General features: G+C 53.8%; 4 protein-coding genes across 15 annotated transcripts; 2 read left to right on the top strand and 2 right to left on the bottom strand.

The window, feature by feature from the left end:
- The first annotated feature begins 21,456 nt into the window (after window positions 1–21,456).
- On the top strand, window positions 21,457–56,837 carry ITGA3 (integrin subunit alpha 3). Of its 3 annotated transcripts, none has more exons than XM_003817468.7 (25): window positions 21,461–22,032; window positions 29,453–29,580; window positions 29,904–29,983; window positions 33,432–33,681; window positions 36,189–36,275; window positions 36,667–36,874; window positions 37,342–37,538; window positions 39,273–39,361; window positions 39,501–39,637; window positions 39,805–39,891; window positions 40,816–40,883; window positions 40,956–41,092; window positions 41,683–41,832; window positions 41,938–42,035; window positions 42,328–42,475; window positions 42,733–42,801; window positions 43,398–43,477; window positions 43,559–43,636; window positions 44,176–44,278; window positions 44,428–44,610; window positions 44,787–44,909; window positions 45,614–45,727; window positions 46,646–46,744; window positions 54,102–54,227; window positions 54,583–54,722. In XM_003817468.7, exons 1-25 carry the CDS (start codon window positions 21,827–21,829, stop codon window positions 54,691–54,693), a joined length of 3,156 nt encoding a protein of 1,051 aa, XP_003817516.1. In that variant the 5' UTR covers window positions 21,461–21,826; the 3' UTR covers window positions 54,694–54,722. The 3 variants fall into 3 exon arrangements, with proteins under 3 accessions (XP_054957048.1, XP_003817516.1, XP_014197648.1); XM_014342162.5 differs by lacking the exon at window positions 54,583–54,722 and adding an exon at window positions 55,465–56,837 and having other exon boundaries at window positions 21,462–22,032; XM_055101073.2 differs by lacking the exons at window positions 54,102–54,227; window positions 54,583–54,722 and adding an exon at window positions 53,110–54,093 and having other exon boundaries at window positions 21,457–22,032.
- Window positions 56,838–60,931: 4,094 nt separating this feature from the next.
- PDK2 (pyruvate dehydrogenase kinase 2) lies at window positions 60,932–77,396 on the top strand. 4 transcript variants are annotated; one of them, XM_034942434.3, is made up of 11 exons: window positions 60,932–61,109; window positions 63,761–63,902; window positions 71,704–71,775; window positions 72,218–72,402; window positions 73,127–73,216; window positions 73,409–73,486; window positions 74,489–74,565; window positions 74,652–74,750; window positions 74,945–75,052; window positions 75,623–75,736; window positions 76,293–77,396. In XM_034942434.3, the coding sequence occupies exons 2-11, from the start codon at window positions 63,835–63,837 to the stop codon at window positions 76,431–76,433; spliced, it is 1,032 nt and encodes a 343-aa protein (XP_034798325.2). In that variant the 5' UTR covers window positions 60,932–61,109; window positions 63,761–63,834; the 3' UTR covers window positions 76,434–77,396. The 4 variants fall into 4 exon arrangements, with proteins under 4 accessions (XP_034798325.2, XP_003817511.2, XP_034798323.2 ...); XM_003817463.6 differs by lacking the exon at window positions 60,932–61,109 and adding an exon at window positions 61,608–61,891; XM_034942432.3 differs by lacking the exon at window positions 60,932–61,109 and adding an exon at window positions 62,060–62,148.
- Window positions 77,397–77,651: 255 nt separating this feature from the next.
- On the bottom strand, window positions 77,652–96,422 carry SAMD14 (sterile alpha motif domain containing 14). Of its 7 annotated transcripts, XM_003817467.5 has the most exons (11): window positions 95,809–96,418; window positions 91,228–91,282; window positions 84,501–84,667; window positions 83,747–84,035; window positions 82,338–82,425; window positions 82,165–82,239; window positions 81,899–82,058; window positions 80,691–80,774; window positions 80,521–80,640; window positions 80,258–80,413; window positions 77,652–79,385 (listed from the first exon to the last, which is right to left on the bottom strand). In XM_003817467.5, exons 2-11 carry the CDS (start codon window positions 91,268–91,270, stop codon window positions 79,230–79,232), a joined length of 1,338 nt encoding a protein of 445 aa, XP_003817515.2. In that variant the 5' UTR covers window positions 91,271–91,282; window positions 95,809–96,418; the 3' UTR covers window positions 77,652–79,229. The 7 variants fall into 7 exon arrangements, with proteins under 7 accessions (XP_003817515.2, XP_034798320.2, XP_034798319.2 ...); XM_034942429.3 differs by lacking the exon at window positions 80,691–80,774 and having other exon boundaries at window positions 77,652–78,096; window positions 84,506–84,667; window positions 95,809–96,422; XM_034942428.3 differs by lacking the exon at window positions 80,691–80,774 and having other exon boundaries at window positions 77,652–78,096; window positions 95,809–96,417.
- A 3,573-nt stretch (window positions 96,423–99,995) lies between these two features.
- Window positions 99,996–117,244, bottom strand: PPP1R9B (protein phosphatase 1 regulatory subunit 9B). Its single transcript, XM_034942427.3, has 10 exons — window positions 115,359–117,244; window positions 111,342–111,474; window positions 109,831–109,951; window positions 107,497–107,601; window positions 106,320–106,455; window positions 105,656–105,808; window positions 105,490–105,543; window positions 102,218–102,447; window positions 101,814–101,910; window positions 99,996–101,645 (listed from the first exon to the last, which is right to left on the bottom strand). Exons 1-10 carry the CDS (start codon window positions 116,727–116,729, stop codon window positions 101,592–101,594), a joined length of 2,454 nt encoding a protein of 817 aa, XP_034798318.1. The 5' UTR covers window positions 116,730–117,244; the 3' UTR covers window positions 99,996–101,591.
- Window positions 117,245–122,596: the final 5,352 nt, after the last annotated feature.

The raw sequence follows: 122,596 nt of genomic DNA on the forward strand, positions 1-122,596 counted from the left end.
CACTGCTTCACCTGGCCTGGTTCTCTTCCTCCCACCAAACCTCTTTTCAGTGAGTGGCACCTGGATTCCTGTCCCAGCCTGTCTGTGCAGACATGAGAGATGAAGAAAGAGGGGGACAGAGAGACAGAGGGAGACAGGAATAGGAGAAGGAGGTGGGTCATGGAGGCAGAGTCGGTGGAGCAGGGGAGAAGACTCCAAGAGGGACTTGGGCAGGGTCCTGGGAGTGGGGCCCGGCTGCCCAGCTTGGGAGGGGCAGCACAGGGCTGATTGTCCAGGGGCCGCCGCAGCCTCCCCAAACCCTCCAGTAGTTTGGGTGTGGGATGTGGCTGTGTGCTCTGGGAGGTGGCTGGCGGGCCCAGGGCAGTGTCCCCACTCCTGTCAAGCTCCTTGAGTATTTTTTCCTGTCGGCTCTGCCTCTAGGGACCGCTTCCCGCCCAGGATGTAAGGCAGGCAGCAGCTTGTCTGACCCAGCCTGGCCCTGGGGGAGACCCCATTCTTGGTGGCTGGATAATCTGAGCCAGGGAGTCAAGAGAGACTGCTCCCACCCCCATCTCAGGAGCCTGGAAGAGCAAGGCAAGAGAGACTGCTCCCTGCCCTTTGCTTCTCTACCTCTCGTTGGAGAGCAGGCCATAAGCATCTGGGGTGCAGCCAGATTCCTGCCAGGCGGGTGGGCTGGGGGAGGGATCGGGGCAGGCAGCGGGCTACTGTTCTCCTGCACCGCCTCCCAGGCTCCTGCCTCCTCTGGCCACCCCTCCCTGTGTCCAAGGCCTGCTCGCCTGAGTGAGACATGAGTAATGGACACAGCACAGGGCCTGACCCAAGGGCCTTGGCTGCAGGCCCAGCACTAGGAACACTGTAAATATTTGGGGGAATTAATGATGCTCCTTCTCCCCAGCCAACTCTCTCCTGCAACCCAGAAGGCTTATGGGAGGAGGCCACAGTGTCCATCCCTCTGCCTCCAAGCTGAGACAACATTAAGGATATAGGGGTCCAGACTGCTGGGTCCTTGACTGGGTTTGGCCACAGACAGGAGAACCATACTGGTAATGTGGCTGCACCATCTCAGCCATCCCCCCGGCCTCCAGGCCAGCCAGCATCTCCTCCAGCCTGGAGACCCCAAGCCTTCTCTCTCAGGCACAGAATCCTTTGTTAATGGATGTTCTTTCTGAAATCTAGCTTCTGCCCTTCCAGGACCCCCTTCCATGGTTCTGGGATGGCAATGAATGGGTCTGCCCTTTAGGTAGTTAATGGTGCTCCTCACCCTGCTCTGCTGCATCCCCTCCTGGAGAGCTTCTGCCTGCTGTCACCCTGTCCAAGGGCCCAACCCTGGTGGATATCCCTAAACTTCTTGGGGTCCCCTTCCCTGCCTTAGCAGAAGCCTGGAGCAGGCATGGCCTCTCTACCTTTCCTGACATTTTCCCCTCTCCTGTGGCCTTAGATTGAGACAAGGATGTCGTTTGAAAGAAGTCTCTGAACACTTACCATACCAGGCAGCTGGGAATTTTGAGGTCATCTCAGGGTGCTCCCTGTCCCCACTCCTAGGGCCCTGAGAGAGGCTGTGGATGCGGGGCTGCGCTGGGTTGGGCTCTGGAGCAGGAAAGCTGGAAGAAGGCAGTTGTATGTGCTTCTCCAATCTTACTCCCTTGTCCAGAACTTGATTTCAAATCTAGTTTCATGAGACTCCTTTGACCCACTTCCTTGGATAATATTGAGCAAGTTATTGAAATCCTCTAAGGCTCAGTTTCCTCATCTGTCAAATGGGGAAATGAGGATTTTTTTGAGCATCAGATCAGATATGCATGCAAAGCACTTAGCATAAGGTAGAATATGTAGTAAGTACTCAACAAATGGTAACCAGTATGACTAAGACTTTTAAGACTTAAAGGCCAGTTTTCCTTCTCCAAATTCCCTTAGCTCCAAGCTCCAGGTGTGTTTCTCATGGCCTGGGAGAAACAGAGCTGTTCTGGAAGAAGGCACCTTGGGATGGGACAAGACACTCTGCTCCAGCCTGACTGGCCCTGATCAGGCCAACCTGCTTCACCCACTCTTGCCCCACTGCCAGGATTATCATAGGCCCCCAGATCCGGTGCCTTCCTTCCACACCCACCAGCCTGGCCAGGCTGGTGCCTATCCCACTTCCAGGAAGAGGGACATAAACACAGCTGGGGTGGACGAGGGCCCCCAGCATCCTCTCCGGAAGCAGTGAAGCAGTCAGGGGCTCCAGGATGGATCAGGGAGAATCTGGGAATTCCTAGGACTCAGGTCAGGGAGTCCAGGGAGAGAAGAAGCTCCCATTCCTAGAGCTGAGGAAAGAAGTGGCAGGGTAGTCCCCTCTGAACACTGTGTTTGGATCCCTACCACCTCTGCCTCCATATCCGGTGGGTGTGAAGTGGTATCTCATTATGGTTTGAATTGCATTTCCTTGATGACTAACGATATTGAACATCTTTTTGTATGTCTATTGGCCATTTGTATATCTTCTTTAGAGAAATGTCTATTCAGAATCCTTTTTAACCATTTCACTGGCACGAAGCCACTAGGCTGTCCTCCCGCTTTCATGTCCCCACCACAGCCTGGCTTCCTTCTAGGTGCAGCTCTACCAGGCCCTTTCCCTGCTTGAACCTTCAATGGCTCCCCACTGCTTGCAGCCAAACTTGCTAAAAAGTGTGAAAAGTGTTTTGTGAGAGGTTGGAAGAGGTTCTTCTGAAGATGATTCCATGGTTGAACCATGGTCAAAGGTTTGGAAAATGATACATACACTAACCCACTCCAGGACTTTGCCAATGCATATTAGCATACAAAAGGCTCAGAGAAGTCCCAAAGCAAACAATCCCCTCTTTTTTTCTTGTTTAGAGACAGGATCTTGCTATGTTGCTAAGATGACGCTGGATTCAAACTCCTAGGCTCAAGGGATCCTCCTGCCTCAGCCTCCTGAGCAGCTGGGACTACAGGCCCGGGCCACCATGCCTAGCAACAATCCTCTGCTTAACCCAGCATTTCCCAAGCTGTTTTGATGATAGATTCACACCCCCTACTTGTATTTATTTTTTACAGCTTTATGGAGATATAATTCACATGTCATAGAACTCATTCATTTAAAGTGTACAGTTTCACCAGGCATGGTGGCTCACACCTGTAAGCCTAGAATTTTGAGAAGCCAAGGCAGGAGGATCACTTGAGACCAGGAGTTGGAGACCAGCCTGGGCAAAATAATGAGATGCTGTCTCTACCAAAAAAAAGTATTTAATTTTATTTTAAGTTCTGAGGTACATGTGCAGGTTTGTTACACACGTAAACATGAGACATGGTGGTTTACTGCACCTATCACCTAAGTATTAAGCCCTGCATTAGCTATTTTTCCTGATGCTCTCCCTCCCCTCGCCCTCTCCCCTGCCAAGCCCCAGTATGTGTTGTCTCCCTCCCTGTGTCCATGTGTTCTCATTGTTCATCTCCCACTTATGAGTAAGAACACATTAGGTTTCCTGTTCCTGTGTTAGTTTGCTGAGGATAATGACTTCCAGCTCCATTCGTGTCCCTGCAAAGGACGTGATCTCATTCCTTTTCATGGCTGAATAGTATTCCATGGTGTATATGTACCACATTTTCTTTATCCAGTCTATCACCGATGGGTATTTGGGTTGATTCCATGTTTTTGCTATTGTGAATAGTGCTGCAGTGAGCATATGTTTGCATGTATCTTTATAATATAATGGTTTATATTCCTTTGGGTATGTACCGAGTAATGGGATTACTGGGTCAAATGGTATTTGTGGTTCTAGGTCTTTGAGGAATCGCCACACTGTCTTCCACAATGGTTGAACTAATTTACATTCCCACTAACAGTGTAAAAGCATTCCTATCTCTCTGGGACCTCACCAGCATCTGTTGTTTCTTAACTTTTTAATAATTGCCATTCTGACTGACATGAGATAGTATCTTGTTGTGGTTTTGTTTTGCATTTCTCTAATGTCAGTGGTGTTAAGTCTTTTTTTTTTTTTTTTTTTGAGATGGAGTTTCGCTCCTGTTGCCCAGGCTGGAGTGCAATGGCGCGATCTTGGCTAACCTCAACCTCCGCCTCCCTGCAACCTCCACCTCCTGGGTTCAAGCGATTCTCCTGCCTCAGCCTCTGGAGTAGCTAGGATTACAGGCATGCACCACCATGCCCAGCTTATTTTGTATTTTTAGTAGAGACTGGATTTCTCCATGTTGGTCAGGCTGGTCTCGAACTCCCGACCTCAGGTGATCCGCCCGCCTCGGCCTCCCAAAGTGCTGGGATTACAGGTGTGAGCCACTGCGCCGGGCTGAGCTTTATTTCATGTTTGTTGGCCGCATAAATGACTTCTTTTGAGAAGTGTCTGTTCATGTCCTTTGCCTACTTTTTAATGGGGTTGTTTTTTCCCTGTAAATTTGTTTAAGTTCCTTGTAGACTCTGGTATTAGACCTCTCTCCAATGGATAGGTTGCAAAAAAATTCTGTAGGTTCGCTCTGATGATAGTTTCTTTTGCTGTGCCGAGCTCTTGAGTTTAATTAGATCCCATTTGTCCATTTTTGCTTTTGTTGCAATTGCTTCTGATGTTTTCGTCATGAAATCTTCACCCGTGACTGTGTCCTGAATGGCATTGTCTGGATTTTCTTCTAGGGTTTTTATAGTTTTGGGTTTTACATTTAAGTCTTTAACCCATCTGGTTGGGTGCAGTGGCTCATGTCTATAATCTCAGCACTTTCGGAGGCTGAGGTGGGTGGATCACCTGAGGTCAGGAGTTCGAGGCCAGCCTGGCCAAAATGGTGAAACCCCGTCTCTAGTAAAAATACAAAAATTAACTGGGTGTGGTGGCAGGCACCTGTAGTCCCAGCTACATGGGAGGCTGAAGCAGGAGAACCATTTGAACCCCAGAGGCAAAGATTGCAGTGAGCCGAGATCTTGCCACTGCACTCCAGCCTGGGTGACAGAGTGAGACTCCATCTCAAAAAGAAAAAGGAAAAAAGTCTTTAAAGCATCTTGAGTTAATTTTTTGTATAAGATGTAAGGAAGGGGTCCAGTTTCAATTTTCTGCATATGGCTAGCCAGTTCTCCCAGGTCCATTTATTCAATAGAGAATCCTTCCTCATTGCTTGTTTTTGTCAGGTTTGTTGAAGATCAGATGGTTGTAAATGTATGGTCTTATTTCTGAGTTCTCTATTCTGTTCCATTGGTCTATGTGTCTGTTTTTGTACCAGTACCATGCTGTTTTGGTTATTGTAGCCTTGTAGTACAGTTTGAAGTCGAGTAGCATGTTACCTCCAGCTTTGTTGTTTTTGCTTAGGATTGTCTTGGCTATATGGACTCTTTTTTGGTTGCCTGTGAATTTTAAAATCATTTTTTCTAATTCTGTGAAGAATGTCAATGGTAGTTTGATGGATGGGAATAGCATTGAATCTATAAATTACTTTGGTCAGTATGGCCATTTTCATGATATTCATTCTTCCTATCCATGAGCATGGAGTGTTTTTCCATTTGTTTGTGCCCTCTTTGATTTCCTTGAGTGAGCTTGGTGGCACAGACCTGTAGTCCCAGCTACTCAGGAGGCAGGAGAATCGCTTGAGCCTGGGAGTTGGAGGCTGCAGTGAGCTATGATCACACCATTGCGCTCCAGCATGGGCAACAGAGCAAGACCTTGTCTCAAAAAAATAAAGTATACAATTTAATATTTGTTTGTTTTTGTTTTGTTTTTGTTTTTGTTTTGTTTTTTGAGATGGAGTCTCACACTGTCACTCGGCTGAAATGCAGTGGCACGATATTGGCTCACTGAAACCTCCACCTCCCAGATTCAAGCGGTTCTGATTCTCCTGCCTCAACCTCCCAAGTAGCTGGGATTACAGGCCTCTGCCACCACACTCAGCTAATTTTTTGTATTTTTAGTAGAGATGGGGTTTCACTATGTTGGCTGGGCTGGTCTCAAACTCCTGACCTCGTGATCCGCCCGCCTCAGCCTCCCAAAGTGCTAGGATTACAGGTGTGAGCTGCCGTGTCCAGCCAATTTAGTGGTCTTTTAGAATATTCACAGATGTGTGCAACTATCATTACAATCAATTTTAGAACATTTTCATCACCCTGAAAAGAAACCCTACATACTTTAGCTATCACCCCCAAATCACCACCCTCCTTTCCCTGCTCTCAACCCTAGGCAACTACTAACCTGGTTTCTGTCTCTGTATTTGCCTGTTCTGAATAGTTTATATAAATGAGGCCATACTATATATGGCCTTTTGGACCTGGCTTCTCAAACTCAGGATCATGTTTTCAAGATTCATTCATATTGTAGCATGTGTCAATATGCTACAATATGTGTCAGCACTTCATTCCTTATAGCCAAATAATAGTCCGTTGTGTGACTGTGCCACATGCTGTTTATCCGTTCACCAGCTGATGGGTACTTAGATTGTTTCCACTTTGGTGCTATTATAAATAATGTTGCTGTGGACATTCATGTACAGGGTTTTTGTTTGTTTGTTTTTTGAGATGTAATCTCACTCTATCACCCAGGCTGGAGTGCAGTGGTGCAATCCCAGCTCACAGTAACTTTCGCCTCCCGGGTTCCGGGTTCAAGTAATTCTCCTGCCTCAGCCTCCTGAATAGCTGTAATTACAGGTGTGTGCCACCACACCCAGCTAATTTTTGTATTTTTAGTAGAGATGGGATGGGGCCAGGCTGGTCTTGAACTCCTGATCTCAGGTGATCCGCCTGCCTTGGCCTCCCAAAGTGCTGGGATTATAGGCATGAGCCACCACACCTGGCCCTCATGTACAGGTTTTTGTTGAATACATGTTTTCATTTTTCATGTGTACATACGTATGAATGAAATTGCTGGGTTACATGGCAACTCTATGTTTAACCATTTCAGGAAATGCCAGACTATGTTTTGAATCGATTGCACCATTCTACCTTTCCCCCAGCACCGTTGAGGGCTCCAATTTCCCCACATCTTTGCTAACACTTTTTTTTCTTTTTCTGTTTCTTTTTTTTTTTTTCTGAGATGGAGTCTTGCTCTGTCACCCAGGCTGGAGTGCAGTGGCACGATATTGGCTCACTGCAACCTCCGCCTCCTGGTTCAAACAATTCTCCTACCTCAGCCTTCCGAGTAGCTGGGAGTACAGGCATGAGCCACCACATCTGGCTAATTTTTGTATTTTTAGTGGAGACGAGGTTTTGCCATGTTGGCCAGGCTGGTCTCGAACTCCTGGCCCTAGGTGATCCGCCCACCTCAGCCTCCCTAATTGCTGGGATTACAGGCATGAGCCACTGCACCTGGCCATTGCTAACAACTTTTATCTAACTTTTTGGTTCTAGCCATCCTTGTGAGTATGAGGTTGTATTTTATCATAGTTTCGTCTTGCATTTCCCTGATGGCTAATGGTATTGAGCATTTTTTAATGTGCTTATTGGCCATTTCTATATCTTCTCTAAAGAAAGGTCGGTCTATTCAGATCCTTTGCCCATTTTTAAATTGGGTCATCTTTTTACTACTGAGTTATAGGAGTTCTTTATATATGCTAGATACAAATCCCTGATCAGATATTTATCTTACAAATATTTTACTGCATTCTGTGGGTTGTCTATTTTGATAGAGTTCAGTTTATCTATTTTTTCCTTTGTTGCTTGTACTTTTGGTTTTATATCTAAGAAGCCATTGCCAAATCCAAGATCACAAAGATTTACTCCAATGTTTTCTTCTAAGAATTTTATAGGTTTAGGGCCCAGCGCAGTGGCTCACGCCTGTAATCTCAGCACTTTGGGAGGTTTAGGTGGGCAGATCACCTGAGGTCAGTAGTTCAAGACCAGCCTGGCCAACTTGGGGAAACCCTGTCTCCACTACAAATACAAAAATTAGCTGAGTATGTTGGTGCATGCCTGTAATCCCAGCTACTCAGGAGGCTGAGGCAGGAGAATCACATGAACCTGGGAGACGGAGGTTGTGGTGAGCCGAGATGGTGCCACTGCACTCCAGACTGGGCAACAGAGTGAGACTGCATCTCAAAAAGAAAAAAATAATTTAATAGATTTAGCACTTATATTTAGGGCTTTGATCCATTTTGAGTTAACTTTTGTATATGGCCTGAGGTAAGGGTCCACTTCATTCTTTTGCTTGTTGATATCCTCCTTGTATCTTTACAAAATATCCAATAGCATCTTATGGGACTCTGGTGCTCCAGGAAACACTAACTGGAAAATGTTGATGAGGTCCAAGTTTCTTAGTCGACACAAGGCATCTCACCATTTGCCCCCAACTTGTCTTTTCCCAATTTCTCTGGACTGGCCTCTTGCTATTCTCTAGACTTGCACTGGGGTTTTCCTGTCTCTGTGCCTTAGTGTGTGCTGTTCTGTGGGTCACTCCCACGCACACATCTTTGCTGCTGAAATTTATTCATCCTCCAAGGAAAAATAATAGCTAACATTTATTGAGTGTTCAAGACATACCTGACATTTTTTTCTAAGAACATTATTTGTGTTATCTCATTTAATTCTTGCAGTGACTCTATGAGGCATATACTCCTATTATACCCATTTTACAGATGAGGAAATCAGTGTTCAAGGTGGTCAGGTAACTTGCCCATGGTTATGCAGTTAGCAAGTGATGGGGGAAGAATTTGAACCCAGGCAATCTGACTTGAGAGTCCCTGCTTTTAACAAATCACTACTCTCCTACCAGTCTTTGCTTATCTCTGCAACTCTGTCCACCACTTTATTTGTACTAAAGTATATTTACTGAGCTTCACCCTGTATTTCACTGAAAGAACAAGTTAGTGAGTGAGTAAAAGAATGAATAGAACTGGATTGTCAGAGTTGGAAGGGATCCAAGTAGTGGTATGCATTCCAGCATAATGACCTGACTTGATGGATGGGGAGGTCTCTGCAACTCCTCCAGGGTCACAAGGTAGGGACAGAGGTCACATCAGGGCCCAGGTCTCTGCCCCTTCTGCCGGGCAGTGTTGACGCCATGCTGGCTGCACCTCCATGCAGCATATTACTTGAGTATCTCCTTTGTTTCAGACTCCAATCTGAACTCAGTCCGAGGCAAACAGGACAAGACCCCTGGGACCCTGCCCTGTCTCCCTCCTCCAGGGAAGGAGGGTTAGGCCTGGCAGAGCTGCTCTTGGGCTTCAAGACCCTCCTGGTTCCTCCCCCATGCAGGGCCATCCCTGGGGTCTCAACCTAGCTTTCTCTGTTTCCTTGGAGGGAGCATCGGGAATGAAAGGCGGCAGGCAGCCAGGGGCACAGGGTGGGGCGGGAGGAAGGGCCCCAGGTCCGGTTCATTTCCTGGCACCGTTGTTTGCTGCATGCCCCTGGCTTCTGGTGGCTGTTTCCACCACGCCCACAGTGTCCCTCCCTGGCTGAGTGGGCAGCTGGCCTGGACTGGAATTCTCCCATATCCTCGGCCTCCGTCGTCTCTCCGCTGGGCCCACTCTCGGAGCCCAGCAGATCTGGGGGAGAATTCTGCTCCTCGCACTGCCCATGACCTTGGGCATGTCACTTTGCCAGTCTGGGCCTTTGTTTCCTCTTCTGGAAAAGGGGAAAACGTGACTGATCTCACAGACTTGTCATGAAGAATCAAGGATAATATACATGAAGGCCTGGCACAGTAAAATTCCCAATAAAAACGACTATCCCTTTTTCTCTGCCTGCCTCTCCCAATTTCCCCCACTCTTCCAGGATGCCCACTTCCCCCTGCCTCCCCATCCCTGTGTTGGAGTCTCAGTCTGAGCCCTAGGTAGAGCCTTTTCTGGGGTCCTCTGTGAGGGGAACACCTTCCCCAGGTGCTGATCCCTCTGCCAACTCTTGGGTACCCATAGAAACACACATGCCTCACAGTGATGGGACCTGAGAGGACCCACGGGGACATCGTAAGTGTTTTAATGGACCAGAGGAGGTTCAATTTGACCACATCATTAATCTCCATCCAAGCAGAACACTGTAGTAGCAGCCATTGGCAGGGTGGAGAAAGAGGGTCTGAGCTGGCTTTCCTAGAGGTCAGAGCTCCTGGTGGAGAGACAGCTGCTGCCACGCCCTGCCACCATGGCCGCCATCATCCCAGTAGAAAATAGGCAAACAAGACAAGACCCCCGGGACCCTGCCCTGCCTCCCTCCTCCAGGGAAGGGGGTTTATTTTCTATTTATTTTACTATGTGCTGGGCACTGTCTGAGTCTTCATTTACTCTCCACAAGGGTTCTATGATTGGGGTGCAATTATCAACTCCATTTTACAGATAGAGAAACTGAGGCATGGAGAGCTGAAGCAACTTCACCCAAGCTAATAGGTGACCTAATGTGGCTCATGCTCCATCAGAGGGAGAAACAGAGCTATGCTGAATTGGAAAGCATCTGCCAAGACTTGGGAAGCCTGGAAGATGGTGGATTTCAGTTGGCCTTGAAGGAAGGGGAGCTTTCAACAAGCAAGAGGAAGCTAGAGTGTTGCAGGGAGAGGGCCCACCAAGCAAAGTCCTGGAGAAAGTGGCAGGCAGGTGTTTGGGGCATGAAGACCTGCCTCACAGGCTGGGGTTGTGCAGAGAGTGGAGGACAGGGGCTGAAGGTGAGCCCTGAGAAGGCCTCATGGCACACCCACCGTCCCTGCCAGTGTGCAATCATGGCCTGCATCCTGGCCCCACTCCCAGGCCATGGGTTCCCCCCTACCCCAAAGCACATTAGCCTCTAACTGGCCTCTGGTCATCTCTGAGCCATAGTTTCTTTATTTGCAAAGAGGTAATAATAGCCATGCCCAACTCTTAGGGCCGTGGGGAGGGTTAACTGAGCCATCCATGGGAAGCACCTGGCGTTGGGCCCAGCACACGGTGCCCTTCCCTTCCCTTCAAGTCAATCGTCTCCTGGCTCCAGGAGGCCATCTTATTCCCTGATCTGACCCCACTCAAAACCCAACCCTGGATATCTAACAGAACCAAGCCCAAAGCCCAGCTCCCCAGCCCAGAGTTTGAGGTCCTTTGCAAACCACCTTGCTCACCTTCAGGTGCAGAAAGGAGGGAGGGACTCTCAGAGAATGAATGAAGTAGGGACCACTGGAGCTGCAGACAGGGTCACCAAGAAGCTAGAATGAGAAGAGGGCTGGAAGGAAGAGCAGAGCTGAGGAGCTAGAGCCCAGGGTGCAGGTGGTGAAAGGCCTATAGAAATTGGGGATTAGGGCCAAACAGGCTCACGTCTGTTATCCCAGCACTTTGGGAGGCTAGGGTGGGTGGATCAATTGAGGTGAGCAGTTTGAGACTAGCCTGGCCAACATGGTAAAACCTCATCTCTACTAAAAAAAATACAAAAATTAGCTGGGTGTGGTGGTGGGCACCTATAATCCCAGCTGCTCTGGAGGCTGAGGCAGGAGAATCACTTCGACCCAGGAAGTGGAGGTTGCAGTGAGCCGAGATCACGCCACTGCACCCCAGCCAGGGTGACAGTGTCTGTCTCAAAAAACGAAGAAAATGAAAGGGAAGGGAAGGGGAGGGGAAGGGGAAGAGAAAGGGGAAGGGGAAGGGGAAGGGAAGAAATTGGGGATTAGGAGGGTTATCTTGGGTGAGCTTCCTGTGGGCCCAGCCTGACCGCACAAAGCCAGGCTGGCACAGCCTGGTCAACATCAAAGCCAAGGCCCCAGGGAAAGGCCTCTAAGAATTTTCCTCTGTTCATGGGTTTAGCATGGACCACCTTGTGGTCCCTCTGGGCTTCATTCCCCTTGTCTAGCTCCAACCCTATCCCAGGGTCTTTGGCAAATTGCCAGCTCCAGCTTCTAGGGCTTCTCCAGGCCCTAGAAGTGGTAGAGACTTCCTGGCTGTCCTTGCTGCTGCCCTCTTCCCATGTCCTCTGTATCCCACCTGCCACCAGCTCCTGCTTAGCCCCTCCCCTAAATGTCCCTCGAGCCTATCTACATTTCCACAGACCCTTGCCCTTTCCCATTTTCACCCCCATATCAACTCCCAGGTGGATCTCCTTAACTCCCGATCAGAGGGAGCTTTGGACCCACAAAGGCTGTCGGCTCATTCTCATGCATGAATCCATCAGCTCCCCTCAGTTCCAAGGCCAGCAAGCCAAGGCCTCAACTCGGGCAGGCACCAGTGTTTCCCTGAGCATGTCCCTATGTCCCTCATGTTGCTGTGCCGTGGTTTCTGCCCCACTGCCCTGCTCCTATTGCATCTGGCTCCCCTCCCTTCTCTCTGCTGTGTGGTGGGCTGGGCTCTCACTCTGCCTCTGGGTCACACCTGCCAGAGATGCTGCCCAGGGTGGTTCTGCCATTGAGGGCGTGGCCCTGACACCCCCCAAGCCCTATCTGACTCCTCCACTCAGAGGGGTCCCTGACGTTCATGACAAGGTGGGTAAGGGGTCCTCCACAGGGAGAAGGCCAAGGTCTTGGGGGATTGTTTTCCGAGGAAACGAAAGCCCCTTCATCATTGCCCTCATCCTGTTAACAGCCTGAGAAGCAGGTGCCACGGGCCTGGCTGGAACCCCTGCCCACCCCACCTGCCCCCACTAAATCATTCTTTATCCCAGCTCTTCCCCATGTTCTGGCCCTCCTGACCCCTGACCACCTTAATAGTTGCCTGACTCATTTGTACCTCGGGGCCAGAGTCTCTGTAGGCAATGCCGTCACTCTTGCCCCTTCCTGCCTGGGAGCACCCAGCGGTACTCTGCCAGGTAGGGCACCTGCATTTAAACAGGAGCCTTCAGGGGGCAAGGGCCAAACCCATAGGAGGGCTGCCTAATAGTGAGCATGTCTGTGATCCTGGCAGGAAACGAGAGAGCCATTGTGGGGATGGGGAACTTTTGTTGCCTCCCAGATCGAGCTCCCTAAGGGCGCCTTGCCCCGGGCATCAGACCTGGGGTCCCAAGAACAGGGCATGTGCCTTCCCTCACTCTGCTCTAGGAGAGCTAACTCCTTAGTTTGGCTGGCGCTTGCAAGCAGGTTTCAAACCAGCAGTAATTAGTCCCACAGGGGTGAGATCAGTAGTGAGGGGGCTTGTGGGAGCTGTGATGAAGGGTGAGGGCTGGGAGGAGGCTTCAGCCTGAGTTACTGAGGGCCTCAGTCCATTCAGAGCAGGCGAGGAGGAGGAAGTGAGTCAGTGGGCACAGCGATTCATGCCTTAGAATTCTGACTTTCTTTTTCAACCCACTGAGCCAAGACGTTTGTCCCAACAGGATCCTAGGGTGGGGGAGGGGACAGGAGGCAAGGGTTATTAAAGAGACAGGGCTGGCCTCTTATTCGCCTGCATTGGGCTCCTGTTTTAGTGCCATAGAGTACGTGGTGATCAAACTCAGCTGGACACACCGTGGTTGAAGACCTGCCATGTGACGGAGAAGCTGCCATGGGGGCTGGGAAACACAGGGGTCAACACTGAGCATAACCACCACCACTTAGTGGGAGAGCAGCTGACTTCTGGGCCCCAGTTCCATTTCAACAAACCCATGAATTTGGCATCTTTATGTGGAATTTATAGATGAGAAAGCAGGTGAAGGGACTTGTCCAAGGTCACAGTCCCACTGGTCTCATCATACTGCCAGCCTGAGCGAGAAGTCAGTGCGAGTCCTGGACAACTCAAGAGTGACTAGGGATGGGGGTTGGCGTGGGGGTGGGAAAAGGCTTTACTGAGGAAGTAGAAGCTCATGAAAGATTTTGAAGAACAAGTGGAGATTTTCCAACTGAACAAGTGGGGAAAGGGCATCCCAACCAGAGGCACTGGCGCATGCAGAGGTTGGGTGGCATGAGCTGGCCTGGTGCTGTCGTGCCGGGCCTCTACTGATGGCACCAGGTTCAAGAGGCCGAAGAAGAGACCCAGAGTCCGTGAACGAGATATAGGGTTTGTGGGGAGCTTACATGCAGGGACAGTCCAGTGGCAGTGGGCCAGACAGAACCTCAACCGCTTGAAAAATGCAAGGTGTTTATATAGCATTTTCACTTAGTACCCTGCCCCAGCAACCTCTACCTGGCAACCCGCATTTAACCCAAAATAAAAGACCTCAATCCCCGATCCCCTCCATGGCTCGAATTCCATGAGAGATGGGCCAGGGGCTTAGATGTTCCTCATAGATAAGGAATGAGTCTCTGGGTTGCCCACTCTCGGATTCCTTAGCTCCAAATTCCGAATGCAGATTCTTCTTAAGTTATTGCTGTCAGGTGTATCTGCCATGCAGGTGTGTTCGTGGAATCCTGCTGGGAGTGGGGACCAGGCACCGAGACAGAGGCTATTACAGGAGGAGCCCCTTGTTGAGGAAGAAGGGAAGATGCTAAGTACTTCTGGATACATGGAGTCCAAGGAGCCTGCGGCCAGCCAGAGGTGGCTGGCAAGAGTTAAACATCAAGGCTGGAGCCTGGCGGGTTTCATCAGCATGGAGGAGAATGTTAACGAACAAGGGGTCAACTGGGGAGACATAAGAGATGAGAATCACAAACAGAGGCCCAAAGTGGACTGAGGAATCTTGCAAGAGGGAGAGAGTTCTAGGAAGGAGAGGGTAGAGAGGAGTTTAAATAAAATACAGATGGAGAGGTCAACAGGTCACTGCTGCCACCCTAGAAAGGTCAGAGGGCAAGGGGCCAAATTTGACCACAGCGTTTGCCCATCAGAAGAGTCTGGTGCCCGAGGAGAGAAGGAGGCTCCAGTGAGATGGAGGGGGCTGAAGGCAGACTGGGGAGGTGGAAAGGGTCACGATAAACCTAAGGTCAGGATCCCTACTCCAGGGAAGGGTGGACAGGTGACTCCACTCAGAGGATGTGACTTCTAGGCTGTGACCTCCTGGAAGAATAGAGGGTAGCCCAGATGACTGGTGGTGGAGAAACAGCAAAAGGCTAGAGGCAAGAGGAAGACTGGCTCCATCGAGGAACTGCAAGGTGCTCTGTGGCCTGGGTGAAGAATTAGAAGGGGTGAGGGGCAGCGGAGGGCGGGGGGCGGGCATGGAAAGATGAGCAGGGCCATCTCAGGGATGGCGTTGTATGCTAAGGGCAGCAGGGAACCATCAGACGTACCAAGTAGGAAACAGACTCGGGGAGATTTGTAGGAACCCCACTCTGGCAGCCATGCAGGTGGTAGGGAGAGTTGGAGGCAGGGAGGGCAACAGGAAGCACTGGCAGTCATCCAGGGAGAAGGGACAGAAAGGAGCAGATATACTGGCAAGACAGCAAGAAGGCAGAATCAGGGACACAGTGATTGGCTGAGCTGGGTGAAGAGAAGGAGGAGCAGACATTCAAGCTTCCAGTGGGGATGAGCCCCTGGAGCAGAGCACTCGGGTGCCCCAAGTGATGGTGCTTGAGGAACTTCCAATCAGGAACTTGGATTCAGCAACTGAATCCACGGGGCCAGAACTTGGGAGGGTGCTGATTTGGGAGTTATCACCATATGGTCTGAGTTATTAAGAGCCAATAAGATGGGCTGGGCATGGTGACTCACACCTGTAATCCCAGCATTTTGGGAGGCTGAGGAGGGAGTTCGAGACCAGCCTGGCCAACATGGTGAAACCTTGTCTCTACTAAAAATACAAAAATTAGCCTGGCATGGTTGTGTGTACCTGTAACCCCAGCTACTCGGGAGGCTGCGGAGAATTGCTTGAAACCGGGCGGCAGAGTTCGCAGTAAGCCAAGACTGTGCCATTGCACTTCAGCCTGGGCAGAGTGAGACTCCCTCTCAAAAAAAAAAAAAAAAAAAGAGCCAATAAGATAATTTTTACCTAAATATCAGTAAGGCACAATGGAGAGGATTTCCCACTTTGGTATTTTAGTCTTTATTTCTACCTGAGCAAATAACCACGTTTCATCTAGTGTACAGCAGATACATGCCTGTATCCATTAGTATTGCATTACGAAGAAGGTAATGAAACTCAGCACTGATGAGCCATGAGGGCGATGGCCCCTAATAGGGCAGGTCCGGGTTGGCCAGCCACGTGGATACCCGACCAGAAGTATGTGCCATGTCCAAGGTGGACGCCACCATCGTCCATTCACCCAGCTACTCCCAAGGGCCTTACTTGACCCTGTTTCCAACCACAGGACCAATCACAGCCACTGGTGGAAGGATAAATACAGACACACACACTTCTCACTCCTGCCCCTGAGGAACCGGCTCCGGAGGAAAGCCCATCACTGTGGAGTTGGAGAAACCTGGGGTGTTACCAGCCACACTGGGGAGGTATTCATACCTCCTGCACCTTGGGCATGTCAGTATTTTCAACCATAGCCTGGGAGGCATCTACACCTCCTAGGGTTATTAGAAAGTAACACACATAAAAGGCTGCACACATAATATGTGCTCAATAAATATTTGTTCCCTATCTATATTCAAATATACATAAAACATTCAGACATGCAGTCACATAGGCAAACACCTGTGAATGCATAAGGGCCCGTGTGCACAGACACATGTTTTGATCATCATACATGTAGGAACCCTCTACCCCCAGTGGAGTGTCTAGGGAGTTAGTGGGTAAAAGTAGATGAAGCCCTGCCCCCGACCTCTCCAGATTTCCCACCTGAGCACAGAACCCTGCCAGTAAAGAGGCTTCTCCACAGGAAATGGCAAGGCCCTTGGGGGGGGGGTGACTCAGCCCTGACTCAGCCATGTGGCCTCCTGGGCTCCAAAGGGCCACCTTGACTTGAGGTTGAGAATGCTGTAGGCACAGCAGAGTCCTAATCTCCCAGCCAGGAAAGAAGGGGACTCTGGGGGCCAGGGCAGGGCATGTGCAGCAGGGCCAGGCCCTGGGCAGTAGGAAAGGAAGAGAGAGACAGAGGGATGGCAGGCAGGGAAGTCCCCAGATGTTTGGGGCCTACTCACCACGCCCTCATAGAGATCATTGCCTATTAATCCCCAGAAAGCCTCTGCACTTTCCCTCCTTCACTTCCAGCATCCCTCTCGCCCCACACCTGTCCCTGAAGTCCCAGTCAAATCAGTACCCTGGGCCTTTCTTACTCATTCCCTCTCTCCCTCCCTCAGCCCCTGCTCCTGCTCAGCCCACTCCTTGGCCAAATTATTACAGTAGCTGCCTTCCCCAACAACCCAGTCTCTCCTGGCAAAGTCAACTTCATGTGGCAGCCAGAATGTTCTGACAGCCCCCTTTGTCCCACAAGCACCACCCCTAACATACAATGCAAAGTGGGTTTAGCCTGTTTAAATGTGAGAGCAACCAGAACATGAGGCCACATCCTGGCCTCCTCTAAGACATCCCCGGGTTGGGACTCAGCCCAGGATTGGTACATAGTAGGCTGTCAATGAATGCTTGAGCCTGGCAGATTCTGAGCCAGGGGAATCACCTGGACTAGGCCTGCATCTGGGCCATAGGAGAAGGAAATCTGATAAATCCATTCAATCTTCAGCACTCCTCCCTCCCTCCCTCCCTCTTCAGTAATTTGCATTTTCAATTCAAGTCAGATAGACCCGTGAGTCTCAGTCCAATAGCTGAGATTTGGTACACTTCGTTGAACAGATATTAGAAGGCTTGGGATACAATGAATGTAGATTGGGGAATAGTGAGAGATTTCTCTCCAGCCCTTTCATTTCACACATGGGGAAACCAAGGCCTGGAACGGAAGGTAACTTGCCCAAGGTGAGAAGGCAGAAGAGAGCTTGCACTCAACGGGGGGGCACACCATTGCAATTCCTTGTTATTTTTCCAGCAGCTGCCTGTGTGCTTCACGTCTCTGTGCTGATCTGCCCGAGAGGTGATGGTGTCCATTGGTGTGCTCTGGGGCTCTGGGAGAGTGAGATGAGGGCTGGGGAGAGGGCAGGTAGAGGAAGACTTGTGGGAACACAGCAAGTGCTAAATAAACAGAAGCCGCCTTTGTGGAATATTGACATTGTCATTGTTCCAGCTGGGAAAACTTCACCTGAACCAGGACCCAATTTTTCTGCCTTTCTTCTCCAGCTCCTTTCTTTCCCTGTTGTCCAGATACACCTCCTCCAGGGAGCTTCCATGACCCCCTAGCAGAACTCACCATTTGCATGTTGTTACGGTCACCTGCAGAGGCAGATGGATCCCATCCAAGGTTTGGTTTGAATGAAGACTGACGACACCACCCAAACACCAAGAGAGTATGAAAAGGTTTATTATTTACATAATTGAGGTCTCCAGGGGGAGCAGGGCCAGTCTTTCAAGCAGGTCCCAGATGTGTTGGGAGAGCCAGGAAGGAGACTGGCCTGGGTTTTTATTGTGGTTGAGGGGTGAGGGTTCCCTCAGGAAGGGGCTTGTGAATATTCCCCCTCAAACACCAAAGGAGGGTGCACCCAGACTTTCTTATCAGCTTGTCCAGGTGTAGGGCACAGAGAAGAGGGAAGGGTGAGGCTTAAAAGCTGTCAGCAAACATCAACAAATGGACTTAGACTCCTCATTACACATATTATTCCTGTGCCCTTGTTTCTCTGTCTGTCTGTGTGTTTCTAGGTGGGTCTCTTCTCCATGGGGAAGGGTTGACAGATAAAGAGTTGACATGATAAAGTCAACTGAGGGATGAGATGATCCTACAGACGACGGTGCCACTGAAACCAAAGAACCTTGAGATTTCTCTTTCTCCATCTCTCCAGCTGAGATCCTTCTAGTCTCCATGTCTCCCTCCACTCCCACTCCATCTCCCCAGACTGGTCTGACACTCCCCCACATTCTTTAGCTCAGGCCCTCCCCCTACCAGTCGCCCCTGCTCTGCTCCACATTCCCTCTGGACACTCCCCTGGAGTGGAAAAACCATCCCTCATCCCTTTCCGGCTCCCAGTCCCAGGATCGGACATGCTGGTCATTCCTGTTTGGGATGTCCAAAGAGATAAGGCCTGGCATGGGGCCAATCTGTCATCGCAGGACTCTCAAAGCTGTTTCAGGCAGGATCCTCACCCACATAGCGTTTCCACACTGAGCCCCTGCCCTTCTTACCCTGGCTGGCTCCCCTTCTCCAGGAACATGGCAGAGGACTCAGGAGCCAGGCAGAGAGCAAAGATCACTGTTCAACTTCCATCCAGGTCAGCTTCCTGTTCCTTGACCCCACATGTCTTCTAATCCCTGCAGGCCCTGGGCCACAAAGCAGACCATGAGAGAGGCTGGGTGGCTCTGGAAGTCAGAGGTCAGGAACAAATCCTGTTATAAAGGCCGTTAGAGACAAGTGTCTTCTCCCCAAACACCACAGAGAAAGCTGTTATCACAGCTGCTTTTGTTTAGGCATGTCTAGCTGTCTGACAACCATCTGCCTGGAGTTTGTCTTCTTAAAGACATGGCTGTGGTCAGCGGCTTCCAGTCCTGGCTCTGCCTCCCATAAAATTCAGATCTTGGACAGGCAGGTAACCTCCTGAGGCTCTGTTTTCTCCTAAGTCAAATGAATATCATAATCCCCACCTCACAGGGAGGCCGGGAGGATAAAATGAGCCTGCTTGTGAAATGATTTGTAAACTGTAAAGCTAGGCCAGGACCCTTTCCCAGGCTCTGAATCTAATTTTGTACTCATAATTCTTATGAGTACAAAATAATTTTATTCTTAAAGAGCGCCCCAGATTGCACAAGCTTCAGGACCCACCAAACTTGGACATGCCCAAAGTAGTGTATAAATGTTCATTATTAGCATAAGTAGTTAAGGGCTCCAGGGTCAGATAACACAGGATGAAAATCCTAGTTGTGTGACCTCTGCCAAATTGCCTAACCTCCCTGAGCCTCATTTTTCTCATTTTAAAACAGAGATAACACTTCAAAGATTGTTGTGAGGATTTAACATTTGTGAAGCATTTAGCATAGTTCCTGCTGCGTATGTGCTTAATACATGGTGTTTTGTTCTTATTATTTTAAGAATAGATGGAGAAAAGAATGCTCGGGGAGGCCAGGCAGGGTGGCTCACGCCTGTAATCCCAGCACTTTGGGAGGTGGCGGGGTGGATCACCAGGTCAGGAGTTCGAGACCAGCCTGACCAACACGGCGAAACCCCGTCTCTACTAAAAATACAAAAATTAGCTGGGCATGGTGGTGGGCGCCTGTAATCCCAGCTACTCAGGAGGCTGAGGCAGGAGAATCGCTTGAACCCCGGAGGCAGAGGTTGCAGTGAGCGGAGATCGCGCCACTGCACTCCAGCCTGGGAGACAGAGCGAGACTCCGTCGTCTCAAAAACAAAACAAAACAAAAAAACAAAAACAAAAAAACAATGTTCCGGGGAAAATGGGTCTCTGAGCTGCAATAAGAGAAATGTGAGTTAGATCCAAGAAAGTACATAGTAACCTCTTTTTTTTTTTTTTTTTTTGAGACGACGTCTCACTCTGTCACCCAGGCTGGAGTGCAGTGGCGCGATCTCGGCTCACTGCAACCTGCGCCTCCCGGGTTCAAGCGATTCTCCTGCCCCAGCCTCCCAAATAGCTGGAACTACAGGCGCCCGCCACCACGACCGGCTAATTTTTGTATTTTTTTAGTAGAGACAGGGTTTCCCCACATTGGCCAGGCTGGTCTCGAACTCCTGACTTCGTGATCCGCCCTCCCCGGGTTCCCAAAGTGCTGGGATTACAGGCGTGAACCACTGCGCCTGGCCAGAGTAACCTCTTGAAGTTCCCTTTCGATTTGATTCCTTGGTGGAGGAGACCTTTAGTCTCCGCCCACCTACTGCCACCTGGCCCTACCCACCAAACACCTGATGGGGGCTGACGTCCGAGCCCAGTCTCCAAACACTCTGTTCGAGCTTGGGTGGGAAGAGGGAGCCTCTGGGACTCTGCTGGGCTGGGTCCTGAAGGCAGGAGTGGACGAGAAATGGATACGGTCTAGGCTCAGCTTCCCGGCTACGCAGTGCGTTCTATGAAGGACGGACTCATTTCTACATTGACACTCTTATCCTTTGATACCAGAAGTCGCAGCACTTAGGGGGAAAAATGCTTTTTGGTAATTATAATTAGCGACATTCGGTTGTTACCACTGCTAAATATGTCTGTCTTTGCTGAGGAGCCAATCTCAGCTCGGATCAGGGTGAGTGGATAGGAGAAAGAAATCTCGGCAAAGACAGCGAGGGGCCTGAGTGCGAGGAAGAACTCCCAGAGACCGCCAGCCACCTCTTGGGGACTCACAGCGCTGCGGAGGCGAGTCCAGCATTCTAGCCAGCCGCGCGCGGACGTCGGTTCCCAGATGCGCCAATGCCAGGTCTCTCCAGCCCGGCTGGCCTTTTCAGCAGCAGCAGCAGCCGCAGGAAAGCGGCCAGACAAATCCCACCCCCGGCCCCGCCCGTCACATCCATCTTGCTCCCGAGGCGACGCTTTCTCGGAGAAGCGAGGGGCGGGGAGGGGAAATCTAAGCCTTTGGGGGTTGCCGACAGGTGTTTGGGGGAGAAGGCGGAGCTGGGGTAGGGAGGATGAGGAGGGAGGGGCGGTGCTGCCCCTTTAAGAGGCGGCGGCCGAGCCGGGACCTTTTTCTCTTTCCCCGGAAGGAAAGCGCAGCCCGGGCTGGGCTCGCAAGGTGGGGAGGTGCGGGACTGGGCGTGGGGAGGCGGGGCGCGCGCCGGGGGACCCCTCCCTCCTGTCCTCCTTGCGGTCGACCGGTGCGCTTGCCAGATCCGCCGCGAAGCCGGGATCGAAGGCGACAGCGCGGCCAAGGGGGCGCGGCCGGGACAAGCTGGGGGCCGGTTGCCCGGGGCAGGGACGGCGGCGACCCGGCCGCTGGGGAGGCAGGAAGATAGACCCACGGATCTTAGGAAGGGATCCGAGAGCGCAGCTGTGAAACTGGCTGGGGCTGGGGGCACGAAACCGATCAGCGCTACGGAGCGCAGCGGCCAGCGGGTTCCAGTGTCCTCCGGCGGCGCGGGGAGCAGGTGAACAGGTCCTCACGCCCAGCTCCGCGCCCTCACGCGCTCTCGCCGGGACCCCGCTTCCGCTCGCAGCCATGGGCCCCGGCCCCAGCCGCGCGCCCCGCGCCCCACGCCTGATGCTCTGTGCGCTCGCCTTGATGGTGGCGGCCGGCGGCTGCGTCGTCTCCGCCTTCAACCTGGATACCCGATTCCTGGTAGTGAAGGAGGCCGGGAACCCAGGCAGCCTCTTCGGCTACTCGGTCGCCCTCCATCGGCAGACAGAGCGGCAGCAGCGCTACCTGTAAGTGAAGCTGGAGGGTGTGGGGTGGGAGCCAGAGTGTTCGAACGCGGGATGCGGGTCCGGAGCGGAGTCGGAGCCCAGCGCAGCTGGCCTTTGGGAGCCAGGATTAAGGGGCGGCCCTCTGGCTGCTGGGGGTTGGCGGGAAGTGGAGGATTGGGTGTGGGGTCGGGCAGTAATCATTGGCAAGTGCTGACGGGGCCAGAACCTGTCTGGACGCCACCCCTCCGCCCTTTAGATCTCTCATGAGAGCGGAAGTGGGGTCCCGGTGGCTGAGTCCTCTCCCATTCTGTGAACCGAGTACCCAGCACTAGCCTGTTCTCTCCAGGGCTGGGAGCTGGGGTAAACTGCAAGATAAACACCCAGCGGACTCCCCCCTTCCCCTACGCTTGGGGGAAAAATGAGCATATACATTTAAGCACCTCGCTGGTAGTCTGCGGCCACGCCAGCCACACCCTCTGCAGAGCCAGACTGGATGGCCTTCTCAACCGCTGGCTTGGCGGATGGAGGGTGAGGTGATGGGTGAGTCTGGGCGTTTGGAGCTGTCCATACGCTCCCTCTGACGCCTTGAGGATAGGGGCGGTGAAAGAGAGAGGAGGACTTGTCCCAACTCTGGCTGGGTCTCCTCCTGCCCACCCCCAAGCAGTGGCACTCTCCCCGCAGACATCTTCCCTGCATTCCACAGATTCGTGTTGGATCTTCAACCCTGAGTGTGTTTGTTTTGGTTTGAAGAGGGAAACAGTGTTTTTCTCTTTCTTCTGTTCTCCTTCCCCAACAACTGCAAGGAGGAGGGGAAGAGCTATGCACAGTGGAGGAAGGAGGAGGAGGTTGCACCCAGCCGCCTGGGTCCCCCTCACTCCACCAGACGCCCTCATGCCCAGGAGCATGTCCAGGCTTCAGAGGTCTCTCTGCCGTGGCCTCAGAGCGCACGGAGGTTGGCGGTTGGGGGAGGTGAAGCTGTCCAAAGAGGGACGGTGTTTAGGACAGGTTAAGCAGGTACCATCCACCACTTTGGGCTGGGCGATCTGCCAGGCATCTGCCCCCACCTAGCCTCTGCCCCCACCTGGCCTCTGACCCCACTGAACAAGAAGACGTGGTCACATCCAGGGTACACTGGAAAATCTCCCTGCTCTGGCTGGGGCCTGCAGAGCTTGAGGAAGTTTAGAATGTCCAAAGTCCAAACTCTGCCCCCGCCTTGGTTCTGCCCTCCTGACCCAGCCTACCTACCTGGACTTAACCTCAACTCCATCTTGCTCTTGCAGAGGCTAGGGCTACCACACCCTTCCCAGCCTGGCCCCAGCAGCTGCCACCTGGCCTTAGCCAACCCTCTATCTTTTGGAGATCCTGAGCCACCGTGAGCACAAGTTTCTACATCAGCTCTTTCTGCCCTAACTGAGAAAAAGATTTTCAGACTTTCAATGCCAAATCTGCATGATATAAGATAACATAGGTAAAGAGATCAGACTGGAAAGAAAGAGTCAATAATGATTCCGCAACCCCTCTCCCTTTTGCCTGGTGACCTTGAGCAAGATATTTCCCCTCCCTGGGCCAGGTTTCCCCCAAAAGGGGTTGGACCTGGATCTAGTGCTCTTTCCCACTGCTGCTGGCCTGTGAGAAGCAACTTGATATGGTAGAGGGAGAAGAGGCTTGGAGGTCCCATGGCCAGTGTCCTGTCTCAGATCTGTTACCAATACCTGAACCTGAATTTCCGCACATGTTGGAGGGAGGGGAACAGCATGCCTTCTGCTGGGATGTTAGTGGGGCTGTAACGAGATAAAGTGCGTAAAATCCTCTGCACATGTGCCTTTCTCCAAGGAGCACCTGAAGGCTCTTGCGCTGAGGCCAGAACCTGGATGCATCCTCATTACCCATGGGCCCCGCCCAGGGTGGCTGAGCAAAGGGGTTCTACTTTTCTGTCTGGGAAGCTGGAGCTGGCATTCAGCCTGCCAAGAGCCCAGAAGGTTCTAAAGCTAATGAACCTCTGAGGGGCAGTTCTCTCCCTTGAGTATCCTCCGTCTTTCCTAAGGGTGGTTCTGTGTCTTGGCCCTTCTCTTCATCTCACTAAGACCCCTCGGCCATCTGGGAGAGCCAGCTGGGCTTAGCTGCAGCCAGCTGTGTAGCCAGATGCAAACAGCTGCCTGAGTGCACAACTCAGAGGAACTAACTAGTAAGACGAGCTGCAGCCTCATATTCTGTTAGCCTGAAAGTCTCTTTGGAAAAGTGGGATGGTTCGTGGTCTTGGACAGGCTCTTAAACTGGGGTTCGTAGAAGGTTTTCAAGAGATGCAGGGACTCCCTGAAAGTGTACCCAAAATCGTAGTATTTGTCCACTGCCCTGGGGGTGGGAGGAGGGGAGAGCACAGCTTTCTTGTTCTCCATTCATAAGGCCTCAGAAATGGTTAGAAACCCAGGGGTGGGACCCTCTTTGCTGCCCCATCACCTTCATCTCTGGACTGGGGTTCCTGGCCCACAACATAGGGGGCTAGCCCCAACCCAGGGCCCAGTCTCCTAGTCTGTGGAAATGAGGGGTAAGGAGCAGGCAGAGGACCAAAGTGCTCTGGGCTTCTTGGCAAGATGCATGAGGGGTTCCTTGGAGGGACAGGGACTGTTCTCTGGGAGGTGGTTACTGACACCCTCTCTGCTCCAGCACCTGCACTGACATTCCCTCCTGGGAATCCAGGCATTCTGGTCTGGCCTGACCCTGTGGACCTATGGGGATACTGCCGGTCCTTCTCTCTCTTTCACTTTTGCTTGGAAATGAGGGTATCTGGGAAGCCCAGGGCAGGGTGGCTCCTAGAAATCAGGTCATGCCTGAGGTACGCAGGAGCCAGGCTCACCTGCCATGCTCTCCTAACATCATGTTTCCCTGGGCAAAGTGGGTGCCTGGCAGCCTTCAAGGCTCGTGCCAGCAGAAATGGGCACAGTAGCTGTGGCTGGAGGCAGAAGGCCTGCTCGTGTAGTATCTTTTTCCTCTGGCTCTACCCAGTGACCAGTCTAGGCCAAGAGGCTTTCAACTGGGCAGGAGTAGGGGAAGCCTGATCTTGTAGAAAAAGCAGCAGCGAAGGGGGCTTGGTCAGAAGTAAACAAAGAAGGAAGAGGATCCCCTTTGCAGTAAGAGGAATTGAGTTTAGATGACACTTAGAATGCCCTCGGGGGTCAAATATAGGAAAAATACTGAAGAGCCAAGGAAAGGGAGCAGAACTGAGAAAAATGGCCTTGTTCTTTTTTTATCTGAGGCTTAGCCAGGGCTCTTTTTCCTGTCCTTTCTCATTCTCTCTCTCCCTCCAGCTTGTTGCTCTGGTTCTAGGGCTGAGTCACCAGTGGGGAGAGGGGGCTGGGTGGGCAGCAAGGGAAGAGTCAGGAAGGATGGGGAGGGCTGCAGTTTCAGCTACCACAGGACCAGCCTCTGGGGAGATGGCTAATTCGGGCAGCAAGGCTGGCATAGAGCTGGGATCCAGGCATCCCAGAGCTGCCCCCACCCCTTCTCTGGGGCTCAGAGGTGGAGCAGGCACCCTCCCCACCTGCCTCCTGGCCAGGGATAGGAGGGGAACACAGGAGGCTAGGTACCCAAGGAGTGAGGCCCTGCCATGTTGGCCTGAGTACTAGATCCTTTGGCCCCCTCCGGAATCCTCCCATGGAGCCACCAAGTGCCTCCCTGAGGTGACAGAATCTGGGAAGGTGAATCTTACAGGCTACTTCTCTGAGCGTAACCCCACCCCAGTGCCCCCAGGGGCCTTCTCCTCTTTGAGGTGAGCCAACCTGGTACCCTGAATTCTCCTGGGTACTGTGCCGCGCCCTTCTTTGATTCTTCTGCTTTCTCCTTGGCTGTTCCATTAGCTCTGAACTGCCCCAAGGGGAGTGATAGGGCAGGGGTAAGGAAGGGCTTTTTCGGAACTTGGAGCTCAAGGGGCTCCGCAGAGGCCAAGAGGGGCTGTTTGGCTGGAGCCAATGGGAGGGTGAGAAGGCAGCTGTTGGAAAGCCCTTGAGTAGTCACTTCACCCATCCCACTCCATCTGGGGGGCTGGGGGTCTCTGCTTCCCTCAGTCCAGCCTGACTCCAGGAGAGGGGCAGTCCCATCTCCTATCTTTCTTGCTCTAAGAGCTCCATCTAGGCATCCCTCCACCTACTCTCCCTCCTTCTGGCTGCAGCTGAGGGGATGGGTTCAGTACTGCTCTGGAAGGGGTCAGCTTTTGGATTTTGTGATCTGGACCAGACCTAAAAGCAGGTGGCTGGCAGAATTGCTCATTTGTGTACTAATTTGCATTTCATTTGCATACAGTAAGGTCCCTCTCACCTTCAGGATTCTCCAACCCCCTCCGCACACACCTGGGTGTGTGTGGCTGGAGGAAGCTGGAACCACCCTCTGCACACCCGCCTTCCCCCATCCATGTGCAGGCCTCTGGCTGTAGACCCATTGGATCCTGGGCTGGGAGCCAGAGGGCCTTAAAGGGCCTCTGAGTGGGCCAAGTGGAAGCTAAAAATACTCTGGGGGGGTGAAGGGGGGGCTCACTCTGGAATCTCTGAGGAGGGAGGGGCCTGGGATGTAGGGCTGGGATTAGGGCACTGGCCCTGCCCTGCCCTCTATCAGTAGGCATAAGGCTGGTTCCAGGCAACAGGCAGGAGGGTATTGGTGGTAAGGGGAAGTATTTCAATCTGATTGACATGCGTGCCCAGCTCTGCCTGCTCAGTACCTTGGGAAGTTCAGAGGAGGGGGTCCCTTAGCCCCTTCCTGGCTGAGTTGAGGGGGCTGGGAGGGCATGGAGACCCTTTTGCTCAGCTGCCTCCTGTATGACAACATGGGCAGGGCAGCAGCAGCAACAAGGGGGCAACACTTCCATTACAGGCGTGCCCAAGGCCCGGCCTCCCACTGAGGCCCGGACCCCTTAGTGTCACTGTAGAAAATTCCCAACCTCCACCTCCAGCCAGATCTGAGCCCCCGCTGTAGAGTGACTCTAGCTGCCAGCGCTCCCACCCTGACCCCAGTGATCACCTGGTATCCTCAAGCCATGGAAGTCTTCCTATGTCTCCCCACTGATCTCTCTAAACCACCAAAGGAGTCTCTTCTTTTCCCTCTGCTCCAGGTTCCCTAACATGCCAGGGCAGAAATTCCTGGGTCCAGCCAGGCACGGTGGCTCACGCTTGTAATCCCAGTACCTTGGGAGGCCGAGGCGGGTGGATCACCTGAGGTCAGGAGTTCAACATCAGCCTGGCCAATATGGCGAAACCCCATCTCTAGTACAAATACAAAAATTAGCTGGGCATGGCGGTGCATGCCTGTAATCCCAGCTACTTGGGAGGCTGAGTCAGGAGAATCACTTGCACCCGGGAGGCGGAGGTGGCAGTGAGCCGAGGTTGTGCCACTGCACTCCAGCCTGGGTGACAGAGCAAGACCCTGTCTCAAAAAAAAAAAAAAAGAAAGAAAAAAAGAAATTCCTGGGTCCCTGGAGGGAGGGCTGGGGTCATGCTAGGCCAGTCCTGATGCCACAACAAATCAGAACAACAATGCTCACATTAGCTATGGCTTCATATCAGAACACCTTTTTGTAGAATAGACCTATTTGTTCCTCTAGCAACCCTGGAGGTCAGCAGGAGAGGGGCTGCCCCCATTTTACAGATGGGGCACTCAGGGCTCAGAGAAGGAAAGGAAACTGCCCCTTCAGGCAGAACAAACCCTAGACCCAGGTCCGTGGGTTCTCAGGCTGAGATGCTCCTTTCCCGCAGGCTGTGGGTCTCTTCTCTCATCTGTCAGGCACGCCAGAGAGCGGATGTCCATGGGTGGTCAGGCAGTGGACTCATCGAGGCCTTCCCAGCCCAGAGAGAAGTGACTCTCCAGGCCTGGCTGCCACCCTGGCCCCCTGCCAGCCTCCCTGGCCAGGAAGCTTCACCCCTTCTCCCAGGAACACTTCCCCAGGGTGAGGTCTGAGCTGTAGTCTTGAAGTATAGGCAAGGTCCCACCCCCTTCCCAGCACCCGCAGGCAGTACATTCCTGACTCCCAGTGGGTGGAGATACCCCAGGCCCTGGCATGCCCAGGCCCTGCCCTGCCCTGCCCACTCCCTGTAGCCCACACTCACAGGTCCCAGGCAGAAGCTACAGGCGTGGCTGTTGCTTGGCACTTCCAGACTGGCAGGAGGCCCAGAGCCCAAGTTCTGAGCTTGGAGCTGTAGAGTGATAGAGTTGCTGGGGCCAAATGGTGGGGCACCTGGGAGGTGCCTGCCACCCGAGAAGGCCAGGGCCATCAGGATTGAGCAGGGGCTCCTGGCAGAACATTTAGAGGCTGCAGGGAGGTGATGTGGGGAAAAAATCTGCTAAAACTGAGTTCTCAAACTGGGGTGCACCAGATTCCACCAGATGGTGTGTTGTGGGCAGAGGAATCTACCTTTTTAACAAAGATCCCTGGGGTTTCTGATGGCCCAAGGCTTGTCCTCTAAGATGGCATTTCAGGGCCAACCCCTGCCTCTCTCTGCTCCAGCCACCCCTCTGGTATGGGACGGGTTGCCAGGGTCCTAAGCATCCTTGCAGGAACTTGCTGTCGGCACCCCCAAAGATGGATTCTGGGCAGGCTGGGGGCAAGGCAAGAGCCCTTTCCCTCCCCACCTGCTGCCCACCCACTGGGAACTCTGCTCTGGGGCCACATTGTCCAAAGTGTCAGGTACTTATCCCAACCCCTACCTGTATGCCTGTCTTAAGGTAACTGGGGAAGGATGTTGGACATCACCCAGGTCGCTTAGGGGCCCAGGTCTCCAAGATCTGAGTCCCCACATGGCTTCAGGAGGAAAAACCCAGTGTTCTGACAACCCAGTCCCCTAAGTTCTCCCCTCTGACCCCCCAGAATTTGAACTCTCTGCCAGGATTCCTCATCTTGCTCTCTTCTGGTCTACCTTCATCTCAAAGGCCAAAGCATTCCTTCCAAAACTGAGATCTGGCCATGTCATGCCCCTGCCTAAAATCCCTCTGTGGTTCCCCTAAGGACCTTCCCAGCCTGCCTTTGTGAGCCTCCCCGGAGGCTCCTGGACTCCAGCTATGCTGAGGGCCTTGCAGGTCTCTGATTCACCCTGCTGGCTCTTGCTTCCTGGCCCTGCACATGTGTGCCTTTGCCCAAGTGCTCTTCCTCCCCTTCTTCACCTGGAGAACCCTGGTGATTGTCCTCAGACTCAGATTAGGTCACCTCTTCTGCTGGCCTCCATCACTGCCCCCTCAGCCCTGAGCCCGGGCTACTGTGCTCCCTGCTTCCCACTCCCGGGGCACTTCCTTCTAGTGTCTTTTTTCCTTGCCTGCCTTACCCTACACTGGGCACTTCTGGAGGGCAGGAGCTGGGGGTCTCCTGGCACCAAGAATCTGTAAATGTATGTTGAATAAATAACAAGTTGTTCGAAGTGGGGCTTGGGGAGTCTGAACCCGGACCCACCTCTGTGCCTATCCCCAGGCTCCTGGCTGGTGCCCCCCGGGAGCTCGCTGTGCCCGATGGCTACACCAACCGGACTGGTGCTGTGTACCTGTGCCCACTCACTGCCCACAAGGATGACTGTGAGCGGATGAACATCACAGTGAAAAGTGAGGGGAAGGGGCTGGGGAGGGGTGCTGGGTCAGAGGTCTGGCAGGGGGGTACCGCAGAGAGAATGGCCTGGAGGAGATAGAAGGCTTGTTCACACGGCTTCTAGTCGCTTCTTGTCCAGCTGGGAAGAGGGTGCCCTAGAGGAGAGTGGGGCTGGATGGGATTGGTAGAGCTCAGAATAATGACGAGCTGGAGAAGGGGAGTTGGGAGGGCTGCCCTGTGGGTGGAGGGCCCAAGCGGGACCCACTCCTGCCCTCTGGAGGCTTTGGGCACTGAAGTATGGGTGAGGTGCTCTGATTCATGATCCTTCTGGTGCCCACAGGTGACCCTGGCCATCACATTATTGAGGACATGTGGCTTGGAGTGACTGTGGCCAGCCAGGGCCCTGCAGGCAGAGTTCTGGTAAGTGGGTGCTCAGTGTTAGCTCCTCCACCTCTACCCGGCTCTCCCCTCATCTCCCAGAGCTGGGAGGAAAGAAGAGGGCAGCAGGGGGGTCCACAGCGCGTGTGTGCTGGGGCCTGCACACATGTCCCTTCCTGTGGCTGTGTGTCCCTCGCTCTCTGCACTCCTGGGGAGGGGGTGAGTATCCTGTGCTCTCCCAAACCCCCGCACGGCCTGAGTTCTCTGACTCATCCACTTCCTCCCCATGCCTACACTGGGTGCTCAGCCTTCGTGGGAACAAGCCGAGGGAGCCGAGGGAACTGCAAGGAGGAGAAAGGGCAGAGAGGGCCCCAGGCAGCTCAGCGCTGGCTGGCGCTCCTTCCTGGGAGGCTGACTGCCGGAAGAGGCCCAGCCCTGCTGACCCCGGCTCACCCAGCTCTGGTCTGGGGGCTAATCAAATGTGTCACCTCCTGCCCACATTCTATAGTGGCAGCCCCTGAGTTCTCCATTTCTGGGTCCCAGATAGACATTTCCCCCCACATTTTTTTCTCTCTCTGTCTCTTTTTGTTGTTGTTGTTATATTCCAAAAAGGATTTTGATTTTATTGCTTCACACACAGAAGAGTTCTGGTTAAGGCTTGCCTTGCTCCTGGTGCTCATATGATGCCACCAGGATGTGATTTATCTCAAGCACTTAACTCTGTGTTCTTCGTGTTGCCTCCATTCTTTGATAGGCATTCTTTTCGTGGTGCCAAGATGAATGCAACAGCTTCAGCTTTATCTTCTTTGACCTTCAAGTTCTATAGTCCCAGTAGATATCTGACTACAACTCATTAGCTCTGACTATTTCAGGTACTCCTCTCTGAAACAATTACTGTGACCAAGAGAATGCAATACTTACACTTTCTTCGGACATGAATTATCAGTATCCAGATAGGCACATAAACTCAGTCTTAGAATGTGTTGCTTTGATGTCAGGTTTTTCTCTTGCCTTGATAGTTCCACATGGCTGGGGAAGCCTCACAATCATGGTGGAAGGCAAGGAGGAGCAAGTCCCATCTTACGCTGATGGCAGCAGGCAAAGAGAGAATGAGGCTGTCTCTCTCTCTCTCTCTCTCTCTCTTTTCTTTTCTTTCTCTTCTTTCTTCTTTCTTTCAAGATAGAAGACTCCCAGCTGGGTGTGGTGGTTCACGCCTGTAATCCCAGCACTTTGGGAGGCCGAGGCCGGTGGATCATGAGGTCAGGAGTTCGAGACCAGCCTGGCCAATATGGTGAAACCCTGTCTCTACTAAAAATATAAAAAATAAGCCGGGTGCAGTGGTGCCCGTCTGTTGTCCCAGTTACTTGGGAGGCTGAGGCAGGAGAATCGCTTGAACCTGGGAGGTGGAGGTTGCAGTGAGCCAAGATCACACCACTGCATTCCAGCCTGGGTGACAGAGCGAGACTCCATCTCAAAAAAAAAAAAAAAAAGACTCCATCTCTCAACCAGGCTGGAGTGTAGTGGTGCCATCTCAGCTCACTGCAGCCTTGACTTCCCAGACTCAAGCGACCCTCCAGCCTTAGCCTCCCAAGCTAATTTTTTAAGTTTTTATAGAGACAGGGTCTGACCGTGTTGCCCAGGCTGGTCTCAAACTCCTGGGCTCAAATGATCCTCCTGCCTTGGCCTCCCAAACTGCTAGTGCTAGGATTTCAGTCGTGAGCCACCGTATGTGGCCCCATTTTTCTTTTTCTTTCTTTTTTTTTTTTTCTCTTAGAGATGAGGTCTGGCTCTGTCACCCAGGCTGGAGTGGGTGACACGATCATAGCTCACTGTAGCCTTGAACTCCTGGGCTCAAGTGATCCTCCTGCCTCGGCCTCCCAAGTAGCTGGGATTATAGGCAAGAGCAACAATGCCTGGCTTTTTTCTCATTTTAAAATTTGATGTGGCCAGGCTCGGTGGCTCATTCCTTTGGGATGAGGCAGGAGGATCGTTTGAGCCTAGGAGTTTGTGATCAACCTGGGCAACATGGCAAAATTCCGTCTCTACAAAAAATATATAAATTAGCCCGGCATGGTGGTATGCGCCTGTAATCCCAGCTGCCTGGGAGGCTGAGGTGGGAGGATCACTTGAACCCCGGAGAGAAAGGTTGGAGTGAGCTGAGATCATGCCACTGCACTCCAGCCTGGGTGACAGAGTCAGATCCTGTCTCAAAAAGGAAAAAATTGATGTAATGTTTACATACAGTGAAATGTACAGATTTTAAACTTCAATGAATTTTTACAAATGTATGTACCTGTATAACCAAAGATATATCTTAAAATCACTCCAGAAGGTGCCCTCGTAACCCCTTCTAATCATTTGCCACCCCATAAGCCACCACTGCTGTGATTTCTGTCACCTTTGAACACTGTTTTAAGCTCCAGGTTGGCATCAGTTCACTGAAATGCCTTTTTGAGACCCCTGTTATGGATGGCTGTGGTCTAGGAGCCCATTTAAAGTGATTCTGCACCCTGGATCCTTTAGCAGTTATTTACTCACTGTTCATTCAACAGATATTTGGTGAGCCCCTACTGTGTACCAAACACTGTGCTATTCCTAGAAGCTTAGCAGTGACTAAGACAGGCTCAGGTAACGTGCTGGTGGAGCTCACAGCTAGAAGGGACCACAGAAAGCAAGTAAACAAGAACCAGGGCCTACTTCTAGACTTTGCCTGCCTCCAGGCTGTTTTAAGTCACCCTATTCTGGCCCATCAGTTTGCCCAATAAATATATACTGAGCAGCTAAAGTGCACCCAGAGAGGCTGTGCATAGATTCTCCCCTCCGTGAAGCAGCACAGCATGTGCTTAAGAGCTCAGATTTTGGAAGGAGACAGGCTTGGTTTGAATATTCTCTGCCTCTCTCTAGATATGAGATCTTATGCAGGTTACTGAGCTCTCCATGCCTCAGTTTATCTAAAATGGGGGAAATAATCATTCCTACACCATAGGGTCACTAGCAGGCTTAACACTTAATATGTGAGGAGCTCAGAATTGTGCCTGGCATATAGGAAGCACTCATGAAGTGTTAGCTGCTGCTATTATTATTACCGTCATTGTAATTATTATTTTAATAATGGTCCTTTCATTAAGAGGACAGGGTCATCTGGAGATGGCAGAGCAGCAAGTTCCTTAATCTCTCTGTTACTAACCCCTTCTAGACCAAGAGCCTGAACCCCACAGTCTCTCATCCTTCCCTGCTTTCCCTTTGCTGAGATCTCTAAGCCACTCTCAGATCCACACTTTACAACTTTCCAAAAAGTGTTCCTGACCCTCAGAGCAGATTTCTGAATTCTGGAAAGGAGATGCAGGTTTAAGTATCACTGGGAGAAGGAGAAGCCAGGAGATCTCCTTTGACTCCTGTTTGGCAAAGCCAGAGGCTTACAGGGTAAAAGAGACAGCTGACCCAGGTCCCTGTGCCTGACTAAGGCTGCCTGTGTTTGGGGGGTCCCCAGGTCTGTGCCCACCGCTACACCCAGGTGCTGTGGTCGGGGTCAGAAGACCAGCGGCGCATGGTGGGCAAGTGCTACGTGCGAGGCAATGACCTAGAGCTGGACTCCAGTGATGACTGGCAGACCTACCACAATGAGATGTGCAACAGCAACACAGACTACCTGGAGACGGGCATGTGCCAGCTGGGCACCAGCGGTGGCTTCACCCAGAACACTGTGTACTTCGGCGCCCCTGGTGCCTACAACTGGAAAGGTGGGGACCATGGGGCCATGGGGGAAGAAAGGAAGAGCAGAGACCACCCACCCCTAGTTAGCCATGGGGACAGCTGGCCTAGACCATCCACACTAGAAACAGGACCTCATGCCAATATCAGCAACCACCATGACTTCTACTGTTTTAAAGCACTTACTATGTGCCAGGGGCCTTACGCATATTATGTCAATCAATCTTTTTTGTTGTTTTTTTGACATAGGGTCTCACTATGTCACCCAGGCTGGAGTGCAGTGGCACATTCATGGCTCACTGCAACCTCAACCTCCCCAGGCTCAGGTGATCTTCCAACCTCAGCTTCTTGAGTAGCTATGACCACAGGCATGTGCCACTACACCTGGCTAATTTCTGTATTTTTTGTAGAGATGGAGTTTCACCATGTTGCTCAGGCTAGTCTTGAACTCCTGGGCTTAAGCAATCCACCCTCCTCGGCCTCCCAAAGTGCTGGGATTATGGGCATGAGCCACCATGCCCAGCCTCAATCAGTCTTTATTATTTATTTATTTATTTATTTATTTATTTTTTTTGAGACAGAGTCTCACTCTGTCACCCAGGCTGGAGTGCAGTGGTGCAATCTCGGCTCACTGCAAGCTCCACCTCCAGGGTTCACGCCATTCTCCTGCCTCAGCCTCTTGAGTAGCTGGGACTACAGGTGCCCGCCACCACGCCCGGCTAATTTTTTTGTATTTTTAGTAGAGACAGGGTTTCACCGTGTTAGCCAGGATGGTCTCGATCTCCTGACCTCGTGATCCGCCCACCTTAGTCTCCCAAAGTACTGGTATTACAGGTGTGAGCCACCGCGCCCGGCCTAATCATTCTTAAAATACTCTTATGAGGCAAGTATTATTATATCCATTTTACAAAAACAAAAACTAAGACTTAGAGATGTAAATTGCCCAAGGCCAACAAAGTTATGAAACCTGGATTGGAATACAGGTCCATCTGACTTCAGTTTAACCATTTACAAACTAATTCTAAAAATAAAACATGCTCCTGGTACAACCACTACATAGTACAGTAGGCAGTGTCCTATAATAATAGTTATCGCCAGGTGCAGTGGCTCATGCCTGTAATCCCAACACTTTGGAAAACTGAGGTGGGAGGATCACTTGAGCCCAGGAGTTCAAGACTAACCTGGGCAACGTAGGGAGACCTTGTCTCTACAAAAAATTTAAAAATTAGCCAGGTGTGGTGGCACACACCTATGGTCCCAGCTACTCAGGAGGCTGAGGTGGGAGGATCGCTTGGGCCCAGGAGGTTGAGGCTGCAGTGAGCTGCGATTGTGCCACTGTCCTCCAGACTGAGCAGCAGAGCAAGACTTTATCTCAAAAAACTAAATAAATATCGCTACTTTCTCTCTTTCTCTTATCAAAAGTCATGGGCACTTTTTCATGTTGATATATATAGGACCATCATTTTAGAGGATGAAGGGTATTTTCTTGTAAAAGACCATGCTTGTAAAAGACCACACTACACATGGTCTCACAGGGGGTGTCTGGCAGCTTATACTCTCTCCATCTCTTTGCCTCCCTCCATCACACAGGTTGTAGCAATAGGGACCCCTTTTCCCTTACTGAACCTTTATTGTTGTAGAATCAGCAGGCAGAGGAGCCTTGAATCTCCTCTTGACCAACAGGTAGCCCCAGGCATAGTCACAGCTCTGGGCTCACCGAAGGCTGAGGCCTCTGCCCCCTCTTCTGGTCCTGCCTCCCACCCCCTGGTCATGTAGCACCTTGGCAAGGTCACAGATACTCTCCAGCAGCAGCCCTGGGTGCAGGGTCCAGCTAGGCAGCCCGAGTTTGGGGTCAGGACCACAAAGAGATAATGGTGTGGAGTCTGACTTCAGTGTCTAGAGAGTGGGGAAAGCCATCTAGCATCTAATATCCAGGAGCCTGAGTGATTAAGTTCTAGCCATGGCTCTACAACCAGCTCCCCATGGGACTATGAGCAAGTCAACTTCCCTCCTGAGCCTCACTTATCTGCAAAATGGGGGTCATAATTTCACCTCAAATAATTGTTATAATAGGCCAGGCACAGTGGCTGACACCTGTAATCCCAGCACTTTGGGAGGCCAAGGCAGATGGATCACTTGAGGCCAGGAGTTTGAGACCAGCCTGGCCAACATGGTGAAACCTTGTCTCTACTGAAAATACAAAAATTAGCCGGGCATGGTGGCGCATGCCTGTAATCCCAGCTACTCGGGAGGCTGAGGCAGGAGAATCGCTGGAACTCAGGAAGCGGAGGTTGCAGTGAGTCAAGATCACGCCATTGCACTCCAGCCTGGGCAACAAGAGTGAGACTGTCTCAAAAAAAAAAAAAAGGAAAAAAGAATTGTTAAAGAGGATGTGTTTTATAAATGGCAAAATGCTCACCAATGAAAGGGGTTATTACTATCCTTGTTGGGTGGGGGTGGGCTGGACATGGTAGAGGAAACCAGAAACCGGTGGTGACTTATACTCCCTACTCTCCCTCCCTCAATCCCTGTGAAGGAAACAGCTACATGATTCAGCGCAAGGAGTGGGACTTATCTGAGTATAGTTACAAGGACCCAGAGGACCAAGGAAACCTCTATATTGGTGAGTACAGTAGTGGTAGCCCATCAAGTGATAGAGGGGAAGGGGGCTTAGTCCCTGGTGGAAAGGTGAGGCCAGAGTGCAGTTGTGACTAATGGCTTTTAGTTAAACTAGCACACACGGATTGGCCAGCACCTGTATGCCAGGCCCTGTTCCAAGCTCCCAAGATGCAAAGTTCTTGACTTCAGGATGCTCACAGTCCAGTGTCCAGGCAGAACTGGGGCTGGGATGGGCCATGGCTGCTGGCCATCTGGAGTCTACTTTCTTGCCCTACTTGGAATAGTGGGATAGAACATCATGGTGGGGGGCAAGGGAGGGAATAGGGAGATGGGTCCAGAGTAGAAAGAGACAAAGTTGACTGGGATCTTGGTTGAACATCTTCCCTCTATCCCAGGGTACACGATGCAGGTAGGCAGCTTCATCCTGCACCCCAAAAACATCACCATTGTGACAGGTGCCCCACGGCACCGACATATGGGCGCGGTGTTCTTGATGAGCCAGGAGGCAGGTGGAGACCTGCGGAGGAGGCAGGTGCTGGAGGGCTCGCAGGTGGGCGCCTATTTTGGCAGCGCCATTGCCCTGGCAGACCTGAACAACGATGGGTGAGAATCTAGGGACATCCTCTGGGGCCAGGGAGAGCGATGGGCGGGGGAAGGCTTACCTAAGCCAGGAGAGGGGAGTGGAGGATTTGCAGTTGTGCGGCTGTCTGCATGTTGTTTGCAGAGGTTTGCAGTCAGGCTTTATGGGAGTCTGAGCACCTGCACATGGCATTTGTGGGACCCCTGCGTTTGCTTGTTTCTGCTTGGGATTTGTATGCTCCAGTGGATGTGGGTTGTTTGGGTTTGATTTGTGCCTGCATGGCATCTCCATGACATATGTCTTCTATTTGGTGGGTCATATTGGCATCTCCATGTCCTTCCCATGCACATGTCCTTCCCACCCATGACCTGTGGCCGGAAGAGCCATTTGCAGAGCCCTGTGCCCTGGCACAGTCATGCCTGTCAAACAAGAACTATGCTGCATATTGGAGGCTGACCTCACACTCCCATTTCCCTCCTCTCCTGTGTAGGTGGCAGGACCTCCTGGTGGGCGCCCCCTACTACTTTGAGAGGAAAGAGGAAGTAGGGGGTGCCATCTATGTCTTCATGAACCAGGCGGGAACCTCCTTCCCTGCTCACCCCTCGCTCCTTCTTCATGGCCCCAGTGGCTCTGCCTTCGGTTTATCTGTGGCCAGCATTGGTGACATCAACCAGGATGGATTTCAGGGTATGAGCCAGCACCCCTCCCCCAGCACCCCTCCTCCAGCACCCCTCCTCCAGCACCCCTCCTCCAGCACCCCTCCCCCCAGCACCCCTACTGACTGAGCACCAGCTGCACATCAGGCTTGACAGGGCCCACAGATGAGACAGGATGGGGCCGGACCTGGGGAGCTCGCAGCAGTACTAGAGAGAGGATGTGCAGATGTGCAGAGGAAGCAAGAGGCAAGCTCAGTGGGCCTCCTGGAGGAGCTTGCATGCCACTGTGCAGCCAAGGCTGGGCTGAGAGTGCACAGTAGAGAACTGATGGGGCACAACATGGGTGTGGAAACCGGCCTGGTGTGCCCAAATCTAGCGGGTGTGGAGTGTTCACATCAGAGAGGAGGCTGGAGGGGGAGTGGGGTGGGGTGGGGTGAGGATGGATGCTTTGAAAGCCAGGCAGAGTATCTTAGGGATTTATATTTGGGTAACGGTGATGGTGGGGTCGTGGGGCATCCAGAGAAAGTTTTAGGGCAGGGATGTGATATAATAACTTTGTACCCTGAAGGATGATTCTGGAAGGGGTATGGGATGAGTGAGTGCAGGGGTGGAGCAAGGCCAGGGGAATTAAGATCAAGAATGTAATATCTCAGGTGGGAGATGATAAGGAATGGGACAAGGTGGGAGCCCTGGATATAGGGGTCCTCATAAGTGTTCTGCAGGACTTGGGGACCAATCGGACCTGGGGTATCAGGGACAGGGGCAGACCCAGGGCTGGAGTCAGTGCCATAGGGGCACCTGGCTTATCTGAAAGTCACTTCTCTGATAATCTCAGTTTCCCAGGACATAGCTGAGAACCAAGAGGAAGGCAAAGGAGCCTCTGAAGACCCAAAATAGGTGCCAGAAAGTTCAGTCACCAGAGGCCAAGTGTGCACTGTGGAAATCATTTGGTTTCGGCCTGGGACCTGCTTCTGCTCCCTTTACAGGGCTTACTAACAAGCCTGGCTTGCTGATTCCCTAGGCCTTATCCGATCCAAAGCTGCAAACTGGAAAGAGTTCAGTTTAAGAAGATAACCAAATACTTGGGGGTTATTTGTGGAGATAATGATTAGCATGTAAAAAGCCTTGACACTTTCAGTGAAGTTCACTGTAGTGTTGTGGTTAAAATCCCAGCCCCTGCTGTGAGACAGCCCTGGGCTCAAATTTTCTCTTCTCTACACTCATTAGTTGTACAACTCTGGGTTTTTGGAGTGTCTCCTCATCTATAAAGTGGGGGGACAATAGTACCCACCCCACAGCACTCTCGTGAAAATTAAATGAATAGCTGGGTGTGTTGGTGTGTGCCTGTCCCAGCTACTTGGGAGGCTGAGGTGGGAGGATCACTTGAGTCCAGGGGGTTGAGGCTGCAGTGAGCTATGACTGCGCCACTGCACTCCAGCCTGGGTCACAGAGCGAGACACTGTCTATAAACACACACACACACACACACATGCACACACACTGAATGCTTGACAACTATCTGGTAGAGTCACTTGTCATCTCCTGAACCTACTTTCCCACCCGTGATAGGAGGAAGCTGGGCTCCGGATGGTCCCAGTGTTCATCCTGAGCTGCAGAGCTCTGCTCTGTCCCTGATGCTCTGAGCACTGCCCATCAATCAGGCCAAGATCAGTTCTGTGCTGGGCTCTATGGCCTGGAGCAAAGAGTTAGGGAGACATGGGGCCCAGAGTACCTGGGTGACCCTGTCTTGCCTTTTCTTCTGCAGATATTGCCGTGGGAGCTCCGTTTGAAGGCTTGGGCAAAGTGTACATCTATCACAGTAGCTCTAAGGGGCTCCTCAGACAGCCCCAGCAGGTACAGAGAGACGGGGATGGGTCTGCTGCCCCCACCAGCCGAGATGGGCCTTCCTTGCTTTCCTTCACCCAACCCTTCCCTGTAGCCCCCTGGGCCCTGCTCCCCAGAGCCTGCCCCCACCACTTTCCCCTGCCCCCAGGTAATCCATGGAGAGAAGCTGGGACTGCCTGGCTTGGCCACCTTCGGCTATTCCCTCAGTGGGCAGATGGATGTGGATGAGAACTTCTACCCAGACCTTCTAGTGGGAAGCCTGTCAGACCACATTGTGCTGCTGCGGTGAGCCAGGAGGCCAGTGAATAAGGGTCTTTCTCTTCTTCATCTTTGTCTGCACAGATTCCCATCTGTGTTCATGTTTGCGCTAGCTCCTTGGAAGCCTGGGCCCCAACTCTGGCCTGGGGCAGGCAGGAGGCACTGATATCTGTCTGGCTCTGTTGTCTCTGCAGGGCCCGGCCCGTCATCAACATCGTCCACAAGACCTTGGTGGCCAGGCCAGCTGTGCTGGACCCTGCACTTTGCACAGCCACCTCTTGGTGAGATTGCTCTGCCCACCTACTCCTCATTTATTTATAGGGAGGCCAGGAGGGGCTGCAGCTCCCAAACCCCTCCCCTGGCCTCCTGACATCCCACCTTTAGAAATTTGATTCTTGGGGCCAGCATTTGCCCTCTCTACCCAACCTCATTAAAAAGCAAAATTCCTTGTAAGAGGTAATGGATGAAGTCAGGGGCAGTAGAGTATAGTGGTTCAAGGTGGGAGCTCTGGACGACCTGGTTCAAATCCCAGCTATGCCAGTGCAGGGGCGGGGATGGGCTCTGGAAAGGGGGACGCATTTAAGTGGATGGATATGGAGGAGAGTCTCCTCAGGTGAATTATTAATCCCTCTTAGGCTCAGATTTCTTGCTTGTAGAACAGAATTGATAATAACTGATTCACAGGGTTGTTGTGATAATTAAATGAGAAAATATACAGAAAGTCCCTAGCACAGCACTGTGTATACCCTAAGTGCTCAAGAAATGTTAGTTGCTAAGAAAGTGACAGTAATGATGGCAATGACCCCAAGGTCTTTAAGTGAATGAGGATTTTGGATCAGAAGACAAAGGCAGACAGAGCAGGGAAATGGGGTGGTTGGTGCAAGGAGACCTGGACTGGGGATTGGCCGACCTAGGTTCAAGACTGGGCTGGGCCACCAACTGACTGAGGACTTCAGACAAGTCCTTCTGGGCCCTAGGCCTCAGTTTCCCCATTAGTGACCTCTAACCCTGTTCTCTTTGGCTTTAAGGGGAGTGGAAGGGAAGGGGTCAGGGACACCACAGACCTGCTTTGTGGACTCCCCAGTTTTGTCCCTGCCTCTCTCCAGAAGGGCCTCGGTTTCCTTTTGCCCAGTACAGAGGCGAGAGCTAGGGCCTGGACGTGTGTGTCCCACTGTGACCCGCCCTCCCGTACATCCCTCCAACAGTGTGCAAGTGGAGCTGTGCTTTGCTTACAACCAGAGTGCCGGGAACCCCAACTACAGGCGAAACATCAGTGAGTGCTGGGGTGCAGCGTAAAAGGGGTACGCTCCCCTGTCCCCTTGCTGACCACCCTGTCTACCTGTAGCCCTGGCCTACACTCTGGAGGCTGACAGGGACCGCCGGCCGCCCCGGCTCCGCTTTGCCGGCAGTGAGTCCGCTGTCTTCCACGGCTTCTTCTCCATGCCCGAGATGCGCTGCCAGAAGCTGGAGCTGCTCCTGATGGTGAGGGAGGAGCAAGGGTCAGGATGAGGGCTCCCAGGTCCCTGGAGGAGGTGGCCAGTGTCCCCCTAGATCAAGGGTGAGGGACGGGGGTCTCCCCAGAGACAGAGGTTGGGGACATCGGTTTGGAAGGCTATTGGTGTGTAGGAGTACAGTGTACAGCACCCACACATGAGGAGCGATGGAGACCCTTGGGGTGGGGATGGGGCCAAAGGGCTTATTACCTCCAAGGAAAGTGAGGAGTGTGGGAGCTCTTGGCTCAGCCCACCTCTGGGAAAAGGGGTCCCTGAGTAGGGAGCAAGGTCAGTCCCTCTCTGGGACATCAGGGTGGAAGGGGAGAGCTCAACCTGGGGACCCTGTGGATGGGGAGGTGAAGGGACTTTTGAGGAGGAGAAGCCCTGTCTGTCCTCTTGGAGGGTCAGGATAGTAGGAAGTCGCAATTTGGCGACCGGACTGGAGGGAGTTCAGCCTAACTGTCAGGTTTTCAGGGTGGGGGGGTGGTCCAGCTCTTCTCTGGGGTTCAGGGTGGTGTGAGGATTCAGCTGGGGCAGGGAGCAGTGCAGGGCCGGGCTCAGCTCACCCTCTCTCCCCAGGACAACCTCCGTGACAAACTCCGCCCCATCATCATCTCCATGAACTACTCTTTACCTTTGCGGATGCCCGATCGCCCCCGGCTGGGGCTGCGGTCCCTGGACGCCTACCCGATCCTCAACCAGGCACAGGCTCTGGAGAACCACACTGAGGTGAGTGGGGCTGGCACCTGGACTGGAAGACCAGGGGCCAGAAGGGCGGTGGGGCGAGAGGGCACTGGGGGTGGTGCGGCCCTCACACCTCCGGCCACCCCCCAGGTCCAGTTCCAGAAGGAGTGCGGGCCTGACAACAAGTGTGAGAGCAACTTGCAGATGCGGGCAGCCTTCGTGTCAGAGCAGCAGCAGAAGCTGAGCAGGTGGCTGTGGGCCGCCGGCCGCGTTAATCGGCCAAGGGTGGGACGGGGCCTCATTAACTGGCAGGGTGGGGGCGGGACCTCATGGCAAGGCGAGCCCAGGGACAGGGCTTTAGTGGGAACAGGTGGGATGGTCAGAAACGGGGCTTTCTCCTCCAGGTGCGACTAGAGGACGGGGCCTGGCTGTCCCAAGATGGGCTTTTCTCACCTAGGAGACCCCAGGGGCGGGGCCTAGTTGATCCGGGAGGGCCCTGGGGGCGGGGCTCTTGGCTGAGTCCTGGGCTCCTGCTCTCAGGCTCCAGTACAGCAGAGACGTCCGGAAATTGCTCCTGAGCATCAACGTGACGAACACCCGGACCTCGGAGCGCTCCGGGGAGGACGCCCACGAGGCGCTGCTCACCCTGGTGGTGCCTCCCGCCCTGCTGCTGTCCTCAGTGCGCCCCGTGAGTGCCCGCCGGCCGGCTCAGAGCCCAAGCAGGGCTCCCCGCGTCTTTGCATCCCCATATCCATGTCCTGTGCAGGTGTTGTCGTCTGCCACGTGCCCACCTCCTCTGGTCTGGGCCTTCTTGGGGGCCTTAGCGTCTCTGCTGCTTGGAGAATCCGGCTCTCAAGCTCTAGGGCTTCTGACCTTGCACCACAGAGGAGGGAGGACAAGCCCTACTTTGACCCGACCCTGACCTTAGTCGCCTTCTTTCCTCAGCCTGGGGCCTGCCAAGCTAATGAGACCATCTTTTGCGAGCTGGGGAACCCCTTCAAACGGAACCAGAGGGTGAGCACCGGCCACATCCTCCCAGTCCTCCTGGGTCCCAGGCTGCACCTCTGATGAGCTCCTTGTCCTTCTAGCCTCGGCCTGCCTGCTTTCTGGGCTCTCTCGAAGTGGAGAGCCACAGTGCGGGAGGAGAGACTCAGTAGAGGGTGAGAAGAGGCCCAGAAACTAAGACAAATGGGGCTGCTAGGGAGCTGTGCACAAAGCTAGAGCAGGTGGAGGGGAGGAAACCAGTTTGACCAAGCACCAACTGTGTGCCAGCCCGAGCCCAACACTGTGCTTCTTTGATGTGATATAATTCTCATAGCCTTCTGAGGAGGTAGATGCTCTTTTACAGAAGAGGAAACACACACTTAGAAAGTTTCAGTTACCTGCTCAAGGTTATGTAGCTCAAAAGTAGCAGAGATGTGACCTGATGGAAAAAAAGGGGGAAAGGAAGGCAGAGGTGGGGTGGGGAGGTAGAGACCCCTCACCCAGAACAGGAGGAGGAGGAGAAGGCCAGAAAGCCAACTAGAATAGTGTGCATCCCCTCCTTCCCCATGATATCACCTCCGCCAGGCCCCATATGCCACTCTCTGCCTCCCTGACCCTTGTGGCAGATGGAGCTGCTCATCGCCTTTGAGGTCATCGGGGTGACCCTGCACACAAGGGACCTTCAGGTGCAGCTGCAGCTCTCCACGTGAGTGACCTCGAAAAGCCAGTCTGGGTCAGGGCTGAGGTATCTTGGATCACCTTCCTAACCCCTGCATTTCCTCCCAAGGTCGAGTCACCAGGACAACCTGTGGCCCATGACCCTCACTCTGCTGGTGGACTATACACTCCAGACCTCGCTTACCATGTGGGTACCGCTCTCCACCACCCCCACCCCAGCCTGCTGTGCCTAAGCTAGGGTTCCCTATCCCCAAGCTATCTCCCAAGCTCCTCTGACCCCTCTCTTGGCCCAGTGTCCGCAGGCCTCCACTTTCCCTGGATCATCCTTTTCTTAACAACAACAATCACTATCGTTACCATTACTATTCCCCCTGTAAAGCAGGCAGAAATGGAGGAATCAGCAACCCCGGGGCTAAGGTGTTGTCCCTACCATTTTATAAGAGCTCATTGTGCTAAGGATTTTATATACATCATCTCAATGACTTCTCACAGCAGCCCTGTGATACAATAGCTATGATTAAGTCCATTTTACAGATGAGGAGACTGAGGCTCAGAGAGGATAAATAGCTTGCTTGAGTCCATAAAGCTTGTAAATGCAGAGCTGAGGTTTCTATTGAGGTGACTGATGTCAGAGGGGCTACAGTTAACCAGCTTTGGTGCCCAACCCCCTCTGCCAGGGCCCTGGTCTCTTGTCCCCCGTGACTCCAGCATCCTTCTTACCCCTAGGGTAAATCACCGGCTACAAAGCTTCTTTGGGGGGACAGTGATGGGTGAGTCTGGCATGAAAACTGTGGAGGATGTAGGAAGCCCCCTCAAGTATGAATTCCAGGTAAGGGGCTCGCCAGAGTCCTGGGCTGGGGACTTCTAGGAAGGATTATTTTTATTTTCTCTGGGGTCTGAAGGTGGGAGGGTTGGGGGTTGGTAAGATGGAGGTGGTTTTCCAGGAGATAATGACTATGACACATCTTGTGCCCACAGGTGGGCCCAATGGGGGAGGGGCTGGTGGGCCTGGGGACCCTGGTCCTAGGTCTGGAGTGGCCCTATGAAGTCAGCAATGGCAAGTGGCTGCTGTATCCCACGGAGATCACCGTCCATGGCAATGGGTCCTGGCCCTGCCGACCACCTGGAGACCTTATCAACCCTCTCAACCTCACTCTTTCTGTAAGGACACTATCAGGGATATTTCATTTGCATGCTACAGGGCAGAAAGGCCAGTGTCTTCCCCTCCCTCCCCTCATACCCCTTTGGCAAGCTGTCTCTCCTACCCTTTCCTTTCCTGCAACCCTGCTCCCAATTCTTCCTCTGCCCTGCCAGCAAATCTCCTATTTCCTCTCCAGGACCCTGGGGACAGGCCATCATCCCCACAGCGCAGGCGGCGACAGCTGGATCCAGGGGGAGGCCAGGGCCCCCCACCTGTCACTCTGGCTGCTGCCAAAAAAGCCAAGTCTGAGACTGTGCTGGTGAGTGGCCAGGGCGAGGTTGGAGGGGATTGCATCCATCCCATCACAGGGTGCCTGGGCACCAGGGGCACACAAAGCAAGGGAGACCTCAGTGTGATGAGGTGATGAGGCCCCTGCTCTTGGGAGCCTCCAGACAGAGCAGGGAGCCTCATCTCCTGCCCTCAGAGGGTTCTCCACTCTGATGGGGGAGCATTGAAGACAAGGGACCAAAGGAGGAGGCACTGGCTCTGCTCCAAGGAACCCCAGCCTGTTGGGGGCGATAGAGCTGCTCAGAGCTTTGGCCAGCAGGAGGCAGTGTCGGGCAGGGCAATGGTGGGTGGTGCGTGTGCCCTCTGCAGGAAAGGAGAGGAGAGCGGGCCTGGCAAGCTGGTTGAAGCCTAGCTGGGTGGAGAGTGGGAGGTGGTGTCCCAGGGGCAGGGAGCTGGCTGGGAAGCAGGTGTAGGCGGTTGGGCCCTGTTTACACAAGCAGGGGCCAGATTCCATGTTATCCATGTGCCTGGCATTATATGAGCTTGGCCCAAAGAGTGTGTCTGAAATGCATAGCTGTGAGGTTGGGGGACGTGTGCACGAGTGAAAGGATGTCAGACCCCTTTGGGTCACCCAGGGGTGAGACAAAGCCTGGAAGGGGCGGGAGGTAAGGAGCAAGGGATGAAGAATCTGGAGACTCAGACTATGTCACGTCTTGCGTTCCCTGCCCGCCTCAGACCTGTGCCACAGAGCGTGCCCACTGTGTGTGGCTAGAGTGCCCCATCCCTGATGCCCCCATTGTCACCAACGTGACTGTGAAGGCACGAGTGTGGAACAGCACCTTCATCGAGGTCAGTGCCTGGGTCTGAAGGTCTCTCCTACCATCCACCCTGAGGGAGAGAACAACAGGGAGAGGGCGAGTCCAGGGTCATAGCAGGGCTGTGTGTGTGTGTGTGTGTGTGTGTGAGATTTGCGTGTCTTTGCATGGATGTGTATGTGTTTGTCCCCAGCCAAAATGACCTTTCTCGTGTCCGTTATTCTGTTATGTGTCCATTACTGTCCCACCTCCATGCGTTTCCCCAGGGTGTTCCTTAACCCTGGAATGCTCATTTCCCCTTTTATCTCTGCGTGTAAACCCCTATTTCGTTTTCAAGGTCCCTGTCAGATGCTTCACCATCAGTGAGCTCTTTTCTGGCTTTTCCAGCTGAAAATGACCTCTCTTCCAATGGCCACCCACCTAACTTTCTCAGAAGCCACACATGCCATTTATCACGCTCGACTCTGGGTTGCAATGCCTCACGTGCCCACTTTCTCATGCCATCTAGACCAAACTTTTTCTGTACATGACTAGATTAGAAATCTTTTCAACTTGGCGGGCCATAGAGTTTCTGTTGCAACTACCCAGTACTGCCATTGCACCACACAAACAGCCATAGACAAATGAATGGGTGTGGCCGTGCGCCAAAAATACTTCATTTACAACAGCAGGTGCCAGTCCAGATTTAGCCCACAGGCCTGACCTAGACTGTGACCTTCATTGTTTCGGTTGTCCCCAGCATCCAGCACAGGACCTGACGCACAAATGAATGAACAAATAAATGAATGATGTGCATTTGTGTGTGGAGGGGAGGCCTGGCTGACAGATCCTTTGGGGTGCTGTTTAAGGATGCTACTTGGTGGGAGGGTGATGGGGTGGGGAAGCTTAGGGTCGGAGGTAGGCTCAGAGAAGTGTCAAGTGTTCCCCTTGACCCACCCCACTCCCAATCCAGGATTACAGAGACTTTGACCGAGTCCGGGTAAATGGCTGGGCTACCCTATTCCTCCGAACCAGCATCCCCACCATCAACATGGAGAACAAGACCACGTGGGTGAGTGCGCGTGTTCACTAGGACAGCAGTCTCCAGCCAGAGCTTGAGAGTACAGGGCATCTTTTAAGAGCACACTGACGCACTTCAGCCGTATGGTTCTCAATCTTGGCCGCACGGTAAGAGTATCTGGAGGAGTTCTGGTGTCTGGACTGCACCCAGAGCAATTAACCCCGGGTCCCTGGGAGTGAATTCCGGGATTGCTGTGTTTAAAGGTCCCCCAAGTGATGCTAATGTGCAGCTAGGGCTGAGAACCACTGCATTAGCTTCTTTGATCTGCACAACACCTCCATGAAGAGTAGGGCTGGGACTGCCTCTCTATTTTATGGCTGAGAGGCTGAGGCCTAGAGAGACTTGAGTGGCCTCCCCAAAGTGGCACAGCTTGTCAGGGGCTGGAACGTGGGTCTCCTGATTATCTCACCCATTGTCACATCCACTATGGACCTGTGAGCTTCCCGCCACAGGCAATATGTATGTATAGAGAGAAAGGCAAGATATCAAGGCAGAATGGAGGGAGGTTCAGCCATGAGAACCTGGTGAGTATTGACAGATGATGTCATCATCTACGTGGCAGAAAAGAGAAGCAACGGAAAAGCTATCATTTTATTTTATTTTGCTTCAGAGATGGTGTCACTCTGTTGCCCCAGCTGGAATGCAGTGTAGTCCTGAACTCCTGGGCTCAAGAAATCCTCCCACCTCAGCCTCCTGAGTAGCTGAGACTACAGCCATGTACCACGATGCCCAGCTAATTTATTTATTTATTCATGTATTTATTTATTTATTTTTTGAGATGGAGCCTCACTCTGTGGCCAGGCTGGAATGCAGTGGCACGATCACTGCAAGCTCTGCCTCCCTGGTTCATGCCATTCTCCTGCCTTGGCCTCCCAAGTAGCTGGGACTACAGGCGCCCACAACCACGCCCGGCTAATTTGTGTATTTTTAGTACAGACAGGGTTTCACCTTGTTAGCCAGGATGGTCTCGATCTCCTGACCTTGTGATCCACCTGCCTCGGCCTCCCAAAGTGCTGGGATTACAGGCATGAGCCACCATGCCTGGCCTAATTTTTTATTTTTAGTAGACATGAGGTCTCACTGTGCTGCCCAGGCTGGTCTTGAACTCCTGGTCTCAAGTAGTCCTCCCACCTCAGCTTCCCAAAACACTGGGATTACAGGTATTAGCTACCACACCCGGCCCAAAAAGCTATTAGACCCAATCAGATAATTCAGGAAGTCCAAGAGGTCAAAACAAGATCAAAATACCCAAACCCCCTAGGTTTCCTACATGCTAGCAATAACCAATCAAAAATATAGTTGAAAAGATCCCATTCAAATTCATCAGAAAAGTGATAGAGCATCTGGGAATAAATATAACAAATATGCAGCAAAAACTTGAGTAATGATTAGAAAAAAGTCAATATTGTATTATCAAGTTGTCAGATCTTCCCACCCAAATTATTCCAGTCTCAGTAGGATTCAGGAAACTTGAAAAAGAAGTTCCCAATCTTGAATCTGAGTTGCATCTAGAAGAATAAATATAAAATTGCTAATAATTTGTTGTGAAAAGGATATAAGTGAAGATACGTGGGAGATACTTATAGGGAGATGAATGCAGGGTTGGTTATGTACATTATTGTACATTTCCTAAGATCAATTAATGTAGTACAGAAGAGGTAGATGAAGGGCCAGAAAGATCAGTGGAACAAAATAGAACTTTATGGTACAGATGGCATTTTTAATCTGTGGAGAAAGGTAGATTATTAAGTAGTGTTGGGAGAACACATTTGGAAAATAAAGACAAACCTCTACTTCACAACATAAACAAAAATACAGTTAGATTAACTATCTACATGTAGCAATTAAAACCTAACATGCCAGGATACAATATACAGAACACTTTAATAGTAACTTAATAGTAATTTAATTATGGGAAGAGTGAGTTATAAACCCAGAAGTCACAGGAAAATTTTGATAAATTAGACTCTATGAAAATTTAAATCTGTATACAGCAAAAGAGATAGTAAAGAAACTAAAAGAGGCTGGGCACAGTGGCTCACACTTGTAATCCCAGCACTTTGGAGACTGAGGCAGGCAGATTGCTTGAGCCCAGGAGTTCCACATTAGCCTGGGCAACATGGTGAGACCTTATCTCTACAAATCAAAACAAAAATTAGCTGGGTGTGGTGGTGCACACCTGTAGTCCCAGCTACTTGGGAGGCTGACGCAGGAGAATCGCTTGAGCTCAGGAGGTTGAGGCTGCAGTGAGTCGTGATCATGCCACTGTATTCCAGCCTGGGTGACAGAGTGACATCTTGCCTCAAAAAAAAAAAAAAAAAGAAACTAAATGGGCAAATGATATACTGCTTTTTAAAAATGTTTACAGCATATATGACAAAATATTGATATGTATTTTTTAATATATAAAGGATATCAATTGGCAGCATACATAGAGTGAAATACAAATGTTCATCTTGCTCACAAAGAAATATAAATCATAGCAACAAGATTTTTCTTGCCTATCAGATTGGGAAATATTAAAAAAAATAATGCTGGCCAGGCGCTGTGGCTCACACCTGTAATCCCAGCACTTTAGGAGGCCAAGGCGGGTGGATCATTTGAGTTCAGTTCGAGACTAGCCTGGGCAACATGGTGAAACCCCATCTGTATTAAAAATACAAAAATTAACTGGGTGTGGTGGTGCATGCCTGTAATTCTAGCTACTCAGGAGGCTGAGGCAGAAGAATCGCTTGAACCTAAGAGATAAATGTAGTGAGCCAAGATCACTCCACTGCACTCCAGCCTGGACGACAGAGTGAGACTCTGTCTCAAAAAAAAAAAAAAAAAAAAAAAAAAAAGAATAATGCTGTCTAATGCTGATGAGGTGGAGAGAAATGCTATTGATTTGGATGATAAATTGGTAGATTCTTTTAGGAGATGAAGTTTTCAGTATCTATTAAAATTTAAAGTGCCCATTTCCTTAGATCCAGTACATGAGAATATATTGTAAGGAGCTAATAGGACAAGTATACAAAGATAAATATATGGGGATATTTTAGATAATTATTTATAATGGCAGAAAGTTGGAAACAATCTAAATGTCTTTCAGTAGGAGATTGGTTCAATAAATTATGGTACATTTCCTTCAATGACTGTGCAGTCCTCAGAAGAGATTAGGCTGATCTTTACCAATTGACGTGAAAAGATGATGATATTAAGTGAAAAAAAAACAGGTTGCTGGCTGGGCATGGTGGCTCATGCCTACAATCCTAACACTTTTGGAGGCCAAGGTAGGAGGATCGCTTGAGCCTAGGAGTTTGAGGCTATCCTGGGTAACAAAGTGAGACCCATCTCTACAAAAAAAATCAAGAAATTATCTGGATGTGGTGGCACATGGTCCCAGCTACACTGGAGGCTGAGGCAGGAGAATCACTTGAGCCCAGGAGGTGGAGTCTCCAGTGATTCATGTTTGTGTTATTGCACTCCAGCCTGAGCAACACAGTGAGACCCTGTCTTAAAAAGAAAAGAAAGAGACCGGGCGTGGTGGCTCACGCCTGTAATCCCAGCACTTTGGGAGGCTGAGGCGGGCAGATCACCTGAGGTCAGGAGTTCGAGACCAGCCTGGCCAATGTGGTGAAACCCCGGCTCTACTAAAAATGCTGGGGTGGTGGCAGGCACCTGTAATCCCAGCTACTCGGGAGGCTGAGGTAGGAGAATTGCTTGGACCCAGGACACGGAGGTTGCAGTGAGCCAAGATCGCACCACTGCACTCCAGCCTGGGCGACAGAGTGAGACTGTCTTAAAAAAAAAAAAGAAAGAAAAGGGAGGAAGGAAGAGAGGGAGGAAGGGAGGTTGCTGAAGGGTGTATGTGACATGATCCCATTTATGTAGATCATATTAATATTCCATATTTAAAACTATGGAAAGAGATTCACCAGAGATTACAGAGATCGTAATTTCTAGATATTAAAATTACTGGGAACCAGCTGGGCATGGTGGCTCACGCCTGTAATCCCAGCACTTTGGGAGGTCGAGGCAGGTGGACCACTTGAGGTCAGGAGTTCAAGACCAGCCTGGCCAACATGGTGAAACCCGTCTGTAGTAAAAATACAAAAATGAGCTGGTTGTGGTGGTGGGCACCTGTAATCTCAGAAACTCAGGAGGCTGAGGCAGGAGAATTGCTTGAGCCCAGGAGGCAGAGGTTGCAGTGAGCCAAGATTGTGCCCCTGCACTCCAGCCTGGGCAACAGAATGGAACTCTGTCTCAAAAATATATATATATTATAGATTTATAATATATATTAGATTATACATTATAGATTTATAATATATATTAGATTATACATTATAGATTTATAATATATATTAGATTATACATTATAGATTTATAATATATATTAGATTATACATTATAGATTTATAATATATATTAGATTATACATTATAGATTTATTATATATATTAGATTATACATTATAGATTTATTATATATTAGATTATACACATATTATAGATTTATAATATATTAGATTATACGTATTATAGATTTATAATATATATTAGATTATACATATAGATTTATAATATATATTAGATTATGTATATTATAGATTTATAATATAAGATTATGTATATTATAGATTTATAATATATATTAGATTATGTATATTATAGATTTATAATGTATATTAGATTATGTATATTATAGATTTATAATGTATATTAGATTATGTATATTATAGATTTATAATATATATTAGATTATGTATATTATAGATTTATAATATATATTAGATTATGTATATTATAGATTTATAATATTAGATTATGTATATTATAGATTTATAATATATATTAGATTATGTATATTATAGGTTTATAATATATATTAGATTATGTATATTATAGGTTTATAATATATATTAGATTATGTATATTATAGGTTTATAATATATATTAGATTATGTATATTATAGGTTTATAATATATATTAGATTATGTATATTATAGGTTTATAATATATATTAGATTATGTATATTATAGGTTTATAATATATATTAGATTGTGTATATTATAGGTTTATAATATATATATTAGATTGTGTATATTATAGGTTTATAATATATATATTAGATTATATTATAGGTTTATTATATATATTAGATTATATTATATGTTTATAATATATATATTAGATTATGTATATTATATGTTTATTATATATATTAGATTATGTATATTATGTTTATAATATATGTTAGATTATGTATATTATGTTTATAATATATATGTTAGATTATGTATATATGTTTATAATATATATGTTAGATTATGTATATTATATGTTTATAATATATATGTTAGATTATGTATATTATATGTTTATAATATATGTTAGATTATATATATTATATGTTTATAATATATATGTTAGATTATATATATTATATGTTTATTATATATATTAGATTATATATTATATGTTTATTATATATATTAGATTATATATATTATATGTTTATTATATATATTAGATTATATATTGTATATTTATAATATATATATTAGATTATATATTGTATATTAATAATATATATATTAGATTATATATTGTATATTTATAATATGTATTAGATTATATATTGTATATTTATAATATGTATTAGATTATATATTATATATTTACAATATATATTAGATTATATATTATATATTTATAATATATATTAGATTATATATATTATATATGTATAATATAGATTAGATTATATATTATATATTTATAATATAGATTAGATTATATATATTATACATATATAATATATATTAGATTATATATATTATACATATATATTAGATTATATATATTATACATATAACATATATTAGATTATATATATTATACATTTATAATATATATATTAGATTATATATATAACTGGGAACCTTTAGTTTTCTTTATATCATCTGTATTTTTTTAAAAATCATCAAAATAATTTTAAAAGAAGTGAAAATCATGTATAGTCAGAAAAAACACGGCTGGGCACAGTGGCTCACACCTGTAATCCCAGCACTTTGGGAGGCCAAGGCAGATGGATCACCTGAGTTCAGGAGTTTGAGACCAGCCTGGCCAACATGGTGAAACCCTGTCTCTACTAAAAATTCAAAAATTAATTGGGCACGGTGGTGCACGCCTGAAATTCCAGCTACTTCGGAGGCTGCGGCAGGAGAATTGCTTGAACCTGGGAGGCAGTGGTTGCAGTGAGCCGAGATTGTGCCACTGCACTCCACCCTCAGCAACAGAGCAAAACTCCATCTCAAAAAAAAAAAAAAAACCTCATATACACACACATTCGTATTTATCTCCATTGTAGGGGAAGAAAAAGAATGGGACTATCAGCCGGGCATGGTGGCTCACGCCTGTAATCCCAGCACTTTGGGAGGCCGAGGTGGGTGGATCACCTGAGGTCGGGAGTTCGAGACCAGCCTGACCAACATGGTGAAACCTCGTCTCCACTAAAAATACAAAATTAGCCAGGCGTGATGGTGCGTGCCTGTAATCCCAGCTACTCGGGAGGCTGAGGCAGGAGAATCGCTTGAACCTGGGAGGCGGAGCTGGTGGTGAGCCAAGATTCCACCATTGCACTCCAGCCTGGGCAACAGAGCAAGACTCTGTCTCCAAAAAATAAAATAAAATAAAATAAAAAGAATGGGAATATATGCTATGAATTCTTTGTGGGGTTTTTTTGGTGAATATTTATGGAGTGTTTGCTGTGTAGCAGGTGTTGCTCTAAGCAGTTTTCTTATATCAAACACGCTTAATTCTCCCCAGCAACCTATGAGAGAGGTAATATTCCCATTTTACAGATGAACAACAGAGAGGTTAAGTAACTTGCCAAGGCCAAACAGCTCGTGAATAGCAAACCTGGGCTAGAACCCAGGTAATGTGGCTCCAGAACCCCTGCTTTTGGTCGTTCTGCTATTCTATGAGGTAGTCATTATGATCCCCCTCATCAGAAAGCAGAAAGCATGAGATTCAGAGGGGTGCAATTACTTGTCCAAGGTCACACAGCTCATCAGGGAAGGAGCTGGTACCCAGGCCCAGATGTGTGGGTCACACACCCAGACTCCAGGCCACCTCCCAGATCTGAGGCCGCTCCTCTGAAGTGAAGTCTGTGCCTGGGAGAAGCAGGAAGGACCACTGGACCTGCTGTCAGTGGGGCAGGCACAGGCTTTTTCCAGTCCCAGGCTGCCCCCTACTGGCAGCAGGACAAACAGCAGGTGCCTGGGCCCAGCTAGGATAGGAAGGGTGAGGATGGGCCTAAGCAGGCTGACACAGGGCTGAGTCCTCCTCTCCCTGCTCCAGTTCTCCGTGGACATTGACTCGGAGCTGGTGGAGGAGCTGCCGGCCGAAATCGAGCTGTGGCTGGTGCTGGTGGCCGTGGGTGCAGGGCTGCTGCTGCTGGGGCTGATCATCCTCCTGCTGTGGAAGGTTAGTAGCCCAGCCCACTCCTGCTCCGGGACCTCCACCAGCACACTCACCAGCCCTTCCTCCAACCCACGTCTCCCCATCCCGGTCCTCCCTTCCATCTCACCCCCACCCTTCCTCCCTGTCCTCTCCACCTTCTCCCACCAGCTTACAGGCTCACCCCTGGCCTGGGTTAGTGGGGGGAGCTGCAAGCTGGAAAGGGGGACCCAGGAGCTCTGGCTTCTGACCACACCACCAAGCTGGGACTGAGCCCCAGCCCCCAGGCTCCCCAGCCCTAAAGCCCTGGTCCACGAGTGCTGCTGGTGAGGATAGCCCAGCGCCCCCCTGATGGCCCGTCCCCACCTCCTCCCCTCCGCAGTGCGGCTTCTTCAAGCGAGCCCGCACTCGCGCCCTGTATGAAGCTAAGAGGCAGAAGGCGGAGATGAAGAGCCAGCCGTCAGAGACAGAGAGGCTGACCGACGACTACTGAGGGGGCAGCCCCCCGCCCCCGGCCCACCTGGGTAACACGGCCTCCGGGCCCCCTTCCCCGAGCCCCACAGCTGGCCGGGCCTCTGACTCTGTCCTATCTGCTCCTCTTCCCTTATGGGCCTGCTCTGACCTCATTCTGTCCCCACCACCACCTCAAAGATCAGGTCATTCTGACTGTCCCTCCAGCCCCCTGGTCTGGCTTTCATCAGCCTCCCCCTAAGCCCCTTGGTGACTTGGGACCCCATGAGGGAGCCATAAACCCTCTCTGTGATGACCTTGCTTTCTGGGGATTGGAACAAGGTCAAGGGCAAGGCCAGGCCCCATCTCTGTAAACCACAGGCATATCCAGAATAATTCTACACTCCCATTTCCACCCCTAGGGAAGGAGGGGAGCAGTAGAGACCCTCCTTCTGGGAACTAGCCTGTTTCCTCCTGAGCAACCCTTCCAGGATAACAAATGGACCCACTCCCAACATTGTGGTCAGGGTAGACTGCCCAGTCTTCCTGGCCATTCCATCCACTGTCTCTGCAGCTGCCCTCGGTCTCCATCTGCCTCTTCCTCTGCTCTCTGCCTTCCTCAACTCCTTCTTCCTCTGGGGCCTGGGGTGGAGAAACTCATCCTCCGTATCTCAGTGCAGGGAGATGGGATGCGTTTCGGTCAAGAGTTCTGGCTTTGAGGAGTTCTGGGTGGGAGAGGGAGAGGCCTGGCACTCCTTCCTGGTGGCTCAAACTCTGGATGCTAATGTTCTTTCTCTTCTCCCTCCAACTCCAGTGTGACTTCTTTAAGCGGACCCGCTATTATCAGATCATGCCCAAGTACCACGCAGTACGGATCCGGGAGGAGGAGCGCTACCCACCTCCAGGGAGCACCCTGCCCACCAAGAAGCACTGGGTGACCAGCTGGCAGACTCGGGACCAATACTACTGACGTCCTCCCTGATCCCACCCCCTCCTCCCCCAGTGTCCCCTTTCTTCCTATTTATCATAAGTTATGCCTCTGACAGTCCACAGGGGCCACCACCTTAGGCTGGTAGCAGCAGGCTCAGGCACATACACCTCGTCAAGAGCATGCACATGCTGTCTGGCCCTGGGGATCTTCCCGCAGGAGGGCCAGCGCTGTGGACCTTACAACGCCGAGTGCACTGCGGTCCTGTGCCCTAGATGCACGTGGGGCCCACTGCTCGTGGACTGTGCTGGTGCATCACGGATGGTGCATGGGCTCGCCGTGTCTCAGCCTCTGCCAGCGCCAAAACAAGCCAAAGAGCCTCCCACCAGAGCCGGGAGGAAAAGGCCCCTGCAATGTGGTGACACCTCCCCCTTTCACACTGGATCCATCTTGAGCCACAGTCGCTGGATTGACTTTGCTGTCAAAACTACTGACAGGGAGCAGCCCCCGGGCCGCTGGCTGTTGGGCCCCCAATGACACCCATGCCAGAGAGGTGGGGGTCCTGCCTAAGGTTGTCTACGGGGGCACTTGGAGGACCTGGCGTGCTCAGACCCAACAGCAAAGGAACTAGAAAGAAGGACCCAGAACGGCTTTCTTTCCTGCATCTCTGTGAAGCCTCTCTCCTTGGCCACAGACTGAACTCGCAGGGAGTGCAGCAGGAAGGAACAAAGACAGGCAAACGGCAACGTAGCCTGGGCTCACTGTGCTGGGGCACGGCGGGATCCTCCACAGAGAGGAGGGGACCAATTCTGGACAGACAGATGTTGGGAGGATACAGAGGAGATGCCACTTCTCACTCACCACTACCAGCCAGCCTCAGAAGGCCCCAGAGAGACCCTGCAAGACCACGGAGGGAGCGACACTTGAATGTAGAATAGGCAGGGGGCCCTTCCCCACCCCATCCAGCCAAGACCCCACGCTGACCATGCATCAGGGGCCTAGAGGTGGAGTTCTTAGCTATCCTTGGCTTTCAGAGCCAGCCTGGCTCTGCCCTCTCCCCCATGGGCTGTGTCCTAAGGCCCATTTGAGAAGCTGAGGCTAGTTCCAGAAAACCTCTCCTGACCCCTGCCTGTTGGCAGGCCCACTCCCCAGCCCCAGCCCCTTCCATGGTACTGTAGCAGGGGAATTCCCTCCCCCTCCTCGTGCCTTCTTTGTATATAGGCTTCTCACGGCGACCAATAAACAGCTCCCAGTTTGTATGCAGCTGCATCTGCTTCCACCCACTCCCCAGCCTTTACCAACCCCAGGTCAATGGATGATGATATCATCCAGCCAACACCTAGGTAGGATGAAGCCAGGTCTGGGGACTTGCGGGTTTGAGGGTAAAGATTGATGGAGGTGGCCAGGTGCAGTGGCTCACACCTGTAATCCCAGCACTTTGGGAGGCCAAGGCATACAGATCACCTGAGGTCAGGAGTTCAAGACCAGCCTGGCCAACATGGTGAAACCCTGTGTCTACTAAAAATACAAAAGTTAGCTGGGCGCAGTGGCACATGCCTATAATCCCAGCTACTTGGGAGGCTGAAGTAGGAGACTCACTTGAACCCAGGAGGCAGAGGTTGCAGTGAGCCGAGATCGTGCCATTGCACTCCAGCCTGAACGACAGAGCAAGACTCTGTCTCAAAGAAAAATAAAAAGATTGATGGAGGTGACACTGGCCCCTGCTCTTAGGAATCCTCTCATCTAAGGGTCAGTCATAGAGATCCAGAACAGAAGATGAAGGGTAAGCCTTGGGAGACATGGATGAAACCCAGAACGCCTTCTTGGAGGACAGTGTGCTGACCCTGGGGAGGGACGAGCAGGCAGAGGTGGCAGTGTGCAGGGTCGGGAAGAGGTAAAAGCTACTCAGCTGTAGGAACAGGCAGTCCTGGCAGGCTGTGGAGGGAGGCTGGGTGCAAGGGTGGAGAGAGGAGAGCCCTTAGTCGGGCTGAATTCAGGTAAGAGCCTGCTTTTCTGCCTTGGTTTCCCCACAACCACCACCAGGCGCCAATAAGAGATCAGAAGGTAAACCACTGATCCAAGGCGGCAGAGGCTGAACTGTCACAAGGTCCAGTCTCCAGGAGCTGAGAGCTCTGGTCTTTCAGAAGCTCCTTGGGAGTGTTTGAGTGCCTGGCTTACATGGCAACAGCACGTGGATCAAGCCTTCGCTTTGCTTCCTGCCATGTCCTGGGTTCCCAAAGCAGCTTCCTCCTTTGCCCTCGGTTTGTCGCCTCCACACAGGCCTGGGGAATGGAGTAAGGCTGTTCCCCCTGTGACCTGGAATGTGGCCTAGGTCCTTCCGTTAATTTTCCTTAAGGCTGTGAACTTTGGCAAGACTTCACTGGAGGCTGGAAATTGCTACCCAGAGAAGCGCAGAGGTAGAAGCCAGGTCAGATATGCTCAGAGCTCACAGACCCAGGCTGTTCTGGGAGACCCACCCGATGCCTGGGTGCCTCCCAGCCTCCTTGTGGTGGCAGCTGCCTGCCCCACCTCCCTCCACCAGCGCTCAGCTCACAACAGGGTTCTGGGCCCAATGTCCGCCCCTTTCCCCCTCCTCACTTTCTGTGCCGGGATTTGCCCCTTCCCAGGGTGACTGACAATGGAATGTCCACTTTCCCAAGGAAAACCCTAGCCCCTACCCGGAGCTGCCAAGCTCTCAGAACCCAGTGAGTGGAGACCACACTTTATTTTCTAGAATCTGGGATCCAGTTCTTTGGGCATAACATGTGTGGGTTGTCAAAGCTCGGCCCAGTCTTGTCCTTACAGCCACTTCCTGCTTAAGACGGGTGTTGACACATCCCTCTGGCCAGTTTCACAGACCCCCCAGTCTCCTGTGAGCCACTGCTTGAGGAAGACCCCCCCCCACACACACACACACACTCTTGAGGATAGGTCATTTTCAGAACTAGCGTGAGCTACATATTATGAAAGAAACATAACTGGCAGAGATATAGCAATGCCCACTGTAAAAGAACCCTCTGCAATGCCAAGTTTCTTGAGCTCCTTGGAGAGTCCCCCCCACCAACCCACACTGTACATATAGTGGGAGATTTGGGAATCGGTGGGGGTGCAGTTTACCTCGGCATCACCTAACCAAACTTGACTACGATGTACCACATCACACCACTGCTGTTAGCACCCTACAGCAGGCTCTGCAGAAAGAGTTCTTATCCAAGCACAGAGCCCACATTATGGAAGTCCAGCCTAAGGTGAGGGTCATGGGAAATCTCTTTCCCTCTCCTACACCTAGCCTTAGAGGCCACGGCCTTTTCCTTGTTACTTTAATTTTGACAATAACAGCAATAGCTACCATTTATTGCTAGGCACAGAAATAAGCCTTTTTTTTTTTTTTTTTTTGAGACTGGGTCTCAGTCAGTTACCCAGATTGGAGTGCCGTGGCACAATCATGGCTCTGGCTCACTGCAGCCTTGACCTCTGGGGCTCAAGCAATCTTCCTACTTCAGCCTCCCAAGTAGCTGGGACTATAGGTACATGCCACCACACTCAGCTAATTTTATATTTTTTGTAGGGACAAGATCTTGCTATGCTGCCCAGGCTGGTCTCGAACTCCTGGGCTCAAGCAATCCTCCTACCTCAGCCTCCCAAAGTGAGGGCCAGGTTTTTTTGTACATAATATTCTATATATTATTCTGTGCACTTGAAAACTGCACTCACCAGCATCATCAATCACGTCCTAATTGCTAGCCCAGTGGATGTTTGGTGGTTCTCTGGAATATCTCTGTGGTATGCTCCTCTGCTTGCCCTGTCTTCTTTTTCACCCTGTCCTCCCTACTAGGTGCTGAGTACTGCCTGATGCTAGAGATAGGGCAGTGAATAAGACAGATACAACCCCTGCCCTGCCCTCATGGAGCTTAAAGTCTAGTGGGAAAACAGATCAGTTGGCAAACAATTTTCACTCAATTGATAAGAGCTACCATCAGCTCCTTTTAACCCCTCCTTCCTGGATTTGTCCAGGTAGCTTTCAGCCAATCCCTTTCCTCGACGAGGTACCTGTTTCACATGTCCTGATCTTTCCTTGTCCTCTCTTAAGGGGTCTTGTGGATTCCCAGTCTGGATGACAGTGACCCAGACTGCGAATATTTGCTAAGACCAGGAGATCTAAGGAGCCCTTGAAGGGAGCCTATAACCCAGCTTGGTAGGATCAAGGAAGGCTTCCAGGAGGAAGGGATGACTAAGCAGCTGAGACCTGAAGAATGGGCAGGTGAAGCTGGGAAGAAAAGAATGATCCAGACAGAAGAGATGCATTTGCAGTGGCTTAGAGATTAGAGGCTGGTTCAAGGCAGCAGACAGGTATGGCTGGGAGCTGCATGGGGGAATGTAGAGAGAGGAGTCTGGAGAATTAAGCAAAAGTCGATTGTGTGACAACTGGAAAGGCTCCAGTAAGAAGAAGAGAGCCATTGATGGCCTAGCACAGTGCCTCATACCTGTAATCCCTGCACTTTGGGAGGTTGAAGCCAGCAGATCACTTGAGGTCAGGAATTCAAGACCAGCCTGGCCAACATGGTGAAACCCTGTCTCTACTAAAATTACAAAAATTAGCCAGGCATGGTAGTACATGCCTGTTATCCCAGCTACTTGGAAGGCTGAGACAGGAGAATCGCTTGAACCTGGGAGGAGAAGTTTGCAGTGAGCCAAGGTTGTGCCACTGCACTCCAGCTTGGACGACAGAGGGAGACTCAATCTCAAAAAAAAAAAAAAAAAAAAAATAGCCCATTGAAAGGCTGTGAGCAAGGAAGTAATAAGGTCAGATTTGCAGTTGAGAATGATCCCTGAGTCTCGGTTTTCTTATCTATGAAATGAGGCTAAGAATAATAAAATAGAGAATTAAATGAGATAATGCCTGTAAACAGTGCCTGGCATATAGCTTATTATTCATCCAGCTAAGAGGCCCTTCCATTTGTGAAGCTTTGCTCTGTGAGGTCTGTATTACAATCACATTCAGTTATAGCTAATTATTTACTTATGTAGCTATCTCTGAAACTTAGAAATGAAATCATCGAGGAAAAAGGCCATTTCTTGATCCTGTGTTTCCTGTTCCCAGCATAAAGCCTAACACGTATTAGGCTAATGTCACCGAGCAAAGAAAGCATCAAAGTGGCGGGTCGGGCCCTAAGCCCACGATGGGAGATACCACATTCGGCCACAAGAGGGCGCGTCACATTTTCTCCAAGAGAAGCGGGGCCGCTGATGAAGGACGGGCTCCGGGCTTCCCAGAGACACTTCACCTCCTGGGATCTTGCTCTAAGGAAGCCCGGTGCGAAGGAGGTGGCTTTCTCAGGTGGTCGCGCTAGATGTCCAAGGCTTTATGTTCGGTCAGATGAGCTGTATAATAAAATGAAAGTGTTAACTGGCATGGACGATAGCTGCTGCCTCCACCGCCACTAGTAGTGATGGTTTTTACTCTGGATGTTTTTCAATTGGAAAAGCAAACTCCGCCTTTTCCTGAGCCGCTTGGATCTTTGTGGAAGCAGGTGGGCTGCACATATACAGGACGGATTCGTATAGGCTTGCACCCTGGTTCCGAATTTTGCAAATATTCGCAGTCTGGGTCACTGTCATCCGGACTGGGAATCCCCAAGACCCGTTAAGGGAGGATAGGTAACGATCATGACAGGTGAAACAGGTACCTTTGAGTTGGAGAAAAGGGATTGGTTGAAAGCTACCTAGACAACTCTGGAAAGGAAGGGTTAAAAGGAGCCTGCAGGTGAAGGAGATGCGAGGGGGTAGCAAGGGAAAGGCAGGCGTGGAAGAGGAAGCGAAAGGGCTGGCGGGGCTCTGGGAAGGAAGGGGTTAACCCGGGCTTCGCCCCGCGGAGGAAAGGGAGGAGTGAACACAGGGGAGGTGGGATCTCGGCGCGGCCTCCCCAAAACAACAGGCCGCCCCGGCAAAGCGTGGGTTAAGGGGGCGGGCCCGGGGGAAGCCACGTGCCGGGGCGGAAGGCTATTGGTTCGCCCGGAGTTGTTTGTGAGTGGCCATTGGCGACGTCGAGGCGCCATGACGAGCCGATTGGCTGGGCGTTGGAATGCCCGCCAGGGCAAGGGTAGGGAGGAGGCGGCCGAACCGCGTCGCTGGGCCGAAAGGTGCGCGAGCGCTGCCCGCGCGGGGACCACAACCCAAGTCGCGGCCGCCGCAGCCATGCGCTGGGTGTGGGCGCTGCTGAAGAATGCGTCCCTGGCAGGGGCGCCCAAGTACATAGAGCACTTCAGCAAGTTCTCCCCGTCCCCGCTGTCCATGAAGCAGTTTCTGGACTTCGGTACGGAGTGGGCGGGAGGCGGCTGGCAGCGGAGGCCGGCGGGGCGCTGGGAGGGGCAGCCGGGGGCTAGGGGGACGGAGGAGAAGAAAGGCCCCGAGTGACAGAGAAGGGTTGTTTGGAAAGGTACAGGCAGGAAAGAGTTAATGGGGAAGCAGGAACCGGCCGGGGCCTCTCGACGGGGCTGCTGATGGGAATGGGGGGCATTTACAAGGACGGTCCCGAGGTTTCTTCGTGGGCCTCATGAAGGGTCTTGAAGAGTAAGGGGCAGTGAAGCTGTGATGTTACTGCAGGAAGGGAGTAGGGTGGTATCCAGACGCGAAAGGGTTAATGGGAGTTGTCCTCATGACTGGAGGAGTAGGGGCCCCTCCTCCCACCAGAGGAAACCGGGGGTCTGCTGGTGGGAGTGAGGAGGCAGGGTTGAGAGGTGCAGCCATCTGGAGAGAGACCTGGACTGGGCATGAAGGGTCAGACACCCCTGGGCAGAGGGTGAGATTAAGCCAGGGGCAGTTGGGGAAGGGGGCTCTTTCAGAAGATGCCATTGGGAGACAGTGCCCTGACTGGTAGACATCCACCCACAGAAGGAGCTGGACCCTAGCTGCCCCAGTGGGCAAGGACACTTGAAGATCAAATCTGTTCCGGCCTGGCAGCCTCTCCCCAGCTGGGTAGGGGCCCCAGGCACCATGATGTGGAGTCAAGCCGCCTATACCTCCCTTGGCTGCCCCAGGGCTGCTAGGTCAGGATCGCCCACTACCAGCAACCTGGGGGTGGCCCTGGGGCAGGAGGGAGGCTGTGCCAACGTGGCGGCTGAAATGGGCATTGTGTGGGCCCTGTCTGTCTATGTGGTATTTCCATGGTGCCAGCTGGGGACTGGGGGTGGGGGGCAGTCTCTCAAGAGTTGAGTTGATAGTGCCTAGCTTGGGTTGCAGCTGCGTCAATGATGGGACGGGAACAGAGAGGTGGCAGCCGAGACATAAGGCACCTGTTCCTCAGGATTTGTCTGCCTGCACCCCTGCCCTGCCTGAGTCTTGAGCCTCCCCCATGTAGGAAAGCCTCCTGGGCCCACCCCTAGCCCCCAGCAGCTGTCCCCACAAACTGCACCCTAATTACAGAAACATCACAGCTGTGAGGGGCTCACAGTAGAGTTTGGTCAACTTGTAGTACTATGGGGGAAACTGAGACCTTCAAAAGGATGATGGCATGGCCTGGGTGACAGAGTTGGAAGCAGAGCCTGATGCACTGGAACCCAGGGCCCCTGACCCTGGGCCAAGGCCATATTCGGTCCCCCACCCTTTCCATCTTGACACCAGACAAGGACCGAGGCATTTGGACTCCTGTTCTCAGGCCCGTTTGCCCCACAGATGGGCATTAAGACACAGCAGCCCCACATGGGCATTCAGGCCAGGCTGGGTGAGGTGGGCTGGCCAGAGACAACACTGGGAGCCTGCAGTGGTGGTCTAGCCATAGCCCCCCTCAGCCAGAGCCCAGTCCTAGGTAGGGATGGGTTTCCCAGGCTCCTTTGCCCCCTGGAATCAGCCCCTCAAAGTGAGTGTGCTGGGAGGGAAGGAAAGAGAAGTGAGGTGACTGAGGCCAGAGGCAGCTCCAAATGGGCCCAGGAGTGGCCCTGTCCACTGTGGTTAAAGGCAAGCAGGGTTCAGCTGGGGATGAGAAGAGGATGACACCTCCTGAAGTGTTAGGCACGGGGTGTAGGTGTTTGAGCCCTGCAGGGGATGGGGAGCCTTGCTGTGTGCCCCGGGCAGGTCACTTGCTCTCTGAGCCCCCCGTTAATGAAGGGTTTAGCTGACCTGGCCGAGACATCCTTTGGCTTTCATAGTCTGTGGCTCTGTGGCTCACCCCTCTTTCTCCTGCCAGGATCCAGCAATGCCTGTGAGAAAACCTCCTTCACCTTCCTCAGGCAGGAGCTGCCTGTGCGCCTGGCCAACATCATGAAAGAGATCAACCTGCTTCCCGACCGAGTGCTGAGCACACCCTCTGTGCAGCTGGTGCAGAGCTGGTGAGACCCCTGGCTCAGTCCCTGCACCTCCCACTCCATCGCCAGTGTCCCTGGGCTCAGGGATGGCATCTCCAAGCTTTTAGCAGCTTTGAGGGTGGGGTGGGGACAGACAGGAGACACCAAAGCCCCAAGCGCCTGGAGTTGCCTAGGGTCACGTGGGAATCTGAGACCAGAGCAGGACTGAGGTCAAGCTCCTAGTCTCTGTGTCTAGCCCTCTTCTTACCACCCACCTTTCTCTGGAAACACAGGATCCACCTAGGAAAGCATGGTTTTCACAGCCAAAACCCCAATTCAGGCTGATGTCAGCATTAGCCAGCAGCCCAGACCTGGAACTCCAGTAGCTGTTAGGCAGTATTTATTTGGGGGTAACTTTTTGGGAAGCAGAAACAAGAAGTAAGTTTTCAAATACATTATATAACCCAAGCTGCAAGACAGACTGTTTTGGATGTTGGAAAATACTCAGATACACACAAGGATGGCACAGTATCTTCCCGAAGAGCTTTGGAGGGGCAAAGACCAAACGTTTATTGTGCACTGCAGCAGGAACAGAGGGAAAGGCGCAGCAGAGTTCACTCAAGAACTCAAGTTAAGTAACTGGATGAAATTAGCCAAAGGCCAGTCACGTGAAGAATAAACAAGGGTGTCCCTTGTCACTGGGCATGTAAATAGCTAATCCTCATTGACTTTGGTGGCACCCTTGCAGAAATCTTGGGCTGGTTCTTTTGGACTTGCAGTATGATATAGTTGTGATTTCCCTGTAGACTCAGGAGCACGTGCCCACACGTATTCTGAGCTCAAAGCCATGCGAAGTCACAGCAGCTGCCCTCAGAGGCCTGTGATCTTGAGGGAAAAATAATACTCACCCAGGCAGGGTGAACTGAGTCCAGCATAGTGCTAGGAGCAGGGAGCTGCCAAAGAGTTCGTTTTATTTAAATTAGGAATCCAAACATTATTTTAAAAGAACACTGATATTTTTCCCTCATTGTGGAAGTATAACAGGTTCACTTGACACTTGCAAAATGCACAATAGTAGATAGAAGAAAATGCCAACCACTCCCCTCCACCCCCTAACCGAACACAGTTCAGTTTCGTCAGATGTAGTGGTGCCTTTCCAGCGCTGTTTTCTATGCATGGACCTGTGGATATGGGGCTTATTCTAATTAAATGAGATATGGTGAGGGGCAGTGTTGTACACACAAGGCTAGGGGTGTAGTGGGTGCACCATGAATGTTGGTTGAATGACACGTTGTGGGGCAGTTGCTATGGACATGCAGAGGAGGTGACTTGTCACTGGACCTTACAGGGTACCTAGGCAAGCTGAGAGCTAAAAGGAAGGGAAGGGCATTCCAGGCTAAAGGAATAGCCTGGGCAAAGGTGTGGAGACAGGAAGGGGCCTGGCTAAGGTAGCTGAGAACTGACTTTCTGGAGATCGTGCTGTTAGTGTGGGCTGTGAAGAAGGGGTGGAGGCATGAGGCACAGAGCCTGATTTTCATGGAGCCCAACCAGGTCACCCCTTGCTGTGCCCTGCCTCTCAGAGGTCCAGGACCTCTGAGCCAACCAACACTTCCCACCGTGGGTGGTGTGGAGTGGTGGGAAGGAGACAGAAGGTACCATCTGTTCTCCCTGGCCCTCCTCCGGCTCTATCCGGCTGCCTGACCTGGCTGCCTCTCCACCTGGTCCCTGACTCCAGGGCAGGACTTCTCAGGCCCCTCCCTGGACACCGTGTTCCTGGGAGAGCTGAGGGATGCAGGAGGAGGGCAGGGGCCTGCTGAGCTTCCCATGACTCCCCCAGGGGCCCCTGCAGAGTCCCTTCCTGAAACTCAGTGACACAGATAAGAGGTTGGCCTGACTTATTCTTCCGCAAAGCTTGTAAGTAATGTCAAGTAACAGCAGGAGGGAATGAAGTTAGACAAGAGAGAACACTTCCTCAATGAAGGATTCAGCTTAGGCTGGGCGTGGTGGCTCACGCCTGTAATCCCAGCACTTTGGGAGGCCGAGGCGGGCGGATCACAAGGTCAGGAGATCGAGACCATCATGGCTAACACGGTGAAACTCCATCTCTACTAAAAATATAAAAAATTAGCTGGGCGCAGTGGCGGGCACCTGTAGTCCCAGCTGCTCGGGAGGCTGAGGCAGGAGAATGGCGTGAACCCGGGAGGCGGAGCTTGCAGTGAGCTGAGATTGCGCCACTGCACTCCAGCCTGGGCGACAGAGCGAGACTCCGTCTCAAAAATAAAAGAAAGAAAGATTCAGCTTAGAGGAGAGCAGGCCGAGGGATTGCTAAAGCATCCCAACGCGCTGAAGAGACGGCCTGCCAAGAATGTTTCCAGAGAGAATGAGCATTGGCTACAGCAAGAAAGACTGAGGTGTGAAGACAAGAAGGACTTCCCGACAGGGTTGAGGTGGCTGCCTGTAAGAGAGTGGATACCTCTTTCTCCAGGAGCAACAGCCTGCCAGCTGGAATGATGGAGATGGGCAGGTTCTAGGTGCCTGAGAGGAGGGGGGAGACTTTACCAGGGAGCTTGGCAAGAGGTAGCCTGAGTCTGATGAGTAAGGAGCAAACCCTCCTTCCTGGAAAACACAAGACCCCTCGGCAGATGCAGTTATTAGTGGTCATGGTTCATCTGTGGTCATAGAAATGGAGTTTCTACTCAGCTGGGGAGAGGTTCTAGGCAGAGTCACTGGGCAAGGTGAGAATTCCTGGTTCTAAATAAACCTGATACATTATTTCAACTGGACAGACTTGTGATAGTGGGCCCTGTTTTGGTGGAGACTGGACGGGGAGGGAAAGTCCCAGGTTTGGCCTCAGCATGTGTGACTTTGAAGCTTCATCCTGGGCAAGCCACATGGCATCTCTGAGCCTCAGCTTCCTCATATGTAAAATGGGGACCCACTCTGTTTGTAAGGGCCAAAGGCCAGTACTAGATGTGAAAAGTGTGCAGAACTCTACCAATACAAGCCATGTCCCCAGGCTGCCGGGCAGCAACACCTCCAGCCCACAGAGGATGTAATTGTGGTGTGGCTTCTTGGGCAAGGTAGTAATAAATCATGATAATAACAAAAGCAAACACCTCCAAAGGCTGGCTGTGTCCCAGGAGCTGTCCTAAGTGTCTACGCGTATTAACTCATTTCATCTTCACAACCTTATGAGGTAGTCTTTGCTATCATCCCATTTTCTAGATGAGAAACTGAGGTTCAGAGAGGTGAAGAACCTTATCTGAGATCACTCAGGGACTAGGTGGTGGAATTGGGATTCAAACCCAGCTGTTGGATTTGGAGACTGGATTCTTGAAGGGAAAGGAGGGAGGCTGCACTCTGGGCAGTGATGTGGAGTCAGAGATTTCCAAGTTCATGGTGCAAGTCTGTGGGAGAGCAGAACTCACTTTACAAAATTGTTGACAGCCGGTGTTGTTAGAGACGGAAAGGGACAACCCCGGCTCCTCTCCAGGCGTGGAGTCTGTGGGGATGTGCTTCCAGAAAATGCAGGGTTAAGCAGGAGCTGCAGAGTAGAATCAAATGACAATGACTCACTGCTGTCACTAACAGGCTCTTTGTGGGGGCTGTAGGTGGGAGGCGATATGGCCGGCACCTTCGCACAAACCTCCCTTGCCCGTCAGCAAGGTGTGTGGACCCCATACAGGGGGTGTGGCTTGGGTGCCCAGGACCTGCTAAAGCCACACGAGCTCTCCAAACCCGTCAGCTGCTCCTTGCATGACCGAGCAGGACCGACCACTTACTGCGCATGTACTCGAGGCATCATCTCCTTTTCTGTACACCCAGGCCCACGAGGTGCTTACTCCCGTGAACCCCATTTTGCAAATGGGGACCCGAGGGACTCGGTGGCCTCTTTAGGGCACAATCAGCAACGGAACCCAAACCTGCCTGGCTCAGAGGCTCCGGAGGCGGGACACCGCCACCTCTCCCCCAAGTGCAGCGAGCACCCTCCTCCCCAGCCTTTGCCTTGTTTACACCCTGCTCCCCAGCAGCTGTGGATACGAGTGCACAGGGCACACCCTCGCACACACCCACAGGCATGCACATGCCACATGCACACAATTACACACACTCCCCCGCTGGCTCAGCACCCCCTCTGCTCCCACACAGGGCTGCAGGGCCCTCCTCCCACTCACTCACCCTCTCCTCCCGCCCCCACCGCCCATTATCAGCCCCACACTCTCAGCAAGCCTCCTGGCTTCTGCCTGCATCCACCCCTCCTCCTTCTCATTCCTGGGGCTCTGGACTGGCTCTGGAGCCCTGGAAAGCAGGGTTTGGGTGGATCTCCACATTACCTTGGGCTGGGCTTGGGAGCTCCGGATCTCACCAAGGGACTCCTGGGGGCCTTGATTACTGCAGAGGTCAGCAGGCCCAGAGACCCCAGCCTCCCTGCAGGTCCCGGGGAGGGGTGGGGGCAATGCCTCTCCCGCCTGTTGGTGCCTGTCTGTCACTGCACCACTGCTTCAGGCCTCCCTTATATAAGCCCAGTTCTCTCTCTGGCCTGCAAGGGGTGGGCAGCCCAGAGGCCAGCGCCACTCGCCCCCAATCTCCCTTCTTAGGACCAAGAACCGGCCCAAGGTTGACATTTGGTGCACCAGGCCCCTGAGGGGCTTCAGGGCAAGGCCAGGGACCTCTGGGAAAATCCTCATCCTCTCCCCTCCATTCCAAGAGTAGCCTGGGCCCCTTGCCCTGGAGGAGCCCTGGCCCTGTGAGGGAGGCTGGCAGGCGCTGCCCGCTGTCACTCCATGCCGGTGCCCTTTGCTCCACTTCAGTGGCCACGTGACCAGGCCCCATTCCTGCCCTCTAGGGTTGTTGAGCAGCCACAAAAGGGGTGGTGCCAGCAGCTGGGGCACTCTCCCTAAGTGAGACTGGGACTTTGACCATGCCCACCCCCACCCACTGCCCAGCACAGTCAGGAAGTGGCTTAGCCTCCCAGCTCCCACCCGCTTCATCCCCACCTGCCTCCTGGGAAGGGGCCTCAGGCCCCACTCTGCAGTGGGTCTCCTCCCCCTCCTCTCCCCACCTGCCCCTAGCACTGCCTGTGTGCGGGCCCTCTCTCCCCTAAGAATCATATGAGCATGAAGGTCTATTTTGGGTGCGTTTAGGGAGCAAGGGATTCGGAGCCACATAGGCCTGGATGAGAGAATCTCAGCTCTGCGTGTTAACTTCCTCATCTGTAAAATGGGTCCAGCAGTAGCGCCCACCTCCGGGGTTCTTGCGGAGGTGAAAGTGGGGCAGGAGGGAAGCACAGGGTGGACCTGGCTATTGGTACCCAGTAAATGCCACCATCACCATCAGCAGCGGCATCACCGTCAGGGCCAGTGTTGGCCATTGGCCACGTGGTGTAGACTTGGAGTCTGCAAGAGCTAGGTTTGAATCCCAACCTGCTGCTTACTGTGTGGCCTGGAGCATATCACTAACCTCTCAGTGCTGGTCTCGTTGTCTGCAAAAACAGGGAAATACCTTGTGCTCATCAAGGCTGTTGGCAGATGAGAGACCCTGTGTGGGACTCGGCACAAGTGGGTGTTAGTGGTCACTATGTTATTCTCCAGGGAGACAGGTGAGGTCTTAGGAGTGCCAGCCTGATTGTCTGCTGGGGTGGCAGGGATGGTGATGGGGGCTGAGAGAAAGGCTGATCTTTTCTGCTGTCGGGGCCCCCAGCCCCATCAGCAGCCACAGCTCCTCCTATCGGGCTCTGTGCAGAGCTCTGGGTAGGGAGGGGTGGGCGGTGAGCTCTGGGCCTGAGACAGCCCCCTTCGTGTGGCAGTGGGGCAGGTCTCCAGGGCACAGGGGCTCCAACATACTGTGATTCAGAGCCTACAAGCAGTGGGAGAGTATCAGATGCTGCCTGGGGGCTCAGAGGATGCATGCAGCTGTTGACAGTGTTTGAGCCACCAGCCATAATAAGAGCAAGCATTAGAGAGTGCTCACTATATGTTAGGCACTGTGCTAATCATCACATGGAATTCTCACCACAAAGCAGTCATAAATAGATATAACAATCCCCATTTTCCTAATGAGCAAACTCAGGCACAGAGAGGTTCCATGACTTACCCAGAGCCACACAGCTCCAAGTGCTTAAAGAGCCAGGTCTGGGTCCAGAGCTGGTTCTTTCACTCTCTTCTCTGTCAGGCAAGAGCGAGAAGAACAGCAATACTAGGTTTAAGGGGAAGGGCATTCCTAGCAGAGGGCACTGTGTGAACAGAAGCGTGGAGAGTCGAGCAGAATCAGCACTCTGGAGTGGCAAGAGCGCTGGAGACTCGGGGGCTTCATCATCCCACTTACTAGCTATGGGGCTGCTTACGCCTCCCTGGGGGAGGTGTGCGTGGGGCTGATTCCTGCCTGTCTGCCTGTTACAGGTTACAGTGAAGGCCAGAGCACTGTGGACATGGGAATGAGTCCTCGTGTGGAGGGGCCTTTTCTAGAAATACTGTTGGGCCTCTGGGGCCCTTGGCACTGCAGGGCTCTAGGTAGCCCCCCACCTTCCTCCTGGTTATAAGTGTTTCTGCCAGAGAGAGGCTCTTCCTGCCTTCCCCAAAGGAACAAGCCACAGACTGGACATGTTAGCAGGGAAACAGGTCATGGCTCCCCAGGGCATGGGGCACAGTGGCTCCAGCTTGGTACCATCTGCCACCACAGGTGGGCCTGACTCCCTTGCAGAAGGAGGCCTGCTGCTGTCCCTGAGTTCAGGGCTTATTTTTTGGGGGGACAGAGTCTTGCTGTGTCACCCAGGCTGGAGTGCAATAGAGCGATCTCGGCTCACTGCAACCATTGCCTCCCAAGTTCAAGCGATTCTCCTACCTCAGCCTCCCGAGTAGCTGGGATTACGGGCATGCACTACCATGCCCAGCTAATTTTTGCATTTTTAGTAGAGACAGGTTTTTGCCATGTTGGCCAGGCTGGTCTTGAACTCCTGACCTCAGGTGATTCGCCCACCTCAGCCTCCCAGAGTGCTGGGATTACAGGTGTGAGCCACCACACCTGGCTAAGTTCAGGGATTCTTGATGCTCCTTTTAGAGCATCAAGCTCTTCTCATAGCCCAGGGAAAACTGGCCTCCCCATCAGGCCTGTAGATGGGAGGAGGTGGCAGGGCATCACCCACTGCTACCTGGCCTTTTGCAGTAGAGTGAGCTTCTCTGGACTCTCCATGGGCCCCAGCCCCACCTGGGGACAGAGCCAGGCACGCCCACCCCACCTTTGGGTCCTTCCCACCTGCCATTTTAGAATCCAATTGCCGAGGCAGGTGCCTGGCCCAGATCACCCCAGCTCAGGGGTCACTCTGGGAGGCCCTGTGCTGTCCCCTCTGCCGGGGGTCACTCCAGGAGGCCCTGTGCTGGCCCTTCTGCCATTGTGCCCACTGGATGCAACAACACCCCGGCGGGGAGAAACATTAGGAGCTGTTTCCACACTGGGGCTCAGAGAAGTTGATGCACCTCCCTGCCTTCCCCCACTGCAGGCGCTAGGTCCAGTCTCCCTGCCCCATCTCAGCCTCAGTCTCCTGATCTGTGAGTCCTCTTAGATGGGATCATCTCCAAGCCCCTTCTGAGAGGACTATTCTAGGATTCCAAAGCAAAGGTGCTAAACGGGGGACCAGCAAATTTGAAGTTTTCTTGCATAACTGACTGGGTTGTCAGGGAGACTCACATACAAATGAAATGGATAGAGAAAAATAGTGAGGCGGCTTGTCGGCAGCTCTGTGTGGGGCCCGCGTAGGAGCAGGACAAGAGCAAGGCCCAGTTGAATGAAGTGGGTGAGGAGGGGCTAGCCACCTGAAGCTGAGGCTATGTCCCCTCCCGCCCCCACACAGGTATGTCCAGAGCCTCCTGGACATCATGGAGTTCCTGGACAAGGATCCCGAGGACCATCGCACCCTGAGCCAGTGAGTGGGGGCCCTGGGTGGGGCAGGAAGGCAGGTGTTGGTCAGGGGCATCTGGGGTTGCAGCCCCTGGGGCAGAAGTACAGCAGGATGGAAGAAAAGACCCCTGCCTTCAGAAACATCCAGTCTGAGGGGGGAGACAGACTCTGCTTCAGGGAGCCCCAAGTTTGATGGGAGAGACATGGACTCCATTCTCACTGTTCCCTGAGCCCGGTGGGCAAGACCCAGGCCCTGCCCTGGGGAGGATGAGAACTCTGGGCTTTCAAGTGGGAAGCCTGCCGGCAGGCAGCTAAAAGATCAGAGTGGGCTTTGGGAGGAGCAGGGAGGGCACTGGGAGTCCATCGGATTGGGAAGGGTAGAGCGGGTGAAGACACCGTGGAGAGGGGAGTCAGAAGCAGAGAAGAGTCTGGGGATGTCCCATGTGAACACCTGCCCTGCCCCACAGGTTCACTGACGCCCTGGTCACCATCCGGAACCGGCACAACGACGTGGTGCCCACCATGGCACAAGGCGTGCTTGAGTACAAGGACACCTACGGCGATGACCCCGTCTCCAACCAGAACATCCAGTACTTCCTGGACCGCTTCTACCTCAGCCGCATCTCCATCCGCATGCTCATCAACCAGCACAGTGGGTGCCGGCCACGGCGGCGGGGAGCGGGCGGTGGTGGGGGCGGTGCTGGGGCCCAGGGCCGGGCTGCTGAGGGGACCTAGACCACTCTTCAGAACCCCACAAAGGGAGTCTTTGAATAGTTACTCCAGTAACTATGGAGTTAATGGCTCCAACATGGAAAAATAAAATTTTTCTTTCTCATTGATTTTCCATTTCAAAACGTTTTGTTTTCAGTGTTTGCAAAATGTAAAATTATGTCACATCTTTAAAAGAATGTTTAATTTAGTATTTATAAAAACTCTCATTATGTTCAAAAACAATTTGTTGTTTAGAGTTTCTTATTCCAGGAGGATTCACTATGATTTTTGAGAAGTTGTAGCCAGTCATAAATTAAACAAGTTCCTCATGCTCAAATAATTTCCAAAGCAAGGTGGTAAGAGTTCTCTTAGAATGTTATAGTCAAAGAAAAGAATAAATGCAATGTGGAGATGTGATGTGGGGAGAGACCTCTGAAAAGACGTCTGTTTCAGGTTTGCAAAGGTTTAAAAATGGCCTAAGCCAGGGCTGGAGGGGTCAGGGGTCAGGGAAGGGAGGACAGAAGCGGGGGAGCAGGGCAGCTTTAGGACTGGAGCCTACAGAGGCATTGGAGGTGAAAGTAGAGAGAGGAGGAGAGCCCGGGAGAAGAGGGAGCGCTGGGACAGACTGCAGCCCAGCCAACAGCATCCTCCCTTCCTGCCTGCAGCCCTCATCTTTGATGGCAGCACCAACCCAGCCCATCCCAAACACATCGGCAGCATCGACCCCAACTGCAACGTCTCTGAGGTGGTCAAAGGTGAGCCATTCCCACGGTGCCTGGCCCGCAGAGGAGCCCCAGGGACCCCTCCAAGCTTACCTGGCCAGAGGGTGACTCGTTCCTCAGTAAGGGGTGCCATGGATTTAATGCTGGTGGTCCCCAGTATCAATGTCAAGAGGACTGCCTGCTGGGTGGGCCACCCATGCCCTGAATGACCCCATCTTCTCTCAGATGCCTACGACATGGCTAAGCTCCTGTGTGACAAGTATTACATGGCCTCACCTGACCTGGAGATCCAGGAGATCAATGGTGAGTGAGCGGGGCTGTGTATGTGTCTGTCTTGGGGCTGGGGACGTGGCAGGGCAAGGTGAGACGGGGAGTCGGGAGATGGACTGTTTTCTAGACAGGGGAAAAGCAGAGTTATTATATTATTAATTCATTTGATAAATATTTGGGCTGGGCACAGTGGCTCACACCTGTAATCTCAGCACTTTGGGAAGCTAAGGCAGGCCAATCACTTGAGGTCAGGAGTTTGAGACCGGCCTGGGCAACATGGTGAAACCCTGTCTCTACTAAAAATACAAAAATTAGCCGGGCATGATGGCACATGCTTATAATCCCAGCTACTTGGAAGGCTGAGACAGGAGAATCACTTGAACCCGGGAGGCTGAGACTGCCGTGAGCTGAGATCCTACCACTGCACTCCAGCCTGGGTGACAGAGCGAGACTTCATCTCAAACAAATAAGAAATTGAGTGAATGAATGAATGAAAGAGTAAGCAAGACAGAAATGGTCCCCATTCTCGTGGACCTTACATTTTTGGTGCTAGGGAGATTGTGGAATGGAGCCTTCAGCCAATTAACAAGTAAATAAACAAGACCATCTCAGATCATGACAAGTGATGGGAAGGAAATAAAATGGGGTAACTCAACAGGGGTAGGGAGGAGGGGCATGTTAGATGGTGTATCAGCTTGGCTGCTTTCCTAGAACCCCAATACCAGTGGCTTACTTAAGAGGGAGGTTTCCCTCTCGCCAGCCCCTTGCTGGACAGGTCAGGGCTGGCTCCCCACCCCTGATTCAGTTCTAGCCTGGAGGAAGGGAACAAGGGTGTGGAAAGCAGGGCCCAAGAATTGAATGCATCACTTCCATGAGTCACCAGCTACCCCAACTCAAGGGAGGCTGGGGATTTAGTCTCTCGCTGGGCAGCCATGTACTCAGAACTTTGTGGGAGGGGGTGCCTCCTTTGGGTAAGGTGGTTGAGCAGTGACCTCCTGACGGTTTCCTGACCCTTGGTCTTGACTTGCCCTGTAGCAGCCAACTCCAAACAGCCGATTCACATGGTCTACGTCCCCTCCCACCTCTACCACATGCTCTTTGAGCTCTTCAAGGTGAGGAGGCTGGGAGACGGTGCTTTGCGGGGAGCGTGAGTAGGGCTGGCTTCTCCCATGCATCTCTTACCTCTGCCCCTCCGCAGAATGCCATGAGGGCGACTGTGGAAAGCCATGAGTCCAGCCTCATTCTCCCACCCATCAAGGTCATGGTGGCCTTGGGCGAGGAAGATCTGTCCATCAAGGTATGTGACCCTTTGACCTTGGGGACCAGGGAGCAGTAGTGGGGGCTTCCCTCCTGCCAGGAGACGGGCTTTCCTTTTCTCCTACATGGTGGGCAGATCCTGGGGGTGGGGAAGACCATGAGAAGGTCAGGGGTATTGGGCGGGGTGGGGAAAATGAGCTGTAAAGAATCCCTGACACATCCCATCTCTCCCAGATGAGTGACCGAGGTGGGGGTGTTCCCTTGAGGAAGATTGAGCGACTCTTCAGCTACATGTACTCCACAGCACCCACCCCCCAGCCTGGCACTGGGGGAACGCCGCTGGTGAGATGGCTTCACCCCAGCCCCTCCCACCTCCTGAGGGAGGTTTCTCTCCTCCTCACTCACTTCCTTATCTCCCTGCTCACTCAGCTCCTGTGTGGCCGTCTGTGACAGTCACCTGTCTTGAATCTGGGCCCCCGCACCTCCCACATCTCCCCAGTCTGCACAGATCTCACCTGTCGGATGTCTCTCTGTCACCTTTCCTCCATCTTCCCTCTCTTCTGTAGCTCCCAAACCCCCAATTTCTACCTTTCTCCTGGTGTTGTCCAACTTGTCAGCACCTCCCTGTTAGAAAACTTGAGACTCAAAGGAGCCGTGGGGCCTGCTCTGACTTCCTGGCCCCTGAGCGGAACTCCTCTCTCTGCCCAAGCCTCCCTCCCGCATTCATGATTCCCCCATTCACCCCACACACACTTCTTACCTCAGTGTCCCCTCCCACATGTCCCCTCCCAGCTCTGGGACCCCTGCCATGTGACCCCAGCTCCACACCCTTCCCTCCCTGCATCAGTCCCTGCAGCTCCAGGAGGCCCCTGCCAGCCTCCTCATCCTCACTGCCTTCCTGCCCCGCTGCAGGCTGGCTTTGGTTATGGGCTCCCCATTTCCCGCCTCTACGCCAAGTACTTCCAGGGAGACCTGCAGCTCTTCTCCATGGAAGGCTTTGGGACCGATGCTGTCATCTATCTCAAGGTGAGGGCCCTTCCCGCAGAGCCCAGCTGGAGAAGAGCTTTGCTGATAGGACCTGGGCAGCCTTGGCCAGCTTCGAGCTTTCCTTTCCATCCCCCCAATCCTTCCCTGGCCCCAGACTCTGAGAATCCAAGCAAAGCTACAGTTCCTCAACCTGAAAAACCCTCAACCCCCAGACACGCACTGCTTGTCAGGGAATTTAGGGGAGTCTGTGGTCTATGATTAAGACCCCTGTGCTGGGAACCCTTGACTTGTTAGACCCAAAAGGAAGGGGACACCCTAGGTCTTGCCATTTAGTTCAGAGGAGAAGACTGAGGCCCGGAGTCCGTGACTTGCTCAGGGTCACACAGCCCAGCCTCCTCCCCCTCCCTCTCCCTCCCTTAGAGGGAGCTGCTTGCTTGAATGGGCAGGAGCGGGACACAGGAGGGACCACCCTTTTGTGGTCTTTCCAGGCCCCTGTGTCTGGCAGCTGGGCTGCCGCTGAGCTGGGGTGGGGTGGTCTGCTGAGGAGTGGACAAGGCACAGGGAGGTGGGAGGGGCTGACCCTGACACTCCCCAGGCCCTGTCCACGGACTCGGTGGAGCGCCTGCCTGTCTACAACAAGTCAGCCTGGCGCCACTACCAGACCATCCAGGAGGCCGGCGACTGGTGTGTGCCCAGCACGGAGCCCAAGAACACGTCCACGTACCGCGTCAGCTAAGGGCCGCCACGCATCTGCACCTGAGAGGACGGACTGCCGCCTCTGGGTCCCCCCACCGTGGTGCCCCTCACCATCCTCCTGGGGGAGCAGGGGGTGGGTTCTCCCTGATGACCAGGTTCTGTCTCTATGGAAGTCACTGCGGTGATAGGTCTGTGATGGTCCCTAAGTGCCAGTCCATCTCTGTGGAGACCCCTCGGTGGCCTCCCTATCTCTGTGGGTGATGCCTGAGGGTTGGGGATGTCTCCACCCTGATGGGGTGTCCCAGAGACATTTTCCCATGGCAGTCCTCCTCTCTGAGACCAGGGCTGTCACTTTTCTGCCAGGGGTACTGGGTCCCCCTCAGCACCCTCCACAGCACAGGCCTTCCAAGTGGATGTCCCGTTTGCCTTATTCCCCCAGCCCACAAAGGCACCCTGGCCTTGGCCTGTTGAAGTGTTAGGAAGAGGGTGGGTGCCCTCCAGACCTAGGGACTGAGTGGGGAAAGGAGTTACACCCGTGAGTGGGGAATGAGGCTGGTCCTACAGCCTCTCCCTCCACTCAGGGCTTGAAGGTCGGTGGCGGAGGGGGTGGCTCTCACAGGGCCCAACTCTAAAGTGGAAGAACCTTGTTAGACCGAGAGCTTGCCATCCAGCCAAGCTGCTCGAGGCCCTGCAGTGGCCTTGGCAATGTCTGTGCCACCTCCTGAGCCCTCCCAGCATGTCCTCACATGCTCATGCCCACCCCCTCCTCCACAAGCCTAGTCCATCCTGCCTGAGCTCCAGCCCCCAGCCCCCACTGTGCCCAGACATGTGTGCTCAGGGTGGCTTTCTCCCTAGGACCTTCTGTGTATATAGTTAGTTTTATAACCCTGAATGCCCCCACCCTTCCCCTAAGCACACGGGGGTTAAAGCCGTGTGTCTCTCCCAGTGGCTGTGGCAGTGACAGTGACACCCACACCCACAGTAAAGAGGAGACTGAATGAGACTGGCCTGGCTGCATCCCTGGGGGAGGGGACCCACACGTGCGCGCGTACACACGCACACTGCAGCGCCCTGTGACCACCACATGACGCACTGGGGACGTCCGGCCCAGCTCAGGACTGTGAGTAAAACACTGGGCAAAGCCATCTGTTCAGAACGCCGGATGGCCCAGCACCTGGTGACAGACCTGTTGTCCCACCATACTCAGGGCCCAGCAGAGTCCAGCCAACCCAACAACTGGAGCAGACAGAAATTCTGGTCACTGGCACATCATAAGTATTTATTGAAATAAATTGAGAACTGCCTCCCCTTCACATGCAGGTGGGCACCCACTATAGCTACTGATGGCTTTAAGGATGTGGGTGCCTTCCAACCTCCCATGGCCCTGCCACCAGGCCCAGATGGTGCCAGTGTCCTCATATCTGTTTCCCTCCGAAGCCCCTCTCCCAGCACAGATAGCAGAGGGGGGATAAGGGCTGAGTCCCAGGTACAGGGTGCTGGCCGTAAGCCACAGCCCCTGGGCAGGAATGAGGGAGCCAGCATGCATTGGTGCCATCTGTCGCTCTGTCTGGGCAGATGGGAGGAGCTGGAGGGGTTTCCAAGCAGGAGCCCCGGGGCCTCATCGGTAACTCTGACCAGTGTCCTGGAAGCCGGACTAGCTGCTGACCAGCGCCACACATGAACACTTCCTCCAAGGACATTTCCTAAAAAGGACACATGCTGTCCCCAGGCTGCTGGTAAACTCCACCCCCATCCAGGGAGCTGGCCCCAGCCCTCAGTGTGGCCCAGGGAAGCAGAGCTTGCACCGCCTGCCAGTTCTGAGCCCACTGATTCCCTGACAATGCCTGGGGCAGATGGGGGAGGGCTGATGAACCTTTCCAATCTCGTAGCTGCCGGGGACCCCCAGGTTTTGCCTCTCTGCCTGGCTGGGGTGAGGGCTGACCAGGTCAGCAGCTCCTAGGCCTTGGCTGGTGGAAGTGGTGTCCTCTGTCCCTATCAGTTCCTGTTTGCTCAGCTCCCAAAGAGGACTTAGGTGCCCTCTGAGGAAGCAGCAGGAAGTGAAGGGAGTCCTGGCTTGGAGAATGGGTCAAAGACCAGGTCTTGAATGGGCCCTGAGAGGCAGACCTGTGTGGTGTCATCTCGCCCCCTGGGACCCACAGGACAGAGGAGGGGAGAGGGAGAAGGGGATGTTCATCCTCCCCTTTTGAGTCCTGGCAAAGACTGCACTCGCCCCAGGCTGCTTTCTCTGCGCTCCTGTTGAGGAGTTTGGCTGGGAGTCTACCCTGAGTGCGACTTGCTGCAGTGCCCACTGGCCTCTTGGGGGAGCAGGACAGAGCTCTCCCACCACACAGCCCCCTGGAAGAGTGGAGAGGAGCCGCTCGCACATGGGCTCCTGCTGAAATGCCCAGCCCAGCTCTGAGCCCTGGGGCCCGGCCTCAGGGCCTCTGGCAGGCAAGCAGGCAGGCAGGTCTCCTAGCTCCCCTCCACCCCAGCCCCACGATGGCCTGAGGGCAATGGGACAGCCTGACCCAGGCTCCCAGACTTGCCTCAGCCCTGGCCTCTCTGCCCTCTCCCCTTCATCTGCTCCTCCCCCAGGAACTCTGTGCCAAACAAGTCCTCAAAATAGGATTTATTACTAGGCCCTCTCCCTGGGGTCTCCCTTTCTGGGGGCTCTGGGTCTAGACCAAGTGACAGGGTAAGAGAGAGCATGTCCCCCCTGAGAGCGTGGGACCAGGCTAGCCCAAGTGCAGCGCCCAGGTCCAGCCTCCCTGGTGAGGCCTCTGCCCGCGGAGCCAGTGGCTGCCCCTGCCGGGTGCCAGCGCCTGTGCACCCTCCCCTAGCTCTTCTTGGCCTCCTGCTCTCGGCGCCGGAGCTTCTCCCGCTGCCGCGCAGCCTTCTCCTGGGCCTTGCGCTCCTTCTCGGCAGCCGCTGCCATCTCCTTCAACTTGCGCTTCACCAGTGCCCGGTCATGAGAGTTGCTGAGCCCCAGGCTCTGGGGAGGAGTCCGGGGTGAGGGAGAGAGTCCCAGAACCTTCCCAGTCTTGGCCTCCCACGCCCAGGCTCCTTTTGCCCCAGGTGTACTCTGTGGAGCTCCAAATCCTCCCTGGAGTGGAGCCTCCGCCTCCCACACCGTGACCTGCCCATGGATCAGAATCCCCAGAGCAAGAATTTGGAATGAGTGTGGTTGGGAAAGATGAGGGTTGGGGGTATTAGGCGCTTCCTCCTCCTCCCCCACCATTCCTCCACTCAGTATTTCAGCCTTGGCCCGGACCTGCCCAACCTCCTGAGGCCCAGAGATGGGGAGTCACTTGCCCAAGGTCACACAGTTAGTGTCCAAGGACCCTCCTCACTTCCAGAGACTTCCTGGGGGCTCTTTTCACCATCCCTGCCCCAAGCAACTCAGCAGAGAGCAGGAGACAGGCCAGGACCCTCCCAGCTTCCTGGGAGGCCACCACCCCCTTCCTACAGCCTCCCCCTGCCCACTATTACCACTAGCCTCTGAGACAGAATCAGACCAAGCTGACCAGGGGGAGATGTGGCTTCCCATGATACCAGGACACTCATATGCATCAAGGGTCATCCTAGAGGGCAAGGTCAGCCTGGAGACCAGGGCTGGAGCTTGAAGGTCACACTGAAGTCATGGACTAGAGTTTCAAGTCAAACTAGGGATTCATGCTACAACTCAAAAGATTAGACCAAGGACCTTGCCTAGAGGTCAGAGGTCAGGGTGGTGGCCACAGATGGAGTGAAAAGGTCAGCCCAGGAGGCTGGGCTGAGGGTCAAAGGTCAGGACGAGGGACTTCAAATCCTTGAAAGTCACCTCAAGTAACTGGGCTGGGTCACGGCCCTTCCACTCTGACCCACCTTTAGTTTGCTTCCGTCCAGCTGCAGCAGCTGCGGCCCGTCTACCTGCCGTGCAGCAAACTCAGCAGCATACTGTTCCAGGTTGAGGCTCTGCAGCCACTGGCCCACCTGCTGGCTGGTCCAGTGGTGGACAGGGGGGAGGGGTTCATCCAGGAACTGGGCAGAGACCAAGGAGAGTGAGGGGGAGGCTTGGCCTGTGACCTGAGCACCTTGCAGAGTCAGAGGTCAGGACTCCGTGGGCACCCTGGGCCAGCCTTGCTCACCTCATCTGAAGACTGAGACAGCGTGTGGTAGGGGTAAGAACATTTGGCCTCCTGCCGGGGCCCACTGGGGATCTTGGGGCTGCTGCTGGGGGGCGTGGAGTCATCACTCAGAGTGGATTCCTAGACAGAAAAAGGTGCATGCCACCGAGGAGAGTTCACCCCCAACCCACCATCCCTATCTGGGTGGAGCCGAAGTCCTGGACTAGGCACCAGGAGTTGCTCAGTGCCTCCTGTGCATGAGCCAGGAGCTGGGCCTGCACACAGGACATGATAACTCATGTCAGGCATCAGGACCTGAAGCCTTTGGGAGAGCAGGCAGCCATCTGGAGGACATGGGGCTAGAACCAAGCCAGGTTAGTAGGAATGGAGGCGGTCTCAGGCAAGGTGTCACTTCCTACAGGCAGACCACCGAGATTCCCCCAGGCTGGGTCAGGTGTCTCTGCTATGCGCCTCCTGCCTGGCCTCTAGTACCCCAGCTAATAAGTGCCTGATTAGAGGTCTTTATCCTCACTGGACTGTGAGCTCTAGGAGGGCCTGGGTTGTATCTTGTTCATCATGGTGTCCCAGTGACCAGCATAAGGGAAGGAAGAAAGAGAAGGAGGAAAGAAGGAAGTTCCAGGTCCGAAGGGATTCTTTCTTCCCAGAATTCCCAGCTTCTGATTTTCTCCTCTGCCCAGCTGCACGTAAGAAACAGAACTGTAGAACAAGTACTGGGCTGGGGGTTGTAGAGCTTGGCACCTATATCTGTGCCAGACTGTGGGCAAGCCCCTTCTCTCTGGGCCTTCCTTTGCTCATCTGTACAATGGAGATGAGCATGCCTTCCCTCCCTACTTCACCGAGCCTTTGTGAGAGTAAAGCAGAAACGCATTTGGGGCTTTGTAAACTGTAGAGGGCGCTCTGAACATAAGCAGTTGCTCATCATTGCTTCTCTTACTCGTCTCACATCACATAGGGTTGTAAGCTTTCAGACCACTAGGTTGGGGTCCTGTTTGTCTCTATATCCCCCAGGCCTCACCCTACCAAGCAGGTGGCCCAGCTCCTCACACAGGAGTGGGGTTAGAACTTAACCAGGCAGAAGAGTTAGCAGGAATGAAGGAAGTCTCCAGCTGGGTGAACAGTAGGGAATCAGTGTTTAGTGATTTGTTGAATGCATGAAGCATTGACTGAATCAAGGAATGAACTACTCAGAATATGAAGGAGTGGAAGAGTGAACGAATGAATTCAGAGAATGCATGAAGTAACGGATCACTGCATGGCTCCATGGATGGACAAATTGATTCCAGGAATGTCTGAATCCCAGCCTGAGCCAAGGTGAAGTACGCCCTCATGTCACCTGAGACTGGGGGCCAGTTTGGGGACAAGAAAGGCATGGACTTACCTGGGAAGCTGACTTCTTAGGGCTGAAGCCCTCGTGTTTAGGGGAGCAGGCGGGGGAGGTGGTGCTACCCGAGGATGCTGAGCCCTTGCCGCTGTCCGTGAACCAGGAAAAAGGCAGGAACGGGGAGCCCCCTGACCTGCCGGACCCCTCCACTGACTCCCTGCAGAGAGAGTGTCCAGCATGGGTGTGGGTACAGAGGGGAGGACCAGAGCACATGGGGAGCCAGGGGCGGGAGCTGTGGGTGGGCCGCCATGGGCACCTCTCACCTGCTGCCCATGGACAGTCGGTTGCTGCCTTTCTCCTTCCGGCTCTTGCCTGTGGATGCTCGGCGCAGGGTGACCCTGTGGGGAGGCAGCGGGAAGTGGGGCAGGGCTGCCCACTGTGCTACCCCTTACCCCAGCAGCTCCAAGCCCTGCGATCTAGCCCCGCCTCCACTCACCCCAGGTCCAGGAACTTTCGGCGAGTCTTCTTATCGAGGCCGATGGTGGGGCTGGCGGGCTCAGGAGGACTGGCGTCACGGCTGTCATCTTTCCAGGGAGAGAAGGAAGGAAATTGCCTGTTTGCTGCCCTGCCTGCCTCCTTCGGCTGCCAGTGTGGGGTGGTAGAAATTCTCTTGACTTAGAATCAGGCATCCTGGCTCTGGTGGCCTTCACTAGCTGGGTGTCCTAGGATAAGCCACTTTACCTCTCTGGCCTTCCTCCATTTTAAATATGGGGATAATAACATCTACCTACTTCATGGGACCTAATGGGATGCTTATGACAGCCTTTTACAAACTATAAAATGTTCCAAAAATGTAGGAACCACTACCATTTACTCAATTTTATCCTGGCCAACATTTTTTTTTTTTTTTTTTTTTTTTTGAGACGGAGTTTTGCTCTTGTTGCCCAGGCTGGAGTGCAATGGTGTGATCTTGGCTCACTGCAACTTCCACCTCCCGGGTTCAAGCAATTCTCCTGCCTCAGCCTCCTGAGTAGCTGGGATTACAGGCGCCCGCCACCACACCCGGCTAATTTTTTGTGTTCTTAGTTCAGACAGGGTTTCATCATGTTGTCCAGGCTGGTCTCGAACTCCTGACCTCAGGTGATCCACCCGCCACAGCCTCCCAAAGTGCTGGGATTACAAGCGTGAGCCACCGCACTCGGCCTATCCTGGCCAACATCTAACCAACCTTCCAATCTTGGCTCAAATGTCATTTCCAGGATGTTCCTAGCCAGGCCAAGCATCCTGGTGTATGCTCTCCCGCCATGCTGCTGCACACATTTCCCAAATAGCACTTGTTATAGTTTATAACTAGACATTTAGTTAAGGGATGATTTGATTGGGTTTTTGTTTTGTTTTGTTTTTGAGGCAAGGAGTGATCATAGCTCACTGCAGCTCAAAACTCCCGGGTTCAAGCTATCCTCCCGCCTCAGCCTCCCAAGTAGCTGGTTCTACACGTGCATACCACGCGGGGCTAATTTTTTAATTTTTTCTGGAGACGGGCTCGCTATGTTGCCCAGGCTGGTCTCGAACTCCTGGGCTCAAGCAATCCTCCATCTCGGCCTCCCAAGGTGTTGGGATTACAGGCGTGAGCCGCCAGCCAGGCCTGATTTGATCGTTTCTCCACTAAACTACTATGATGATAAAGACTGCATGTGTTTGCTCACCTGGGTGTCCCAGAGCCCACAGGATCTGGCACTTAGTAGGCGCTCGGTAAAGAATGAGTGAGCGGCGGCGTTTACTCTTCACCTCCCCCCAGCCACCCTGCCCAGCTGCCCCTTCCGCGGCTGCGGTGCGCGCCGGGACCGGGAGGGCTGCTGCGCCCGGGAGCGACCAGCAGGAGGTGCGGCGCTGGCCGCCTCTCACCTTCGCTGTGCGGCTCTGCGCGCGGGTGGCGGCGCACGAAGCTGGGGGAGCTGTCGGAGGAGGGCGCGGAGCGCGGCGGAGAGCAGGAGGCGGCGGCCAGGCCCTCGTGCGACGCAGCGTTGTGCAGGGGCCGGTAGCGTGTGAGCGGCGAGGGCGGCGGCTCGTCCTCGTCCAGGCTGCGCCGCAACCCCGGAGGATCCAGGCAGAAAGAGCCCCCGGCCGGGGACCCCGGGCCTGAGTGCAAAGGCGAGCGCAGCCGGTGCAGGGGGCTCCCGCAGCCATCGGTCACCTGGACGAGGGGGCAGCCGCTCACCGAGAACCCTCCTCCTCCCTTCCCGGAGGAGCTGGGAGACTTTCACCCTGTAAACTGCGGGCCCTGAGGGTCCTTCCGGGGCCTAGAGGGAGGGTTTCCTCATGCCTTAGGCAGCGGGGTAGCTGGAGAGTGAGAGGTGGGAAACAGGAACTTTGAGTCACACAGGCTGGGGCTGAATTCCCCCTCCTTCACTTACTGTGACTTTGCTCCTGGACCTCTCAGGGCCTCAGTTTCCTCAGCTGTAAAATGGGGCTAATAATATCTTCTTTACACAGGATTAAATGAGCCAGAAGTGAACTGCAGCTAACACTTGGCAGCATTACTAGGTCAGGAGTCTGGGGATGTGGTTTCCCTGGAAGAGCACTCTGGAGAGATTATCCAGGGGTGGGAGGAGAGGGAGTGGTGGGAGGGTGTATGTGTGTTTTCCTAACTTGCCCCAACCTTGCCTCCGGGCCCATCCGAGCCTTCACCATCCTCCGCGGAGCTGGCACTGTCCCGAAGCCTGGAGCGGGACGGCCGGTGTCTCCGGCCCTTGGCCAACAGTTGGGCCCGGGCCTTGTGTAAACTGCTGTCCAGTCTGGCCGTCTCTGGCACAGCCAAGTCCAGGTCTGCGAACCGGGGGAAGGGAGCAGAGACCAGACACATGAGAGGTGATGGCAAGCCCAGAGGCCCACCTCAGGGGCCACCTGCACCCACACCCCAGGCATTCAACCCGTGTTCTTGAGTGCTGGGAGTACAGACAGATGAAAAACAGGGTGTCTCCCCATCTCAGGTGGGAGTGGGCGGGTGTGCAGGGGAAGCAGAAATGCTGGCGCTAAAATACAGCGCCGTGTGATGAACCCTCCTGTAGACACGGAGGAACGGCAGCCCTGTTTGGATGCATCAGAGGAGGAAACACCAAAGGTGGGTTTTAAGGTCTGGGTAGGAGTTTGTAAGAGATGAGGTGGGCAAAACAGGTATATGCAATGCTAGGAAGTAGGGAAACAAGGGTGGTACCTCCAGGGACAGTTGGAGGGTAGCTTTGTGGAGAGAAGGGTTGAGGGATGAGGCTGGAGAGATGATGGAAATAATGGCCACCATTTAAGAAACACTTACTACACACCAGACAGTGTACATACATCATCTCTCACTCAAAACAACCCGGTGGGGTTAGGACAGTTACTATGCATACTTTACAGCTGAGCAAACTAAAACTCAGAGAGGTTAAGTCACTTGACTAAAGCCACCAGCTAGCAATGGTCCAGGATTTGAGCCTGGCTAGGCTGGCTCTAGAGACTGGCCCTACTGGGGACATTGGCTTGCTGTGCCACGCGCAGGGTCTCACTCAGAGATAGCACTGCTGAGCATCTAGAGGGCTTGCAGTTGGAGTGGAGCAAAGGGACACCCCCAGAATCCACTGGCAGTGGCAGGAAGGAAAGCCCCATAGTCCCCGAAACCTCTCTTCTGTCCTGGGCCTGTGGCCCTGTGCTAGGTCTTGCATGAGGACATGGACGAAGAGTGGGCAGACCCAGTGGGTCCAGCGTTAAAGTCCTCATTGCTCATAGCTCCACTTGTCACGTGCTGCACCTCGGAATGAAGCCCTCTTGCTGTACCAGTGCTGAGCTTGGCACTGGGGTCTCCAAACAGAAAGAGTCTTCCCAGGCTTCAAGATGGGTCAAGACTTTTCCTCCCCACTCCACCCAGCATGATCTCAGGGGCCCTATTCTGTCACTCATGCCCACCCTGCCTTGTCTGCTCCTGTTTCCTTCTGTAGACAACCTCTAAGCCACCCCAGTTGCTCTCCTGGCTTAACTACCACCTATTTCTATTTCCAGCCTTGACCCCCTCCCCTGAATTCTGAGTGTGGGCACTCAGGCACCTGCCAAGGAAGTTACCACGTCAAAGACCCCAAGGTGTCTCAAGCTCAACTCATCAAAATGAACCGATCATGTAACCTCAAACCAGCTTCTACTCTCTTCCTTGACTCAGTGAAAAGCCCCCTTGTCCACCCAAGTCGCCCGAGTCAGACAGCCCTAAGCTACCCTTCTTCTCTCTCAGCCCCAGACCCAGTTGGTAATTCATATGTCCAACTGTCTAGTTGACACCTCCACTTTGATGTCCACCAGGGGTCTTCAGCCTACAGGTGCTGCAATCTCCTGATCTCTCCCACCCCAGAGCTGCTCCTCCCAGTCTTGGTGAACAGTAGCTCCATTCTTCTAGTTGCTCAGCTGAACCCCTGGAGTCATTCTTCACTGCTTTCCCTACCATCCTACAAACTGATTCATCCACAATTCCTGTTAGCTCTACTTTCAAAAAATAGCTAGACATACTGAAATATTTATGGTGAAGGGATATGATGTTTTGGACTAGGTTCCACATAATCCAGGGCAATAGGGGGAGGGCGTGGATGGGATAGATATGAAACTAGACTGGCTATGACTAGGTCATTGTTGAGGCTGGGTAATGAGTTCTTGAGTGCATGATAGACTACACTTTGCTGTAATCTCTAATTTTGAATCTGTTTGAGATTTTCCTTAATAAATTATTGTTTGTGTATGCGAATGTATACACATACTCCTATACATGCGTACATATGGAGAGAAAGGGAGGAGAGCAGAGGAAGGGAGAGGAGAGGAGAGGAAAGAAAAAGAGGGGAGAGGATGGGAGGAAAGGGAGGGAAGTGAGAGGGAGAATTCACAGTCTCTTAGACCAGAGGGTCTAAACTGCCATCATCTTTTAGCCTGGATTATTACAAACAGCCTCCTAGCTGGTCTTCCTTCCGCCTCCCTTTCCCATCTAGTCTATTTTCAACACAGCAGCCAGAGTGATCCTGATCAAACATGTCAGTTTATATCACTCCCCTGTTCAGAACCCTCCAGTGACTTCCGTCTTATGCAGATTAAGAGTCAAAGTTCTCCCAGTGGCCTTCCAGAGTCAGCCTATGCTCCCTTGCCTCTCTGAGCACTACTCCTGTCCCTCCACTCCAGCCATCCTGGCCGCCTGGCTCATCCTCACACAAGCCAGCCTGCATTGCAGGGCCTTTGCACCTCCTCTGCCCTTTTTCTGCAAGGCTCTTTCCACAGATTTCTGCGTGGTTCTCTCCCTCACTTCCTTCAAGTCTTTGCTTAAATGCTTTCTCTCACTGAGGCCTTCCCTGACCACCCAATTTATCATAGCCCCCCCACTCCAAAACTCCACTCCTGTTTTTTTCCTATATCATTTCTCATTCTCTGGCATGCTATATATTTTGCTTATATCATTTATGGTCTTTCTCCACCCATTAGAATGTCAGCTCCATGAGGACAGGTTTCTGCTTTGTTCACTGCTCTACCACAGGCAGAGAACAGTGCCTGGCACACAGTAGGTGCTTAGCACACCCTTTTAATGAAAGAAAAATGTTCTGTTGATTGGCCTCCTCACACCCATGGAACCTGGGCTCTCCTCTCCTCTGGACCGAACTGCCTTAGCTCAGGCCTTCACCTGAGTGGAGGGGAGCTGCCCCCACCTCCCACCCCCTGCCACCCCAAAACATGCAACTATCCCTCCTTCGCTCCCTGCCTCCTGTCTGGCTCCTCCTCGTACCTTCCATGTGACTAGAAGAAACTTTCTGAAGCACCTTTCTTTTTTTTTTTCTTATGGAGACAGACTTGCTCTGCCACCCAGGCTAGAGTGCAGTGGCATGATCTTAGCTCACTGCAACCTCCACCTCCCAGGCTCAATTGATTCTCCTGGCTCAGCCTCCTGAGTAGCTGGGACTACAGGTGTGTGCCACCACACCTGGCTAACTTTTGTATTTTTAGTAGAGATGGGGTTTCGCCATGTTGGCCAGGCTGGTCTTGAACTCCTGGCCTCAAGTGATCTGCCCGCCGTGGCCTCCCAGAGTGCTGGAATTACTGGTGTGGGCCACCGCGCCCGGCCTGAAGCACATTTCTGACCATGTCCCATACTCTCCTGCTTTTGAAACTCTCGCAGAAGGGGTCCCAAAGCTAACAATATAAAGTCCATGCTATTCAGCTCTCTATTCAAGGCCTGAGGGGCCCAGCCCACCCTTTCTGTGTTCCCCACAGATTCCTCCTCTTACATGACTATGGCTAAGAGCACTGGCCCTGGAGCCAGATGGCCAGGCTGAAGCCAGTTCTATCATTTGCCGGCTGGGTGACTCTGGGCAAGTTACTTCCTTTTAGGTGTCAGCTTTCTCATGTGTAAAATGGGATTATACTAGCACTATCTTCCTTATAGGGTGGTTGTGAGCATCAAATAAAATAATCCATATACAGTACTTCGCCATAATGCTATGACTTAGTATGAGCTCAACAGGCGCTCGCTGGTGATGGCGTCTGTGGGATCAACTGAATTGCTTATACGGATACCTATATGTGTACCTGCCTCTACCTCACTTCCCACCTCCATCCCTATGCTCCATCTCTCTCCAGCCCTTCTTTGTCCGGCTGATCAACTCTGACACAGCACCGTCTGACAGCCGCACCACACTACCATATGGTCACGATACGGTTGGGATATGGTCACCAATGACTGTCTCCTCATGCTGGCCTGCAACCTGCAGAGGGTGAAACCCTTCCCTGTCCACTGTGTATCATGAGAGCCTGGTGTGGCACCTGACAAGGAGCAGGTGCTCAGGAAGTGTTGAAGCAAAGTCACACTTCCATGGACCAGTGCATGCTTTGGCGGAGATGGACTCCAGACACACACGGGTGCTGATGAAGGTCACCTCCATGCCCATGCCCACATCCCATCATGTCCACATTTCAATCCTCTGCCCAGCACTCCCCACCATCTAGTATGTTCCTTGTTTATTTATGTGTGCTTTGATCATCTGTCCCCCTACTTGCCCCTGCACGAAAATTTGAGCTCCATGAGGACAGTGATTTTGTCTGGCTTGTTCTTTGCTGTCTCCCCAGAGCCAAGGACAGAGCCTGATGCATATTAGGAGCTCTATAAATATTTGTCGAATGGATGAAAAGACGAGGAGTCTGGGAGGCTACTACTTTAAATATGGCAGCCAGGCTGAGGTCTGGGTAACCATAAAGAGCCGAGGTTGCAGAAGGAACAAAAAGAGCGTTCTAAGGAGAGAGAATGGTGCAGCCTTGGGCTTGGAGCATCTGGGGAGCAGCGAGGGGGCCAGCACAGCCTGCGAGGGGAAGGAAGGGTCTGGTTGAAAAGGGAGGGTGGACACCGAGAGGAGATTGCAGTTGTCCAGGGGGCAACCTGCTGGTGTTTCCAGCCCCTGGGGCTGAGCTGGGGGAGGGAGCCCTCTGTTCCCAGCCCCCTGACACAGAATCTCCAGGCACTGCCTGGAAGCAGCAGCAAGGATTGAAGGCTGAACCACAGAAAAATAAGAGCTAATCCTTATTGAGCTCTTACTGTGCTAGGCACTGTTCTAAGTGCTTTACAATTACTATCTCATTTGAGCCTCCCCACAGCCCTACAAAGAAGGGACTCCAGGAATCCCCAGGGCAGCCTTAATTTGCCCGAGGGCATAAAGCTGGTGAGGAGCGGGTCAGGGTTACAGACAGACGATCTAGCTCTGTTGGTAAGCATTAAGCATGCTACACCCTCTCTGAAGCAGAGATGGGAAGGAATTTTGAGTCCAACCTCTGGATGGGAAAACTGAGGCTCAAGGAGGACAGGAGGACACCTTTGGCCAAGGGGACAGAGGGAGTTAAGGAGAGTGGCTCCCAGGCCAGGGATCTGGCATCCTCTACCCTTCTGGCACCTAGCTGGTGCCCAGCCAACTCAAAACAGGGAGAGGGGTCCCTTGCTCCTGACTCTGGGCCATATCAGCACCATGGCCATCTTACCTTGGAGGGGCTGGGGAGCAAGGGGACTCCTAAGGGGCTTGGTGGTTTTGAGGCAAGGTGGGCCAGCCTGTCCTGGGTCCTCTGCTCTATGAGGCTCTCCCTCCAGCTTCTATCTCTTCCCTCTTCTCTGTTCCTGCTCTCCTTCCCTATCCTCCTCCCCCTCTTCCTCCTCCTCCCAGCCCTGGGCAGTGGGAATTCATAAATATTTAATGGCCTTTCACATCAGGAAGCAGTGAGGACCCAGCTACCTCAGCAGTGAGGAAAAGAGGCAGGGGTTGGTGTGGGGAGTAGAGGGTAGGGAGGTTGGGGAGTAGGGGCAGAAAAGCCCAGGGAAGGGAGAGCTCATTTCCCTCAGGCCTGGGCTTAAGTCAGGCCTGAGTAGGGACAGACACTCGAGATTGAGGCCCTGAGGCAGTTCAAGGCTAGGGGAGCTGGAGGAGACTGGGATGGGAAGCAGCAGTTCCTGGCATGGCCAGGGGAGAGAGGGAAGAAGGGAGAGATGAGGAGAAGCTGGGGACCCTCTGGCATAGGAGCCCCTCGAGGAGCAGGCCACTCTCACCCTCTCCCTCATTCCTCCAAGTTCCTTTGCTCAGGACTCCTCCTGACTCCTCCACCGGAATCCCGCTGGGAAACCGGCTTTCCGCCCCAGTGCATGCTGGGAACTCTGCCCAGCTGGGGTGGTTTCTTTCTCCAGTCCACACAAGAGAAGATTGCAGGGGGTAAATGATGGTACCGTGGTGTGTGCATGCACCCCAGTGTGTACTGAGGACGTGGGCGTGCAGGCCAGCATGAGGGGGCCAGGCTGGGGGTATTGAGGCTGTGTATGTTATGCATTTGATTTCAGCACACATCCAAGCAGGGTGAGGTCCCTTGCACTTATTTATGTGACTTGGAGGTAACGTGTGTCATCTGGGCTGGAGTTTACAGATGTATAGGATAGTCACTAAGAGCAGGAAGTCTGGCAGTTTGGGGTTCTAGTCCCAGCCCTGCCACTAACTTGCAATGTGATCTTGAAAGCAAGTCACTTCAGCCCTCTGTACCCTACACTCCTGGTCTGTAAACTGGGCTTACATTATTGTAAGGGTTAACTAATACTGTGCATGTGAGATGGGGGTGCTTAACCTAGTACCTGGCATAAGATAAGCACTTAATAGAGACCCCTATTGTTATAACTGGTGTGTCCACTAAGATAGTGGTGACAAAGGGTCAGGCCACAATACCTGCACGCGTGCGCGCGCGCGCGCACACACCCACACACACACACTGAAGCTGCCAAGAAGCACCCTATCCCCTTCAATGCCTGGTGGCCCAGGAAGGAAGTACTCTATGGCTGTGTCTATTGACTAGAGATAGAGCCACACAGAACTTACCAAAAACTTCATCCACGGGTTCTCGGAGCTTTGAAGAAGCCATGACTCAAGAGAGCTGGGAAGGACAAGAGGGGAGAGAAAGAAAAAGAGAGCCTGGGTTAGAGATTCAGGCTGACCGAGGCAGAAGAGATGTGGAAGGCTACCTGCTCCAGGCCTGTTGGCCCCTCCCCTTACCTTAGAACCCTTCTTCTGTCCCCTGGAAGAGAAGCCATTGGAATCATAACCCAGATGGTGGGCGCCGGGGCAGGAGGTATAGTAGGAGGGTGGGGGCAGACGCAAAACCAAGGCACAGACACAGGCTGAGCCCTGTGGTCCTGGTATCCTGGTCCACTGATTTGCTGTGTGCCTTCACGTGGGTCACTGAACTTCTCCCCTTCACTGTCTTGGGCCTTCGCATCATTAGCATCCCCTAAAAGCTTTCAATCATCAACTGTCCAATCAAATCTGGGAGAAGTCATGGAGATTATTAAATCCAATCCTCTCATGTTACAAATGAAGAAACAGAAGGGGGAGTGATTGGCCCAAGATCACATAGCAAGTTAATGGCAAAATCAGGACCAGCACCCAGGTTCTCCCATCCGTCTACCCACTTATGCACTCATCCACCTATCTACCTGCCTACTCATCATCTATTCACTCACCCATCTATCCACCCATCCGTCCATCCCACATCTGCTCCCATGCACCCAACACCTGCCGCCATCTGTCCATCCACCTATCTTTGCATCCATCAATTCTCCATCTCTTTTCCAATCCTGCCTCCCCCTTCCCTACACCCCCATCACTGGTGCCCTCACCACCTGCCTTTCTGAACAAGAGCTGTTCAGGAAGCTGGCACCATCAGCAGGGCCACTGTTCCAGACAGAGTTCTCACAGTTCTTGACAGACTCATAGATGTAGGAGGGTATGAGGAATACACACAGCACACAATGGACAGCCAAACCTCTATGATGCAACTATGTTCTGGGAAGAAGTGTGAATGGGTAGGGTTTTTTTTGTTTTGGTTCAAGGTTTTTTGGTGGGAAGCAAGAAGGGAGGGCAGATAGGGAAGGATATATATAGCTGAAACCATTTGAATAGGCTTTCAAGCAGATGTAGGATTCCAGTAGCCCTAGGGAGCCCACTGGCCAGGGGATACTGGCTGGGGGGAGAGTGAGGAAGCCCAGGGGCCATTGATGGTTTAAGGCAAGGGGACGCTGCATGGCTGAGACATGACCTCCAATTACTTCTAACACTCAGGTCCCCAGGAGAATGGCAAGGCACTGAGCTAGATCATACATGTGTCAGATGTAGGAAGGCTAGGCCACATGCCTGCTGGGGTCTTTTCCAACTCTTCTTTTCTGTTATTACATAGACATCATCTACCTTTACTGTGGCCAGCCTTGGGAATTTTTTTTTTTGAGATGGAGTCTCACTCTGTCGCCCAGGCTGGAATGCAGTGGCGCTATCTTGGCTCACTGCAAGCTCCGCCTCCCGGGTTCACGCCATTCTCCTGCCTCAGCCTCCCGAGCAGCTGGGACTACAGTCGCCCACCACCACGCCTGGCTAATTTTTTTGTATTTTTAGTAGAGACAGGGTTTCACCGTGTTAGCCAGGATGGTCTCGATCTCCTGACCTCGTGATCCACCCGCCTCGGCCTCCCAAAGTGTTGGGATTACAGGCGTGAGTCACCGCGCCTGGCCTGGGAATTTTCATATCCCCACTTTACAGATACATATCGCCACTTTACAGATGTGAAAACTGAGAAACAGGAGATGAGAGGAAGCCAGGCAAAGTTGGTGCATGCTTATAATCCTAGCTACTCAGGAGACTGAGGTGGGAGGATCACTTGAGCCCAGGAATTCTAGACCAGCCTGGGCAACATAGTGAGACCCTCATCTCAAAAATAAGTAAGTAGCTGGGCGTGATAGCTCACGCCTGTAATCCCAGCACTTTGGGAGGCCGAGGCGGGCAGATCACCTGAGGTCAGGAGTTTGAGACCAACCTGGCCAACATGGTGAAACCCCGTCTCTACTAAAAACACAAAAATTAGTTGGGTGTGGTGGTGCACACCTGTAATCCCAGCTACTCAGGAGGCTGAGGCAGGAGAATCACTTGAACCTGAGAGATGGAGGTTGCAGTGAGCCGACATCATGCCATTGCACTCCAGCCTGGGTGACAAGAGGGAGACTCCATCTCAAAAAAAAAAAAATTAAGTAAATAAGTAAATAAATAAATAAAAGCAAAAATAATAATAATAATAAAAGAGGCAGAACTCAGCCTTGAGCCAGGGCTCCTGCCCCTCTGCACTATCCTAGGTGATGATCTTCAGTTTAGGGGTGGAGGAAGAGATAAGCATAGAGGGAGGGAAGCTGCTCCACACTGACCGGGACTGGGAGAAGCATCAAAACCACCTCTAGGCTGGGCGCAGTGCCTCACGCCTGTAATCCCAGCACTTTGGGAGGCCGAGGCGGGCAGATCACCTGAGGTCGGGAGTTTGAGACCAGCCTGACCAACATGGAAAAAACTGTCTCTACTAAAAATACAAAATTAGCCGGGTGTGGTGGCACATTCCTGTAATCCCAGCTACTCGGGAGACAGAGGCAGGAGAATCGCTTGAAGCTGGGAGCCGGAGGTTGCAGTGAGCCGAGATCGTGCCATTGCACTCCAGCCTGGGCAACAAGCGCAAAACTCTGTCTCAAAAAAAAAAACAAAAAACAAAACCACCTCCAGATTCCATAAATGCCTGGGGCTGAAAGCAGAAAATGAGGTGTGGGAAGGGGTCATCAGGGAAGCAGACCCTCCAAGAACCCTCCTGCCATTCTTGAACTCCAGTGGCTACTAGCAAAGATCTAGAACATTTCTTCCTGTCCTGACAGGCCAGATGGGAAGGAAGGCTGACCCTAAGAATTAACCACATTTCCTCATTCAACCACAAAGCCTTATCTGGCTAGGACCCAGCTGCCACCTCCTTCAGGAAGCTGTCCTAGGTAGCCCTCCCTCCTCTCATTTGTCTTCGTAATTTCTAAATCCACCCTTCTCCAACTACTGGGAAATGGGGAATTCTTCATACTTCACTGATTCCTTAAATAGGTCTCATCTCCCCCCCCACCAATCAGATGGGAGCCCAGAGAAGAAAGGGTCCACATATTCTTCCGTCAGACTAGGGACTCTGAAGACAGGAACTGCCTCTCCCATCAGAATGGAGGCTCTCTGAGGGCAGTAATGTTGTCTCCTCTCTGCCTCTGAGAATGAAGATCCTGTGTTCTTTATTCAAGAGCCCATTCCAGGGTCGAGATCCTCTGCTGGCTGGAGTCCTCCTCTTCCAGGCACCCTCTGGGCTGGATTGGGGTTTCCTGCTCAAAGCCATTCTCTGTCCATCCTGATTCAGCACAAACTGCTCTCTTTTCTTCCCTTCAACAACTAACTTTCTGGGGTGTGTAGGGGGACCCTCCCTACATTGTCTCCAGGGGGTCACCAGACCCCTCCCACCCAACCCTCTCCTTCCAAAACTGAGCCTAGAAAAATTAGACACCAAACCCCGCCCCCACTCTCACTCCCACACACACCCCGCACACTCTCACACACACACACACACACACACACACCCATTCAGCCAGGTAACTGCACAAGGGTGGGACTGAACCGGTTCCTCTGGATACCCTTCCCCCCAAGGCTTCCAATCCCGGAGAAGGAGCACCAATGACCTTTGACCCTTCTCTGGGAGAAAGGGAGGCAGGTGAGCTCACAGCCTCTTGGGACCCAGGAGAAGGAGAAAGGAAGAAAGGGCGCACAATTCCTGGGGAGGGAGCGGGAGCGGAAGGAAGTGAGGAGTAGGAAGAAGCAGAGACAGACACACAAACTGGCGGAGAGTCCACAGGGCTGCTGAGAAGAAAGAGATCACACCGAGAGTGGGGCCACGGGAACTGGCACTGGGGACAAGGGCTTCCGCCGCTCTAAGTGACGCCCGAGGGTGGGAGAGAAGGGAGAAGCCCTTCGGGCAGGCGATAGGAAAGGGCCCCTGAAGAGGAGAAAGCGACAGAGAGAAGTGCAACTGGGAGAGGCCGGGAAGAGGTGGATGGGAAAGGAGACTAGCGGTCGGGGAGGCAGTTGTGGAGCCAGAGAGGTGGCCCCCCCTTCCCATATCGCCGGCCGTCCACTGGCCCCAGGCTTGAGGTAGTCCTCAGGAGTCGGGCACCCCCTCAAAGCACTGTTGGAGATGGGGTGAGGTTGGGGACAGGGCACCTACTCCACTCTCAGAGCCCTTCTCCCCAGTCAGAGCCCGGTGGCTAGTTTCTCTCCAAACCATCAGCACAACTCCCCGCCGGGCAAGAAAGAGTTAAACCCTCTCCCCCTCCCCCACACCAGCTTTTTATTAATTTCTCCGGGCGTCGGGCGGGAGGGAGGGGATTAGGGCCATAAATCCTATCTCCGCCCCCTCCCCTGACAGCCCGGCACCCCAGCCCCGTGCGGTCCCCCTAGGGATAGGGGAAGAAAGGCCCTTGTCGCTTAGCCCTGCCCAACCCCACTCAGGGTCCCACCGCGGGCCCGAGTGGCCCTAGCCCCAGTTCCCGGTCCACCCCAGGGCGCCCGGCCCCTCACCTCCGGCATCGGTCATCTTCAGCGTCTGGCGCCCCGGGAACCCCTCAGGCCCATGGTGCTCGAGGCGGGGGCCGGGCAGGAGAGGGGTGGGGGGACCGTCACCCCGGCCGCGGGGGGCTCCGGGCGGGTTCGAGCCGCTCCATCCCGGGGGTGGGGGTGAGGTCGGCGGGAAGGGTCCCAGAGCCGGGGGAGATGGAGGGCGGGGGATGTGGGGAGAGGGAACAGGTTCGCTGGAAGCAGGAGGCGCGGGCGGGGCTGGACCAGGAGACCTGACGGGAGGATGCTCCGTGTGTGTGTGCGTGTGCGTGTGCGTGTGTGTGTGTGTGACAGAGAGAGAGAGAGAAGAGCGAAGAGCGAGCGCCACCTCCCTCCCCGCCCCTGCCGCCCGCCAGGCCTGGCCGGACGCGGGGCCCCCGCCTGGCAGGGCCGATTCGCGCGGCGTCGCGTCGGCAGGGGTCCGCGGGGGTCTCCGGGGAAGGGGCGTCGGGGGGGGGGCGCGTGGCGGGGAAGCCGGGCGCCCAGGAGACAAAGAGCGGGAGGGAGCGAGGGGGCGGGGGCGGGGGAGGGCGGCGGGGAGGAGGCGGCTGGGCCCGGGGAGCGGAGTTGCAGCTACTTCTCTGCCCGCGGGAGACGCGGCGCACCGGAGTCTGCGCGGGTGGGAGCGGCTCCGGGGCGGTCCCGCCACGGGACCCACGGGGCTTCCGCCTCCTCTGCTGGGTCCGTCAGGGCTCCCGATTAGTTCATTCATTCAAGAAACGTCCGCCGAGCAGCCGGGGCGCCGAGGCTGGAGGGGACAGCGGTGAACAGAACCCCCGCCCCCTAACTGCGCTCAAGGCCAGTGGGCCAGTCGGGGGCTCAGACGAGTGGGGAGGCCCTCACGAGCCCGGGCGCCATGGGCCCAGCTAACAGAGGGCACTTCTTGCCGGAAGGGAGAGCGCACCCCTGGCCCGGCCTGGGTCCAGGCGGCCGCGGCGGGAGCTGGGCTGGGGGATTCCCAGAGGATGTGATGTGTTGGCTACAACTGCGGGCCAGGGTAGGGAAGTGCCAGGGGGTGTTGGGGGTGGGAGGGCAAGAGGGGAAGATAAATTGAAGCTGGGGAGGTGCAGGGGGCTTGCACTTTATTCTACCAGCCGCCCACCCCGCCGCCCCCCCCCCCCACACACACACACACGCACACACACACAAAATTAAGAGGAAGGAGGGGCTCAGGTGTGCATTTAGGAAGCACCCTTGGCTCCCCTGGAGACAGGGTTACAGAGGGCACTCTGAAGGCAGGGAGACCCGCTGGAGGCTATTGAGGGCCGGTGGCAGTGGGCATAAAGATTACAGATTAAGCTGAGAGCCCTTCAGGATGCAGGCCTGAAGAAGCTGACACTGAAGAAGCTGACAGGATTTGGGGACCTGCTGGGCTAGGAGGTGAGGGAGGAGGGGTCTAGGATGGCTGTGGACCTTGGCTTGAGGCAGGTAGCCCGGGAGCAGGTGGGGGTGGGGACAGATGAGATCAGACTTGGACCCAGTGCGCTGATGGTAGTGGCAGGCCAGCCAGGGAGGCAATGTAGGGATCCACAACCAGCTACGACACGTCACAGCTTGGCAGGTGCCAGGCGCTCTCAGATCATCTATTGTCACCCTCACAATAAACCCACAAGGTGGGTGTTTCCATTACCCACTGCCTCAGAGAAAACAGAGACTTAGAAGAAGGAAAGTGCTTTGCTCAAGAGCAAGTGGTGAAAGGCCAGGCGCAGTGGCTCACGACTGTAATCCCAGCACTTTGGGAGGCCAAGGTGGGTGGATCACATGAGGTCAGGAGTTCGAGACCAGCCTGGCCAACATGGTGAAACCCTTGTCTCTACTAAAAATACAAAAATTAGTCAGGCATGGTGGCGCTACTCTGGAGGCTGAGGCATGAGAATTGCTTGAACCTGGGAGGTGGAGGTTGGAGTGAGCTGAGATTGTGCCACTGCCTTTCAGCCTGGCCAACAGAGTGAGACTCAAATCTCAAAAAAAAAAAAAAAAAAAAAAAAGGCAAGTGGTGAAGCTGGATCAGGGGTCTAGAGTCAGAGGAGAGGTGTGGAGTCTATAGGACAGAGTTCCCTGATGGCCCACAGGACTCTGCAGTCCGAGGCCTCCGGGAAGTGGCCTGTTGAACCAGGACAATCTTGTGACTATGAGTGAGGACAGAATTAACAGCCTTTAGGGTCTGAGGGTATCCTAGGGGATTTATGGGAGTTTGGGGGTCTCTGGGTGTCTTCAGAATCTTCTGGCAGCCATGAGGCTAGATTGTGGAAATCTGGGGAAGGGGTGGGGTTTCTGTTGACAGCTGTGGGGGCTGCATCTGGCTGTCTTAAAGGGGTTGTGCTTTGTAGGCATCTGGTGAGATCTGAGTGGTGGGCTGCAGTGGGGGGCTTGATTATATAGACCCTGTACATCCCAAGGGGGTGGGGAGATGATGGGTATGTTTGCCAGGCCATAGGACCCAGGAGGAGCCCCTGTTCCCCTATTCCTAGTGAGGCCTAAGCTTCTGAGGGTTGGCAATAAGTTGCCTTATTGGCAAGTGTTGGCAAACCTACTCAAGCTTCCAAAATTGGGCAAGTGAGTGGGGGGATAAGGAGGGTTTAAGGTGACAGGCCCACTTACAGCTACTTGACAAAGTCCCAAACATGGACATACTGTGTATCATGGGCAAGTCATAGCTCAGGCTTGAGAAACTCACAGCAAAGCCACACACACCTCCAGGCACACAACACACTTGGGCTTAAATGTGAGGGGTTACTTGGCCCACCATTTGAAACATACAATGTATAGGCCCCTCACCTAACACACAGGACAGACGGGGAGTGGGGGAGGGACAGAGGGACCCCGCCCTGGATGCTTAGCCCCCATCAGCCCAGCAGAAACCCTCGAAACCTTCATGCCTGCCTCCCCACCCAGATTAAGACTACAGATTACAGGAAGGTCATGCCACTTCACTTCTTGGCTAGGTTTCCTGAGCAGGGCCTTGGTGGCCCTGGGGTTCAGTGACTTCTAATTCTGGAGCCATGACCTCTGACCCTGTGGTTTGGTGGTCTCTGATCTTGGGGATCAGACACCTTGATCCGTCTTCAGCATCCTTAGGGCTCCCAGAGTGTTCCAACAATCGTCCACATAGCAAAGATGCCTTGGGAAGAGTATTCACTATCCCCAGGTTTCCAGGCAACCCTCAGGTGGGAGGCAGGATTGGACTGGCCTGAGGTGTAGACCTAGGGTTTTTGAGGGATAGCTATGGGAAGCCAGAATTTGGCTTAGCATGAATGTGACCTGTGTGACACAGCCATCTACAAGGGAAGCTTCTGGAGCAGACTGTCCCTGGGGGTGCTGGCCACTCATCTGGATGTTGTTAAGGACCCACCAAGGTGACCTTGAAGGGCTCTGAAGTTGGGACTTCATTCCTTATGGCAAAGGTGAGAATTCCCTAGTGCCACACCACTGAGTGCAAGTGCCTCCATGCTTCAGGTCTCTGACATCTGCACACCAGCACCCCGGCAAGGAAAGGCTGGCCCTGGGGCCTGCCATAAGCTCCTGCCCCATTCCCTGCTGGCTCTCACCCCTCTGGGACTTCACCAAAGCTTGTCCCTGGAACTCTGGCACCTAGACTCCCAGATCCATTAGCATTTGAGCTGGTGAGTCAGCACACAGGCCTGCTGGCCCAGCACAGGGGCTGGGGCTATTTCAGGCCACTTGGCCCGCCCCAAAGGGCAAACAGATCCTCTAGGACCCTGGGTACTAAACTGCCAGGCAGTCACCTCCCACCCCCAGCAATCCTTTGATCCTTTACCTGCCTCACACCGGGTGCCTCTTGCGAGTGTCCCCACAGTTTAAAGGCCTTCTGGGGGAGGGACTTGGGGTTCACCTTGCTGTATTTAGCCCATCCTTTGAACTTCTTAGAGGCCCTGAAAAACGAATGCAGACTAAACAAACTCTCTGGAAACCCTCAGCCCTGCCCAGGAGGACTGGACAAAAAGCATGGGTGCTGATGGCTGGAATGGGGGCAGAAAAGCAGTTTGCTGGAACCGGAAACGGAGGGACACTGTAGGAAGTTCCTCAGGGTTACAGGCAGCACTGGTGGGAGGGGACCACTGGGGCAGCCAGGCATCCTTGATCCCTGCCCACTCCCCACCTCAGTGAATCAAGAAACCAGGCAGCAAGGCTCTGGGGGCTGCTTTTATGGGGACAACCTGACAGAGGGCATGGTCCGTACAAAACCGGGAACAATACATACATATATATATATATTATATACAGAGATGCAGTCCTCCCAACGGCTGGGCAGGGGTGGCCGCTGGCCCAAGCAGCCGGAAGCGGCCCCGCCCACCCGGTTCCGCCCCTCCATCTGCCGGGGTGAAGTGCGCGAGCCCAGGACTGAGACAGCTAGCTCCTTCAGGGGATGGGGGCACATCTGGGGATAGGAAGGGGTGGGGACAAGAAATACTGATCGAAGTCATGGTCTATTTACAGGGGACAAGAAGCTAAAACGGATGGGATGGGTGGTCTGTTTTTAAAAAATGAACAAAAACCCCGTTAGGGCAGGGGCATGAAGTGGCAAAATGAGATGGATTTTGAAAGGGGAGGAGACCTGGGGGAGGGGGTCTCACCTCCCTTGGTCCAAGCCCCAATTTGGGGTTAAAGTGGGGAAACAGAGTCGATTTCACTTAGAAGGCAGGCTGCCAGCAGGGCAGCCCTGGTCTCCAAAAAGATGAGTAGTAGTAAAATTTTGCCCTCCAGTCAAAACATTGGAAAAACAGTAGGGGGTGGGGGTGAGGCTGACTCCCTGCAATGTCAGTAGGCTTCCAGGCATCGCCCTGGGCTGGGCAGACAGGGCAGCACAGGATAGGACCTGACTCTCCAGGGAGAAATGTTCCCCTTGCCTAAGACCAGGGTCTCTGTAGCCAGACCCCCTTTCCTCCCTGGCATTCCCAGCCTTGACCAGGAAACCTGGACCCCAGAGAGGCCACATAACAGTTCCAAGAGGAGGTTATGGCTATTTGGCACCTGGAAGAGGGGAGGCACAAGGAGAAATTGAGGGCTGCTGCCCCAGGCAATGGGGAGCTGGGGACCAGGTGTCCTGAACTCTCCCTTTTTCCCACTCTCACTCCCCTTTTCCCGAAGGACACATGAGAAATCAGTGCAGGGCCAGGGCCAGGCCCAGCCTCCGGGCTCTGGGGTGGACTCTATCCCTCCCAGGACAGGGAACAGGGATGGGGGAGGTGTTGAGGCAACGCCCCCACCCCCCAGGCAGGAGGGTCAGAATGCAACAGAGACGGCACAATGATGGGGGGAGAGGGAAGGGCCGAGAAGGTAGAATCTCAAGTCAAGAGGCCCAGGGGCCACCCAGGTGCCCCATGGGCAGGGAGCAGCCCCCAGTTGGCAGATGCTGGGAGAGCCCCAGCCCCGTTCCAGTCCAGAGACAAAAGCTGGAGTGTGTAAAGTCTGGCAGTTTGATCTGCAGGTGCTTGTGTCCATCGACCACCAGGCCAGCCCTCGGCAGCCCTCGGCCTCTGTGCCTCAGCCCCATGGGGCAAGAAAGAGGCTGCCCTTCTAGCCACCTCTGTCTGCCCAGGCCATCTTAAGGGGGCCTGTGATATGAGCCCTCTGGTCCCTGAAGCTGGGGGAGGTGGGGTGGAGGGGTGGGGGGAGTCGGGGCACCTGTCCCCAGGCTGGTAGGGGGAAGGGTGGGGTGTTGAGGACAGGGGAGGGAGGACAATGGGAGGGGGGTTAATTATTGTCCAGTTATGGAATGATTCCTGTTAAGTAGAATTGGAATTCCTCAGTGTTTGCAAGTTTCCTTCCAGTTCTGAGATCTGGAAAACAAAGGAGGGTAGGGGGTCAGGTCTGGACACCAGGCATGATCCCAGCCCCTTCCGCCCTCCGATGAGGACATGGCATCCCCTCCCTCCAGGACCCACAGGGTAGGGGCTTCAGTGCTGCTCCCTCCACTGGGCCCTGCCCACAGGGCGCCCCGGGCCCACCTTGTCCAGGAGCTTGTCCATCTCCTCCTTTCTGGCCAGCTCCGACTCCTCCAGAACCCGACGCTGTGCAGTCTCCTTTTTCAGGAACTCGATCTCCCTGGGCACAGGCAAGGGACAGATGGCAGGTAAGGGTGTGTGGTCTGGCTTTCATCCAGGGCGACCCAGGTCCTCAGCTTTACCTGGGCAACTCTGTCCTTCCCTGTTCTCAGGTCGGGAGGCCCCAGGTTTTCCCAAAGCCTCTGGGGGTCTGGCTCTGATGCCTGGTCATTCCGGACCGGGTGTCCCCACCATGGGGCCCTCCAACTTCTGTGCCTCCCTACTCAGCTGGAGGGATGGGGAGGGACTGTCCCCGAAAGCCTCTCAGTGCTCCCTGGGCCCAGTCCGCCCAGCCCCCAGCCACGTACTTCTGCTGGTAGTCCTTGATGAGGCGCTTGGCCTTGCTGTACTTGCGCTCCAGGGCCTGGTACTGCGCCTGAGTCTCCCGCAGGTGCTCGTCCACAGCCTGGCACAGGCTCTGGGCCTCACCCCAGTAGCCTTCCAGTTTCTCCATGCGCTCCTTGTTCTCCTCCACACTCTGCTCCAACTGCGCCTTCTCCACCCGCCAGCGCCCCTTCTCCTGCTCCAGGCTCTGCAGCTGAGAGAGAAAGGCACGGCCCTGGGTTGGTGGGGGCCAGCAGGAGCCAAAGGGTACCCCCAACCTAGCACTGGGGCCAGAGTCTCCAGGGGATTCCTACCGTTGTGGAGTCCATTGCACCCCAACTACTAACCCTCTTTGGCTGAGCCTGAGAACTGAAACCCAGAGAGGAAAGAAGTAGAGCTCAGCCTCAGAGCTCCCACCAGACTCCCTGTCACTGCACCCCACTCGCAGGGAGGCTGGAGGCTTCGGTTAGTCACTGATACTCTGACTTGGGGCAATGCAACTAATGTCCCAAGCCTCAGTTATCCCATCTGTAAAATGGCAGTGATATGTGCCTCCCAATCTCACAAAAGCTCCAGTGAGACAGTACATGTGAAGTAAAAGGGCAGATGAGGGTCACCATTACTCTCTGTCCCCTCTCTGCAGCCCCAGCCCTGCTCGCCAGTCTCTGCACCTGTGGCTTCCTGAACAATCCTGGTTCTCTCCCAGCTTCCAGGTGACCCCAGCACAGACCTCCAGTCCCCCACAGCTCAGTTCCGGATCCTCTGTTCTCCCTATACTCACTGCCCTGGGGCACCGGCCCATCTCCCACACTACCTCTGTGCACTCTGAGCTGCAAATCTCAAGTCCCAGCCCACCCTTGCTCCCAACTCCCAGCTTTAGCTCCCAGCTCCTCCCAGGTACCATGCCCCAGACCAGGCCCCCGCAGCTGCACAAACCTATGCCTCCTTTCCTGACTTGCTCTGTTAAAAGGCGCCACAACCTCATAGCCATGTTGGCACTCAGTCTCAGGCCAGTATTTGCTGCAAACATCCCTTGCTCTCTGTCCCCCAGCCACACAGGCCTTCCTGCAGATCCTCAGACTTGCCACAGGGCCTTTGCGTGTGCTGTCCCCTCTGCCTGGAATGTCCCCCATCTACCCTCCTGCTTGCCTAGTTATTTCCCTCTAGCTCACCCTTCAGTTCTCTGCTGTGTGTCACTTCTCCAAAAAAGCCCCCACAGCTCCCTCCAACAGCACAGCCCTACTCCCACCTCCACCCGAATCAGGTTCCTCCTGCTTTAGCAGCTCAGTAAGCCTGTTCTCTCCTACAGAGCCCCATGCCAGCGTGTGATGATGACACAGTCACTGGTTTGCAGATGCACAAGAACAACGATCAACTCTGGCTTTGCCCATCATGGTGATGAGAACAATACTGGACATCTAGAAGGTACCCAGAGGATGTCTGAAGTAGAATGCACTAACAGACCTTTGGCGTGCCCCTCCCTTTCATACTCTGCATACACCTCAGGAACATGGCCTGTCACTCTGACCCCGGAAATGCAGCGCTCACCTACCCTTCCTTTCCAGACCCTCTGCCTATACTCTGAGCAGTCCTGGCCTACCCCTGCCAGGACACTGTCTGGGCCCCTAACCAGTTTGCCTGCCTCCCAGCACTGCCCACTTTCATGCCCTCCCACTTTGTAGGCAGTGGCTTTCCGAAAAATCCCAATGGCCACATACCCCATGCTATCTGTAGGACCAAGGCCAGAGTCTTTAGAGGGGAGGCAGGATACTGCAAGCCAGAGCCCATCCTGGCAGTCCAGCCCTGCCTCCACCTCTCCCCGACAGGCATGCTGCCACCTCCTGACTGGCCTCCCCTCAAAGCCAGCCTCCAAGCTCCATGGAGCTCCTCTCCCTGCCAGGAATGCCCCTGCTTCTGCCCCAGCCATCCAAACCCTGGCCTCCTCTCCTGCATACCCCCATGTGGGAGGGTACACACACTCCCATGTCTGCAAGACCCCTATAGATCTGTCTCTCCCCACCACGGCAGAAGCGTCATAGGTACTGGGACTCCTATAGTCTAGGTCCCAGCAGAGGCCCCATACAGACTTTTAATATGAAGTCTGTATATCTGCATGCCTGTGAGGGTGCTGGCACCTGACATGCTTGTGTAAGCATCTGTGTATACTACGTGTGTGTGTGTGTGTGTGTGCCATGTGTCTCCATCTGGGGTCAGCATCAGCACCTCTGTGTTACTTGCCCAGATGAGAATGTGCATGCCCTGTGACACTCTTCCTAGACCAGGTGGTCTGATCGATGGCCATGCCTGTGTGTTTCAGAGCAGATGGGTGCAGAGTGGGTCTGCATATCCAGGCTGATAGCCTCGAGTGTAATGTGAAGCACAGGTCCATTGTCTCTGTGACTGTGTCTGTGTAGAGTGGGTGTCTCTATGTGTCTGGGTGAGGGGGTCTGTGGGTACTATGTGCCTGGGGCCAGGCTGCTGTGTCAGTGTGTGTACTTCTGGGTGGTCTGTACTTATCAATGGGCCTATATATAGCAGACGTATGTGGGACAGCACAAACATAGAGACACCTAGAGCAGAACTTAGCATGCTTCGGTATCACAGCTAATATACTGACTTTTTTTTCTTTTGAGACATGGTCTCATTCTGTTACTCAGGCTGGAGTGGAGCGCAGTGGCACAATCACGGCTCACTGCAGCCTCGACCTACCCTGGCCCAAGTGATCGTCCCACCTCAGCCACCCAAGTAGCTGGGATCACTGGTGTGCGCTACCACACCTGGCTAATTTTTGTATTGTTTGTAGAGATAGGTTTTCGCCATGTTGCCCAGGCTGGTCTCTAACTCCTGGCTGAAGCAGTCTGCCTTGGCCTCCCAAAGTGCTGAGATTACAGGCATGAGCCACTGCGCTCAGCCTACTTTGACTTTTTATTGAGCTCCTATTATGTCACACATTGTGCTAAAGACTTGACGTGTGTTATCTCATTTAATCCTACAACGACCCTGTGGTGTTGGTGCTATTACGACCTCATTTTATAGATGAGGAGGCTGAGGCACAGAGAAGCAAGTGATGCTGGAGCAGATGGATCCAGAGCTTAAGCTCTTAATATCGTATCTATCATATCATCTTGCTTTAGAGCAGCCTGTTCTGTGGGTACCTGTGCCTAAGTGTCAGCATGTGCAGGTGTGAGGGTAGGGGGACCCTGCTCCTCAACACACGCATGCATGCACGCAAAAGCACAAACATACGCACCCTTACCTTTCTTTTCAGCTGCTGGATCTCTGCCTCAGTGACCGCATGCTTGATCTGGAGCTGTTGGGCAGAGGGGCAGGCACTCAGCTCCAGCAGGGTGGGGCAGGCAGTGCCAAGGGCAGGAGACCTGCCTGCCTTTCCCTCCACCACTCCAGGGAGCCCCTCCTCCCACCTCCTTGAACTTGTGCACCAGCTTCTCGGGCTCCATGTCCACAGGGGACAGTGCATCCTCGTTCTCCGCTAGCTCAAACACCTCGATGGCCATCTCACCACCCGGGAACGTGGGGCTCAGCTCCTCATCCTCGTCAGTGGCATACTCTCCCGTCTGCGAAGGGAGACCGGAGACTGTGGGCCCACCCCACCCAGCTGCCCTCAGCCCTGATGACCAAGGCTGGGACCAGTTGCCCATGCCAGACAGAGAGCTACCCAGGAATGTGGTTCGTGCCTCCCACTTCAGCCTGAGGCTGGACCAGAGACACGGTTTATGTCTTCCCCCAACAGCCTGGTAGTCCCCTGATGACAGAGGGGGTCAGTTCCTCATCAGCCTGGGTCTCTGAAGAAACAGCCTGTACTATCTTTCCCCTTCTGGATCTATCTCCCTTTCAGATTAGGTCCCCCAAGATTAGGGGCTATGCTCTCCCCTCAGACTGGGGGCTCTTTGAGAGGACTGTGTATTCCTTGTCCGGCCTCTGAAGACAAAAAGTGTGACTGGAGGACAGGGAATGGCACTGTGGGCTTTTTACTAGGGCAGGGGAAGCAGTAGAGGCAGATGACTGTAATGCTTCATCTAGCCACCAGGGGGCGACCACGCGGCCAGCCAGGCAGGGACTCCCTACCTCCTCGTCATCCTCCCCATACTGGGCGTATCTCTGCTCCATCATCTCCCGCTGCCATCGCTCCTGTTCCAAAGTCTGCTGAATTAGCTGGGCCACTTCGCTCTGCTCTCCCGGCCGCTCCCGGCCAATCATAAACCTGCAGGGGCACCGGCATCATCCGCTGCCTCTGTCCTCAGCCAGGTAATGCCATCATCCTCCCTGCTGATGCTCCCCTCTCCAAACTCAGGCCCTCCCAGGGGAGGAGAGATGAGAGGGCTGAGTCCGAAGGCTGCAGTGTTAATAATGAATGGGGGAATGGGGGCCCTTATCAGGTTTCCTTCCCAAGGGAGGCAGGAAGGCCCATTCACCCCTCTGGCCAGTATTGCGGGAGGGAGAATGTCAGCCCACCTCTAGGCTGGGCTGCAGGGGACATGCACTGAGGAGGCTCTTCCCCTGCCACAGGGGAGAAAATGAGGCAGGGAAAGGTGAAGATGACCCTCCCAGCAGGGATGGGCTGCGGAGGTGTTTCTTGGGTATGCTCCAAGCCCCTGAGCTTCAGGAAGGGGTGGGATGATGGCAACTGGAGATTAGGATGGAGAGGAAATAGTGGAACTTCCAGGCACCAGCCCCTCCTCCCGGTGGCCACCCACATCCTGTTTCTCTCCACCACCCTTTCCTGGGGGTAGTACCCCTCTTGCAGGGGGGCAGGGAGTGATCCCTGAATGTTAAGCCAAAGGTAGAGTGGACACAGGGAGCTTCTGATCCAGTCCCCTTGGTTACAGGCCTGGGGAGGAGTCTTCCCAGGATGACATAGGGCTGGTCGGGGTGGGGGGCATGAGGTCCCAATGAGGGGACCCCAATATGGTTAGCATTCACCCTGGACGTCCTGGTTCTTCAGTCAGTGAGTCGGGGACAGGTAGGGGGAAGGAGAAGAAGCCCTAGAGGACAGTTTGGAGGGCTGGTGGACAGTGGGCCAGGAAGGCTGAGTACTGGTGGCCAGCTGTTGCCAGGGAGCTGGGATGAGAAGGCAGGTGTGAGGCGAGGGACTCCAGGCACAGCAACTCCTGCAGCCAAGGAGTCAGCAGAACCTCTGTGAGCTGGGCCACCAGAACCTTAACTGGCTGTTAAGGCAGGTGAATGGAGTGCCTGGACGAGGACCTCCTGCCCGCTCCCATGCCCCACCCCTCTGGGCTCTCACCGCACTCGGCCCTTGGTGTTCCGGAGCACAGACGCCGCGAAGCTCTGGGTCACTCCCACCAGACTTGTTCCATCCACCTCCACCAGGAGATCATTCACCTGGATCCTAGCGGAGTGACATTGGGTAAGGGGTCACAGGGGAACCGAGGAGCGAGGGTAGAGGTAGCCTCCTCCCATCAGAAACTCCAGGCTCCCCAGCCTGAGTACATAGTGAGAACTCATCTCTACAAACAATAAAAAGAAAAATTAGCTGGGCATGGTGGCACGTGCCTGTAGTCCCAGTTACTTGGGAGGATGAAGTGGGAGGATCACTTGAGCCAGGGAGGTCAAGGCTGCAGTGAGCTGTGTTTGTGCCACTGCACTCCAGCCTGGGCAACAGAGTAAGACCCTGCCTCAAAAAAAAAACAAAAACAAAAACAAAAAAAACAAGAAAAGAAAACAACAACAAAAAACTTCACAGATACTTTGTCCTCACAGGGACCTGGTACTTTGTCTACCTGCGTAACATTCACAAGGCCAGAGGATTAAGTGTCAGCCAGGCCCACCTGTGTGGGCAGTGAGAGCCAGGCAAGCAAAGCAGACACAGGCGTCCAGGACCAGGAGACGCGGCAGGCACACTTCCTGTGACAATCACACTCTTGTCCCCTCCTTCATCATACTTGACTGAGCGGTGTGACATTCTCAGAGTTCATCTCTGCCATGCACACTGGCCAGGAGCCCCACAGCACACAAGTGACATGCCACCCTCTTACGTGTACATTTCTGCACAGAACTGAGTGCACAGATGTCCTCCCAAGTCCCCAAGACCGAATGGCACTCTCTCGAGTTCACACACTGTCCCACACACACCTGATACAGGTGCACCTGCCGACACACTCCAGTTGTGTCCCCTGAAGCCCGTGTTCTCCATACAAGGGGAGGTTCAGTCTGGCCTGCCGAGGGAGATGGAGGGTGGGGGGCCTCTCAGACACCTCCCTCCTCCACTCCACCTCCCTGGGAGCTCCAGGCCTTCTCTCAGGACTCCCACACGGAAATGGAGGAAATGGCCTATTGTCAACAGCTCACCCCAACACATGCCACTCCCAGGTGGGCATGAGTGAGTGGCCACGGCCACCATGCACACTCACTCCTTAGACAACCCACAGGCAACAATGGGAAAGGCTCTGGAAGTTCACATTGGGAGGGGAAGGGGTAAATGAAAGGGTATCCTGTTCCCGGCCCCTCTCCATGCCACCTGGGCCACAACAGGTAGAAGCCCCTTGACAGGGCAGCCCCATCTCTAGAAACAAGATCTCAAAGTCACCCAGATCCCAAAGGACAACTGCTCACCTCTGTCACATGGAGGGGGTCTGGGTTTGGAGGTACCACCACAAGAGATCCCCAATGTCAAATCTAACTTACAGCCACCCTGGGGGATGCCCTACAGCCCTTCCTACTGCCACTCCCCACACCCCTGGAATACACAGCTAACACAGGGGTCCCTGGCTGGCACACAGCTCCAGGATGCCCTCCCTGAACCTTCTGTCCCACAGAACTCACCCCTTGCAACCACAGATGCTCAATACAGGCACACACACTCACATGCGCAAAGACAGCCTGTCTCCAGAGCCACTGCCATCAATGGGTCTAGTCACAGCCTCCTGGCCCCTGCTCTCTATGCCCCAGCCACACCTGCCTGCTCGTGGCTCCACTGCCTGGAACCTCTGCACTCACTCCCTCAGCACAGCTAACTCCTGCTCAGCCTTAGCTCTCAGCTCCAGCACTGCTTCCTCCAGGAAGCCTTCCCTAATGCCCAGAGAGGTTAAACCCTCCTGTTGTATGCCTTCACAGCAGTCTGCATTTCCCTCCATTTCACTACCTTTTGTGTGTCCATTTATTCAATGTCTACCTCACACCACACTGCACACTTCTCAAGTGTGCCAGGCCCTCACCATTGACTCCCCAGGGCCCAGCACCGGCCCAACACTGTCAGAGACTCAATGTCCAGCGAAAAAAAAGCTCAAATATACTCCATGCCTGTCTTCTCCCTACCAGGGCCCAAACTGTACTCCAGACCGGGATGCACAACACACGCCTATAGCCCCCATGGTCACCAGCCCCTCCTGGAGAACACACGCTCCTTCAGGGCATAGGGGCTGACCGTGCTCACTGTTGTATTTCTGGGGCCTGGAACAGCACCTGGCATGGCAGTGCTCCCCGAACATCTCAGCTGCACACACAGCACGGAAATCTCCCAGGGAAGGCCCGCCCCACCCCTTGCTCAGTGGCCCACCCCACCAAGGATGGCCGGTCGGAGAGGGAAAAAGGGTCAGGCGAGACTGGGGAGGATTGGTACCTGCCATCCCGATGGGCCGCACCACCCTCCGTCACGGTCTTGACGAAGATACCCAGCTTCTCCAGGCCCATGTCTGCCCCGGCGCCCATGCCGATGATGCTGATGCCTAGGCCCTCGGAGTCTGTGGAACAGAGAGTGGTGAGATGGCAGGGCTTGTAGGGGACAGACGAGAGACTCTCCACCCCGAATTCCAGGGCACAGCCCCCCCATCAGGAAGAATTCCCCATTAGGGTATGTCCCACAACTGAAGAAGGGATATAGTTCTGTCCACCCTCTTTGCCAAGTCTACTAGGATGGCTCCTGAGCCGCTCCCTGCCCTTTGTCCCTTCCAAAGAACCAATGGGCAGAAGAGCATGCCAAGGGTGGCACAGGCAGGTAAGACTGTTGCATATGCAGACCAGGGCGTGTGGCCGGGATGGGGGTAGCCAGGATGGGGGTAGCCAGGATGGGACTCAGCCCTAAGCCTTTGGTCTTCTCCCTCTCAGCCAGTCTCATCTGTACTCATAGCTTCAAGGACCAAAGACCTCCAGATTTTCTCTCCCCTGAGGTCCATTCCCCTATCCACACCTGCCCCTGCCTGACTCATGGCCCTCTGATGTCCCAACTAATGAGGGCCACAAACACTCCCTCATGGGGGATGGTACCACCACCTGCCACCTGCCAGACCTGGGAGGCACCTGGATTCCTCCCTCCCACTCACAGCCTCCACCTGAGCCAAATGACCCCCAGATGCTATGGATTCTACCCCTGGAGACCTTTCCAGTCCACCCACACCCGCTCTGCCATCTTCCTGTCCACGCCACAGTGGCCTTTCTCCATCCACTTGTGACCCCCTCCCTACATCACAGCCTGGTGTGGTCTTTCTAGACCTTTCCTGTGCTTCGAAATGGCTCCCAATCCATCTTAGCAACAAGACCACCTGGTCTGCAAGGCCTCATTTGCATGCTCTTCTTGCCCTCCCTGTGCAAATGCAGCCAAGCCCCTTTCCTGACTACTCTCCTAATTCCTCCTCACCAGAGTGCAACTCAAGCTTCACTTCCCTGGAGAATGCCCCCAAGCACAGTCTGGTTAGGTCACCTGTTAAACGCTTTTACAGTGGCCCCTCCTTACCTTCCCCAGCCCCTATTCCAGCGCCTAAGGGTGAGATTAGATGTGACTGTGCCTTCCATGTCTGCCTCCCCCATCCATCTCCCCAGGAGCCCACCACTGTGTCCCCAACACAGAGCCCAGGACCTAGCACACAGTACCCTACAGAGACCTGTTAACTGAATGTGCAAATGTGGTTCCATGACCGGGGTGGTGGGGGTGTGGCTTGGCCTGGATTGGAGGCCCTGTTTGCTCTGGGTGCTGACAAGGGAGGAGAGGGGAAGGTCACCAAGGGCCTGAGTCAGAGGGAGAGGCCCAGCAAGTCTGTGGGAGCCCCTGAGGGCACAGGGCAGGAGCTGGTGCCAGAGATGAGACCCGGGTCAACCCCAGCTGTGCGCAAGTGACGTGGCCTCCTGGCCTCTCACCCTTCTCCAGCTCCACAGGGAACAGCTCCAACCTCTCCACACGCTTCTCCAGCTCGTACTCAGCAGAGGCTGCCATGGGATCCACATCCTCGTTGCGACGATCGTAATCCTCGTTGGAGTAAGTGCTGAACACCTGGGGAGGGAGGCAGCTGGTCAGAGAGGCCGGCAGGAGGACAAGGGCAGAACTGGCATGAGGAGGCCGAGGAGGCAGGCTGAGTTACCCACCCCATGCCTCCCCATGACAGCCCTGAGATGAGGCCTCACCCAGTCCCCTGAGACCCCAGCTCTGAGCAAAACAAAGGCCCTTATAGTTCTGGAGCCCAGGGTCAAGACAGAAAGGGACCCAGCCTTGGCAGACCCGCACTGCTATTCTCTCTGCAGCTCCAACCAGCGTGAGCATGGTCTGCCATAGGCACAGAAGGGGAATCCTGGAGAAACGTCCAACTCAGGAACCCAGACACCCAGATAGAGGGAAAGTGAGAGATAGGACCCAGAGAGCCAGACAGGCGAGAGGGGACACAAAGACAGACACAGAGAGGAAGGAACGGGCTGAGCAGAAGAGGGGAAGAGGAGGAGGGGAGAGAGGATGGAGAAGATGCTGGAGAATGCCAGATGGGGAGAGAGGGGGGAGCGGGTGTGAGACAGCAGAGGGGGAGGGGAGCAGGAGGGGTGGAAGGGGAGAGGTACCCAGGACTGGCTCTGACTTGCCGCTCAAGTGGATGTTGGAGCAGGGGAGGGAAGCAGGAAAGACCATCTCTATCCCCGTGGAGAAGAGGCAGGCCCTCCATCCCCAGGAGCCCCTCGGGTGGCAGGAGCAGGGGAAAAAGCTGGGCCTGGCCTTCCCTGCACACCCAGGCCGCTCTCCCTCCACAACTGCAGCTCTCTAAGTTACGCCCCCTGTCCATGTGCTAGGGGGCCCAGGAGACTGAGGAGGGGACAGCCTCTGACACTGCCCACAGCGAACCCAGGCGCCATGGGGCTCCGAGGCCACCCCTGCCTTGGCATCTCCTGTACCCCTCTGTTGTCTCTCTCCAAAGTCTCTCAGCAAAAAGAGGAATTCCTCAGCTCTGACCCTCTCAGAAGGACAGAGAAGGTGGGGCTGGGCTCTGTGGGAATGTCTAATTCTGGGCCCAGGCAGGGGTGCCCCCAGTGGGAGGTTAATGAGCACCATTTGGGGTACCATGACATGCTCAAGCTTCATCGCCTGCAGTGACAGGTTGGCACCACTTGGAGCCAGGCGGGGGCGGGGAGGGATGGGGAACAGCTCTATCAGTTGGCTGAGTCTGAGCCCTGAGGAGTCAGACTAGGACCCCATCTCCCCCAAGGGCCCTTGTCAGGGCCCTGTCTCCTCCAGGAGCAGACCTTGTGGGCACCCTGGTGGGCAGCAGCACTCTTGTGTCCCAGCCTTTGTCTGGGTTTGCTCCGTGTCGTCCCCACCCCCTACCAGAGAGGCTCACTGCCACAGTGGGAGAGGGAGGGGGTGCTCATAGGACTAGAAGGCTTAGGTGGGAGGGACCCCTCTGGTCACTTAGCTCAATGCCCTCAATTTCACAGCATCAGAGAAACTCTGGCTCCAGCCCTTAAAGCTCATCTGTCCATTGCACCCCTCGAACAAACAGGCTGCCTACCTTGCACATAGTCCAGGGCACCAGGCCCACTGCCCAAGGTCACATGGGTTAAACTGTGGCCAGGCAGAATGAGACTGCACCCAGCTGGGACAGGTGGGTGGGTCACCGGTGACTTGGTTTCCATTGCACATATGCCCCAGGCTCTGGGACAGGGCTGATGTGAGCCTGGACTCAGCAGTGGGATTTGGCCCACTTTGCACTGGAGTCCCCTGACTCTCACCCTCTGCTCTAGGAGACACGGTCCCTTCATCATTGAGTCTCTACAGTCTCCTGGGTCAACGAAACCCCTCCCTGACACACACGGACATACATGCCCGCTGTGACCTCCAAAACACACCCTCACAGCCTGTCCTGGGCTGCACCCTGCCCTCTTCTCTCAGCCTATCAAATCCTGTTCCCTTTCTGGTCCTGCCCCCTGCAGGAATCCCAGGCCTGGGCTCAGAGGCCCCAGACCACCTCCTACCCCTCCTCGGGCTGCCCACCATGATATGCCGGTCTAGCAGAGGGCCCTAGGGGATGTCCCACCTCCCTGAGGCCAAGCTGGAATTGGGTTCTCTGCCCTCAGCAGAGGCCTCCACCTCCAGAAGGGCAACAATTGGGTCATCCATGGGGACTGGGACCCTGGACTTGGCATCAAGGCAGGGGCAGGAAGAAGGAAAAGTGGGGCCCCTGTGCCAGGGTGGGGAGGAGGAAATCCCCAGTGAGGCTGAAAGCCAGCCACACTGGGCCCGCCACACACCCTGGCTCTCACACAGGGCGGGCCAGCTCCAAAGTCACTAGGGAGCCGGGAAGCACTGCTCCAAATCATGTGCTATTTTTTACTGAAAAATCAGGGTAAGGCGTCAAATATAGACAGTCAGAGGCCCAGACCAAACTCCAACTCTGAGGGAATCGGACTTCTCGCAAAATTAGTGGGGGTGGGGTGGGGGGATCCAGACTCTGCTTCAGAGTTCCAAGAAACACTACAGTCCCCCATTCCCTTCAGAACCCCACTGCCTTCAGGAGGGGAAAGGGGTTGGGAGAGGACCCCGCAGGTCCCAGCCCAGGGGAGGGGCTGGCCTGAAAGCCACTCACTTTTAACCTTTCAGGCCTCTTGCTGGGGTGGGAGGTGGGAGAGGGGCAGAGGCTGACATTCTGGGCGAGTGAGAGGAAAGTTGGGAAGCTTCAGAGTCCAGGAGTAGTTATGGAAACGACAAGCAAACAGATGGTGCTTTGGCTAGGGAAGGGTAAAGGCAGGGCAGGGTCCAGGCCAAGGAGAGTCCAGGGACCTGGACACTTCCATGGGGCAGACCTGGGGCCGGGTGCAGCTGAGCCTGGGGCGGTGAGGAAGAACCCTGCAGGCTGAATGTGCTAGCCAAGAGTGGAGGGTGGTGGGAAGTGGGGGGAGGGGTGGCCTGGGGTTTTTGATTCCCCCCAGGGGATGTTCCCTCCCCATCAGGGCTGTTCTGAGGATCTCAAAGCTCTGGCACAACCCACAAACCAACCACCAATAGTGGCGGTGGGGATGAGACCCCCAAAAGGGGCAGCTCCCATCCCTCTTTCAGGGCTCCCAGAGAATGTGGCAAGAACACTTGGGGCCTGCCAAGGCCATGGGAGTCTGTCCTATTGAGCAGCCAAGAGTAAAGGCATGCCCACTACTGCCAGGCACCCAGGGGGATCCCAGCCCCACCCCCTCCTCCTCCATGCCTGCAGAAGTCCTCTCCCCATCAAGGACCACACAAAGTGCCCCTCCCTGTGCAAGGAGGACCGGGCAGCTGGCCTGCAGGGACCCCCAGGGAACACGGCGCCAGCCAGTCACATGGCCACAGACCAGCTCACCCTCACGATCTGCTTCCCTCTTTCACTTCTGCAAAGTTGGGGTGGGGGTACAAACAGAATAGAGGAAGGGCTGCGGTCCCCTGCAGCTTCGTTTTGAGAAGTTCCTGGCTTTCCCCTTTCTCACCTCATCCAGCTCCCATACAGGGGGAAAGCACCCCGGCCCCCTCTCTACCCAGTGAAGGGCAAATGTCTCTCCTGAAGACACACACACCCCTTCACACTACCCAACCCCAGCCTCTGGCAGCCTCTGGAGGAAGGAATGTCCGGGTGAGGAAGGGAAAGCAGGTGTCCCAGGACCCGCGTGGGGCAGGGCGGGTTCCGCGGAGCGGGGCAGCAGGCGGAGGAACCTGAGGGCAGGTCGGGGCAGGCCACCCCTCTCGCACACCTGAAAATCCCTCTCTGACAAACAGCTGGAACTCCCCCACGCCCCCCTGAGGGTGGGAACTTCTGGGAAGGGGGCTGGGTGGCAGGGGCTGACTCAGCCTGCCAAACCCGGCTGGCTGGCGAGCCGGGGGCGGCCGCGTGCACGTGGCAGGGGCGGCGCGGGGGCAGGGCGGGGGAGCTCACTTACTTGGATGGGCGCCGTGCTGAAATGGATCTTCCGGCTCGGGGCTGGGTCCTCCTCCTCCGACAGCCCCGGGATCTCCACGCACCCCGACTCGGGCTCGTAGGGGGGCTCCCCATCCTCCTCGTCTTCTTCGTCGTCCTCCTCCAGGGCACTGCCCGCAGAGTCCTCCCCGAGCCCACTGTAGGCGCTCACGTCCACCAAGTCCGCCTCCGAGAAGTCCTCCTTCTTGGATTCATCTACCTCCTCAGGGGCCACGTCCGGGGCCCGGCCATTGCCCACCCCCCTCTCTGGTGGCGCTACCGCCGCCGCCTCCTTCTCCGGGGCCGCTTGGGCCTTTGGCTCCTCGGGCGCGGGGCTGGCTGCAGTTGCCACGGTGCTGCCATTCTCCAGGACCGCGTGGACCGTAACCTCGGCCTGGATCACCTCCCCGGGTGCCGACTCGGCCTCCGACTCCCCGCTCTCCTCCACCTCCACCGGCTTAATCTTGCGCACCTCCCGGGGCTTGGGGGGCGGCCGGGCAGGGGCCACTCGGTGCTGCGGGGGCTGCTGCCCTGCGGGGCAGCGCTCTTTCTCGGCCGGGGCATCCCCCGACGGGGCGGGCGGCGGCGGCGGCGGGGGCTGGAACACCCGGGAACGCTTGCTGACCAGCTTCGAGTTGACCTGGGGAACCCCTGCGGCCCTGGGGAGCCCGGGCCCGCGGTGGAGGCCGGTCCTCGAGTCGGCCTTCTCGAAGACGGCGCTGAGCTGGCTGACCGTGGGGGACACGGCGTCAGCGTCCAGCTTGTCCAGCGCCTCGGTGCTGCCGTTGAAGCGCACCACGACGTCCAGCTTCCGGTCCTGCAGGCCGGCGCGCTCCTGCCTCAGCAGCCGCCGCGCCGCGGCCTCCTTGTCGCCGCCTGCGGCCGCTGGGGCGCTCCGTTCGAACAGCTTCCGCGTCTCCTGCAGCCGGGACGGCGGGTGCGGCGGCGGCGCAGGCTGCGCGGAGGGCGCGGGCTTGGAGTCGAAGCGGCTCACGCGCTCCGACACGCTGGTGCCCAGCTTCAGCAGGGCGCTGTGGTCCACGTTCTCGTTCAGGCTGCTGGCCCGCGGCAGCGACAGGCGCACGCCGCGCTCGGACGCCCGTGGGGCCTCGGCCAGGCCCGCGCCGCCGCCCGCCTCGCCCGAGGGCCCCGCCGTCGTGCCCATCTGCAGGAACATACTTTTGATGCGGTGGACGTTGGAGCCATATTTCTTGTGGTGGGCCCCCTTGGGTGCCTCGTCGGGCCCGGGCGCGTCGGGCGGCTTCAGCGCCTGGATGCCCGCCTCGTAGGCGCTGCGGTGCGGGGAGGCGCTCCGGAGGGGACCCCCGGGCCCCCGTGGCTCCGTCTTCATCATGGTGGGGGGAGCCGGGTTCGCATGCCCCTGCTCCCCGCTCCCCCGCTTCAACAGGCGGCTGGCCAAGTCGGGACCACCGCCCCCTCCCCCCGATAAAAGAAACCCCGAAGGCCTTTTTTAGGGTCCCCCCAAAACCAAGCTGCCAAAAACAGTTAATCCCGCTTTAAAAAAAAAAAAATGAAAAAAAAAATCTCCAAGCGCCCTGTGTGTGGGTCGCCTCCCCCAATCAAGCTGCCGAAGACAGCCAGCCCCGCTTCAAAAGCCCGAGCGGCCTGGTACGGTCGCCCCCACCCAAATTAGCAAAGCGGCGTCTGGGGCCGGTGGGAGCGCGCGCCCTGCCCGCGAAGCAGCCGCGGTGTCGCCGGCTCACATCGTCCGAGGCGGTGTCAGCGGGGCTGGCAGCCCGGGCGTCCCCCAGTCCGGCCGGAGGCCTCGGCTCTCGGGGGGCCCGGCACCCCAACGCCCATGGCTGCTCCGCCGGCCCGGGCCGCTCCGCCGCCGCGCCTCCCTCCCTCCCTCCCTCCCCCCCGTGCCCCGAGCCTCGGTCTTTCTCTGGCTTTGCCCGAGCGGCGGCTGCCGGAGACCGAGCGGCTGCCCTTCTCGCAGCCGCCGCTGGGGGACTGGCACCTCTGGGTCCTAAAGGGATCGGATTTCCGGGGCCGGAGCCTGTGAGCCCTCCCCTTCCCCTCCACCCGAACGGATCCCCTCCCCTCCCCAGCCCTCGCGGAGAGCCTTCCGCTGCCCCCGGACGTTGGCCAGCACTCTTCAACCTGCTTCCATCACAACTTCTGACTGCGGTCACAACCCACAGAACCGCGCCTCCATGAAATATTGGGGGGAGGCAGTACATCCACGATGGTCTCGGTGTGAGGGGAGGGGGTTTGTAGGGAGGGGCAGAGGTTCATTCTTCAGTGTCCTCGGAGCTAGCTCTTTGGTGTGCTTCAAGCCTTTAGCATCAGAATCGCTGGGCACTTGGTAAAAATACAGATTTCTGGGATCTCTCTCGAACCTTGTGAAGGAGAATCTCCGAGGCTGAACCCAGGAATCTGCATTTTAACACTTCACTACAGGCAATCTTTGGCCCCCTTGGAGGTGTGAAACCTTGGCCCAGCGCTGGTGACCTTTCGATGGTGGGGGAGGGGTGGTGAAGAAAGGAGGTGAACCCCGTCATCCAAGTAGCAGGGGATCACCAAAACTGCCGTTTAGAAGTCTGGAAAGGATGTCCTGTCGCCTGTCTGCTGTGCACCCGTCTTCAGGCCCCTACCCTGGCACTCCTGCCTCTCAAACCGGAAGGAAGGGTTTGGGAGCAGGAATTCGAGAGGCCTGGGGCCAAAGTTTCGCCAGTGAGAGCTCTAACTTGGGTCTCTGATTTAAAGGATCCTGGCCACTGTGTTCCGGTTGGGGTGGGGGGGTGGGGAGGGTGACAGTGACTTACACATCCCCTGTCCTGGCAACCCAGAAAGCTGTTTGATGCCCTCTGCACCCCCCGCATACACAGCTAGGGTGCTGGCGCTGCCTGGGCCCTGGGTGTGAGAGTCCGCCCTCTGGACAGGTCCAGGTGAGCTGGTTCAGTCCACACATCCCAGAAACTGGTGAACACAATGGGCCCTAGGACCCAGAGAACAACTCAGGCACAAAGCCTCCCCCTACTCCCAGCTGCTTCCTGCATCTCAGGCCTTTCTGCGGCCTCTGCCTCCTCCCCCGCCCTCTTCCCCTCCATCCTCTTCCTCCTTTTCCTAATCTCCCACTCTCTCCCCCCTGGCCTGGAAGGGCTGGCAAAGGGAGCCCTCCTACCACTCCACTGCAGGGGTGTGTGTGGGTTTTGTGGGATATTAACGCGTTACCATGTGCAAAAGAGCTTAGAGTACAGCGTGGGGGATGGGGTGTGGGGAAGCCGCCTGGGAACCCTGGATATTGGGATCGGGAGGGGCCAGGAACCGCAGGACTGATCCCGAGGCTGGTGCTAAGGAAGAGGGAAGATCTAGGTTGTGAGCTAGAGCCGGAAGTGAACCCAGACCTCACACTTTCCAAATGCCACCTGCATCTTTGCCCAGCTGCCCAGGAAACTTACCCCTCCCCAGTTTTGCACTTTGGGATGGTGCAGGGTGAAGAAGTCTGTCTCCTAACCCTTCTTAGAAGGCCTCTGTCAGGAGCAAGCTTTGGGACTTAGATTTCCAAACTCAAGATTGGGTCTTGAAAACCCCTCCCCACAGGCCCCCCAACCCCAATATAGAAGTCCGGAGAAGACAGAAACCTCACCCAGTTGGGGTTTGGAAGTTTGTACAATGTACTCAGAAGCTCTTGTGTGGATTGGAGGAGGGCGCAGGCCCCTGTGTTCTGCCCAGAATCTCCCACACCCTTGGTGGTAGGTCATCTTAACTGGTCCCAGCCCAAGGGGTCTGTGCCCACGCGTCTGGCCAGGTGGGGAAGCCCCCAGTTTCTGAGGGTGGGAGAAGGAGCTGAGAACCAGCTACTAGGCCCAGAGACCCTCGGACTCCCAGCATTTCCGGTAGCAGCTTAGAGCAAACTGGAATTACAGGGGTGCTCTTGGGTCTCCCTTGTCCAAAGGATTATGAATCTCTGGACAAACCCCTTTAACAGACCCTTCTAGGGGGTTTGGGCTTCAAGAGGGTGGAGCTAGCCAGAGCTTGGGGGACTGAGGCTAATCAGTGGGATTATTATTTCATGGGCTCCTGGTTAGCAGAGCAACACCCTGGCCAGAATTCCCAAAGATGCTTTTATGGAGCGGTAAGTGCTTCACCATCACTTGTTCTCTGCTGTCAGGCACCAAGCCGGCTGGCCTGTGAGATGGGTGAAGAATGGGGTCTCATTCCCTCCATCCCTTCTCTGCCTGTCTGGAGCGGTAATCGCACCTGATAGGAACAAGGAGGGTTTGGGAGGGTTACCATCCAAACTGAAGGCTTTAAATAGAATTTTCATTCATTGGGCTGTCATCTTCACCTACATCCTCCAGTGAGGAAGCACTCCAGGATAATTTAACCACCCTTTCTCTTTCCTTTGTCTTCATGGAAGAGACTTTGATGGCCAAGTTGCCCAGTGGTCTTTGGATGGAAGTTCCTTCCTTACCTTTGCCTTGGCATAGAGTGGTTGACCTAGGAGCCAGGCTGCTAGGGTTCAAATCTTGGCTTCACTGCTTACTGGCTGTGTGACCTTGGACAAGTCACTTATCCTCCTCTGTGCCCTGGGAGGATAAAAGAAGGCCCAGAAAGAGACGAGAGTGGCTCGGACACAGAAGATAGGGTGTAGGGGAGGAGACGCCTTTCCCAGCCTGTGCTAAAAAGGCCAGAGGCTGCGATAGGCAGAGATAATTCACCCCCAACTCTCCTCCTGGTAACCGCCCCCCTGCCACAGCTTTCCCACACCCCCCCCCCCAAATCTGATTAGGGCCCTTGGGAAGATGCTCTGTTAGGACTCTTCCCCAAGGCTTGCTAGTTTTAAACACCAGGTGTAACTGCAAAGATAGTGATGAAGGCAGGGAGAGGCCTGATGAGCGATAAGTCCCGAGCCCTCAGCGCCCTGGGCGCAGGCCCGGGCTGGGTGCCAAGGCTGGCTTCTCTTTCCAGCCCTGGGGCCTTGAGACTCGGCTTCTAAAAGTGGTTTTTCCTTGGCCACGGTCATCTAAGCAGAGGCTGGCCCAGACCCTGCACTTGGATCCTTTTGTGGTGAGCCAGTGGTCCCCACCCAGTTGCTCTCCTTCAAGAGTTGTCCTCTGCCAGGGATTTGGGCTGGTTATAGGATGCTGGAAAGGTATGCTGGAAAGATGTGTGTACACCTCAAATCCAGGATGTCAGTGTTGGAGGGGCCTTTAGTGGCCCTTGGCTGACCTCTTCACAGGGAGAATGATGAAAGCTGAGAAGTGACATACCTAGTTTTAAAGGAAACAGACCAGGCTAGGGTTCATGAGGCCTGAATTGAGTCCTAGCTGCACTCATTTGCTGGATGACCGTGGGCTAGTCGTGTCCCCTCCCAAAGCCTCAGTTTCCTCAAAAAGCTTAGCTTGAGTGTCTGAGTGTTTCCTGAGCATAGATAACCCTAAGTGTCCCTCACTTTTGTGCATGCAGCACAGGCCTTGAAGCCAGGCCATCTCTGTTAGAATCTCCAACCTCCCACTCCCCAGCTAAGCGGCTTCAACAAATTCCTTCATCTATAAGATGAAGATAATATACCAACTTCATAGAGTTTTTGTGAGGAATAAATGGGTCCTCAATGCATAAGGCACTAAAAGGGGGCTCAGAGTGTTGGCTGTTACTGATTGCAGGGTATCCAAGCACATGTGGGGGTGTGTGCCTGCATGCACATGCGGGCAGGTGTGGCTGAGAATGAAACTCGGTGTCTGCATCTCTATGTGTGTCTTCACAGGACTTTGGGGCTCTCATTTTCTTTAAGGTTCAATATGTGAAATTCTGAAATATAAACACCCCTTGCTTACAGCTTCTCCAAATCTTTGGGGGTCATTCTTGGGATGACCTCTCTTCTCTACTTCCCAAAGGGTTTTTCACTCCTGCCTGTGGGTGCCTGAAGCCCCTCATTGTCCCTGCAGGGAGAGGGGTCCCTTAGGGTCCTCTCACAGCTAGGAGACTGTCTTGCTGCTGGTTCCCTCTGCTGTACCCGGTTTCTTTCTATCACTCTCCACACTTGCTCCAGTGGCTCTTGGAAAGTTCAGATACATCTTGGAGACTAGGGAGGGAGACTTGGTAGGAGGAGTCAGGGTGTGTGTGTGTTGGGGGGCGGGGGAAGGGGTTGGACAGAGGAAAGATTTCTCCAAATCATCAGTTGCTTTAAAAGAAAGCCTATATTTAGCTGGGCTTAGAGGGCCTGTAAATATGTATTTTGCAAGGCAGACAGCCCGTAGCTGTGGGAGCTCCAGAGATATGCAGGGAGGTCAAAGAAAAAAAAATAATCAGAAAGATTAGGCAATATATTTTGTCATCAGCAGATTCAAAAAACTCTACTGCCTGCTCTCACTGCTAATAATACACATTTCTGTGTTTCGATGGTTCCTATGTTTCATCTGCCCTCCGGATCTTGTGCAGTGGGTGCCTGAGAAGGAGACTGGCTCTCGGAGACACCTTTTCCTGCCAGCCTTTGCCTCATCTGCCCTGGGTCAGAGGAAACGCATCCCGCCATCTCCATCCCCACTAGCCCGCCAGGCTCTGCCTGGCGCAGGTACAGCCTCCAGAACACCAGCTCTCAGGTCTCCCACGCTCAGTGCCCAGCACGCAGGTGGCTTTGGGGTGAGGTGTGGGGTGAGAAATCCTGCACTTCAGGGCAGTTCTACTTCAGAGACCTCTTTTTTCCTACAAAAATGTTCATTAATTGTTTTTTTACTTTTACTTTGAAAAGTTTCTTTAACAGTAAGAGGCCTTCAAAGAATCATGTGACAGAATTTACAAATGCTAGCAATGTGTCATTTTTGCTTTGGGTTTTTACATATAAAAGAGAATATTTGGCCGGCCCGGTGACTCACACCACCCAGTGCCATAATCCCAGCACTTTGGAAGGCCGAGGAGGGCGGATCACGAGGTCAGGAGATCGAGACCATCCTGGCTAACAGTGAAACCCTGTCTCTACTAAAAATACACAAAAAAATTAGCTGGGCATGGTGGCAGGTGCCTGTAGTCCCAGCTACTCGGGAGGCTGAGGCAGGAGAATGGCGAGAACCCGGCAGGCGGAGCTTGCAGTGAGCTGAGATCGTGCCATTGCACTACAGCCTGGGCAACAAGAGCAAAACTCCGTCTCAAAAAAAATATATATATATATATTTGAGCCCCCTTTTCTTTCTCCCCAGTTCCATTGTCCACCTCCCCCAACACTCACACATTTGGAATACAGCTTTTCTAGACCAT

This window comes from Pan paniscus, chromosome 19 (assembly GCF_029289425.2).
Source record: "Pan paniscus chromosome 19, NHGRI_mPanPan1-v2.0_pri, whole genome shotgun sequence".
Taxonomy (NCBI): domain Eukaryota; kingdom Metazoa; phylum Chordata; class Mammalia; order Primates; family Hominidae; genus Pan; species Pan paniscus.

Excerpts from the sequence above, each read along its gene's own strand:
- PDK2 (XM_003817463.6), top strand. The coding sequence starts at position 61,633 with ATGACGAGCCGATTGGCTGGGCGTTGGAATGCCCGCCAGGGCAAGGGT. Across the intron at positions 73,487-74,488 it reads GGAGATCCAGGAGATCAATG|CAGCCAACTCCAAACAGCCG; the intron begins GTGAGTGAGCGG and ends CTTGCCCTGTAG. Across the intron at positions 75,737-76,292 it reads ATGCTGTCATCTATCTCAAG|GCCCTGTCCACGGACTCGGT; the intron begins GTGAGGGCCCTT and ends GACACTCCCCAG.
- PPP1R9B (XM_034942427.3), bottom strand. The coding sequence starts at position 116,729 with ATGATGAAGACGGAGCCACGGGGGCCCGGGGGTCCCCTCCGGAGCGCC. Across the intron at positions 105,809-106,319 it reads ATGGGGAGGATGACGAGGAG|ACGGGAGAGTATGCCACTGA; the intron begins GTAGGGAGTCCC and ends CTCCCTTCGCAG. Across the intron at positions 102,448-105,489 it reads TCCAGCAGCTGAAAAGAAAG|CTGCAGAGCCTGGAGCAGGA; the intron begins GTAAGGGTGCGT and ends TTTCTCTCTCAG.
- SAMD14 (XM_034942428.3), bottom strand. The coding sequence starts at position 91,270 with ATGGCTTCTTCAAAGCTCCGAGAACCCGTGGATGAAGTTTTTG. Across the intron at positions 80,641-81,898 it reads CTAAGAAGTCAGCTTCCCAG|GAATCCACTCTGAGTGATGA; the intron begins GTAAGTCCATGC and ends TTTTCTGTCTAG. Across the intron at positions 80,414-80,520 it reads TGTCTCAGTCTTCAGATGAG|TTCCTGGATGAACCCCTCCC; the intron begins GTGAGCAAGGCT and ends GTCTCTGCCCAG.
- ITGA3 (XM_014342162.5), top strand. The coding sequence starts at position 21,827 with ATGGGCCCCGGCCCCAGCCGCGCGCCCCGCGCCCCACGCCTGATGCTC. Across the intron at positions 39,638-39,804 it reads GACCACATTGTGCTGCTGCG|GGCCCGGCCCGTCATCAACA; the intron begins GTGAGCCAGGAG and ends TTGTCTCTGCAG. Across the intron at positions 44,910-45,613 it reads CCAAGTCTGAGACTGTGCTG|ACCTGTGCCACAGAGCGTGC; the intron begins GTGAGTGGCCAG and ends TGCCCGCCTCAG.